Source organism: Heteronotia binoei, chromosome 11, assembly GCF_032191835.1.
Source record: "Heteronotia binoei isolate CCM8104 ecotype False Entrance Well chromosome 11, APGP_CSIRO_Hbin_v1, whole genome shotgun sequence".
Classification (NCBI taxonomy): domain Eukaryota; kingdom Metazoa; phylum Chordata; class Lepidosauria; order Squamata; family Gekkonidae; genus Heteronotia; species Heteronotia binoei.
The window spans coordinates 7,959,860-8,077,018 of NC_083233.1; the positions used below are offsets into that span (position 1 = coordinate 7,959,860).

The 117,159-nt window shown below is 45.4% G+C and overlaps 1 protein-coding gene across 2 annotated transcripts; it reads right to left on the reverse strand.

Annotated features, from left to right (window-relative positions):
- Nucleotides 1-10,912: 10,912 nt before the first annotated feature.
- LOC132579350 (ubiquitin carboxyl-terminal hydrolase 12-like) lies at nucleotides 10,913-92,922 on the reverse strand. Of its 2 annotated transcripts, XM_060249653.1 has the most exons (9): nucleotides 92,713-92,922; nucleotides 57,178-57,258; nucleotides 45,599-45,812; nucleotides 43,267-43,493; nucleotides 36,729-36,805; nucleotides 34,741-34,824; nucleotides 29,329-29,526; nucleotides 18,573-18,651; nucleotides 10,913-12,843 (listed from the first exon to the last, which is right to left on the reverse strand). In XM_060249653.1, exons 1-9 carry the CDS (start codon nucleotides 92,758-92,760, stop codon nucleotides 12,742-12,744), a joined length of 1,110 nt encoding a protein of 369 aa, XP_060105636.1. In that variant the 5' UTR covers nucleotides 92,761-92,922; the 3' UTR covers nucleotides 10,913-12,741. The 2 variants fall into 2 exon arrangements, with proteins under 2 accessions (XP_060105636.1, XP_060105637.1); XM_060249654.1 differs by lacking the exon at nucleotides 18,573-18,651 and having other exon boundaries at nucleotides 12,684-12,843.
- Between the last annotated feature and the right edge of the window lie 24,237 nt (nucleotides 92,923-117,159).

The following is a 117,159-nucleotide window of genomic DNA, read 5'->3' on the forward strand; positions in this document are numbered from 1 at the left end:
AAACAATCTCCAAATTAGAAGAAGGCCATAAATATAGTTTGAAAAGCCGGGCCTTTCCCCTCATGAAAAGCCTGGATAAAAAGAGATGTTTTGACTTGGTGCTGAAAAGAGAGGAACCAGGAGAACCTCAAGGAAGACAATAATTTATAATGCACATGGAATGCTGAAATATTGATGCTTATATGACATTGGGAAATGTGTAGATTTTACCAGAAAGAAATGGTGCAAAAAAACAGAGAGTGGCATACAAAAGAACCATGGGTTCTGTTAATGCAATGGAGCAGAGATTTGAGGGGAGGTGTCAAAGGAGCAGAGATGAATTCACCCAGTGTTTTTTGACCAGCAGCAATTCTCTGCAGAGACCCACAGAGATAATTTCATGTCCACCTGACCTTTAAGCAGGAGATACTGAAGGCAGAATGAGGGCCTTGCCCATACAAAGTTTGTGTTCTACCACTGAGCTATTTCAGGAGCCTCATGAGATGGCACCTCCCACAAAAAAAAAAAATCAGAAGCTTCTGGGATTTTTGTTTGTTTCAGTTTTTGAAATCCCAGCTCTTAAAAGAGTTGCTGGGCATCTTTCCAGCAAGCGTTGCAGGCTCTTTGAGTTATCCCCGCCCCACCGCTTCAAAGATATAATTAGCTAGAGTGCTTTAGCAAATGTCACTCAGTATTTTTGCTATATTTTCTCCTCTTATTGTAATGACTAACTCAAAAGTAATTATATGAGTTCATTGTATTTTTAACAAGGAAAAGGGAAGCTGAAAGGAGCCTCAGGAATATTTCACTGGGTATTTATATATATATATGTATGTGTATATATATATATATATATATATATATATATATATATATATATATATATATATATATATATATATATATATATATATATATATATGTATGTATATTAGACAGACTGTTGGATTAGCATTTGTGACTTGTGTCATTTTTGGAGGGGTCATGGTTGACTCTCAGGCACTGGCCAGATGCAGACTCCAGGCAAAGAATAGTGAGGGACACGTACAAAGACCATGCTTGTCCCAAATAAGGCCAATCCTAGCTTATATCCCAAAAGTTTTGTAGTAGACCTGCTTGTAATTTTATAGCCATACATGGCTTGGAACCAGGGTATCAGAAAGACCATCTTCTCCCCATATGGTCCTGCCCGAGGAACCAGGGCCAGCGCGTCCATTAGGCAGCATAAGGCAGCTGCCTGGAGTGCAGCCCTGGGGGGAGGGCGCCAGTTTTCACCCTCCTGCCTTCCCTTGCCTCCGAGGCAAGGGAAATAGAGAGCTCGGCGGCAATTGCACAGGACTTCCGGGCTCAGCGCAGGCACATGTCACTCACTCACTGTTGCTCTGTCCTTTGCATCTGTGCTTTCAAGCACAGACCCGAGAGATGGAGTGGCAGTGTGCATACAGGCTGAACTCGGAAGTCCCTTGGCAACCACGACAGAGCTCGCCCTCGCCGAGAAGGCAAAGGGCAATGAGGGCACCTGGCCTGGGACACCAGACTTATGCTGGCTCCCCAGCACTGGTGCTGTGGGGAACAAAAATCCCAGGAAGAGGCCCTCTTGACTGTCCCATCAAATAAGTTCATTTGGTGACTACTCAACAGAAGATCCTTTTCAGTGGCAGCCCAACAATTCTGGAACAATCTCCCCAGGGAGGTGCGACTTGCCCCCACATTTTTTACCTTTAGGCGGCAGTTGAAGATGGTTTTATCTAGGACCACACTTGATTAAGTTACTAGCAGTCCTAAATTGTGGTTTTAAATGTATTTTGTTTATCCTATCTATACTGTAAACCACCTTGAGCTCCATAAAGAAGGCAGCTAATAAACATTTTAAATAAATCAATAAAAATGCACAGCAGCCAAGAAGGTCAGAGCGCCTGCTCCGGCTACAACGCCACTGAGGATGTTCTCCGCAGCTGAGAACGAAACGTCTGGAAGGAAAACTTTCTCCAGTAGAACACGGCACTTGAGCCCGAAAGATTCTACAAACCCTAACAATAAAAATAAGCTTGGATGCAAAATGATAGCCCACTGGGGGGACACACACATACACACTCACGGTTTCCCCTTTGGGTAAACACAGGCTGTTCCACCACAAATGGGCTTGCTATCCAGTGCTGACGCTGATTCCCAGCCCTACATTTGTCTCTTTATTGGACTAGCTTCCCAAAGTGACTGGCAACTGAAGCAATGGCAACAAGGGGTTCTGGGGAGGCCTCTTGAAGGATTAACTGGCTGGTGGAGCAGTGGAACATGGCTTTGAAAGAGAGATTAGGTGCCAAATGGTGGCCTCAGTAGCAAGGAAGCATTGGGAGGACAAGCAAGCCTGGAGATGCTTCCCTCTTGCTGTGTCAGCAGTTGCAGCTCCTCGTTCCATCTGTATCCACCACTATCTTGCGTGCTCTACATAGATAAAATCCCCTGGTCTAGCCTCTGGTGCCCGCACCCCAGCAGCCGTACTGGGATCCTTCCAGCAACCCCCAAGAGCTGCACCCTCAATGTTCAGGTGTGGTGCAGCTCTTGAGGGTTGCTGGAAGGATCCCAGTTCACAATTATTAGTCCTAACTTGTTATCAAAGATTTCAGGTTTTCACAGCTGGTAACATCATTAGGGTTTGTAGAATCTTTCGGGATCAAGTGCCGTGTTCTACTGGAGAAAGTTTTTCTTCCAGACGTTTCGTTCTCAGCTGCGGAGAACATCCTCAGTGGCGTTGCAGCCAGAGCAGGCGCTCAGACCTTCTTGGCTGCTGTGCACTGAGTCCTAACTTGGATAGCCCAAGCTAGCCCAATCTTGTCAGATCTCGGAAGCTCAGGACCACTGAGGAGGTCCACAGAACTAGGCAATGGCAACCACTTTCTGCTCCTTCAACAGAGAACCTTCCCTATTATATTCTATCTTGCCCACTCTACAACACACCCAGAGTTAAATTTCTGGCCAGAATATCAACCACCTTAAAAGCCTGTTCGGAAACAGAAAAGATGATATTTCGGTTATCTGATAATGATGCTCATGTATCCTATAGAGTCCCTTTGCTTGCCCTTGAAGCTAAGAAGATAAGAGCAAGAGCGATATCAAATGTTGTAATTTCTTGAGGTCAGCCCTTTTGGGGAACTTTTTTTTTTAAATAATCTTTAACATGCACCAAACCAATATGGCAACTTTTAAGATGTTATCTGGGAATTTTTGTGTTTGGGGTTTTTTTGCAATGGCCAGTGGCTACACACAACGACGTTCTTGACTGACTGACTGACCACCTTCTGTTCGTCCCTTGCCATAAGTTACCATAAGACGGTTGTGACTTAATGGCACTTTCCACCAACGTTGGTTTTTGCTAGCTTCCCACGCCCTGAGGCCAGCCAGGCAAAAGAACTCATGGCTCTGACTTTGCCCCGTGATTCAGTCAGCGCCAGGACATTCTCCACCTGGGCTGCAAGCCTCCAGTGTGCCAATTAAGGGGATGTAGCTGCTTTGCATGGGTGGCGGCCCCGTTCAGACGAGTGCAAAATCCATCCGGCAAGCTCTTCTGTTGCAGCCACTGTCACATTAAAAGGAATCCAAGGCCAGCCGTCTGCTCTCCGGAAGATTGCCAGCCTTGGAAGAGACCACTCAACAGCTGTCTCTCCCTTCTTTTTCATGCTCCCTACTAACGCTGCTCCAAACGAATCATGAGAAACAGGCTGGCTTTTTGCCTGGGTTGTATCTCTGCCCCTCCCCCATGATGTTGCTTTGAAAAAACTTACGACTGAAAAGCAGCAATTTAAAAAATATTTTTGATAGCAATGGAGATAAACTTTGCTCTCCTTCAATTTTAGTCACTTCCAGGGGCTGAATATTAATGTTGGCTGTCTTTTGCTCCCTCTATGGAAAGTCTGTTAAAGCTACATAATCCCAACACAGAAATTGAGCAAGCGCAAAAATAAATAAATAAATAAATCAAAACGGTCTAGAGCAGGGGCGTCATACATGTGGCCCGGGGACCAGATCAGGCCACTAGAGGGGTCCTATCAGGCCAACAAGCAAATCAAAAGTAAGTTTGCAATTTACAGATACACACCTGAACAGCATACTCAAGATTGCTACAGCACAGATATTGTCACCAGCTTAATGATTCAGAACATAAGAGAAGCCATGTTGGATCAGGCCAATGGCCCATCCAGTCCAACACTCTTGAAATTGGCTATGCTTGTAGCCGCCATCACCTCCTGTGGCAGTGAATTCCACATGTTAATCACCCTTTGGGTGAAGAAGTACTTCCTTTTATCCGTTTTAACCTGACTGCTCAGCAATTTCATCGAATGCCCACGAGTTCTTGTATTGTGAGAAAGGGAGAAAAGGACTTCTTTCTCTACCCTCTCCATCCCATGCATAATCTTGTAAACCTCTATCATGTCACCCTGCAGTCGACGTTTCTCCAAGCTAATAAAGAGCCCCAAGCGTTTTAACCTTTCTTCATAGGGAAAGTGTTCCAGCCCTTTAATCATTCTAGTTGCCCTTTTTTGGACTTTCTCCAATGCTATAATATCCTTTTTTAGGTGCGGCGACCAGAACTGCACACAGTACTCCAAATGAGACTGCACCATCGATTTATACAGGGGCATTATGATACTGGCTGATTTGTTTTCAATTCCTTTCCTAATAATTCCCAGCATGGCGTTGGCCCTTTTTATTGCAGTTGAACACTGTCTTGACATTTTCAGTGAGTTATCTACCACGACCCCAAGATCTCTCTCTTGGTCAGTCTCTGCCAGTTCACACCCCATCAACTTGTATTTGTAGCTGGGATTCTTGGCCCCAACGCGCATTACTTTGCACTTGGCCACATTGAACCTCATCTGCCATGTTGACGCCCACTCACCCAGCCTCAACAGATCCCTTTGGAGTGCCTCACAATCCTCTCTGGTTCTCACCACCCTGAACAATTTAGTGTCATCTGCAAACCTGGCCACTTCACTGCTCACTGCCAACTCCAAATCATTTATGAACCTCCCTCCCATTTCACTAGGAACCTGCCCTGGGGCCTCCCAGGGATCTTTGGGGCTCCCCTGGAGAGCTGGCAACAAGCTGTTTTGCCACTTTTCTCCTCCCTAGGGATTTCCTGCCGCACTCCCAGCATTCCAAGCAGTTGGAGGAACTATGTGGTACAGAGGGACTTAATCTCTTAACGTTCAAAGATTTAAAACTTCTATTTACAAGCATATACTTAAGTGATACAATAATTAAATCAAAGTTCGCCAAAATGCTCCATCCCTCTCCCTGTTTAATCGCATAAGTAGATGGTATGCAGGACAGGCACCTTGCTTAGCTTACTTAGTAGGTGGTTGAACATCCTTTCCAAAATTACTCTGGGACTCTGGCCCTGGAGCAGAGCTCTACCCGCCTCCTTCTGTAACAAGCTCCAACTGAGGACTGCCTTGAAAAACAGTGATATAAACTGCAGTTCTCACTCAGGAACTGGCCCACCCTCCTGCAGCACTCTGATAGACATCCTGTCCTCTTTAGGGGGCTGCACTCAGATTACTGGTTACACACAGGAGGGGAGGGGGGAATGAGGAAGAGATTAGACCAAGGCCTTCCTCAAGTTTGGTCATTCCTCCCCATCCCACTCACAGTTAAACGTAAACAAAATGGTGTTTCTCTGCAGTTGCCATGGGAGGTGGACCTCAATGGAATACCTCTCCTCTTTATGCATCCTGGAAAGAAGGAAAGCCTGAAGAGAAATGCAACCATATACTGACCAATTAAAGAAATATCTGGGGACTTTGGGGGTGGAGATGGGAGCATGGGTGTGACAATCACAATTGAACTCCAAAGGGAGTTCTGGCCATCACATTTAAAGGGACCACATGCTTTTTAAATGCCTTCCCTTCATTTGGAAATAATGAAGGATGGGTAGGGTTGCCAAGTCCAATTCAAGAAATATCTGGGGAATTTGGGGGTGGAGCCAGGAGACTTTGGGGGTGGAGCCAGGAGACATTAGGGGTGGAGCCAATATCAAGGCTGTGACAAGCATAATTGAACTCCAAAGGGAGTTCTGGCCATCACATTTAAAGGGACCACACACCTTTTAAATTCCTTCCTTCCATAGGAAATAATGAAGGGTAGGGGCACCTTGTTTTGGGGCTCATAGAACTGGGCCCCCTGGTCCAATCTTTTTGAAACTTGGGGGGTATTTTTGGGAGTGGCACTAGATGCTATACTGAAAATGTGGTGCCTCTACCCCAAAAGACAGCCCCCCCAGAGCCCCAGATACCCGCAGATCAATTCTCCATGTTTTTCTATGGGAATAAATCTCCATAGGGAATAATAGAGCTCCCAGCAGACATTTCCCTCCTCTCCCCCCGCTTTCTGACGACCCTGAAGCGGGGGGAGGGCCTCCAAACCGGGGGATCCGCTGCCCCCACCTGGAGATTGGCAACCCTAAGGATGGGGCACTTTCTTTTGGGGCTCATAGAACTGGACCTCCTGGTCCAATCTTTTTGAAATTTTGGGGGTGAGGGTGGGGTTTGAGGAGAGGCACCAGATGCTATGCTGAAAATTTGGTGCCTTTACTTCAAAAAAGCAGGCCCCCAACAGGCCCAGATACCCACAGATTAGGGTTGCCAAGTCTAACTTTGGCTATCTGGCTGGCGTACCGTCTGCCTAACACACCAGCCAGTGGCTGGCTGTCCCTGATGGAGGCTGTAGCAGGCTGGGCATTGGGGTACCCCCAGCTTTTAGTCCTGGGCGATTTCAATGCCTATGCCGATGATGCAAACTCCAGTGGACGATGCTTTAATTTGACGGAGTCCTGTGGCCTTCCAATGGCCCCACCCACGTTCTAAAAAGCTTGGCCAAGAGAAGTATTGACAGGCACTACCAACGCCATGTATGCAGCGCAAGAATTTGAATTTTGTTTCCAGCTTTCTTTCTTATTGTTTCGAGGGCCCAATTGGTGCTAAGTCTGACCTAATATTCCTGCCCTTGAGAGCAAAAGCAGAGAAAGGCCAGCCAAGAGAAAGCCCCATCTTTGGCCCAGAGAGACCCACGAAAGAACCAGTGCGGCCAAGTGGTAAAGAGCTACAAGTCAGGAAGCTGCTCTCACATCTGTTGTAGACTCTCAAGGAAGCCCAAAGGTAAGTTTCTCCATCCCAGCTGCCCTGTGGAAATTATATTGACCTATTAGGGTTAGTAGAATCTTTCGGGCTCAAGTGCCGTGTTCTACTGGAGAAAGTTTTTCTTCCAGACGTTTCGTTCTCAGCTGCGGAGAACATCCTCAGTGGCGTTGCAGCCGGAGCAGGCGCTCTGACCTTCTTGGCTGCTGTGCATTGAGTGAGGCCAGGGCTGCTGGAGAGCTGCTATTTCTAGGCTGGAGGGGGTGTGGTGAAAGGGCAATTGGTTTGTGGATGTGCCCATTGTTTGGTGGGGCTTCCTGGAAGGGAAGTGATAAGGAAACTGGCTGTTAAATGTGACCATTGTTCTGTGTTAATTGCTGGGAGGGTTGGAAGGGGTGTGAAGATAAGGAAGATGGTTGTTGACTGTGCTGATTGTTCTGTGGAATGTGCTGGTTGTTCTGTGACCTTCTGCAATTTATAGCCTGAAAGATTCTACAAACCCTAATTATGTTGCCAGCCGTGAAAACCTGAAATCTTTGATATATTGACCTACCTTACAGGGTTGATGTAAAGATTCCAAAATACAAGATCAGGGATGCTTGGTCACTTTCAGGCTCAGTTTGCAATTTGTCCGCAAACTAAAATCAGTACAGACATTTGAAAAAACTGTTCATTTCTAACAGAACAAATTATACACTCTTCATTGTGCAAAAAAAATCTACAGCCCATGCGTGTCCTTCTCCTACTGCTCTCCTAGTTTCCCCTCCTTCCTGCCTCAGCCACATCCTGATCTGTCCATTGCACTCATTAAGCATATAAAACATTTACATTTCACGATTAGTGACTTACAGATGACCTAGGAAAGCCTAATTTGGCATTTGCTAACAGCCAAGGCAAGTGAACAGCTGGTTCTGACGTTGAGCAATTTACATATGTAAATCCTCATGCTCCCTTGTGGGAACTGTAGGGTTTTTTTAACTGCCTCTTTCCCTTTCTTTTTGCTGTCAAGCTGCAGCCAATTTATGATGACCTCATAGGGTTTTCAAAACATTTTGAGGTGGTTTGTCATTGCCTGCCTCTGCATAGCAACCCTGGTATTCTTGGGTGGGCTCCCCACTAAGGACTAATCCAGGACCAACCCTGCTTAGCTTCTCAGTTTGGGACATCCAGGGCAGGGACTCTTTCCCTGTATGTTACTTACACGCCACGTTACTCATGGCACCTGCAAAGAGGGAGAAGAAGAAGATATTGGATTTATATCCCGCCCTCCACTCCGAAGAGTCTCAGAGCGGCTCACAATCTCCTTTCCCTTCCTCCCCCACAACAGACACCCTGTGAGGTAGATGAAGATATTGGATTTATATCCCGCCCTCAACTCCAAAGAGTCTCAGAGCGGCTCACAATCTCCTTTCCCTTCCTCCCCCACAACAGACACCCTGTGAGGTAGATGAAGATATTGGATTTATATCCCGCCCTCCACTCCGAAGAGTCTCAGAGCGGCTCACAATCTCCTTTCCCTTCCTCCCCCACAACAGACACCCTGTGAGGTAGATGAAGATATTGGATTTATATCCCGCCCTCCACTCCGAAGAGTCTCAGAACGGCTCACAATCTCCTTTCTCTTCCTCCCCCACAACAGACACCCTGTGAGGTAGATGAAGATATTGGATTTATATCCCGCCCTCCACTCCGAAGAGTCTCAGAGCGGCTCACAATCTCCTTTCCCTTCCTCCCCCACAACAGACACCCTGTGAGGTAGATGAAGATATTGGATTTATATCCCGCCTCCACTCCGAAGAGTCTCAGAACGGCTCACAATCTCCTTTCCCTTCCTCCCCCACAACAGACACCCTGTGAGGTAGATGAAGATATTGGATTTATATCCCGCCCTCAACTCCAAAGAGTCTCAGAGCGGCTCACAATCTCCTTTCCCTTCCTCCCCCACAACAGACACCCTGTGAGGTAGATGAAGATATTGGATTTATATCCCGCCCTCCACTCCGAAGAGTCTCAGAACGGCTCACAATCTCCTTTCCCTTCCTCCCCCACAACAGACACCCTGTGAGGTAGATGAAGATATTGGATTTATATCCCGCCCTCAACTCCAAAGAGTCTCAGAGCGGCTCACAATCTCCTTTCCCTTCCTCCCCCACAACAGACACCCTGTGAGGTAGATGAAGATATTGGATTTATATCCCGCCCTCAACTCCAAAGAGTCTCAGAGCGGCTCACAATCTCCTTTCCCTTCCTCCCCCACAACAGACACCCTGTGAGGTAGATGAAGATATTGGATTTATATCCCGCCCTCCACTCCGAAGAGTCTCAGAACGGCTCACAATCTCCTTTCCCTTCCTCCCCCACAACAGACACCCTGTGAGGTAGATGAAGATATTGGATTTATATCCCGCCCTCCACTCCGAAGAGTCTCAGAACGGCTCACAATCTCCTTTACCTTCCTCCCCCACAACAGACACCCTGTGAGGTAGATGAAGATATTGGATTTATATCCCGCCTCCACTCCGAAGAGTCTCAGAGCAGCTCACAATCTCCTTTCCCTTCCTCCCCCACAACAGACACCCTGTGAGGTAGATGAAGATATTGGATTTATATCCTGCCCTCCACTCCGAAGAGTCTCAGAGCGGCTCACAATCTCCTCTACCTTCCTCCCCCACAACAGGCACCCTGTGAGGTGGGTGGGGCTGAGAGGGCTCTCACAGCAGCTGCACTTTCAAGGACAACCTCTGCCAGAGCTATGGCTGACCCAAGGCCATTCCAGCAGGTGCAAGTGGAGGAGTGTGGAATCAAACCCGGTTCTCCCACATAAGAGTCCGCACACTTAACCACTACACCAAACTGGCTCTCCAGTTGGCAAACAGTGGGTGACTGGGGCTTGAAAGGTAGGAAATTATAATAATCCAGCTGTGACTCTGTTGATACAGGCGATACAGAAAGTTCTGTCAAAGGCTGTGAAGGTGCAAAAAGCTGCAGCAAGTTGCAACCATTTACGAATACAGCTTTTTTACTAAGACGCGGCTTACCAGTAACCCCACAGTACACAAATCCACTTTTGCAGCAGTGGCCATCTAAACAGCTGCCAGGCTGAATGCTGCAAACTGTGCAGGGGGCAAAACTGTTCCATGCAGCAGCCAGTTTGAACACCATGCAAACTGTGAAAGCAAAGCAGCCAGTGGGACTTGGGCTCACACCTTAATGATGCTTTTTTTTACCAGGATACCTTTAAATGTTGACAACGTTAAAAAAAATTCCACAGCATTTCTTTTGCATGTTGAAAAGCATGATACCGGTGCTAAATTGCATGAAGATGGCCGCAGGGCTTCAAACGGGATGAGGAAGTTTGGCTAATACAATAATTTCCTGCCAGGGCAGCCCAAACTATATAACCCCCTCCCCCAAAAGTCAGATATCTCCATAAACCCTGAATCAACAATGTAAATTAAGCAATTCTCTGTTAATTGTAAAGGCTGCATTTTATTCAGGAACAGAAGCCACCTTTTAGTGCCAAATTCAAATCCTGGCTAAATAGAATCTGTGATTAACAGAGTAAGCTTTGTGCTTATGGAAGATGGTTCTCCTCTCTGACCCCCTGGGGGGTGGTGTCTAGTCCATGATGTCCCCCTGAAGCTGCAGGTCCCATTTTGCAGCATCTGCAGTTGCCACAAACACCCAACTCTCGGGACAAGCTTTTTGGGTGGTGGGGGACAAGAAACATCTGTTCTGTGATGCTCATCTGATGGTTCAGCAGCCTCCTGACATTCATAGTCAATAAACACACATTTAGAGCATTTCACCCTACATGATCTTTATTGGAGACAGCTGGGGGTCATTTATTATACAGAAGTAATATTGAACCATTATCTTCCAACTTGTGACCATTTCATTTCCTTATACATTTGTAGCAAAAGTGTACTTTTAATCTATAGTATATCTCTTTCAATATTCTTTCTAATCATGTATTTTATCTGTAAAAATGTTTATCGCCAAATATACAAAATACAAGTTTAGTGCTCTCCTAAATTACTCTGTTGTATTTGCTGTTTCAGCACAATCACACATGGTGATGTTTTTCCCCAGGGCCTCTAGTTGACAAACGCCTGTCAAGGACCCACTTGGGGTCCTTATGAGAGGATTTCTAAACAAGAGTAATATTGCATGTAGTGTATTATTGTTGAGTAGCTGTCAACAACTATTTCGTTGTGGATGATAAGCTCTGATGAAAAGATTTCTTTTGCATATTAAAACGTTTCGCGTTTGCCTATCTTGCCGGTTTTCTTTCTGAAATCATTAAGGTTTGAATGCCTGGACTTTAAGCCAACTCTGAAAACAGAAAATAGGGCTTTGTTTTGGAAACGAGAACATGTTGCTTACAGAATTGTCACTGAGTATCCTAAGGGGAGAGTATTTTCCCTAATAATCCTCGGGGTTATAATATACAGCACAGATAACTGGACACTAATTGAAATTCAGTCTTCACAAGACTATTTTCATCCCTCCGTCCACTAAAGCATCTGCAAATATGAAAATGGGCAACAACTACTGAGGTGGGGGAGGGGGGGAATGGAAGAAAATGTATCCCAAGTATATTTCAGCCCTAATGGTTATTTCTTAGCTCCACCCCTATTGTTTAAAAAGACAATTTTAACTACCTTAGTCAACTCCCAGTTAGTGTTATTTAATGTGCATTTTGAATGCACAGTCATAAAATTGCTCCTTTAAAAAATGTACTGTTCAGTGAAATGAACACCAAACAGATCCTGTTTCAGTAGAGGGCACTTCTGGCTTAGGTAATAGCTCCAAGAAATACAGTAACTTTAACTGTTAACTAGATATGACCTCAAGGACCTCCACATACTTCTTTGCTCTCCTGGCTTCTGCAGTATTGTGACTTTAAGTCAAACTTCTATTTAACAGGAAACAAACAAAAATAACAGATTACATATAAAAATTATATCTTTCACTTCAGACTTTTTTTATTATTATTATTATATCTTTCAAGGAAATTTGGGAAAAGGCAGCCAATTTTTTTTAAAAAAAATTGTGGATGAGAACAACAGCATTATCTGAAATAAAGCAGATTCTTCCTGGAAATGCACAACACTGGAGAAGTAACCTTTTTTGTCTTTTTCCCATACGTAAGATTAAAGATGTGATGTTTCCAATATGACTTAACATAGCAGTCCTGATGCTCTGAGCACAACACCATTCAGCAGCTTTCTGAGGCTCATATCTGAAAAAGCACCGTTGGCCAATAAGGAATATTGAGACCATAACCCATTCTGCTAAAATACAGAAAAACAACAATAATGGAAACCAAGTCTGAGGCAGTCACTGAACTGTGAGCAAATCTGACAGTGAAACCCTTGGACAACTGAGCATTCAGATTTCAAGTAGAGGTAACACATTTTGGAAGATAGCACATGTTAAACAGTCCAGAAAGGAAATTAGAGCTGAATCCCTTCTTCTTCATCCTCAAGAAAATGGCCCAACTAGCTGCCTGTTGGTCTCCTGTGGTCCTGTGGCAATGACAAGGAATTGATTATAACTACAATGTCCCGCGTGGGCACAACCCTTGATCCCTTTTGTGTACACTTGTAAGATGCTTCAACACGTCATCTTAGTCCCTTGACTGGTAGAAGAGGATATATCCAGATTCCGAGTTTTTGGAAATGTCTGATGTTAACCCATAGAACTCTTCAATCGCCTGAGCATCAATTTTCTGTAATTTAAGAGAACCAGCAGGTTAGAAACACAGACACACACACACACAAAATCCAGTAGCCATATAAGGTTTTTTGAAGATCAACCAAAGTAACACAAAACAATGCATGAGGGTTCAAGTACTCTCCATAAAGCTGGATGTTAAAAAGCAAGACGGGAGGGGGGAAGAGATACCTATATCTCAAGTCAAGAAACTTCGGTCTCTGCATATTATGTGGATGCTTTATTGACTTGGATGGGGTGCAGCCAGCCATTAACGAGGTCAGTGGTGGCGAACCTATGGCATGGGTGCCAGAGGCGGCACTCAGAGCCCTCTCTGCGGGCACGTGCGCTTCCTCCCCCCTCCCCCCGGCGCATGAGGCAGGTGTTCCTGCAGTTTTAGGGAGGGGGTTAGATGGGACCCACTAGGGCAGGGGTGGCCAAATTTGCATAACATAAGAACCACACAGAATAAATGTCAGATGTGTGAGAGCCACCAGACAGGAACGTCAGATGTCTGAGAGAAGGAAGGAAAATAGATGGTGGAAGGGAGCAGGGAGGGAGAGGTGGAAAGAAAACAACTTGAACTTTAAATGCATTCTCCAAGCCACTGGCTGGCTTGGCTTGAAGAAGTGGTTTAAAGAGACAAATGCCTTCTCTGGTGAGGGCTTCAAGAGCCACACAATGTGTGTGAAAGAGGCACATCTGAATCCCGAGCCACAGTTTGGCCACCACTGCACTAGAGAGATGAGTATAAGGCAGCTTCATGTTTTCATGTGGCGAAGACCTGATTGCGTTTCATATTTCAAAACTGTTGAGGCATGGTCCAAGCCGAAGGGAAGAAGAGAGCATGGGTGTGTGGGGATGGGGGGTGGGATCAGGACCCGGAATCAAGCACCTTTTTTTGAAGGGATGTGAGTTTATTACAGGAAATGTTGGATCCCACTAATTGGGCAGAAACAGCAGCCAGGATCGCCTCTGGTTTAGAAGTGGAAAGGGAGGAACTGCAGGCTTTCAAATATGATGCTTCTGATAGCAGTATCTGAGCAGAGCTCTTTCAAGGTACAGGGACCATAAGGCAAATTGTTGATAAGCTGTTTTTGAACTGTTGCACTGCTGTTCTGGTTTTCCAGAGCACCCCTGACAAGTGTTTGTCCAGCCGCTGCTTAAAGACTGCCAGTGAGGGGGTCGATTGCACTGTTGAACTTAACTCTTACTGTTAAAAGGTTTTTCCTATGCCAGTCCTCTCCTCTGCTGCCAGCAAGAACAGCTCCCTGCCCTTCTAATACTTCAAAAGAGCAATCATGTCTCCCCCCTCAGTCTCCTCTTCTCCAGACTGAATATCCCCAAGTTCCTTAGCCTTTCCTCATTGGGCTTGCTCTCCATGGTTACTCAGAAGTAATCTACAGTGAGCACTGTGGCACTTACTCTCTACACATGCACAGGATTGCAGTTTTAGTTTAAAGAAAGAAGAAGATATTGGATTTATATCCCGCCCTTCACTCTGAATCTCAGGGTCTCAGAGCAGCTCACAATCTCCTTTATCTTCCTTCTCCACAAAAGACACCCTGTGAGGTAGGTGGGGCTGAGAAAAGCTGTCCCAGAAGCTGCCCTTTCAAGGACAGCTCTGTGAAAGCTATGGCTGTCCCAAGGCCATTCCAACAGCAGAAGGTGGGGAATCAAACCCAGTTCTCCCAGATAAGAGTCCATGCACTTAACCTCTACACCAAACTGGCCCTCCTTTCTCACATCGAACTTTCTAGTTAATACAATTCAGACTATCCCTGAAGTTTCCAAGGGTAGCCGTGCTGGTCCATAGTAGAACAACTAGATTCGAGCCCAGGAGCACCTTAGAGACCGACAAGATTTGAGGGACGGGGCATAAGCTTTCCAGCATTAGAGCTTCCTTGATTAGATAAAAGGAGTTTTTACTCTCAAAAATCTTGTTCTCTAAGGTGCTGCTGGACTCAGATTTAGCCATATAAACCAGTGGACTCCTTTCATCAACTTAATTTATTAACTAACATCATGTATCCCCTGCCTTTCTCCCCCAAGAGGACACTGAAGTGGTTTGACACACTCTCCCCTTCTCTTTTATCCTCTCAGCGAACCTATGAGGTGGGTTAACTCAGAGTATATTACTGGTCCAAGATTTCCCAACAAACTGCCAGGGCAGAGTGGGCATATGAATCAGGACCTCCCAGATCTGATTTGGACACCCTAACCACCAGCTCCTACTAAACACACTATATTTTAATATATTCTTTTTTCCTAATGGCAAACTCGAATGATGTTTATAATGTATGTTACATGTTCAAAAGTAAATGAGGTGGGCAGGAACACCTCTGGGAAAGGCACGTTCTCAGTTTAACCCAGACCTGCAAGCAACAGAGCGATGCACAGCCTCCGTTTACTGCCTTATGACACTCTCGCCATCATTCTCCCATTCTGACATGTTACTATTTTGTTGATTTCCTAAGCAAATGCTATCCAGACCAAATGTTCTTTCAGTTTGTTAATTTCACTATGAGTTGTTTTTTCTAAACTAAAACCTCAGTATTCAGGTTAAATTGCCGTGTTGACACTTTGCGATTAATAAGCGGGTTTTGGGTTGCAGTTTGGGCACTCGGCCTCTAAAAGGTTCGCCATCGCTGAACTAGTTGCCCCCTCAATGTGCCGGGGAGGGGAATGAAAACGGATGCTATCCAGTTGAAAATATATAAAACTAGAAATTTTGCAAAACTGTTTGTTCCTTCCTACCTAGCACAGTTGCTTCTCTACTAAGGCAAGCAGCAATTAGTTCCTTATTGCAGGGAAGACAACATTAAATTACTGAGCAAATTTCATCAATAATTTGGACCATTTAGCATGTATCATTCCATTCCTTCAGTTAGGATATAGCAGTGGTGCCAAGGGAGAAAGAAGACTCATCTATCAAAGATGGCATCTAAACCTCCCTCCTGGACCTTACATCATAGTGGCTTGGAATTTAAAAAAACCTATGCAACTACCTCAATGCCCTTGAGTGATCTGGGACCATGCTTTCTAGCAAAGGGCTCTTGAAATCAAGACTTCCAAAAGTAGGATGCAGAGTTATTCAAAGTTATCCAAGGCATGTTAGAACAGGTCCTTGGATCCAAGTTAAGGCAGCTCCATCCTTCCCCATATTGCTCCTTATGAGCATATGGATACATTTTACTGGGCACAAGTCCCACTCAGCTAAACAGGAGTTTAAAAAGAGTTAACTTTCGTTAGACAGAGACACTACCTGTTGTACATTCTTTTTTTGGCCAGTTGTTCTCAGGGTCTTAAATCATAACTGAAAATACATTCTACAATACAAACACAATGAAGAAGAAAAAGAAGATATTGGATTTCTATCCCGCCCTCCACTCCAAAGAGTCTCAGAGCAGCTCACAATCTCCTTTCCCTTCCTCCCCCACAACAGACACCCTGTGAGGTGGGTGGGGCTGGAGAGGGCTCTCACAGCAGCTGCCCTTTCAAGGACAACCTCTGCCAGAGCTATGGCTGACCCAAGGCCATTCTAGCAGGTGCAAGTGGAGGAGTGGAGAATCAAACCCGGTTCTCCCAGGTAAGAGTCCGCACACTTAACCATTACACCAAACTGGCTCTCAATGCTGCCAGGTTGCTTCCATTTTGGCTTTTGTTTCACACCCACAAATCTCAATGCTGAGGCCAGCTCCTCCCAGTCGCAGGAGGCCAGGAAAGCAGGGGTTTGGGCCATTTCCAAGACAAAAGCCAGAGGATGGTGATGCTGGAATGAATTTGGTTGCCTCCATTGACCACTGATCAAGGCCTCTAAGCAAATGAGTGACATGCCGTTAATCAAACGAGTGACATGCCTTTATTGTAGAAAAGGCCCAGCAGGAACTCATTTGCATATTAGGCCACACCCATGGTGTCACCATTGTTCCACACAGGGCTTTTTTGTAGAAAAGCCCCAGCAGGAACTTATTTGCATATCAGGCCACACCCCCTGACAACAAGCCAGCCGGAACAGCATTCCTGTGTGTTCCTGCTAAAAAAAAGGCCCCACCTTTAATAATCTAAGTACCGTATTTTTCGCACCATAAGGCGCTCCGGACGATAGGACACACCTTCCTCCTGGGGGTCGATCTGTTGCCTCTGCCTCTGATCCGGCGCTTCCCCCGCGCCTCCCTGCCTGGCTCCATCTTCTTCCAGCAAGCGCTGGGATCGCTCCTTCCGCCCTCCGATTCCAGCGCTTGCTTTAAGCATCACAGCTGAAGCCAGGCATACAGGCAAGGAGGAAGCACGCTGCCTTCTCCACAAACCCAGCGCTTCGCGAGCGCCGGCTGTGGAGAGGGCAGCGTGCTTCCTCCTTGCCTGTGTGCCTGGCTTCAGCTGTGATGCTTAAAGCAAGCGCTGGGATCAGAGGGCGGAGGGAGCGATCCCAGCGCTTGCTTTAAGCATCAGAGGTGGAGCCAGGCACACAGGCAAGGAGAAAGCACGCTGCCCCCTCCGCAGCCGGCGCTCGCGAAGTGCTGGGTTTGCGGTGGGGCCACATAGAGCGATCCCAGCGCTTGCTGGAAGAAGATGGAGCCAGGCAGGGAGGCGCGGGGGAAGCGCCGGATCTGAGGCAGAGGCAGCGGACCCCCCCCCCGAAGGTACGTACCTTCGCTCCATAAGACGCACACACTTTCCCCCCCACTTTTTTGGGAAGGGAAAGTGTGTCTTATGGTCCGAAAAATACGGTACCATCTTGTGGAAGCTGCCTTGGGAAACTTTCAAAATGCTTAAACCACCTTTACTATTGAGGAACCTGAAAACCAGTGAGAAAATGCAGGGAAGAGAACATACTATTCTACCCTTTTAAGTTCTCTAAAAGAAGGGGAATAACTGCTCCAGCTAACAGCATCAGCCGCAGACTACTGGCCTACCCAGTGCGGGTTTCCTCAACTCCAGCATTTACCACACGTAACGTGTGAGCCCCCGTGCCGAAGAAATGTTACACGTTGTCTTTAGTAATACAGATGATTACAAAACCTTCAGGTACAAACTCTGTGATGTGGTGAGCTGACATTGTATCTGCTTGCTAGCTCCTTGAAAACCCCGGGAGGTTGCAATGCAACTAGGCTCATTTGCCCTGGGCGACTTCCCCTTCCAGGTGTTGGCCACTCAGGCTCAATAACCACGGGCACCTTCCTTACAAATCAGCTCTCCAAACCACTGTCTGAAATGGGGTCACCAACCACATTAACGAAGAAAACTGGACAAGACTTTTAAAAAACAAAAACCCCAATGCTGCTGGGGAAACGCCAGCGCTTGCCAACATCATCCACATCCAAGGCAGAGGAAAGATGTGCCTGTCGCCACTTAAGTCAGGGGCTGCCCAAAAGCGCCAAGATGCAGATGTCCCCACTGAAGCCAATCTTACAAAATGCAACCACCCCCCCGATTCATTTTGCCTCTCTCCTGCTCTTCCCTTCTTCGTGCACCTGAGCCAGGCCTCATGCCAGCAGCTCCAGTCCAAGAGTCCAGCAGGGACCCTCCTTGCACTATGCAGGTTTTCTCTTTTCTTCTTCTACTGTGATTGGCAAAGTGAAGAAGCACAGGGGAAATGAGAAGCGCAGGGAGGCAGCTGAATGTCACGCAAGCCACCTGAGGACAGGCCACGGCCTCCCAGCTCAGAACAGTGACTGAGAGAAGGAAGGACGCATAGAAGAAAGTGGTTTGGACAGGGAGAAGCATAAATTGGAACAGACCTACCTCTACAATGTCATCGTCAAACAACAACCAAAACCCGTGGCTTTTGACGATGGTGATATAATGTCCACGATTTGGGCCACTGCAACAAAGAAAGAAAGAGGTTATACTCGCTGAAGATAATATCTCTAAGGAATTAACTACAAGATTAGCTGAAGAGATGGAACGCCAGCTACGGAACTCTAGGCAATTACAAAGTCTATCCCTCCTGCGTTTTTTTCTGGTATGGGGGCTCAGTGTCACTGGAAACATTTACTGGAGCAGAACCCACAAAGTCAGAATCTGGGGTCCTGCCACTTCTGGAGTGTACCTTCAGCAAGTAAAAATAGAAATAAGCCCCTTCAAAATGCACCCCACATCTGTAGAAAACATAGTTTTGTCGGTGTGGAGGGGTTGTTCCAGAAGAGTGCAATTATGATCTCCTGCAATATAACTCCACCCCCCACCCCCCAAAAACCAGCCCCTTGTGCACTAACACATAAAATACTTAAAAATGCCTTTTGGCAGAGATGATCCATGTTGAAGTAGTTTCGTATCACAGATCACTGCAAAGGTGCTCATCTGCAATACAAAATCCCCCTTTTTTGGTGTCAAAATGCTATAAATAGCTTTCTGCACTCAAGAGGTTTGTTTACAAGGAGATTCTTTGCTTTTATGTTGCACATGCTAGCCTTTATTTGAAAGGGGAAAAACTTTATTTCATGCTTTAAAACATATTTATAACTCTTGAAGGAATAAACCAATTTCCCTTGCATGAAATCTGTCAGCTTCCGAAAATTTTCTGTCTTTGCCAGGTGACAAACAGAGCCAACAGCAAATCATAATGGAGTCACACAAGAACCATAGATCTGAAAGAGGAAATCATCCATATCAGCAACAGCAAGAAGAGTCAGGCTTATTTTCTCTGTCTCTAACAGATAGGCTTGCCAATCCCCAGGTCCCAGCAGGGGTTCTTCCGCTTTCCCAGACTCCTTCCCGCCCCCAGGCAGCTGGCCAGCGGGGGGAAGCCCCGCCCCCAGAGGACCATGTGCCTTTCAACCTCCGGAGGCTTCAGTCTCCAATTGAAAGGCTTCCTCTTGGGATGGGGTGTCTGCGTTACTTTGAAGAAGTTGGCAGCAACTCGTGAGTAGAGAGGCCAATCCCTCGCTTCAAAGTCGCCAGAAAAGGGGGGGGGGAGGGAAATGTCTGCTGAGCACTTCATTATTCCCTATGTGGAGATCGATTCTCATAGGGTAAAATGGGGAATTGATCTGGAGGTTTCGGGGGCTCTGGGGGAGCTGTTTTTTGAGGCGGAGGCACCAAATTTTCAGTATAGCATCTAGTGCCTCTCTCCAAAGTACCCCCCAAGTTTCAAAATGATTGAACCAGGGGGTCCAATTCTATGAGCCCCAAAAGAAGGTGCCCCTATCCTTCATTATTTCCTATGGAAGGAAGACATTTAAAAAGGTGTGCTGTCCCTTTAAATGTGATGGCCAGAACTCCCTTGGAGTTCAATTATGCTTGTCACACCCTTGTTCCTAGCTCTGTCTCCTGGCTCCACACCCAAAGTCTCCTGGCTCCACCCCCAAAGTCCCCAGATATTTCTTGAATTGGACTTGGCAACCCTACTAACAGAAGCTCAATGCAGTAGACAAGAGCAAGAGTCCAGGAGCACCTTAAGGACTAACAAAATTTGCAGCTGCAGGGGACGAGCTTCTGTGTACTCCCTCTAAGCTGTGGAGTCTTGTGAGCAAAAATTCTTCGTTGTGAACTACTGGCATTAAAGTCGTGAGCTGCTGCATAAATTAGCTTGCTCTGGAGCCAGTTTTTCTTGCGCTAAGGCAATAAAGTGTGAGCCAGAGGCTAAAAAACAGTGAGCTAGCTCACACTAACTCAGCTAGGAACTTCTTCTGACATTTGAAAGATCAGAAGAATCTGAAGAAACAAGTGACTCACGTGGAAGCTCCTCCCCTGCAGCCACAAATTTTGTTAGTCCTTAGGGTGCTCCTGGACTCTTGCTCTTTGCTGCTGCTACAGACAGACTAACACAGCTCCCCATCTTGGAAAAGCTCAATGGTCTTTGACATACCATTTCCTTGATTACTGCAAGTGTCGAAGACAAGCCTTCGTGGATTTATCAAGTGCTGCAAACTCACAAAACAAACATTGGCCCGGGAAATTTTGGTACAGAAAATCTAAATATCACCCGCAGTTAAAATGGGGCACAACCCACTGGGATGCTTCTTCTACTCAGGTCTGACTTCAAGGAGGGAAAAGTGTGCCACCACAATACCATACTGGGAAAGCAATGTGCAGGTCCCCAGGGGGACTCTGCCACACTTAAAAGCTCACAGCAGTGCTCAGGGTCAGACACTCTCTCTACAAAACTAGCATGCGTTTGTGTCTCCAGGGAAATGTGACTTGAGAGCCAAGCACTGTCTTCTGCACACCACCTTCCTGGGGATGGTGGCGGAGGCGGTTTCTCTCCAAGCATAAGCGCTTCAGTCAGATCAAGATGGGAAGCCGTGCTAGTCTGTTTGCGGTGGGAGGCAAGAGCCAGAGTCCAGCAGCACCTGAAAGACTAACAGCATTTGTGGCAGGGTAGAGCTTTCCTAAGTTACCACTCAGAAGTGAGCAGTGACTCTCGAAAGCGCACCCTCTTCAGCCAGTTCTCACCCTGATCAACTGGAATGTCTTGGCCGTGCCACTCCGGATGGTGCCATGGGGCTCAAACTGTGGAACCTTTAGGGTTTGTAGAATCTTTCGGGCTCAAGTGCTGTGTTCTACTGGAGAAAGTTTTTCTTCCAGACGTTTCGTTCTCAGCTGCGGAGAACAAACTGCCGAATTGTAGAACACGGCACTTGAGCCCGAAAGATTCTACAAACCCTAATGATGATGCCAGCCGTGAAAACCTGAAATCTTTGTGGAACCTTTCTCTGCACAAAAAAAGTTCTGTGCACACCAAGATATGCCCGAAAGGCAAGAGGAGAATTCATCTTGATGTGAGAGATCTGGGTCAACACACCCCCATGCCAGCAGGCCGAAGCAGTGGCATCCAGACACAGCCCCGCCATCTCACTGAGAAACACACTTCAGACAGATAAGAACTAAACTGGATTTGATCCTGAGCCTTGTTTCCACTTGTGCAGCACCCTTGTCCTTTGCTGCCGAATTGCCTTAGACAATGTCTTCCAACGTGTGGAGAAGTGCCCAGCGCTCTGCAGCGGAGGAAGTGAAAGCAGAAGGGCCCCTTAGGATACAAACCAATCACTGCTAAGTATGTCTGGCAATCCCATCATGGTATGACCCATATTGTGCTTAAGCTGGTATGCTGAAGGGCTCATGAAGGAAAATATTTCATTCTATACAACACATTTTTGGTCCACAATTCTAAATGCAATTCTAAATGCAATTCAGGTTGGGCAACATAATTCATTTATGCTCTAAATCTCTTGACTGTAGTGATTTATATGATGTAATCTGCTTTGAATCCCAGAGGTGAGAAAGGTGGCCTATACAGAATGTATATACTGTATATATCTTTATTCAAGTGTCCTCTGCGCTCTGCATTTTATATTTTTGCAATTTACTTACATCTTGCACTTTATACTGCATTTACACCCTGCACATTGGCATTTTTGCACTGAAATACCCACAACTGCACTGACTGCATTCTCCTTGCTAGTTTTCTTTTAAACTTTTATTAACTGCTGCTAACCAAGTCAATTAATTCTGTCGCTAAATTAATTTATTGGAGATTGATTCTCAATTAATTGGATTAATTGGGGTGGGTTTTTGTTGGCTTAGGTAGGAGAATTGGATTTAATGACTGGAGCCTAAAATTGTATTGTAACTACTAATTGGAACCTTGTAAATAGTTACTAGTTTTATATTTAACTGAAAAGCAGAACCGCCAACATAGTAATGGTACAGCACGGTGAAATAGTTTTTAAATTTTAATTGTATTAATGTTTTATAGATTTTATTGACATTGTTTTAAATTGTGTAAACGACTGTTGTAAGCCGCCCTGAGTCCGCTTGCGGAGAGGGCGGGATAAAAGTCTAATGTAAATAAATAAATAACAGGATGGGTAGAATAGACCGGGGTGTGTATGATTATCCAAATTGATTTTAGTTTTAATTAGTAGTAGGGACCAAATTAGGTTTTATTAGATTAGGCTAGAGACAGGATAGGTTAGGAGCAGATATAGGAACGAGTATTAGAATGGGAAGCGCAGGCAGCACAGGTGAGAGAGGACATTACTATATTGGGATTGGTCTGAGGCCGTGGCAAAGATCAACTTCTGGTGATATCTGGCCAGGGAATCCCAGTGCTCCTGAAGCAGGGGAAGTATAGCAGTGGGAATAAGCAGAAGCTAAAGGGAAGGAGACTGAGATATGGGAATGCTTGCTAGTGGTTAAGTGCACGGACTCTTATCTGGGAGAACCGGGTTTGGTTTCCCTCTCCTCCACTTGCACTTGCTGGAATGGCCTTGGGTCAGCCAGAGCTCTGGCAGAGGTTGTCCTTGAAAGGGCAGCTGCTGTGAGAGTCCTCTCAGCCCCACCCACCTCACAGGGTGTCTGTTGTGAGGGAAGAAGATAAAGGAGATTGTGAGCTGCTCTGAGATTCGGAGTATAGGGCAGGATATAAATCCAATATCATCTTCTTCTTCCTTCCAGCCTATGTCCCATCCCAACGGTAGCAGGTAATGGGGCCAAGGGAAATTACTTGTCTCCATCCCTGGTGTTGTGCAGTAAGACCACAACTTCCTGCGCAAGCCGGCAGGAGACCTGGCTTGCGTGACCCAAGACCTGGGTGAGGGATGGAGAGACAGTAGCTCTCTCTCCAATGGCTCCTCCCAGGTACTTGGTCCTTTACCAGTCACAGACTAGCGAGCAGGGGGGGAGGGTCAGAACTACTCATACAGGAGGTTTACTCCTTTTGGGTGCTTCCACCTCCAACGATCACCAGCACAGAGTGTGCCAGCCTGATGTGGGGGAGAGGTTGGCTTTCTGGCTGGTGTACCAACCGCCTAACACACCAGCCAGTGCCTTACCATCTTTGATGGAGGCCATAGCAGGCTGGGCATTCGAATACGTGTGGCTCTTAGTCCTGGGCAATTTCAACATTCATGCCAATGATGCGACTCCTCAAAGGTGACAGATCTGGTGTCACCCATGGCAACATTAGGACTCTCCCAATATGTATCAACTACCACCCACCAGGCTGGGCACACACCGGATTTAATCTTTGTGGTGGGAGCTACGGTGGTCTGGATTGCTGCAGAGGCAGTGCCACGGTCAGACCACTATGCCATGAAGGCCCATGTGGTTGTTTCACCACAACCCTGTTTAGGCAGTGAGCATATTTCAGCTCACCCGTGGAGCCAGATAGACCCTCCGCGGCTTCAGACGGCACTGCAGGATCCTTGGCTTCCTGGCAACTCATCAGATGAACTGGCACCAACAACTCTCCCAGCCATCAATGAGATCGCTTCCCAGCACCCTCTTCACAGCTTGCACCATGGTATACCCCAGAGTTGCAGCTGATGAAACGGCAGCTCAGACAGCTAGAGAAGCTTTGGTGATATGCTCGCGATGAGGAGACAAGAGCATCCTATAGGTCAAAGGTGGCCAAATTGCAGCTTGGGAGCCACATGTGGCTCTTTCATACATACGGTGGGTATGAGAATCCCACTGCCCAAATCTGATATGGTTTGGAGGGCAGCTTACCAACACAATCCATCTTTTAAAAGGTGTAAAGCAAGGTTGTCTCTAGCGCCTACGCTTTTCAGTCTTTACATAAATTACATGATCCCATACATTAGGAAAGCCGCATATTATGCACCATTATTGGCCGGCCTTGAAATTCTCGTCTTGCATTATGTAGGTGATACGGTGCTCCTGTTGAGATCAGAAGTGCGACTCCGTAAAACTCTAAAAGCATTAATTGAGTACTGTAGTCAAGAGAGGCTATCAATAAATTATAATAAATAAAAAATAATGGTCTTTCCAAACAACATATGAACATATGAAGCTGCCTTATACTGAATCAGACTCTTGGTCCATCAAAGTCAGTATTGTCTTCTCAGACTGGCAGCAGCTCTCCAGGGTCTCAAGCTGAGGTTTTTCACACCTATTTGCCTGGACCCTTTTTTGGAGATGCCAGGGATTGAACCTGGGACCTTCTGCTTCCCAAGCAGATGCTCTACAACTGAGCCACCGTCCCTCCCCTATAACATATGAAGCTGCCTTATACTGAATCAGACCCTTGGTCCATCCGTCAGTATTGTCTACTCAGACTGGCAGCGGCTCTCCAGGGTCTCCAGCGAAGGTTTTTCACGCCTATTTGCCTGGACCCTTTTTAGTTGGAGATGCCGGGGATTGAACCTGGGACCTTCTGCTTACCAAGCAGATGCTCTACCACTGAGCCAACGTCCCTCCCTAGGACAAGCCCTGCCTCAGGCAGAAAGCTTGGGTTATTGAGGGTGAGAAAATAGAACAGGTGGCCCAATTGAAGTATCTGGGAGTTATATTTAGTTATAATCCATCTTGGAGACCCCATATTGTTTTGGCATCTGACACTGCTAGTACAAACTCGAATGCAATCCTGAGATTTTTCTATTCAAGGGGTGGCCAGTATGTACCGATGGCCATCACAGCTTTCAATGCCAAAATAATCTCCCAGATTCTATTTGGGGTTGCTATTTGGATGAATGCAATTTCTGAATCTCTGGACTGTATACTTCTCCACTTATGTCGGATTGCAGGAGTCCCTAGTTGTGGGGCAGGAACTGCATTCAGAATGGAACTTGCACAGCACTCTTTAGAATCTAGAGCCTGGGTCGCGGCCTTTAATTTGAGATTGAAAGTCCTATATTCAGTCCCAAGGAGGCCTCTTACACTTGTTAAAGGACAACTATAGAAGTGGTTGGGAAAGATATATAGATGCTAGACTTGAACTTTTGGGTTTCTCTTCTATAGTGTGGAACAGTGTAACTTACCAACAAACATTGAAGCAGGTGAGGTTGGGGGTGATTAATTTAGCTTGGGCCAGTACTTTAGCCTGAGCAAGGCGTGTCTGCTCTACTCTTGCTTTAGGAATTCCTCCTCCTGTAACTCTTCCTTCGTACCTGAGATCCCTTCTAACACCTAGCCATAGACACACTTTCACACTTGCTAGACTGAAGACTTTTCCAACTGCTGAACTAACAGGATGCTTTCTTAAAGTACCATATTCGGACCGCCTTTGTGACTGTGTATCCCATGCAGTTGAGACACTTGGCCGTCTTTTATTATTCTGCCAGCATTGGGTGGTTCCAAGGTCTCTATGGATAATCCCAGTTCTTTCTCAACAACAACTACCAATTGAACTTTGAGTGGTTTCTCTATTATTGGCAGATACTAATCCAGAAAGCACTTACTCTGTTACAAAATGCCTAACGACAGTGCTTTCTGTAAAATGTACAAAGAAGTGGGCTGTTCTAATGATAACTATAATAGGATTTGCTATATATATTTAACTTACTGAAGGGTTTTACTTGTATTCCAATTGCAATTACAGTGATTACTTTGACTTTATGTTGTTAGAGATTTTCTAGCTTTTTTACCATCTTTTATATGGTTATAGATATTGGATTTATATCCTGCCCTATACTCTGAATCTCAGAGCAGTCACAATCTCCTCTAACCGCCCCTCCACAACAGACACCCTGTGAGGTAGGTGGGGATGAGAGAGCTTTTTACAGCAGCTGCCCTTTCAAGGACAACTCCTTGAAAGCTCTGGCTGACCCAAGGCCATTCCAGCAGGTGCAAATGGATGAGTGGGGAATCAAACCTGGTTCTCCCAGATAAGAGTCTACGCACTTAACCACTACACCAAACTGGCTTTTAAATATTTTATTTTGGAATGCTGTTTCTGATTTTGGTATTTTACAATCCTATGACTAGTATTGTATATTTGCTAAATATTTATGCTAATTGTTGGACTTTTGGGTTAAGACCTTTGGTCAAATGAGCTAATAAAAGGATTGGACATATTGTGTGGCTCACGAAGCCCCCCATACCCCCCCCCCCCCGTCATCAGTCAGCTTGGAGAAGGCATTTGTCTCTTTAAACTACTTCACCAAGCCAAGCCACCTCTCCCATCCTCCTTCATCTATTTGCTTTCCTTCCTTCCTGTCTTGTGGCTCTCAAACTTCTGCTGTGTATTCTATGTGGCTCTTACGTTAAGCAAGTTTGGCCGCCTCTGCTATAGGTTGTTTATGAAGACCTATAAGGTGGCAAAAAGAATGCTTCCTTTGCGACCCAGATTGCGTCTGCAAATTCCCACCCGGCCCAATTATTTAGCACCATTCAGAATCTTACAAACTTGCCACAGAGCAAACCAAATGATACAGAATTGGAATTTTTTTTGCAGATAAGGTCTTGTCACTCTGGATGGAATTACGGACCCCATGGCAGGAGATTGATGGAAGGGACAATAAAATAAATAAAGGCTTTAAGGGGAGGGATGGTGGCTCAGTGGTAGAGCATCTGCTTGGGAAGCAGAAGGTCCCAGGTTCACTCCCTGGCATCTCCAAAAAAGGGTCCAGGCAAATAGGTGTGAGAAACCTCAGCTTGAGACCCTGGAGAGCCGCTGCCAGTCTGAGTAGACAATACTGATTTTGATGGACCGAGGGTCTGATTCAGTATAAGGCAGCTTCATATGTTCATATGTTTTGGGGAGGGACGGTGGCTCAGTGGCAGAGCATCTGCTTGGGAAGCAGAAGGTCCCAGGTTCAATCCCCGGCATCTCCAAAAAAGGGTCCAGGCAAATAGGTGTGAAAAACCTCAGCTTGAGACCCTGGAGAGCCGCTGTCAGTCTGAGAAGACAATACTGACTTTGATGGACCGAGGGTCTGATTCAGTAGAAGGCAGCTTCATATGTTCAAGCCATGCACAGCTTAGCCACATGATAGCAGGAGCATTATCAAAACCTACTAAACTATTTCAAATAGATGTGTCGTTCCAGCAGGTGCTTTAATTTCATTCTACGGTGCTGGAAAGTGATTGGCTCCCATTTGGCCTCCCAACAGCTCAGCATTTTCAGAAGAGAATATCCCTGTGTGCATTAAGAGAATGCATTGATACTCTTGGAGGCAACACAGAAGAGCAAGAGCCCAGGAGCACCTTAAAGACTAACAAAATGTGTGGCTGCAGGGCAGGAGCTTTTGAGAGTCACTGGGCTCACTTCTTAACGTCTTCAAGAATCGGAAGAAGTGAGCAGTGACTCACAAAAGCTCCTGTCCTGCAGCCACACGTTTTGTTAGACTCCTGCCACAGATAGGCTAACAGGGCTACCCATCTTGATCTGTCTCTTGGAGGCAGAAATTCTAACTATTTCAAAAACAAAATGGAATACATTGCTCACCCAGCCATTTTGCACAACAGAGAGAGCACCAAACATCCATTTGCCACGACAACATGCAAGAACTATATTGGGCCTCTGCCCAGGTCACTGGCCCCAAGGGAAGCCTTGCATGGCATTTCTTTGTTGCTTTCACTTCCCTTAGCAAAGCCCTCTGGGCAATGCAGTAGAGAGGTAGAAACTAGGAAATGAAGAGTAGTGGGAGACCAAATGGGCAGAGAAAAAGGGGGGGGGGAAGGGCTCCAAGAGGGCTGAGTAGAGGCCTGCCGATGAGGGGATGGTGATGTTTGTGTTCATCAGTCTCATGCGTCAATCGTCAGTGGAATTTTTTGGTCTTCAGTGTGGTGATGGGCAGTGGCTTACACAGTTTTAAAAACAACCCCTCTAGACAGTTTCACAAAGATGGAACAGTGTCCATTAGCCATGGCAGCTAAACGGGATCTCTTAGGCAGCCTTCCTTGGCAGAGGCAAAGGGGCCGGCGAGAGGCATACTGTCTTCAGTCACTGAATGGCAGAGGCAAGGGGGCAGGCGAGAGGGATACTGTCTTCAGTCACTGAATGGCAGAGGCAAGGGGGCAGGCGAGAGGGATACTGTCTTCGGTCACTGAATGGCAGAGGCAAGGGGGCAGGCGAGAGGGATACTGTCTTCAGTCACTGAATGGCAGAGGCAAGGGGGCAGGCGAGAGGGATACTGTCTTCAGTCACTGAATGGCAGAGGCAAGGGGGCCGGCGAGAGGGATACTGTCTTCGGTCACTGAATGGCAGAGGCAAGGGGGCCGGCGAGAGGGATACTGTCTTCAGTCACTGAATGGCAGAGGCAAGGGGGCAGGCGAGAGGGATACTGTCTTCAGTCACTGAATGGCAGAGGCAAGGAGGCAGGCGAGAGGGATACTGTCTTCAGTCACTGAATGGCAGAGGCAAGGGGGCAGGCGAGAGGGATACTGTCTTCGGTCACTGAATGGCAGAGGCAAGGGGGCAGGCGAGAGGGATACTGTCTTCGGTCACTGAATGGCAGAGGCAAGGGGGCAGACGAGAGGGATACTGTCTTCAGTCACTGAATGGCAGAGGCAAGGGGGCAGGCGAGAGGGATACTGTCTTCGGTCACTGAATGGCAGAGGCAAGGGGGCAGGCGAGAGCGATACTGTCTTCAGTCACTGAATGGCAGAGGCAAGGGGGCAGGCGAGAGGGATACTGTCTTCGGTCACTGAATGGCAGAGGCAAGGGGGCAGGCGAGAGGGATACTGTCTTCAGTCACTGAACGGCAGAGAGTGCTGGAGAAAGGAGCCCTCTGCTCCAACCCAGCGGGGCTCTCCTGGTGCTGTCCTGCTTGCAAACGGGACACCCCCCTTCCCATCCCCACAGCACACTTACCTGCCGCAATGGACAACTACGGCCACAAGGTCATACATTCTGTCAGGATTTGTGGCATCTCCTGAAGTATTAAAAAGTCGAAGCTCCAGAGGAAAAACCACGCGATAGGAGAGTTTGGTGTATCGATGCAGCTGGTCCATGTATTTGAACCTTTTTAAGTGCAGAGCTAAAATCATGGGCAACTTCTTCACTCGCATCCTGGACCCACAAAGCAGATGAAAATGAGAAATTCACATTGCAAAGCACCAAAGGCAGATTTGTTTAGACAGTAAACAAGGAGACGGGAAAGAAAAACCTTTCCGTGTTAAACGAAGGTGGAACTTGTCTCAGAAGAACTCCAGAAAAAAGCAGAACAGCTTTCCATTCCTAAGCAACATCTGAATGCAAAACAGTGACCACTGCTCCTCTTTCTTCATGGAATCAATGCACTTTGCCCTGATAATTATTAAACTGAGCAATGCAAAATCTGGATTTTCTTCTCCATTTGTGGAAGCAAGAGAAAAGACTACATTTAAAGCCCTATATGGCCGTGGACCGGCCTACCTGAGGGACCGTCTTTCCCCATATGAGCCCCAGAGAGCACTGAGGTCAGCAGGGAAAAACAAACTGACCATCCCTGGGCCAAAAGAGGCTAAACTTCAGAACACCTGGGCATGGGCCTTTTCCTTCGCTGCCCCATGCCTATGGAATCAGCTCCCAGAGGAGGTGCGGGCCCTGCGGAGCCTTGACCACTTCTGCAGGGCCTGCAAGACCACCCTCTTTAAGCTAGCGTTCACGGTCTGCTGATTCATGATTGCTTAATAAAGGGATCCGCCAATATGGTTCTGTTTAAGGACCCTTGTTACCATGTAAACTGACAGAAATAGCGCCAGGAACACCATTGCTACTGTCGGATTAAGTTAATTGTATACTGACTGGTTTTTAAATACTGTTAATTTTAATGCTTGTATACTTACTGTATTGTAATAATAATAATAATAATAATTTTTTATTTCTATCCCGCCCTCCCCGCCGGAGCGGGCTCAGGGCGGCTCACAACATAATGATATTTTATGAATGTTGTTAGCTGCCCTGAGCCTGCTCCGGCGGCGGGGAGGGCGGGATATAAATAAAATTTTATTTATTTATTATTATTATTATTACATTTACGACATTGGAATCAAGCAGCCTTGATTTCACCAGCAAGAGAAAAAAGCAGTCGTGCTGACCCTCCTTTCTGGAAACAGATGAGACCGGGCTGCAGAGAATTTGCCTTTGCTTTGACAACAAAAGATGCTTCTAATTTAGACCACCTGCCAGATGCTGTTTCGTTAGCAACAAGCTGAATTCTGCAGTCGACGCAACGGTGTTCTGTACCAAGTCTCCCCTGCTTCTCTCCTTCTGCACTTATTCTGGTTACTGTTTAGCACAATGTGTTATAGAGAGAGCTTCCTTCGAAGGAATCAGACCCCCTCTTGGTCCATCAATGTCAGCGTTGTCTACTCAGGGTGGCAGCAGCTCTCCAGGGTCTCAGGCAATTGGAAATGGAGATGCTGGAGACTGCCTAGGGCACTGGCTGTCAAGGGGCGCCAATTGGGTGCCCCCCCCATGACTAATGATCACTGTGCAAGAGGAGCGAGTTGTTGTGTGTGTGTGTGAGAGAGGGGCGCAGTACAGTGCAAGGAGGTGGAGGGGTCATGTGTGCGAGAGGAGTGTTATCGCCCACTGCTGTGTTCTCCAAGATCTTGGCAGAGGCAGTGTGGCGGCTGGCCAGGTCAGCTTTTCCAAGCATAGGCTGGGGGGGGGGGGGGGGGAGAGCAGAGGAGGGTCAGAGCACGCGTGGCCACTAAAGTGCACGAGGTTGCATGCAGGGCACACCGGTGCTTGTCGTTTCCTGGTTGCACACCACCACGCGCTGCAAAGAGGAGGTGCGCCTGGGATACGAGTTGAGAGCTGGCATGGAGTTCCGTGTGCCTTGGTCAGCCGGATTCCCTGCTCTGGAACAGAGGGTCTGTGGGAGCTTCTCCCACCCTTTCTGTCTTAGAGTTAATTGGAAAAGCGCCCCCCCCCCCCCCCCAACACACCAAACCCTCATTTCTGGGATGGCTAAACAGCCTGGGATTCCCCGGTGGGAGTGCAGCCCTGGGCAGAGTTACTCGTTACTCTGACGGTTAAAGTCCAGCCCAGCGGTGGGGGGCTGCTCTCCCATGAAAATGGCAGGAAGCCTCTGTTGGTCCTCTGCAGGCTGCAGTTCTGAAAGGGCAAAACCAGTCTGGCCCCAGCTGCTTGGCTAGAGAGGCCCAGCGGGGGGGGGGGGCCCTTCTAATGGGGAGAGTGAACAGGGAGGGCCACAGTAGAGAAAAGCCTGCAGCTGGATCCTGGGAAGGTTTACTCTCGAGTAGGTCATTTCAGAGAGACATCCTGCTATGTGTGGTTTGGGGAGGTTAAATGATTTCAAAACATTGTTTTCCTAGGGGGTGCTAAACCTGCTGCTGCTGTCGCTGCTGGAAAACGCTCTTCGGTTCTCTCCTTTGCTTATCTGCAGGCTTCAGGGATTCTGTTGCCTCTGCAATGGCACTTAAATGGTAGCCTGCTCTCTCCTCCCTCCTCTGCCTTCTCTTAATTGCAGGAGCTCCATCGACAACTTCAGGGGCTTTTCCTTGGCACTCGCTGCCCAACTTCCAGGAGGATCTGCTCTCTTGTCCCAGCCTGCTCTACTAAATGGTGCCCCTTTCTCTGCCCTTTAATTGTAATCTTTGGTTGTTGACATTTACTATACTTAAATGGATTTTTAGTGTTGCTGTTCTGTTATGCAATATAATAAAGTTAGAGCCCAGTAGCACCTTGAAGCGGGCAGGACCACAGCCTGGGCAGTGAGAGGTGCGCTGGGGGGGTGAGAAAGTGTGGCAAAGTTTGAAGTGAACGGCGAGGCTGATAGTGCTCATCTGGCTGCCCCCCTTTGGAGTTTAGGCAGAGTCTCCTTCTGCAGAGGGGGCCTTTAGGCTGCCAACCCCCGAGAGGGTGCCCCAAGAAAGGGTAGAAAGCAGAAAAAGCATTGGGAGAGCCGTTCTCTTCTAAATATCCTGCATCTTGATGAAGGATGGAGAGAGCTTGGTCTTTCCCAATAAGGCAGTGGCCCCCAACCTTTTTGGCCCCAGGGAACAGTCTCAGGGCTGGCAGGGTTGGGGCACCCAATTCGGCCTTGCCCCACACCCCATGGCACCTTCTGCTCCCCCCGTTTTCCTCCTCTGCCCCCCCATGCACCCTCACTGCCCTGTGCAGCCTCACTGCCCTCATTTCCACCATTTAAAGGCCAAGGAAGGGGCCCTGAAGCACTTCCCAGGCCGACCCCCCCCCCCGCTGATCACCTGATCAGCAGGAAAAACCACGGCGGCAGCAGCGAGCGACCCGCTGAAGGAGCAGCACTGCCCTTGCCGCTTACCGCCAGTTTTCCCCGCTGATCAGGTGATTTAAAATGGTAAAATGGGGGGAGGCGCCATGGGGCGGCAGTGGCAAGGATGCACAGGCACAGGGGCAGGGGTGGCAAGGCACGACCCGGTTGGAAACAGGCCGTGGACCAGTACCGGTCTGCGGCCCCAAGGCTGGGGATCCCTGCTATAAGGGACTGAGATTCTTTGTGAAAGGGCCTCTTTCCATCTCCAGCCTATTAAAAGGTTCAAAAAGCTTATGACTGGACTCTTTGGAAATTACAAAGCCAAGGGGTGAATTTCTCAGTCCCTGCACTGGTTGCTCTTTGCACAGCATATAGGATGTTTTGGAGAGAGATTGGGGTACAACGTTTATGCCTTTATGTAGCTCTAAATAGGAGCTCCGTTTATCATCTCTCAAGTGCCTACAACTCTCTGCTTCTGATTGTAGCTAATTTCTGTTAGCAGGAGTTCTGTTTAACACTTTAAAGAGTAATGTCAGTTAGATGGACCATTTGGCAAGGGGAACATTTCTACAGCAGGCAGAAGCATTTCGACAGCAATGACACAGAAGTACAAGCCTTGAAGAATAAGCCTGGATACCTCTCTTATTCTCTCTTCTGTCCTTCAAAAGCAGATGGTCAGCTCAGACTTAGAGAAGAGTGCCCAACTGAGATGCTGAATAGAGCCTGCCCTCCCAACTTTGTTATTTCAAGGTGGACTCCCATCCAAATACTTGCCAGAGTTGCTCCTGCTGAGCTTCCAAGATCTGACAAGATCAGGCTTGCCTAGGCTATCTAGGCAAGGGAGCAATTTCAAGTTGTGTGTTTTTCATTCACCCCACAATTCATCTGTTTTTGAAAATTGGTTATCAGTGGGGGTGGGGGGGCAGAAAGCCTTGCTTAGGGGCACCAAATAGTCTAGGGCCAGCCCTGCCTGCAGCTATGGGCCTGTCCCCCAACCTGAAGAAATCTTCTATTGACCAGTCTGTGGAGGGGGCAGGAGGCCCTGCTCAGAGGCTTCTTGGTTCTTCCCCCTCTCTCCTGAGAACTCCCGGAAACAGGCTTTGCTGCAAAACTTTGGGAACGATCACAGCTAAGCCAGCAGGCACCTATGTGGATGCGAAAGCCCAGATCTTCCCAATCTTGCCCAAATCTGTTTTTGAGTTGATAAATCAACAACAAAAAATACCATTATAGTCTTATAAACATGGTCTGTCAGGTTCTCTGAGTTCCAAGTTTTCATTTTTAAAAAGTCTCTAGACCCTTGACCCCCCACCCCCACCCCCGTCACTGCAATGAAAAGGGAGGGAGGGAGAAAGGGAGAAATGAAAAGGAAGGAAGGAAGGAAGGAAGGAAGGAAGAAAGAAGAAAGAAAGAAAGAAAGAAAGAAAGAAAGAAAGAAAGAAAGAAAGAAAGAAAGAAAGAAAGAAAGAAAGAAAGAAAGAAAGAAAGAAAGAAAGAAAGAAAGAAAGAAAGAAAGAAAGAAAGAAAGAAAGAAAGAAAGAAAGAAAGAAAGAAAGAAAATGATAGACAGACAGACAGATTCAGAGGACTTGACAGACAGGTTGTTATAACAATATGCCGACTGGTGTTTTGTTTTTCAGACCCTCTGCCAGTGGGGGAATTGTCCACTGTGGGAAACTGAAACAGAGAAATCATCATGAAACCAATATGCCAAGTTATAACAATATGCCGACTGGTGTTTTGTTTTTCAAACCCTCTGCCAGTGAGGGAACTGTCCACTGTGGGAAACTGAAACAGAGAAATCATCATGAAACCTGTCATGGGGAAGGTATCAGCAGCAACGAAACCACACAAGGCCATCCCTGGGTGGGACGCACCAAGCGCAGCTGGAAGCATGCTGAATTAAAAGAAGAAAAGTCAAAGAGAAGAATCTGCCACCAATATTCTCCCCAGTGCCTTTCTGCACTCCCCAGATTGCCATGTGCAAAAGGAGCCATGAAAACAATCTGCCACCCCCATTGAGCCAAGCTCTGCCTCACCTCTTCTGTGCTTCCTGTTTGCTGCGGCACTGCTCACAGTAGTATTTATACTCGCTGCACAGAGTCTCCGTATTGCTGAACCCCCTGTGGAAAACGAGGAGTTAGAGCCTAGTCAGCGCAGGTGGGCTTTCTACCACTGACCAAACTCTTTTCACTGTGCAGCTCACACTGTAACACAACCCCACTTCATGCAAGGAAGTGCGGATGCCATCCTGTCCACTGACTAGACATCTAGCTGAAGAAAAGGAAATTTCTTCCCACATGTCTTTTGCAGGCTCAGTTCTCACATTCCTTAATGATGGGCAGCAGTCACTGCAAGGTGATTTTGCTGTACCTTTTTCTGTAAGCCGCCCTGAGCCTGCCTCGGTGGGGAGGGCGGGGTATAAATAAAAACGTATTATTATTATTTGAACACATACATAATTTGCAAGAACAGATTTAATCCAAAGAATTGCCACACGGTTAACCTAGAAAGCTTGTGAATCATGTGAAACACTGAAAGCTGCTAGGGGTGTGTGCTCTTTCAGTTTGGTGTAGAGCCAGTTTGGTGTAATGGTTAAGTGTGTGGACTCCTATCTGGGAGAACCAGGTTTGATTCCCCGCTCCTCCACTTGCAGCTGCTGGAATGGCCTTGGGTCAGCCATAGCTCTCATAGGAGTTGTCCTTGAAAGCGCAGCTGCTGTAAGAGCTCTCTCAGCCCCACTTAGCTCACAGGGTGTCTGTTGTGTGTGTAGGGGAGAGCTAAAGAAGATTGTGACTGCTCTGAGTTGCTGAGATTCAGAGTATAGGGCGGGATATAAATCCAATATCATAATCTTCTCAGTATATACCAAGCTGAATAAATACCTTATCGGTATTTTGGGGATATTTATTCAGCCAGATCAGGTTTGCTAACCTGATTTGGCTATCAATCTAGCTGAGCCTGAATAAAAGCTGATATTCTTTGGTTTTTATTCAGCTCAGCAAAAATGGCGTGAGTTCACCCACCTTCCAGGGGAATTCGTGCCACTTCTGGGTTCCTTTAAAGGGAATGGCTTTTGCAAAGCCAAGCAGAGCACGGGCTTTACCTTTCCTGACTGAGTCATGCTGCAGTGGGGGGCATGCATCAGCAAGTGAAGGGAAGGCATTAAAACTGAGGTGTGTTGACACCACACTGTGGGTGATGGGAAGGTGTTTAAAGATTAAATGCCTTCCCTTTTCTTGTTGAAGTGTTCCACCACTGCAGTGTGCCTTGGGGAAGGAAGGGAAGGTATTTATTTATTCATTATATTTGGTTTACAGGCTGCCCTCCCCTGCAAGCAGAGCTCAGAGCAGCTAAAAACATAGCAAAAACACAGTATCTTAAATTAAAAACAAAACAGTAAATTCCTTATATCACAGATGGCAAACATAAAACTCTTCGGTGTCTTCAGGGGGAGGCTTACAGAGAATCAGGGGGTGGGGGTATGAGAGTGCCAGACGATTCGGTGTACCATTGCTGCCTCAACCTAATGCCCAGGGGAACATGTCTGCCTTATGTGCCCTGTGGAAAGGAAGTAAATCCTGCAGAGCAGGTCTGTTCTAGGCCTACTGCTCATTAATTTCACAGAGCCACCCCTTGCTACTAATGTTCCCCCTAAGCTGTAGAGTCTTGTGAGCGAAAATTCTACTTCCAGAGCTACTAGCGTTAAAGTGGTGAGCTACTGCACAAATTAGCTTGCTCCAGGACCATTTTTCCTGAGCTGAGACAAAAATGCGTGAGCCAGAGGCTAAAAAATTGTCAGCCAGCCCACACTAACTCAGCCTAGAGGGAACACTGCTTGCTACCCATCCTGCTTTCTTTTGTCTGTGTCAAACTTTAGGCAAGATGCTCCTCAGGGCAGCAACACCTCTTCTTGCTGGGCTCATCATCAGGGGCATTGCAGCATCCACATATTCCCAGTCAGCACCATCAGGCCACTCAACCCTGCCTGCTAACCTGGCCCCTCTCCCCCCACCCCAGAATTTACCTCAAACAGTGTGTTATTGAAGTGTTTTGTTCCACATCCACCGACAGATCGAGGAAGTCCTCATCTTTGCTACTAACCTGGGGAGGGGGGAAAGAGAGAAAGAAAGGTGGGGGAGGACATCGCAAAGACTTAGTCAAACAAGTTCAGAAATGCTTACATTTAAAAAATAACTGCACAGCCGTTCTTCCAGTAAAGTGGGCATTTGAAGACTTAAAAGTTATGCTTCCCAAGACAGCCATGCAAACATGATGCTGGCAGGGCTCCAGCATGTATCTGGAGACTTTAATATGGGCTGTCACCTGTGCAAAGCAGCTGTGCATGCCTGAGGAAGCCCTCCCAACAGAACTCAACCCATCCTCCCCACAACGAAGTGCTCACTAAGAGCCAAAGCTATCCTGTGTGCCCCCCACTCAGTTTCTCCTTTCCGTTCATCTGTCAATTCAACCACAACTTGAGCGGCAGCATCATCCCTGTGGGACAGGCTTCCAGAAGGGAGGAGAGCCTGCATCCTGGCTGTTTGCAGGAAGCCCCACACAGCAAGACCTGTTCAGGAGGACTTTGGAGGGAGTCTAATCTTGACAGGCTGGAAAACTGGGCTAAAACAAATAAAATGAATTTTAACAGGGATAAATGTAAAGTTCTGTATTTAGGTAGGAACAATGCATCATTAAAGGATGCGGGAGACTTATCTTGGCAGTAGTATGTGCAAAAAGGATCTAGGGGTCTTAGTGGACCATACACTGAACAAGAGGCAGCAGTGTGATGCTGTGGCTAAAAAGGCCAATGCAATTTTGGGCTGTATGAACAGTGTCCAGATCACATGAAGTGCTAATATTTCTTTACTCTGCTCTGGCCTCTGGCTAGTATTGTGTTCAGCTTTAGGCACCACAATTTAAGGATACAGGCAAGCCGGAACATGTCCAAAGGAGAGCAATGAAGACGGTGAAGGGTCTGGAGACCAAGTGCAATGAAGAAATTTGAACGAACTGGGTACATTTAGCCTGGAGAGGAGATGACTGAGAGGTGATATTATCACCATCAAGTACTTGAAGTGCTGTCATACAGAGAATGCTGCAGAGTTGTTTTCTGTTGCCCCAGAAGATCGGACCAAAACAGGTTGACTTTAAATCAGAAGAGTTTTTGACTAAACATCAGGAAGAACTTCCTGACAGATCGGTTCCTCAGTGGAACAGGCTTCCTCAGGAGGTGGTGGGCTCTGCTCCTTTGGAGGTTTTTAAACAGAAGCTAAACGGCCATCTGGCAGCAATGCTGATTCTGTGAACTTAGGCAGATCTTGAGAAGGAGGGCAGGAAAGTTCTCATGGACCTTTCTTACATGCCCAAGCTAATGCTCATCACCACTTTGGGGTCAGTCGGCAATTTTTCTCCAGGCCAGTTTGGTCAGGGATCCTGGCGGTTTCTTGCCATCTCCTGGGCATGGAGCTGGGGTCGCTGGAGGTGTGTGTGTGGGGAGGTATTTCCAAGTTTCCTGCATTGTGCAGGTTGTTGATGGCCCTGGAGGTCCTTTCCAACTCTGAACCCATGAAATGGGGTTACAAATAAAGGGCCGTGGCCTATTGTTTTATTGGCTCAGGTTTTCCACCAATGAGCTGGCTGTTGTTTTGGAAAGCAGCCTCTTTAAAGGCAGGATCATCGATGTTTTGAAATAAAAGAAGGATAGCAGCCCAAGTGAAGTGAAATGCACTCATTAGTGCAGAGACCCCCATGTGTGAATACTTTTGCCCCCTCCAGCATCAGGTTCAAGGCGGTCCTTAGCAACAGACTGCAAAAAGGACACACAGCTGAATGGGAGCAGACACTACATCCATGCCCGTTTAAGAATCCAGCCATACTGCAGTGTTTTGAGCCTGGAGAAACCGTATCACTTCTGTGCAGAGCCTGTCTCCTTTTCCAATCCGAAGAGCCATTTGAGGCTTGCCCCCAAGGGCCTCGGGATTGCTCAGAAAAAGGCTGTACCTTTAAAGCTCTTTTTCCTGTGAACAACAAACCCCAAAGCTGCATCCCAAAGCCTCTCAAAAGCGCTTTGCTGTGTGGTGCAGGAGACAACTGCTTGAGAAAGTGCAATCCAGAACTCCTGTTGGGGTACAAGAACCAGCCACGAAGGACTCAGATTCCACCACCACGTCAGCTTTGCTCCAGAAAATGTGAGTTTGCAGCTGAGAGCAGATTGACCTGAGCGAACAGGACGACTTCAGGTCTTCTGACCGCTGCCACGAATTTAGCCTAGCAGGCAGGCAGATACACCACTGTATGTGTCAGCATATATTCCTGTTTCACACAGGCTAAGCCAGGGTGCCCAAGGTAGTGCCCACTGACCCCTTTCCTGGTGCCTGCCAAGTGCTTTTAAAAAGTGGGTGGGGCCAGGTGGGGCTTTCCCCCAGCAAGGCTTCTGATTGGTCACTGGAGATTTGATGAGCTGTGTAGATTGTTAAAAATGTTGCTTTGGCAGCAGCTGCCACCACTGCACAAGGGTCTGTGCTGTGACTGAAAGTAAGCTGTGGAAGCCATTCTGCAGACGGCTCCTCCCACCTGCAGCTGGCAGCCATTCTATGGCAGTCGTTTTGTGGCTGCGCCCGTTGGCTCAAAAAGCTTAGGGACCTCTGGATGAAACTGATGGAAATGTTTTCGCTGGCAGACACGGCTGACACATGCCCAACTGAATGAAGGCAGCTTCATGCAGAACTGGAATGCATGTGACCAGCTGCAGTGGCCAGGGAATACAGAAGAACGAAAACAAATCGCAGCATTGAGGCCGCCATGTTAGCCTGCTACTGCAGAAATAAGAAGGATCCCTGGGGCACTGGCAAGATACCCCTTTGTGTTTCCCATGAGCCTGAAAAGAATCTTGTATCTGCCAGGGTCAGGACTGGTGATGTCTTATGTGTACATTACCTTATGTCTACACCTAAAACTGTAATTTAGGATTTTACTGTGATTTCATTGTAATTATTTAATTCTCTGTTATTTTAACTGCTGTTAACCACCCTGAGCCCGTCAGGGAAGGGCGGGATATAAGTGTAATAAAATAAATAAAATAATGGCCGAACAGGCCCCAAAGTTACCGTTGACTGCTATGCCAGTGGACAGGAGTGGAGACTGCATTTTTACAAAAGGGCCACACCAACGTGTCATTTCAAAAGAAAAGCAAATGAGTACCTGGTCTCAAGATCCTCTTTGGACTGAAACCCATTATGAGTTTCCAGGTCAAAAGCAAACTGGTTCTAGTTGTTAGAGCACTGCATCTCTTTGCCCTTGTAAATTGCTTTGCTCTATCATTGGTCATTTTATTGTTGGAAGCTGCCTCAGGAATAGAAGAAGAAGATATTGGATTTATATCCCGCCCTCCACTCCGAAGAGTCTCAGAGCAGCTCACAATCTCCTTTTCCTTCCTCCCCCACAACAGACACCCTGTGAGGTAGATGAAGATATTGGATTTATATCTCGCCCTCCACTCCGAAGAGTCTCAGAGCGGCTCACAATCTCCTTTACCTCCCCCTCCCCCCACAACAGACACCCTGTGAGGTAGATGAAGATATTGGATTTATATCCCGCCCTCCACTCCGAAGAGTCTCAGAGCGGCTCACAAACTCCTTTACCTTCCTCCCCCACAACAGACACCCTGTGAGGTGGGTGGGGCTGGAGAGGGCTCTCCCAGCAGCTGCCCTTTCAAGGACAACCTCTGCCAGAGCTATGGCTGACCCAAGGCCATGCTAGCAGGTGCAAGTGGAGGAGTGGGGAATCAAACCCGGTTCTCCCAGATAAGAGTCCGCACACTTAACCACTACACCAAACTGGCTCTCTTGTACAAAGTATGTAAAAGTATGTCTATTTTAACAGAGGCTGGCTGGATACTGCAGGGAAGTTTACAAGTGCATAGATGGTCCAGAGCATGTGACAGTCAGAGACAGGCTGCCAATGAACACAAGAGATTCCATCACAGCTAACAGCTCTATTAGAGAGTAACCAACACTGGACAACAGAGAGAGGTACTATCTTAGACTTCTCTTGCAGAAGAAAAGGGATCCTCTGTTATACTGACGATCCATTGATAATATTAGAATCCAACAAGTGAAGGGATTTACGTTTCTGGGAATATCTGCATATAATTTGAGTTGGTCCACCCATCAAAAAGTCATGCTGAAGAAAGCAGGACCTTGTACTGAAGGCGTCCTAAACTTTTTTAGGTACTGCAGAGGATTATATATACCTGGGGCAATTCAAATTTTGGACATATGGACATATGAAGCTGCCTTATACTGAATCAGACCCTCGGTCCATCAAAGTCAGTATTGTCTACTCAGACTGGCAGCGGCTCTCCAGGGTCTCAAGCTGAGGTTTTTCATACCTATTTGCCTGGACCTGTTTTTGGAGATGCCGGGGATTGAACCTGGGACCTTCTGCTTCCCTAGCAGATGCTCTACCACTGAGCCACCATCCCTCCCCAATTTTCAATATGAAAACTGTCCCTATTCTGCTTTTTGGGGCAGCCATCTGGACCCAATCAGTCAAACAATCCGTATCCCTCCTCTGACTTTGCTTCCTTCGTAACACACCAGAATGCGAAGCTGGAGTGTCCCTACAAGCAGAACTCGGTCCACTATCTTTGGTGGCTGAAGCCTGACATCTGGCCTTCAATTTGTACCTTAAAATGCTCCCTTTATTAAAAGCAGATTCTCATAAATCCTCTTGGTCCAGGATTCTTGACACAAAATTCTATCTTATTGGACTAAATCCTGACATTATTCCTGGCCTGGAACCTGCAGCTTGTTAAGTCTTATATCAAGAAGAATATCCAAGAAAGGGATTACTTAAGCCCATGGTCCCATGTCTGCAGAGTTTGCTCTTCTGTATTTTTTTGGCATTCCTCCAGCAAAACTGCTTTTTATCTGACTATCCCAAATTACTTTGGAACTTTTTTTGTTAACTCGATTGAATGAGCAGCCCACTCCTGTTATGAAGGGAAGACCACCTTTGTGATTGTTCTCAGGGGGAAATTGGTACTTTAATACATTATATTTGTTGGAGTGTCCTCTACTAGCCTTGGAAATAGGTTTTTGACACAGTACCTAGATAATGTTTCATTTTTGTCTCATCACAAGCTAGTTTTACTCCTTTTATCTGACAGATTTCAAAACCTTACTCTTGCTGTTGCCAGATTTTTCCTTTGGTTTACTGTTGTGTCCAGATGATGCTACTTAATCGATGGTTTCTGAATGCTCAAGACTTTTAGTCAAGGAGCTTTAATCAGAGTAAAAGAAAAGAAAGGGAAAAAACACCCAGCTGGCTAAAAAGATGGGTTACTACCTCCTGCCTACCTTGTACACTCTTGCAATAGCCCATATGCTAGAGCAGGGGTGTCAAACATGCAGCGGCGGGGGCCGAATCAGGCCCCCAGAGGGCTCCTATCAGCCCCCCAAGCAACTGGCTGCCATCTGCTTCCTTCTCCCTATCTCTTGCTTCCTTCTGCATAATAGCTTGCTTTGCAAGGCTTGCTCAATTGCACAGGAACTACAGAGCAAAACCTCTGTTTTCTCCACTGGGGAGGAAGGTGGAGGAAGGAGAGCTTGCTTTGCCAGGTTTTCCCAATTGCACAGCAGAGCTACTGAGCCAAGCTTCTCTTCCTTCTACTGGTCCCCTGGGGAAGGAAGGGAAGAGCCAGAGCTTCCTTTGCCCAGTTCCCTGGATCCTATGGGAGAGATACAAAGAAAGCATCTTTAAAACCAATGAGTGCTAATGTTTTAAGTTTTTAAAAATATATATATATTTGTGTTTGTCTGTGTTCTTTATAAAATTTATATCTCTGCTAGCTAATTTTAAATAGGCCCAACCCGACATGGTCTGGCCCAACCAGGTCTCTTTTATGTCACATCCAGCCCTCACAACAAATGAGTTTGACACCCCTGTGCTAGAGGATTCCAGATGCAGCTCCAGTCAACAATATCTACGTTCATGCAATAAGAGCATTCAGATTAAGTTCCCCCTGTAATCCATCTGCTCGCTAAACTGTTTTGCTAGATAACTGCAGACTCAGATCTGGCATCCCAAAATGCATATTAAATTATCACAGGGGAAATTACAGCAATGAGAAACCCCTCCCAACACTGTGTCAGTGGGGTGTGAAGGGCCAGAAAGGGAAAGAGATGCATGCTGATTTGTTTGGACACCAGCAGACTGGATGATTCTCCCTAACAGAGGACACAGTTGTGTCTTGTGGCCACAGCAGATCCCAGAATCCACCTCTGCCATCTTGAACTAATGCAGTTGTCTCCTTGAGAGGGACCCCGCAGATCCGCCTCAAGTCACAGTGGAGGCTTGATGAGGGCTGGGTTCCCATCCCTTTGCAGAACCACCTTGCATTAGCCTGCGGATGCAGAAAACAAGTAGCTCTGCTCACCCCACAGTCCACCCACTGCCGATCAGCAGACACCGAAACCTATTCTAGTTTATTATTTTGAAGACAAAAATAGAGATTCCTTGGATGAATGAGCATTGGAGCGGGTGGGTGAGTGGCAACCTACAGCTTCACAGTTAAGACATCTGGTTTCATTGGTGAGAGTGCCCTGGAAGATTTCATGGACCCACGTGAGGTCTGCCTTCTCTCCTTCATCGCTGTCAATGCGCCCATTCTGGAGTTTGCCGTTCTGCTTCTCTTGCTTCTTTTCTTCTTGTAGCAAGTCGGCAATTGTGTTCAGCAGGTAGTTCAGGAACTCATGTGCATCTTGCTGCATGTAATTGTCAAACAGCTCTGGAAACAGAAGAGAGAATAGAATCAAGAGACATGTCAGAAGGTGCCTCAGGATGCTGCCTGGGCACTTGCGCTGCAAACCTTTGGTGCTCTCAAGGCGCCAGCAGCACAGGCTCTGCTTTTTCTCCCAGGGAGGACACACAGGTCACTGTGGAGGAACAGCTCAGAGTAAGCCCTTCCCTCGCTTCCCTTAATTGGGGTGGACCCCCTTGCAACAGCAGAAGTTTCCTGGTGCTACAGGATCCAACTCATTAATGGAGCCTATGAATGGACTGTACCTCTTGAGACAACTCTGCCCCTCTCCTGTTGACCAATGCTTCCACCTAAGGTGCTGTCACCGTGGCAGAACTGCATCCATTCTCTTAGTTGCTGCAACTGGCAACATTCTATTCTGGGAATCATTTGCATGGGATTTCCTGGCAATCCATGTTCAGGAAATAGCCCTCAAAGCGCCTATCACTGGCTTCTAGCAACTTTAACGAACTTTACTCAATAGATGGCAAAATCTATGCCTTAAAGTCAAAAGAAAACATTTTTAAGAGGGTGTGTGAGAGAGTGCATGTGTGCAGCAGGCTCATATGCAGTCCCAAGCTTTAAGGTAAACAGGGGCTGATCAATTGGGGAAGGGGGGGAGTAATCTGTGACAAAAATATGTTTTTGGTCCTCAGCCTGTTTGCTGGACCACAAAAAATTGGGCCATTCCAACTTGGGCAAGCTCTCTGGACCACTCATTGGCCAGATTCTGAAGATTACCCACAGATGACATGTGCCCCATTAAGTGGCGCTCAAAGCACCAAGCTGTACCCAATCCTTCTTTGAACCAGCTGACATTAGTCAACTGTGTAAGACAACTGAAGAATAAAGTTGCCAGAGACCTGTGACATCTGTGGCTGCCTTCTGGCATTATCTTCAGACTTCGATTCACTGCTGGGTGACTCCTTGTACCCTACAGTGGCCTCAGATGCCCACCAGCCTCAGACACCCACTGCTATTCCTTCCCATGACAGCCTCAGATGCCCACCACTGTTCCTTCCCATGACAGCCTCAGATGCCCACCACTGTTCCTTCCCATGACCGCCTCAGATGTCCACCAGCCTCAGACACCCACTGCTATTCCTTCCCATGACAGCCTCAGATGCCCACCACTGTTCCTTCCCATGACAGCCTCAGATGCCCACCACTGTTCCTTCCCATGACAGCCTCAGATGTCCACCAGCCTCAGACACCCACTGCTATTCCTTCCCATGACAGCCTCAGATGCCCACCACTGTTCCTTCCCATGACAGCCTCAGATGCCCACCACTGTTCCTTCCCATGACAGCCTCAGATGCCCACCACTGTTCCTTCCCATGACAGCCTCAGATGTCCACCAGCCTCAGACACCCACTGCTATTCCTTCCCATGACAGCCTCAGATGCCCACCACTGTTCCTTCCCATGACAGCCTCAGATGCCCACCACTGTTCCTTCCCATGACAGCCTCAGATGTCCACCAGCCTCAGACACCCACTGCTATTCCTTCCCATGACAGCCTCAGATGCCCACCACTGTTCCTTCCCATGACCGCCTCAGATGCCCACCAGCCTCAGACACCCACTGCTATTCCTTCCCATGACAGCCTCAGATGCCCACCACTGTTCCTTCCCATGACAGCCTCAGATGCCCACCACTGTTCCTTCCCATGACAGCCTCAGATGCCCACCACTGTTCCTTCCCATGACAGCCTCAAATGTTCACCACTGTTCCTTCCCATGACAGCCTCAGATGCCCATCACTGTTCCTTCCCATGATAGCCTCAGATGCCCACCACTGTTCCTTCCCATGACAGCCTCAGATGTCCATCACTGTTCCTTCCCATGACAGCCTCAGATGCCCACCACTGTTCCTTCCCATGACAGCCTCAGATGTTCACCACTGTTCCTTCCCATTGCTCCATGCCTCAAGGAAGGGTGACAGTTCTGTGAGAAGGAAGACTATCATAAATGGGTTCTACTGATGCTGCTGGAACTGTGAAGAAGGAGCACATGTGCATAAAGGTCATGTTAGAAAGAGCCCTGGGTATTTGGACACTGGAGTGGGTGAGGAGTTAGTACAATGCTTATTTACCATTTTCTTTCCTCAGTCGGGAAATAAATTTCTTGGGTGGGATGACCCCCACTTTCTTCTTCTGTGTGGCGATGCTGTTGAAGAGGTCAGAGAGGCACGTCAGGAGACTTTCCTTCTTCCGGGGCTGAACCTTGTACGCCAAAACCTTTTCCCGAAAAGGACGACAGAAATAAAGTGCCTGTAGAACGGAGTTGCAGTAGCAGGTATTGCCAAACTGAGGGGGGGAAATAATAAAAAACAAAAACTTGATCATACAAAGTCTACTGGAAAGTGTGGTCAGAGTGTCAGATTGGGATTTGGGAGACCGAGGCATGAATCCCCTCCCCCTCACCATGGGAGCCCCGCCTCCCCGGGTGACTTTGGGTCAGTCACACACTCTGAGCCTCACCAACCTCACAGGATGGTCATGAGGAAAAATACTTTAAATACATATATTTTATTTATCGCCTTTCCACAATACTCAAGACAGCTCAACTGAAAGCAATGGGCTCAAATTACAAGCAGAAAGGTACCGGCTGGATATTAGGAAAAAAGTTTTTAGTCAGAGTAGTTCAGAGAGGGATGGAATCAGCTGCCTAGGAAGGTGGTGAGCTCCCCTTCACTGGCAGTCTTCAAAATGCAGATAGATGATTATTTGTTGGAGATGCTTCAGGCTGACCCTGCACGGAGCAGGGGGGTGGACTAGATGGTCTGTATGGCCCCTTCCAACTCTGATTCTATGATGATATGATATGATTCAGCAAAATGCCAATGTGCGTGTGGGTGAAATGCCATAAAGGCACAGCTGACTTCAGGTGACCCCGCAAGGTTTTCAAGGCAAGAGACGTTCAGAGGTGGTTGCCCACGGCCTGCCTCTGTGTGGCGGCCCTGGACTCCTTCGGTGATCTCCCTTACCAAGGACTAGTCAGAGCTGACCTCGCTTAGCTTTCAAGATCTGAGCAGATCAGGCTAGCCTGGGCCATCCAGTTCAGGGTAGCGCAAATATACACAACTGTAAAACACATCTAAACACATAAATTAAAGCACATTAACTTGAAACATTGTCACTACCAGAGAAAGGCACACCAAAATAATTCCACCTTGTGTTATCTGTTGCAGAGGGGAGAGAAAGCAAAAGCTCTCCATATTATGTCCGGCGGGCTATTCCAAAGTGTTGGCGCTGCCCCTGGAGAACGGTGCGCACAGGCTGCACCTGAATGAACCTCCCAGACAGAGGGGGCAGGCAGCAGCAAGGCACCTGATGTGTTTAGTTGGAGCATGGGCTCATGGGAAAGGAGAACAAGATAAACTGCTTTGGGAGCCCAGTGGGGAGAAAGACGAATGAACCAAAGCAATGAACCAAATAAATACATACATAAACTGATGTGAAAAGACTTGCAGACAGTCACAGAGACTGAGATGTTGTCACCAATCTGAAAGCAGCAATATCTGATCTGAGAAGTGCATATTGTCACTGATCCAGTAACAGGAATATTCAAATCCTGAAAATTCTAAATATTTTCCCTACCACCCAAAAATAAAAGAGACTAACCTGATTAGACAAGACCTAATGGGATGAGCCACTGCTTAGTGAGAATACATGTTTTGTGTGAGCAGATGAGAGCAGATCTGGACTGTGCATAAAATAGGTTTAGGTTTGCCCTCCGAGAACATGCAAGACTCAGCAGTCGTATAGTATTGTGTTGTGACACTATGGAAGTTAAAGCTAGATTTCTGGCAGTTCTTGTGGCCCCTTCTTACATGCCCAGGAAAATGCTGATGGCCACTTTGAGGTCAGGAAGCAATTTTCCTCCAGGCCAGTTTGGCCCAGGGATCCTGGAGTTTTGTTTTTTCTTTTTGTTTCGTTTGTTGCCATTGTGGTGAACTGAAAGCCGTCTGTGTGAGTGACAGCTGAGACACTCACCGTGATTGGCTAACCGCCTCCATGGTAACCAATGTAACAAGTTAAAGGTGCAGGGAGAGAGAACTCTCCTCAGTTGAGAGCAGACTGAGCTGACGTACAGTTGAGTTTTATTTTATCTCCGGTGGAGATCAGACTGAGAAGTCTGGGTGAGACTGCAGACAGGGAAGTCCGGGACAGAGCTGGTGATTCACTAGAGCTCTTGTCTGTGAGAGTTTATTTATTAGAAGGAGCTAATAGTGGCTCTTTCTGAGAAGACCCTCAGAACTGTGGCACAGAGTGTCACAAGACATAGTGTGAGTTTAAGGCTCTGCTGAGATCTGTCAAAGACAAAAGGGCAGATTCCTGGTTACAACAAAGATCACAAAACAAAAGGTTCTTGTGTCTGTGTGAAGATCCCAGAAGTCAGACAAAGATCCTAGCAGTTAAAGGGAACGTGGCACAAGTGTATGAGGTGTTAGTGTGAAGGGCCCTCAAGGGTGTCATTGTCCAAGTGTATAGCTCTGCAGTTAAGACGATACTTAGTTTGCTAGGGGAAAGGGTCTGTGGCGGAAAGTTCTGTCACACGTTCAGTCAGTCCTCTCAGGGAGTGGGATAGTGTGTGTAGAGATATTTGAGAAGCCAAATCCACCTAAAAGTCTTACTACTTATCAGCGTTATCCAGTGTGAGGGAAACACTGCTTGTTTTTATATTGTAATACCTGCCTGCCAATATAAGGAGTCTTCTTTTGTATTTCTAATTTGATTTCCTGCCTGCCAACTGATTTTAATATACCAGCTTCTGATATCATTTCCTCCTTTCCCAACCTTTCTGTGCATAATAAAACTTAGTTTTTGTTTTGAACTTTAAAATGCTATCTGTACCATCTTTTAGTTCTGACAAGGCTATTTTGAGTTCTCCTGAGGTACTGGGTGTGACAGGACTCAAGGTGGTCTCCTTTTCCAGCTGACCCTGGGTTTCTCACAGCCATCTTCTGGCCATGGGATCCCTCTGGGTGTGGTAGGTATTTGTGAATTTCCTACATTGTGCAAGGGACTAGATTACCCTGGGAGACCCTTCCAACTCTATGATTCTATTTAAAAAACCCCCTCCATTCTATTAAGCAGGCAGTGTTTTCCATGCCAAATTTCAAGTTTTTAGTTCTCAGCATTGCTCAGAGCGGACACAGAACAACAAGAACTACTGATCCTTATAAGAGCTGGAACCATGGACCCAGAACTCAGCAATGAGACTGAGCGGGCAGACTTTCTTGTGGTTGCATAAACCAGCCTTATGAATTAATTGTGCACAGCAAACAGCACCCCACTGGATGTAACTCCAACATTGCTGGCTCCACATTAAGGGTGGTACCTGCACGCCACTCGAGAGGGCAGGACGGCAGTTTCCAACACAGCAAGCTCTTGCATCCAAGAGCCCCTCAGGAGAACACTGCAGCCCCGCTCTCCTCTACAGAAACCACCATGCTTGTGTTTTTCCTCTCAGTCATCCGGAATTGGGAAAGGATGTGATAGGTGGGTTGAGAATCATTTGGAACTGCCTGCATGAGAGAAGAGAAAAATGAGTTTCAGGGCACATGAGACATTTCAGCTCATATTTCCTGTTTACAAGGATATACTGGCAACGTGCCCAATGATGAGATAGCTGGAAGCAGCTGTTTTGCATCTGTCGTATCAAAAGGCTGCGTCATCTGAGAGAGAAAGAGAACAGCGCAGAAGGGATGCCGAGTTCCAAGAGGATGGCTGACAGCAACGACTGAAACTTTAAACAACTCTAGTTTCTACAGTTTAATGAGACAAAATGATTAATTCTATACCAGACTGATTTATGAACTGAACACATACTTTAGAATTGTGAAACTGAGTTCTGCAAACTTAGGTAGAAGAACATAGAAGGTTAACGTAGCTCACAGAAATAAGATAAGATGGAATACTGAAGTATGTATTTATGTATGGTATTACTTCTCCATACATTTCTCACTTCCCCTTCCCATCTCCCTTTGAACTTAATAAAATTGTATTTCAAAAAACAAAACAAAACTCTAGTTTCAGAAGGCAGCCATATTGGTCTGCAGCAGAAGAGTCAGATTCAAGGCCAGGAGCACCTTAAGAACATAAGAGAAGCCATGTTGGATCAGGCCAATGGCCCATCCAGTCCAACACTCTGAGTCACAAAAGAACATAAGAGAAGCCATGTTGGATCAGGCCAATGGCCCATCCAGTCCAACACTCTGTGTCACACAGTGGCCAAATACACACACACACACACACACACTGTGGCTAATAGCCACTGATGGACCTCTGCTCCATATTTTTATCCAATCCCCTCTTGAAGATGGCTATGCTTGTGGCCGCCACCACCTCCTGTGGCAGTGAATTCCACATGTTAATCACCCTTTGGGTGAAGAAGTACTTCCTTTTATCCGTTTTAACCTGACTGCTCAGCAATTTCATCGAATGCCCACGAGTTCTTGTATTGTGAGAAAGGGAGAAACACCTTAGAGACCCACAAGATATTTTGGGGAGTGAGCTTCCGACAAAGGGATCTTTGACTCATGAAAGCTCCTACCCCCCAAAAAAAATTCTGTTGGTCTCTAAGGTGGATTCACATGTGACTGTGAAATGCCTTCCTTCAGCTAGAGAGAGAGGGAGAGAGCACATGAATACAACAGCAGTCTGCTTTGCTTCCAGCTCTTCATATTAATGTGAGCAATTCAATTTTTGCCACTGTGTAAGAGCCAGTCTGGTTTGTTTAGACTGCATAATCTAGTTTCAGCCCCCAGAAACACTGCCCCCCCTCAAAAAAAATACCTCAGCCCAGTTTTTGGATGAGAATCTCCATCTCCAGAGTATGCTAAGCGACACATTACAACAGAAGTAACATAATACTAATTACACCTGTAGAAGACCATGACTCATACTGCGCACTAAGACTGGGACTTCAGCTACCAGAGAACACCAAAATTTCCACACAAAATGGCTGAAACAGAAGGCTTTCAACAGAGACAATTTCCTGACTGAAAGACTGAAGTCACATTTCATCCACATGAGTTCCAAATTTGAAGAAGAATCATAGAATCATAGAGTTGGAAGGATCCTCCAGGATCATCTAGTCCACCCTTCTGCACAATGCAGGAAACTCACAAATACCTTTCCCTAAATTCACAGGATCCTCATTGGAGGATGGGTATCTAGCCTCTGTTTAAAAACCTCCAAAGAAGGAGAACCCACCACCTCCTGAGGAAGTCTGTTCCACTGAGGAACTGCTCTAATGGTCAGGAAGTTCTTCTTAATGTTGAGCCGGAAACTCTTTTGATTTAATTTCAACCCATTGGTACTGCTCCTACCTTCTGGGGCCACAGAAAACAATTCCACACCATCCTCTAGATGTCAGCCCTTCAAGAACTTGAAGATGGTGATTATATCACCTCTCAGCCGCCTCTTCTCCAGGGTAAACATGCCCAGCTCCTTCAAGCTTTCGTCATAGGACTTGTTCTCCAGACCCCTCACCATCTTCGTCGCCCTCCTCTGGACATGTCCCTGCTTGTCAATATCCTTCTTAAAATGTGGTGCCCAAAACTGAACACAATACTCCTTCTTAGGTCTTACCAGAGGTCTTACCAGGGCAAAGTAAAGCAATACCATCACTTCACGTGATCAGGACACTATACTTCTGTTGATACAGCACAAAATTGCATTTGCCTTTTTAGCCACTGTATCATACTGTTGACTCATGTTTAGCGCATGGTCTACTAAGACTCCTAGATCCTTTTCACACATATTACTGCTAAGACAAGTCTCCCTCATCCTATAACCATGCATTGGATTTTTCCTACCTAAATGCAGAACTTTACATTTGTTCCTGTTAAAATTCATTTTATTGGTTTTAGCCCAGTTTCCCAGCCTGTCAAGGTCATTCTGTATCCTGTTTCTGTCTTCTACTGTATTTGCAACCCCTCCCAATTTAGTATCACCGGCAAATTTAATAAGCATTCCCTCTATTCCTTCATCCAAATCATTTATAAAGATGTTGAACAAAACAAGCCCCAGGACAGATCCTTGAGGCACTCCACTTGTCACTCCTTCACAAGCACTCTTTGGGTGCGATCTGTCAGCCATTTACAGATCCACCTAACGGTAACAGGACCCAAACCACATTTTACCAACTTGTCAACAAGGATAGTATTTGGAACCTTATCAAAAGCCTTACTGAAATCAAGATAAACGATGTCTACAGCATTCCCCTGATCCACTTTCTCAAAAAAAGTGATCAGATTAGTCTGACATAACTTATTCTTGGGAAACCCATGCTGGCTCTTAGTAATCACAGTCATCCTTTTTAAATGTTCCAAGACTGGCTGACTATTTGTTCTAAAACTTTTCCAGGTATAGATGTCAAGCTGACGAGTAGGACTCAATAGTTACCCGGATCCTCCTTTTCCCCCTTCTTGAAGATGGGGACAACGTTCACCCACCTCCAATCTTCTGGCACCTCTCTTGTTCTCCAAGAATAATCCTCCTGAGTTATTCTTGGAGAACAGAAGTCTGTATGAAAAAATTCGCTACTACTTTGACCCCTCACCTTGCTGAAACCTTTAACCACATCTTAGACCTTGGTAAACTCCCAGATCTAAGACATGGTTAAAGGCTTCAGCAAGTTGAGGGATCAAAATAGTAGCAAATTTTTTATAAAATTCCGAGGGCAGACCGTCCCTCCCAGGGGTTATGTTCAATTTAGCCCACTTAATGGCTTCAAAGACTTCTTGGGGGAAAATAGGGGAGTCTAACAGCTGTCTATGGATGAGGTCAATTTTTTTCAGAAGATTGTTTTCCTGGAGGTAATTGCGAATTTTAGAAGGGCCTGGATGAGAGGAAGAGTAGAGCTGTTTGTAGAATTGTAAGAAGGTATCAATGATTTTAGGTGTCATGGAATGTGTTGAGCCCTTCTGATCTCGAATATGGTTAATCTGTCATTCAGCTACCTCTTTTCTTAACTTCCAGGTAAGTAATTTTAAGGATTTTGGGTTGTTGTACTAGTATTTTCGTTTTCTGAAGAGAAGGTTTTTAAGATTTTAGAGGCTTCCAGTAAGTCCAATTTCTTTCTTTCTAGAAGAAACTTTTTATAAATTTTGTTGGAGCGTGTTTGCTTGTGTTTATTTTCAAGGTTGCGGATAATGTCCAGAATATCTAATCTCATTGGTTGGTTTTTCTTTTTGTAGGCAGAGGTGAGAGAAATACATTTCCCTCGGATCACTGCTTTCATAGCATCCCATATAATTTCTGGCGAAACCCCACAAGACGAATTCTCTTTGAAGAAGAAGAAGATATTGGATTTATATCCCATCCTCCACTCCGAATCTCAGAGCGGCTCACAATCTCTTTTATCTTCCTCCACCACAACAGACACCCTGTGAGGTGGGTGCAGCTGAGAGGTCTCTCACAAGCAGCTGCCCTTTCATGGGCAACCTCTGCCAGAGCTATGGCTTACCCAAGGCCATCCCAACAGCTGCAAGTGGAGGAGTGGGGAATCAAACCCGGTTCTCCCATGTAAGAGTCCGCGCGCTTAACCACTACACCAAGTTTTGGATCTCCACATCGATTTCCTGGCAAGCTTTCTGATTAAATAAAATAGATTTATGCAGAGACCACTGTCTAGCGTTTGGTGTTTTTGCCGCTGCATGTAAGTGACACCCCACCCAAGCATGGTCGGAAAGCGTACGGAGCCCTATGTCTGTGTGTGCAACATTCGGGATAAGAGAATTTGAGATAAGGAGGTAGTCTATTCTTGTAAAGATGTTGTGTCTGAGTAAGTAATATGTGTAGTCTTTGACAACTACATTGCAGAATCTCCAAATGTCGCATAGATTGGAGTGATTTAGGAGCTCTTGTATGTTAGTTCGTTTAATAATTTTTTTCTTACATGAAGTGTGGGGAAAGGATCTGTCCCACTGGGGGTCAAGTATTAAGTTAGTCACCTCCAATAATTACGTGTCCCTCCTGAAACATTGTAAGTTTTACCCACGTGTTCTCAATAAATTGAATTTGCATGTCGTTAGGGGCATAAAGAGATACAAAGGTGTATGTTTCACCAAACACTGTGCCCTTTAAAAATAGGTACCATCCTTGAGGGTCAGTTTCTAGGGAGGTGCAGTTAAATGGGGTATTTTTGGAAAACAAAATGGCAACCCCTCTTGATTTGGAGGAGCCTGGAGCAGAGTATTGTTTTGTAAACCATTTTGATTTGAGGACTGGGGGGGGGGGGGTGTCTCAGTTTTTCAAATGTGTTTCCTGTATGGAAAGCACATCAGGATGCAATTTATGTAATGCAGATGTAAGTCTCTTGGGCTTAATTTTGTTATTTAGGCCTCTACAGTTTAGAGAGAAAATTTTTTATGTTATCAGCCATTAATTAATAGGAAAATGGGGGGTTGTTTTCACGGCGGGGGGGTTGTTTTCACGGTTGTTTTTACAGGGTGGTTTGCCATTGCCTTCCTCAGTCTTTTACACTTTCCCCCCACCAAGCTGGGTACTCATTTTCCCAACCATGGAAGGATGGAAGGCTGAGTCAACCTTGGGCCGGCTACCTGAATCCAGCTTCTGCCAAAATCGAACTCAGGTCGTGAGCAGAGAGTTCAGACCACAGTACTGTAGTACTGCTGCTTTACCACTCTGTGCCACGGGGCCACATGAATGTGACACAGGAGGAGGGTTCCTTAAAAAAGGTAACCTGAAGGAGAAAGAAAAGCAGGAGATGTTCTGAGCCTCTGCTGCTCAGCAATAGGTTCCAGGATCTCCCCACAGTAACTGATTCTGAACCATTGGAACTAGGGCTACTTCCCCAGCCTCCACGAAGCTTGAACAAAGTTTCTCAGGATCCTGTGGATAAGAAGCCTGGGGCTTCTGCTCCCCAATATAGGGAGAGGAAGGTGGTGGTGATTGGAGACTCCTTTCAAAGAGCGGTGGAGTCCAAAGTGTGCCGACCGGACTTGTCATCCTGAGAGGTCTGCCGGGTGCACGCATCCAGCATGTGACAGAAAGGATTGGAAGACTTATCAAACCCACTTTCTTGCTGATCCATGTGGGAATGAACGATACCACCCATCATAGCCCTGAACGTATTAGAAAAGACTATGTGGCTCTAGGACAGAAAGTAAAGGAGCTGGGTGTACAGGTTGTGTTCTCATCAGTTCTTCCTTTTGAAGGCCGTGGCTTAGGACGAGAAAGAAGAATACTTCAAACAAACAAATGATTTGGAGTTGAGAGTAAGCAGTGAAGTGGCTAAGTTTGCAGATGAATAAATTGTTTAGGGTGGTAAGAACCAGAGAGGATTGTAAGGCACTCCAAAGAGATCTGTTGAGGCTGGGTGAGTGGGCGTCAACGTGGCAGATGAGGCTCAATGTGGACAAGTGCAAAGTAATGCATATTGGGGCCAAGAATCCATTCTTTGGATCAGGAACCAGCACATGTCTTCTCGAAGGGCAGAGTCCCCTGAACGTGAGGGTGTATGGCACGTGGTGGTCCATATTGCTTTTTGGGGTGTAGAGGGCAATCAATCAAAATAATTCCTTATTCAAATCTCCAATTAAATATAGGCTTCTAGGTGGCACTCCAAATAGAAGCTTGTGGTGCCAGAACCAGAGTTTGGACCGGGCAGTACTGCATTTCTTCTTGCAGGAGGCAGTGTCCCAAGCGTGGGCATGTGTCACCTGGGGTGGTCCAAACATTGTTTTGGGGTACAGCCTGGTGCCAGTGTCTGCCTGTCTGAGTGTCCTGCGGGCACCTTGCTTTGGAGCAGCTGGCATGAGAACCATTCTTTGGATCAGGAACCAGCACATGTCTTCTCGAAGGGCGGAATCCCCTGAACAAGGGGGTGTATGATATATGGGGGTCCAGACCTTATTTTGGGGTTCAGAGCTTTCAAACTCTCTTCAGTGTTTTTGGTTGAATTCACGGATAAGGAATGAATAAAGATCTGTGAATAAGGAACCAACTTCAGCCTCCTCAGGGAAATGCTGATTGACACTTTGTGGTCAGGCAGGAATTCTTCTCCAGGGCAGTTTGGCAAGGCGTTCTGCAGGGGTGGGGGGGTTGCCATCTTCTGTGTGTGGAGAAGGCGTCACTGGGTGGGGGAAGGGCAGGTATTTGTGAGTTTCCTGCATTTTGCAGTGTTGGACAAGATGACCCTGGAGGTCTCTTCCAGCTCTTATCATTCTGGAAGAGAGCAAATGTAATGCTAGTTTTTAAAAAGGGATCCAGAGATCTACTGTAGAGCATAGTTCTTGCAAGGAGAACACAGAGGACTTTCACAGGGACTGGGACTGACACTACATACTTTGTTCATAAATGGTCTGGAATTGGAATGATCAGTGCACTTGCCAGATCTCTTTTATATATATTTGGAATATTTATTAATCTTTAAGGTTTTCTGTTTTATCTGTTTTAAATGTTTAATCCTTTACATGTTTAAATATTGTTTAATTTTTATGTCGGATCTATTATTGGAAGCCGCCCTGAGCCACTCGTGGGAAGGGCGGGATATAAATTCTAAATAAATAAATAAATAAATAAACAGCCCATTTTGTGAATGACACTAAATTATTCAGGAGATTAAGAACCAAAGCAGATTGTGAGCAGCTGCAGAAAGATCACTCCAAGCTACCCAGTTGCAATGTGGCAAATGATGTTCACTATGAGTAAACAGGAAGTACTGCATATTTGGACAAAAATTTCATAACTTTAAATATACGCTGATGGGATCAACTGGTGGCAACAGACCAGGAAAGAAGCTGTCTTTGATAGTTCAATGAAAACACTGACTCATTGTGTGAGAGCAAATTCTGGGCTGGGGATTGTTAGGAAAGGGACTGAAAAAAGGGATGCCCGGTATTGTAATCATTTTTTAATCGACCTGTGGTGTAGCCTCACTTGGAACATAGTGTAGAGTTCTGGTCAAAGTAACAAATAAAGGATATTATAGTGCTGGGAAAGGAGAAGATCAAAATAATCAGGGGGTAAGAGTACCTTCACTGTGAGGAAATAGCAGGGGGCTTTTTAGTTCAAATGCAGTGTGACTAAGGTGTGACATGCCAAAGGTGGAAAGGAAAGGAAAGGAAAGGAAAGGAAAGGAAAGGAAAGGAAAGGAAAGGAAAGGAAAGGAAAGGAAAGGTCCCCTGTGCAAGCACCAGTCGCTTCCGACTCTGGCGTGACATTGCTTTCACAATGTTTTCACAGCAGACTTTTTACAGGGTGGTTTGCCATTGCCTTCCACAGTCATCTACACTTCCCCCCCAGCAAGGTGGGTACTCATTTTACGACCTCGGAAGGATGGAAGGCTGAGTCAACCTCAAGCCGGCTACCTGAAAACCCAGCTTCCACTGGGGATCGAACTCAGGTCATGAGCAGAGCTTAGGTCTGCAGTACTGCAGCTTTAACACCCTGCGCCACGGGGCTCTTGCTATGTCACTAAACACTTGCCCAAATAGGAAATCCAAACTTGGCTTCAAACAACTGTCAACTTTATTTAACATAATAAAACATAAGTGTTTATAGTCCTAATCTGAGCCTCTTTCCCTTTTGCTCCAGCAGCACCACCCACAGACATGTGGCTCAGAACCTAGAGGTGAAGGCAGGGAGGTGTCACTGAATTCAAACCCGCACCCAGCAGCACGCCAAACCCACTCACGTTGACCAAACCGAAGTAATGCTCGTTCACTGGAAACTGCTCCGGACCAATCTCTTTCTCCAAAGCGGATGCATTGGCGCCCTGGGGGGAAAGAACACAGAGGCCATATTGACATGGGGGAGGGACAAAAGAGAAATAGTTCAAGAGCGATTTCAACAGAGTGCCTGGCAAAGAAACAGACAAGCACTGGCAGCTGACGGCTCAACTTATCACTTACCTGACTGCAGTCAAATATTTTCCTTTGTTTTAAAACAGTTTTTATTTAGTAACATATGGTAACAATACCTATTTCTTGCATCGTTAATAACTTATTTTTATCTATCCCATATATTACTTTCTAACCACCCCTCCCCCCGTTACTTGACCCCCCGCCGGTGTTATTTACTTAAAATACTAATATTTAAAGGTACCCTTAACTAATAAAAACAAAAATTAATGTTCTTCTTCCTTCTAAGACTTAATCATTATCAAAAATTGTCCAATGTCCTTTTATTTTCCACTCTTTTTCTACATATCTTCTAAACTTTTTTCACTCCATCTTAAAAACTTCTAAGTCATAGTCTCTTAAAATTCTTGTTAATTTGTCCATTTCACTCCATGTCATAACTTTTACAATCCAATCCCATTTTTCTGGTATTTTTTCTTGCTTCCACAACTGCGCATACAATGTCCTAGCAGTTGAAAGCAAGTACCAGATTATAGTACTTAAATAATTTGGTACTTAAATTACCAAATTTGATTATAGTACTTAAATAAATAACACCCTTAAATAATTTGGCATAGTACTTAAAGAATTCTCTTTTTATTCCTTCCTGATCTACCAACTCTCTTCCATTAACCACAATTTTATTAATAATTTTACTTTCTCTCTTTTTTTTTCAGTTGCCAGACCAAATACTTTCCAGGATTATTTGCTTCCTCAAAAGATTTCTGCTGTAATCTCTTCAGATTCCATTCCAGTTCTTTATTTAACAAATGCCTCATTTGTGTTTGTAATATTGTAATCTCCCTCATAATTTTCTTTTTCCCTGGTCTTTTTCTCAGTTCCTTCTTTTTTCTTTATTTCATTTTGAATGTCCAACATCTGTTTTTCTTTTGCCCTCTTGTCTTTATTATTCAGTGTGATCAATGTTCCTCTCATTACTGCTTTATAAGCATCCCACACCATCTGAAAATCTGTATCTTCTTTGTCGTTTATTTGGAAGAAAACTTTAGTTTCATTTTCTAGAGATGTCACTATTTCTTTATTCTGTAGTAAACCATTTAATCTCCATCTTCTCGACTTTCTAGACAATTTTGTAATCCACATTATTGGGTTATGATCAGCCCCTATTTTAGGTAAAATCTCTATTTTCTTTGTTATAAGGCCTAAATCCTTAGTGCCCCACAATATGTCAATTCTGGAAAACGTATTATGTCTTGCTGAAAAAAAGCTATAGTCCTGTACTTCAGGGTTAAATTTTCTCCATATATCTTCCAGGTTTTATTGTTTGACCAATTAAAAAAAAGACTTCCTTATTATTTTTCCCCCCAGACCTATCCAGTGTATTCTGGATTGTTCCATTAAAATCCCCCATTATAAAATCTTGGTCATATGTCACTTCATCAAATTGTTGTATAATGTCTTTTTAAAAAGCATCCTTTGCACCATTTGGTGCATACAGTCCCAATAACGACTTTTTTTGCATTTAATATTATTATTTCTACTGCTACAAATCTTCCATTTTTATCTTTTATCTTTAAACACTAATTTCGGCTCCAAATTCTTGTTAAATATAAAAAAACACTCCCCTTTTCTTCTGTTCAGCCAATTAATGAAATTCTAGTCCCAACTGCTTATTCCATAAAAATTTATAATCCTTTTGTTTGATAGGTACTTCTTGTAAACAAATTATGTTAACAATTTTGCATTTTAATCCAATGAAACGTTGCTTTTCTTTTTTGTGGTGAATTTAGTCCATTTACATTCCAAGTTAATAATTTGTAATCCATCATGGTGCAAATTCTTCATCCTCAGGTACTCCTCTCAGCCGTATCTGGGTCTCCATCAATTTGCAGTCATGAATTGCCACTTTTTCTTGTATTTTTAACAAGGTGGAATCATGTACTTTCACTCTCCCTTCCACCTCTTGCACTTTCTTAGATGTTGCCACAGTCTCATTTCTGAGATCTTCTATATCTTTTTTTAGCTCTTCAATATCTTTTCTAATTTCTTTTTTGGAAGCAGTAAGCACCTCCTTCATCCCTTTCATTATCCTGGCTTCCACTGCATCTAATTGGTCCTGCATTTTCTCCAATGAAGCAGTCCTTGCTTCGGTTTGCTTGTGGTCTGACATGTAAAAACACCGAAAATTTTGACCTCACCAAATTAAATTTCAACTATCAGGTTTAAAAGAGTGAAGCTTGCTTTTTTCAATAAGCCTAATTTCGCCATCCTCAGAGCCTCCTGGGCTCAGATATGAATTTTTAAAGTTTTTATTTTCTCCAAAATGACAGTTGCGACTTTCTGCCTCACTTTAAAAATATATATATATATTTTCTCTAGAGGCTTCTAAAATAGTTATTAACAATAATGTCCAATAGCATTTACCTTATAAACGTCACCTCTGTCGGCTCCCCAATTTTTAATGTCCCGAACACTTTCAAAATTTTATTTAAACATTAGCCTCCTTGCAATGGCCGCCGATGTTTTTCTATGATATTACAGTCCTAGAGCAGGCTGGCTGCTTCGATGATTTTCCTTTTCCATCCAATGCTTCCAGCTTTTCTTGCCAACAAATCCCATTTTCACTGGTAGAGAGATCTCACGATACTTGACGTATTTCCTGTGTTGACTGTGGGAGCTGCAATTCTATGACGATGAGGCTTTTTCTCAAAAACCGCAAGTAGACCAAACAATAAATTCCTTTCCACTTTTTAGCACTGTTCTTGAAATTTACGAAGTCCAAATTTCGCCCCTTCTCCCCTTCTTCTTCCAGGCTTTCTAGATTTCAATTTCCCACCTTCTGATTTTATTTTGTTTAACTTTAATTAGTCCCGGAATGAAAGATAGCGATCTGTACCTTTTCTGAAGTTATCCAGATCAACACCGGTCTTGTGTAGCTTTAGATGTTTAGCAGTATCAAAGATTAGGATCCTGTCGAGCTTATGTCAAATAAATGACTCTAGAAACTTCTGCAGATGATGAAAATGCAACTCGTCTCCGGAGACCCCTCAAAGCCTCAAAGGAGCCCCCTGCTGGGACTCCCTTTTAGCCAAGGTAAATCTCCTCAAAGTTTCCTGTGCATATCTTGGACTGATCTCTGACTGAGAAAAGTAGGTAGTAGGCATTAATTTGCCTTCCACTACCCCGAACAGAAGTTGCAGCCTGCTCCCGTTCTGAGAAGCAGATCAGTTCGGCATTTTCCAACCCCGGAAGTGCAGTCAAATATTTTCCTAAGCCAGGAATGCCCCAGTACAGGTGGCAGCCAGCCCTTTTTATCTCATTCAGGTGTGACTTGTTACAGCAGGGCCAGTGCTTGCCCCCCCCCCTGTACTAAGCATTGATGCCAGTCCCTTCCTGCCCCAGCAGGCACCTCCAAATGGGGGGAAATGGCCTCTCTCACCAGCAGAACTGCCTTCAAAATCAGAACTCTCTCTTGAAAAAGAAAAACAGCTGTTGTTATTTTGCTTTATCTCTGTTTTTATTTGTCTCCTCCAATTTTACAATTTCACACTGATCTTGGTGTTACAGGGGAAAAATCCAAAAGAACCATTCAGCAAACTGTTCACATTTACAGAAATCTTATCTAACATTACGAAGAGGTATAACCCTGTTTCAATTAAAAACTGTTTTACAATAAGAGTTAATTTCCTTTCTTAGTGTTAAGTATCAACCCTGTTGATGATTAAAATATCTTTTGGGTTGTTCTACTAAAGTCAATGCTTTTTTAAAAAAAAATGAGCAGTAGAAAAGAGCGAGTCCAGGAGCACCTAAAAGACTAACAAAATTTGTGCCAGGGGAGGAACTTTTGTGAATGAGCTGATTCATGGAACCTCTTGCCTTGCCACATCTTCTGTGAGTCTTTAAGGTGCTCCTGCACTCTTCCACTTTCCTGCTGCTATGGGCAGACTAACAGGGGTACCCGTCTTGATCAATGCTTGAGCAGTCAGTTGGCCACATCATTTTTGATCAATCAAAAGCCAGCCTTAGTTCTTCATGATCCACACTTCTTACTATTAAAATGCTATTAGAGCAGATCCATCCTACAGTAGACGATACGAAGCAGCCTACACTCTGACACCGATCACTGATCTGAGGGCGTATTTCCCTTTTGACTGCTAAGGCGGCATAATGCTTTAAACCAGGAGCCTCTTTATTCAAAATATCGGTGGTGTTACATTTGTTACACACCACTAACTTAATAGAATTTCTGCAAACCAAATATTTAATGTGGTGGTTGACATTGCTCTCCTCTCCTCCATTTTATCCTCACAACCACCCTGGGAGGTAGGTTAGGCTGAGAGGGTGTGACTGGCCCAGGGGTCACCCAGCAAGCTTCCAAGGCACAAATGGAGATTCAAACCTGGATCTCTCAGATTCCGGTCTGATTCTCTAACCACTGTACAGTGCTGGCTCTCAGCATTATGACGGCCAATTCACACTCCGCCAATTCACACTCCGCCCCCCCCATCTCCATGTAAGGAAAAACCATAATGTCTTCCCATTATCACAGGTTGTGAAGGCAACAGCGACTGCCTCTGAACACAGAAGGTTCATTTATCCATTAGAGTTAATGCAGGGCTCAATAAATCCCAGGTGCCAAAATGCCTAGAACTTTCATTGTGGTGCCAAGTTATTTTCAGCAGTCATTTATTGTAAGTGCTTCTTCGCGATTCTCAGCAGAAGTACAAAAATGAGGGACAGAGGTTAGCTTTTTGTTCTGATAACAACTAGTGTCACTCCAGCCGTGTTTATATGCAACAAAAACTTTCACTGTTGCTTTTTTAAAAAAATCAAGAAACTGAAGAGTTTATGATTAGGGTTTTTTTGGTAGCAATAATCAGAAATGTGGTTATTAAAATATAAAACCCAGAAGGCTGAAAAATAACTCTTGCTCCTAAAGTTTGGGTGGCCTAAGGAAATTTGATTCAGTATAAGGCAGCTTCCTGTATGCTCAATGGCCTCTGATGAACCTCTCCTCCATAAAAATGTCTTCAATCCCGTTAACGCCAAGAAAGATTTAAGTCATCACTATGACTTGTGGCAGCAAAACCCAAAATAGTTAGTAAAGAATACCTTCTCTTTGGCTAGGTTCTGATGCATAACCAAGTAATTATGGTTTTGTTGCAAAGACATAAATATATATCAGGGCAAGTAGGATAGGAAGCAAGAAGATGGGAGCCCAGGGACCTACCACACTGGTTCACCCAGGGACAGGCTGCCATTCGCCACTGCATAGGATTCATGCCTGCCCATCTCTAATCTGCTGCCCATTAACACACTTTGGTGTCTCAAGTTCTGGTATTAATAGTGAGAGAAATTTTTCCCAATGTCCTTCCCAGCATAACTCCAAGACCCACGCACAAGTGTAAATTGTCCACACTGCTGCACGAAGCATCAGTACATATGCAGCAACAGTCTTTGCAGCTGAATGCACATTGCCACATGCAATGTGCAAAACCACCCGGAGGAACAATAAAGGCAACACAGCTATGTAAAGAAACCTGCTCCTGCCATGAAGGAGTGGGCCCACCTACAAAAAAGGGAACGTGTCCCTTGGGGTATCGCTTGAAGTCAAACAAATCAAAAAATGTGATTGGCCAGAATACACTATCTGTGAGAAACATATGTAACCACTGCTGTGTTATCTAGAGCTGAGAATCTTGGTTGCTGAGTGTTCCTTTCAGAACACTGTTAATGTCCCATTTATAGCTCAAAGACAAATCACCCAGTGCTTTCCCCCTCCCTCTTTGAGAACTGTAAAAAGACTTCCACACCTAAAGCACCTGGGTGGTCATTAGATCAGTATTCAAGTCAGGGAAATGTTTTCATACACAAGTTTTCTTTAGATTCCATCCTAATTTTGCAAGAAATTAAAAAATGTTAAGACAAATGGAAATTAATTAATTATTGGAAGGTGTTGTCTGTGGTATAGATAGAAGATCTGAAGATTGTCTGGCAGACTTAAGTTCTAACTCTTTTTTTTTTTTTAGTGAGCTAAGCTGGTTCAGGTAGCCGGCTCGAGGTTGACTCAGTCTTCCATCCTTCCAAGGTTGGTAAAAAGAGTACCCAGCACGCTGAGGGGAAAGCGTAGATGACTGGGGAAGGCAATGGCAAACCACCCTGTAAAAAGTCTGCCGTGAAAACACTGTGAAAGCAACGTCACCGCAGACTCGAAAACGACTGGTGCTTGCACAGGGGACTACTTTTACCTTTAGACGTATTCTGGGGGGCTGAGAGAGCTCTGAGAGAACCATGACTGACCCAAGGTCACCCAGCTGGCTTCATGGGGAGGAGTGCACAACTAAACCTGGTTCTTCAGATTAGAGTCTGCTGCTCTTAACCACTACACCACACTGGCTCTCACAAGACAACTAGAAAATGATGTTGAAGCAACAGTTAATTAGGAACCACAAAAAACATACATACATACATGAGCAGGAACGCAGTTCTGGCTGGCTTGGCATCAGGAGTGTGACCTAATATACAAATGAGTTCCCACTGGGCTTTTTCTACAAAAAAAAAAAAAACCCAGAGAGAGGGAGATCTTATCAGATCTCAGAAGCTAAGGAGGGTCAGCCCGGGTGATGGGTTACTTGGATGGGAGACAAACAAGGAAGTCCAGGATGGACAACGGCAAACCACTGTCAGGCACTGGAGAGTTCAGATATTATGTGAGAGTGCAACTTACTGAAATGCAATGTTTAGCTTGAGCTGACTAACTCCATTTTGAACAGTTGTTACTATGAAACAGAGACCTTGCATATCAAAGCAGTTTTAGAGATGTTACTAATCCCTGCTGTGAATTCCTTTGCATAGTACTAACGAAGCAACAGTTCTTTGAAGATAGCATGCCTCAAGGAGAGCCAGCAGGGCTCCTCCGTGAGAAGAAGAACCACAAGCGATAAGGAGCAGGGAAGGTGTTACTTTTAGTTCAGAAGTGTGAAAATGTAGTATTGTTTAGAAACCCTTTGATGCAAACGTTTTAAAGCTGAGCCTTTCCCGCCTAATGTTATCAGTTCCAATGCTACCGTGTTCAGAGCCTTGAGATATCAAATAAACGCCTTAACATTGAAACAAATGGAAGTCCGTTTACTTTGAACCTCCATCGCCTGACAACCACCTATCTTCATCTCTTGTCTTGAAAGCCCCAAAGGGGCTGCAAGACCGCTCCAACTTAACGGCACTTCCTACCGTTGTTTTGCCACAACCCAAAGAAGTTGATATATGTTGGGTCTGTGTGAAATCAGAGCCTTCCTACAGCATAAAGAGGCCAGGGGCGTGGAACATCAAGGGGAGGGGCTGTGGCTCAATGGAAGAGCCTCTGCTTTGCATGCAGAAAGTCCCAGGTTCAATCCTCACCATCTCCAAGCGGGAGGTGATGTGTTATCTGCTCCAAGAGGATCTCCCAATTGGGCAAGTGGGTGAGAATAATGTCTTCCCTGCAACAAAAGGCTAAACACATGTGGTTTTTCAGTACATAGTGGGGGAGATGATTCAGCAGTTTATAAAATTAGAAGCTTTTAAGTAATATGTAGGGCAGAGAAAGCAGAGACCCTCCTCCTCCTCCATAATCCTCAAAGTTGCAAGCACCCAGTGCAGTTGCCAGTCAAAAGAGTCTGGGACAGAGAAAAAGAAAATTTCCCTTCAGACAACAAATTATTAGCTTATGGGATTTGCTGCCACAGGATGTGGCCACGGCCACAAGATTAGATGTGTTTAAAGGGGCATTAGACAAATTCATGGAGGCTAGGTCCATCCATGGCTATTAGTCAAGATGCTTTGGGGAGGGACGGTGGCTCAGTGGTAGAGCATCTGCTTGGGAAGCAGAAGGTCCCAGGTTCAATCCCTGGCATCTCCAAAAAAGGGCCCAGGCAAATAGGTGTGAAAAACCTCAGCTGGAGATCCTGGAGAGCAGGGGAGGGATGGTGGCTCAGTGGTAGAGCATCTGCTTGGGAAGCAGAAGGTCCCAGGTTCAATCCCTGGCGTCTCCAAAAAAGGATCCAGGCAAATAGGTGTGAAAAACCTCAGCTGGAGACCCTGGAGAGCAGGGGAGGGATGGTGGCTCAGTGGTAGAGCATCTGCTTGGTAAGCAGAAGGTCCCAGGTTCAATCCCTGGCATCTCCAAAAAAGGGCCCAGGCAAATAGGTGTGAAAAACCTCAGCTTGAGACCCTGGAGAGCCGTTGCCAGTCTGAGAAGGCAATACTGACTTTGATGGACCAAAGGTCTGATTCAGTATAAGGCAGCTTCATATGTTCATATGCTTCATATGCTTGAACAGGACACCTGTGTTTGTCTCTGACTGCCAGTTGTTGGAGTATCAATACAGGAAGAACTTGGCCTCTGTGCCACTGATGTGCACCTCCCAGAATCACTGTGGGAAATGGGAGGTTGCAATAGAAGGACCATTAGTCTGATCCAGCAGACCTCCTATATTTCTATGAAGAAAGCATCTCAGTCTAGTCACCGAGACTGACCAACCCAAAAACCATGGTTGAAGGTTCAGTCTCTGGCAGATTGAGACAGAAGAACCTCAGACTTTCCCCCTGCAGGTGCTTTGCCCTAATTTTTTCTCTCCACTACCCACAGCATCACAGAGCATTCACACATTGCCACAGCAGGGCGGTGTTGCCCCCTTCCTTCCCATTCCTCCTCCCCACACCTGCCTGGCTCTCACAGCAGCAGGTAGTTGCTCCTCCCTTTTTCAAAATGGTGTCTGAGATCTCACTCAAGTATGTAAAAAATATTTTTACCTAGCACCATTTTCTGCAGGGGGGGCGGGTTAAGCTGTATGGGTGTCCAGGTTCAGAATTAGAGATATAACAACTATCTGTGAAACAAGTTCTCAGAATCATGCATGTTCCTATTAAAAGGGACCTCCAGGGTCATCTAGTCCAACCCCTGCACAATGCAGGAAACTCACAAAGACCTCCTCCCCTCACACACACATCCAGTGACCTCTGTTCCATGCCTAGAAGATGGCAAAAAAACAAATCTCTTCAGGTTCCCTGGACAAACTGGCCTGGAGAAAAAATGTGATCATCAACATTCCCTGGGCGTGTAAGAAAGACCCATGATGCAGCCCATCATGCCCTCCTTCCCACGATCTCTGCAAGGTCACAGAATCAGTATTGCTGATGGCCACTGTCAGCAAAGGGTTCATTGAAGTTTCAAAATGATCAGACTTGTCTTTGTTGAAAAAAACTAAGTTGCCTTTATTGATAACTACAATGTTGCTCTAAGCATGGATGCATTGGAACTGATAGCAAGCGGTTCAAGTCATTGGCATTTATGAATACACTTCAAAGGATTTGTGCTTTAAACTATTTCCCATAATAAAACTACAGACTGTCCCTGCAAGTAACACTTTCACATGCCCGCTTATCTTTCACAGTTGGTGGTTACATCCCCCTCCTGGTGATGCCCTTGCTCTGCTCAGGAGGCGCCTGGGAAGTTAGCTGAGCACTCTGCACTTCAAAGACCATGTGGGCCTTTGGTACCTAGAAGACATCTATCATCGTTCCCCCCTTTTGTTACTGTACATGGTATCAGGGTTAGTAGCATAGGACTTTATTAAACATTCTGGTTAGTAAGCAGCAGGTAATATATTCAGGAAGCAAATGTATAACTTCAATGAAACAAGGTCTGACAGCCACAGGGACGGCCCTGCTACTAGGCAAACTAGGTGACTGCCTAGGGCACCAGCCTTCTGGGGGGGGGGGTAAAATTGGGCACCCCCCATATGACTTGGTGACATTAACAGTGCAGGGGTGTGTGTGTGCACCAGAAGTTAGACTTGCCTAGGGTGCCAGACAGTCTAGGGCCATTTAGCCTCCGTTTAAAAACCACCAAAGAAGGAGAGCCCACCACCTCCCAAGGAAGTCTGTTCCACTGAGGAACTGCTCCAACTGTCAGGAAGTTCTTCCTAACGTTGAGCTGAAAACTCTTCTGATTTAATTTCAACCCACTGGTTCTGGTCCAACCTTCTGGGGCAACAGAAAACAATTCTGCATCATCCTCTATATGACTGCCCCTAAAGTACTTGAATATGGTGATCATATCACGTCTCCTCTCCAGGCTAAACACAGCCAGCTCCTTCAGCCTTGCCTCGTAGGACTTCGTCTCCAGATCCCTTACAATCTTTGTTGCCCTCCTCTGGGTATATTCCAGCTTGTCTATATCCTTCTTAAATTGTGATGCCCAAAACTGAACGCAATACTCAAGGTGAGGTCTCACCAGAGCACAGCAAAATGATACCATCACTTTGCGTGATCTGGACACTATACTTCTGTTGACACAATCCAAAGTCATAGTTCCCTTTTTAGTTACTGCATCCCACTGCAGGCTCACGTTCAGTGTATGGCCCTCTAAGACCCCTAGATCCTTTTCATACATACTACTGGCAAGACATGTCTCCCCCATGCTATTATTATGCATAATTTATTTTTTTACCAAAAAAAAGGTCTCTAGCCCCGTTCATTACAGATATTTAAGGGGGGACTTTTTTGCTGCAATGGGCAACCAGAGACTTACAGAAGCTGGTAATTCAGCAAACCAAATAAACAGATTGTTATAACCTTATACTGATATTTAACTGCTGGTTTTATTTTTTTAAAATGGAAAAGTCCTGGTGGCATTGGGGGGTGGAGGTGGCGACTGAAGCAAGAAAAATGTGAGGAAACCTGACATGCTGACTTGAAACCTCTTTGCTTCTGTCCTGTATTGGCAGCCCCAGCAGTAATGGGGAAACCATATATACCTGCCCTTGTGTGGAGATCTGAGATCTTGAATAGCATCTTGCAGATTGGAAAATAATGATGTAAATGGACCAGAACTTTAACCCAATATAAGTTCATCTGTGTTCAAGCAGGGCTTTTGAGCAGGAACACACAGGAACGCAGTTCAGTCTGGCTTGGCATCGGGGTGTGTGGCATGATATGCAAATTAGTTCCTGTGTGAAACAATGGGAGAATCAAGGGGTGTGCCTACTATGCAAATGAGTTCCTGTTGGGCTTTTCTTACCAAAAAAGTCCTGTGTTCAAGTATTTGGAAGACCCTGTGCCATCCTTTGGACAGCACACACCAAAGCCCGCATCTAAATCCAGCACCTCTCAGTTAGAATGGTTTTGTCCTTTTTTGAGCTTAATCAAAATCAGCTGCCTCCACACTCACACAGTATAAGGTAGGCTTCATGGCACAGGACTGTACCACATGGCTGAAAAAATGGTCCCAGATAGTCTTTTTGCTTCCAGAAACCCAGGAACTGTTGCTATTTTTAACACTGCCATCATTTCTCCAGCAGCTGCCACTAACGTACCACTGCCTCTGAACCCTGAGACAATCTACAAAGCCAGTTCCTTCCACACAACAGGCATAGGTTTCAACTTCGGCTTCTAAGCGAATTACCTTTAAAAAGAGAGAAAAGCAGGGACTTCCTGTTCCGACATTGGCTCAGCAAGGCAGGGGTTTTGCAGCTCTTGCAAACTCCCCGAATTAAGCAGATCGAGGAGTGTCTGGACATTCAGATACCCAAACGGACCCCTGGAGGGGAAGCCCTGACAGCATGGGATGCGAGATTCCCCGGATTTCATCAGCGGGCGAAGTCCGGTTCTTCATCTTTCCTGAAGCCTCACTGAGACAATCGCCATTTTGCATGGCACTAGCTGTGTCCACCAGTAACAAAATACTTTTTTCTAATCGTCTTTCTACCTCAACTAATGAACTATACTTTGCAAGTAAGTTCACTTTGGAATGCAACCTATCAGCTAAAGTCCTATTATAAAAACAAATTTGACTGTTCCAAAAAAGGGAGAGGAGGTTAAAAGACCCCCCCCCACACACACAAGAAAGGCTTCTAAAATTAAAAGAACAAGCGTATAACAACTGTCTATTTCATGTAAAAGGAATTGGACTGAGTATATAGCTACGGACAGATATGGTTGAAAATTAAATAAGCGATAATTGGACTATCAAAATACTATATAAAGTCTAATCAAAGGTGGAAGGTGACTTTATATGAGAAGAATTGGATTTCTGAATTTTTAGCCTGGCACTCTGAACCTATGTTCTGATTTCTACTATTTTACTGATTATAACTGTAGGGAAGATGATTCACCAAACAGAGATGGATAATTCAAGAAACTTTATGGCTACAATTCTTTCCACAAGGCAAGGAATTGGTTTTTTAGTAGAATTGGTTAAGGAGCAGATGGGAAAACTCCTGGAAAAATGTGAAAATATGAAGAACCAGAGTTACCAAGGAGCACAAAATCTGCCTGAGAAGCTGGGAAAAGTGGAAAGACAACGGCTTGAGATGGTGTTGCCTGATCTTAAAATGGATGCAGAAAATGTACTTATGCAAGAGAAACGGAACCTACAGTTTATTGAGACAAAGAAAGGGGGGAGTAACTCCAACCCGGCTCCAAAGCTTTTTGTAAAAATGCTTAGCAATGAAGGAGGAAAATCGGTTGATGCAATCTACAGTCTCACGACAAGCCCAACAACGATTAGATCTACAATCTGCAGGCTCATGACAAGTCCAACAATGACTGGATCTTGGAAAAGTTTTAAGAAGAAGAAATTATAAACTTTTACTATACAGTGGGCTAATATGGGCATAATACTATGGATCTGACATAATATCTTGGAATGGATATTCTGATTTTTGAATCAAGGGATTTACATTTTTATCCGAATTATAAGAAGAGACTATAAGACTATTCTTTAACGGGCATAATATTTTGGGATTCAATTTTGAAACTCTCTTGTTTTTTTGAGGGATACTTCAAAATATAAAGCAGGATTATTTAATATTTTATTTTTTAAATTGAATGGGTAGCTTGTTTTGACTTGCTGTGATTTTTTGCAAATCTCAAAACCATAATGAAGTTTAAAAATTTATTGTTAAAGATGAGGGTTTTTTATGACACCAACAACTTGTAAACCTCTAAAAATTTAAATACATGCTAAGATAAGCCTAAAAAGTTAAGCTGTTTAATTAGAATTTGAACTATTATAGTTAGAATTACTTATATACATACATATACAGGTATGCACACACATATAAGAAGGCATATGAAAGGGAACATAAAGAAACTGCCTTATGGAAAGAAACATAAAGAAACTGTGCTCTTTTTAGAATGGTAGATGAGAAAGGCACCTATTGTTTTTCCTTATGCATTGAGATGTCTGCTAATGAATTAATCCACTGAGAGCTTTTTTGTTTTCTTTTGTATTCCAGAAAAGTTACGAGTGCAACTTGATGGAAGTGAGATGAATTTTCCCTATAGATCAAGGATTCTCTCCTCTTGGTTCAGTTCAGTTTGCTTTATTACGGTCCATGACCAAATACACAGCACAATGTATTCTCTCCTCTGTTTAGTGTGAAGTTGTCAGAACAATTAGGAATGGCGAGTTCTTGCCCTGTTCTTTGTTGTTGGAGATGAGTGCTGTAAAAACAGCATTCTATGGGGGGGTTTTTCCCTCTCTCCCTCTTTCTCTCTTTTTTTTCCCTTTCCTCTCTCCTCCCTTGCTTATTTTTGTTCTTTCCTCTTAGAAAATCCATCCTTTTTGCTTGTTAAAGAGAGCTAGCATTTCAAGTAGGCGCCTAAAGTTATCAGCATTTGCTAATAAGACATGCGCATCATAACTGTACTCATTTAATTCAAGGGCCTTTCATGGTTAATGAGAAGCTGGTTTTATTTTTGTTAACCTTGAGACTCCTTTGTAACTTAGATAGAGAAATGTTGCCAATATACAGCTGCTGTTGTCATATACAGAAACTTCTTGCCTAACAAGACAGTACTGAAGATCAGAATTTGAACTTTTCTCTTTTTTCTTTTTCTTCTTCCTTTGTTGTTTGGTGTAGATTAAAGATATATAGATGTGGTTTTGTACGATCACAGATATGACAGATAAAAATCCGGAATTTCCCACTAAATAGTAGGATTTCATAGTATATCAAAACGTGTGTGGACTTTAAAGGTGATATGTACTACTTTTGGGTACTTTCAGGTATAAAGAATTATACTTTTTTTCCCTTGATGTAGTAATAAATGTAATCTATTCTTTTACTTTCTGTACCTTATCCCTGATCTTTCCCCCAATTCCCTAACCTTCCCTGTTAAAACTTAATAAAACTTGTTTATAATAAAGAGAGAGAAAAGCAGACATGTTGCAGGCCACAGGCGTTCAATAAAATCAAAACCTAGCAGGAGGCGAGGAGAAAGGAGTGTCGGCAGCTTCCTTACCAATGGGATGGCTTCTCAAGGAAATGAGGGTAGGTGACCAGATAAGGTGGTACCTGGCAAAGATAATGCATGGGATGGAGAAAGTAGAGAAAGAAGTACTTTTCTCCCTTTCTCACAATACAAGAACTTGTGGGCATTCGATGAAATTGCTGAGCAGACAGGTTAAAACGGATAAAAGGAAGTACTTCTTCACCCAAAGGGTGATTAACATGTGGAATTCACTACCACAGGAGGTGGTGGCGGCCACAAGTATAGCCACCTTCAAGAAGGGTTTAGATAAAAATATGGAGCACAGGTCCATCAGTGGCTATTAGCCACAGTGTATGTGTGTATATAAAATTTTTTGCCACTGTGTGACACAGAGTGTTGGACTTGATGGGCCGTTGGCCTGATCCAACATGGCTTCTCTTATGTTCTTATGTTCTAAACCAAACTGCTCATACCTTGTAACACCCCGTGATATGTCTTGTTTGGTAGAGCCTTCATCATGTCAACTGGCTGGTAGCCAGCTAGCACAATGAAAACCCATTCTGCCTGCATCAAGGGCCAGCGTCTGCCAGGCCTGGCTCTCTCTGGGATGATATGATCAGCTTCCCTCAGGCTGTATCATGACTGACTCATCTGGCTGCATACTCCTCCATACCAGAACATGTCTTGCATATACAAAACTAGATGCCAGGGAGACGAATTCTAGTTGAGCCTTTCCCTGCAGTACTAGTCTTTCATGTGCATGGAATCTCCTTTGAGGGAAAGCACTGATGTCCACAGTCTAAAGTGGTATAGCCCAGAGGCAGGCCTGCAGTGAGAACCTAAGCCAGAGGTCCCCAACCCTTTTCAGCCTGTGGACACCTTTGGAATTCTGACACAGGGTACAAAGCACAGGCAGGAGGTGGAGCTACACACATACAGTAAGCCCAACTGCAGGGAAGAAGAGGGGTAAATATATATACTTCCAAGTACATATATACTCGGAAAGAGGAATGCGAAAGGATATGTGGCAGCTGAAACAAAATAATTTTAAACTGTACAGCCAATCAGAAGTCCTGCTGGGCCCCACCCACTTTCTAAGAATACTTGGCAGGCACACACCTGGAAAGGTATCAGTAGGCAGTACCACAGTGCCCTTGAACACCATGTTTTGTTGTTGTTCAGTCGCACAGTCGAGTCCGACTCTTTGCAACTCCATGGGACTAAGCCACACCAGGCCCTCTCGTGTTAGTTACACCAGTAACACTGTCCAGCCATCTCATCTTTTGCCAGGAAAAAGCCAGGAGAAAAGTCCACCTTAAAGTACCCTTCTGGCAAATCATAACTATTATGCTTCTATTGAATATATACAACAGGCAATGCGATGCTCCATATATAGACTCTTGTATTACAAGTTGATTTCTACACTCATGAACTTAGCAAAAAACCAAAACAAAATCCCTTTAGACACTGATGACTCAAAATTGGCAAGGTATTTGTTAAGGAAATAGTAATCGGCCAAAGATCACATATAGCCATGCTGATCCATTAGGGCGAAAAACTGAAATCTAAGACTCACTTAATAGCACTGAAAGAACACGCTTATGAAATATTTGCTCCTTTAAATGAGTAAAGTACTTCTTAAGACAAGGCTTTCAAATTCATGGTATGTAGCATGAAAAATCTTGAGAGTCCCCTGGACAGCAAGAAGATCACATCAGTCAGTCCTAAGGGAAATCAACCCTGACTGTTCCCTGGAAGGTCAGATGATGAAGCTGAAGCTCAAATGCTTTGGCCACCTAATGAGAAGGGAGTACTCCCTGGAGAAGATCCGGATGCTGGGAAAGACAGAAGGCAAAAGAAGAAGGGGACGGCAAAAGATGAGATGGCTGGACAGCGTTACTGATGTAACAAACACGAATTTGAGCAGGCTTCAGGGGATGGTGAAAGACAGGAGGGCCTGGCGTGACTTTGTCCATGGGGTCGCAAAGAGTCACTCTTGTCAGACTCTTTGTCCATGGGGTCGCGATTGAACAACAACAAAAAGCATGAAGAAGGTTGAGGACTTTCTCATTTTTCCCCATGAGGAAAAATGGGGAATTTGAGAGAGCAATTTAGACTGTAGATCTACAACATTTTCAAGAATGTTCTTTGTTGAAATGTAAACACATTGGACAACAATTAATATGCTATAATGTTTAATGATAATACATTATTAAAGAATTTCGACTTTTCAATGTTATAAAGGTTAACTGAATATCTAAACATGTTAGTAAGACCTACCTATTGTGACAAGGTCAGTTTCATTTAATGTTATTTCTTTTGTTTTCTATCTTCAACTAATTTTTTCCTGCCACTCAGATGGTAAAAATTTGAGTCACATGCTAGGCTGTAGGGTATGTGAAACCAGATAGCTCATGGTTATGAGTAAGGTACACTCAGAACACTCCGTGAGAGCTTTAACTAATACATATATTGAAAACAAAGCTTTAAACCACAGTATTTTTCACATATTAGTTTAGAATTATTTTACAGTCTATTTTACAATATGCAATGTTTTTTCTTCGTTTGTAGGAGGATGAATTTAAATGTGGAGTACTGTTTGCAGCCAACAGGTCCATTACTCAGAAAGAGTTGTTATGTTTGGAAAATAGATCCAAGTGAGCAGCCGTGCTGGTCTGAAGCAGTAGAACAAAGTAGGAGTCAAGAGCACCTTTAAGACCAACAAAGTTTTATTCAGAATCTAAGTTTTTGTGTGCTCCAAGCACACTTCATCAGACGAACTAGCTGTATTGTAGCTTTTAGCTGTATTGTCATACTCAAATAGGAATACTGGCTGTTTATCTCATTACGTATACTAAACCCCATCTTCCACTATATCTTAATGTATTTTTCTTCTAATGGCGAACTATATCTATGCTACATGTTAAAAGGTAAATTAGTTGGATGAAAAAACTTCTGAGAAAGTAATGCCCTCTTTTTGACCCAGAGGCTTACACAATAAAGTGATTAACAGACATTCTCACATTTTGACATATTACAGTTTTATTGCTTTCTCATGCTCATGCCACCCACATCAAAGGTTTGCTCAATTTGTTAATTTTACTATACTGTCATTGGATCTTAAATTTGTACCATTTTGCATTCTAAACAACAGCCTACCAGCTATATGTAGCTCTGCCCACTGTACCTGATTCTTTGTCTGATGAAATGTGTTTGGAGCAAATGAAAGCTTACGTTCTGAATAAAACTTTGTTGGTCTTAAAGATGCACTTGACTCCTACTTTGTTCTCTGTTTGGAAAAGAAACGGATTTTTAATTTAAATACTTTACATTCCCATGGCTTAAATACAGAATTTGACTTAAGCTGTTTTCTTGGGTGGATTTGTAAATATATGTTTTATTATTTATTTATTTATTATTTATTACGTTCAACTTATATCCCGCCCTCTCCGCAAGCGGACTCAGGGCGGCTCACAACATTATATGCCTCTGGTCTGTCATTCTGATGTATTCAAAAGTGTTAAGTTTGTTCTGAAACTTCCTCTTAAAGTGGTTCTTATTGCTGAAAGTTCAAAGTTGTTTCAGGATTTTTGTAAAATAGAAGTATTATTCTAGTATTCTCCCATTGGAATTGGAAACACCTGGTAAGCTTCTTATATTTTGGCTCCTGTGGATTTCTTGTCCGGCCCTTTCAAGAGAAGCCAAGGACAAATAGAAGTGTGGAGCCGTGCTTGATCCTTTGGAGATAGACAGAGCAGTGGCAAATTGAAATTGTAGTGAGTGTATATGGAAGTATACCTTGAATAAGACTGTAGAAAAAATGCAATTTAATATATTGTTAAATGGAAACAATTTATTTTGTGACATGCCAGTCCCTTGGTGAGCTGCCTGAGGAAGGATTCACTCTGAAAGTGGATGGAAACAGCAGTCCAGTTGCAGCCACCCCAGTTTGGGAATTGCAGTCACACCTGCACTGGACTTCAGGAAGTCCTACAAATGAAGAAAAAACATTGTATATTGTAAAATGGACTGTAAAATAATTCTAAATTAATATGTGAAAAATGCTGTGGTTTAAAACTTCGTTTTAAAGCTCTCATGGAGTGTTCTAAGTCATATACCAGGTTCTAGGGTATAGCAGTATGCAACTCTTACCCAAGAACTGGGTATACTAGCAACGTTTTCTAAGAAAAACAAAGATACTTGAAATTCAATAAATATACCAAACACTATATATTTATATGCAAACTCAGTTGCCAAAGATGCATTTTATGTTGTTAAATCAAGTAGCTTCAGTTTAATAGTAATGTATAGCATATATTTCAAGTTCCCCCCCAAGTTTCAGCCCCCTCCCTCAAAACCACTTCTTTCCTGTGGCTTCAGCATTTCTAGAAATTTTACATCTCTGTTCAGACTTGTTATATTTAATTATTTATTTCATTTGTACCCCACCTCTCTTGCTGAGACTCAAATATTTTTTTAAAAAATCAATTAGATTCGTATAATACATCTCATAATCAATACAGTAGGATGATTTGGGGGGAGGGGGATACCATAATGCAAAAAGCAGATTACAAGTAGGATGCGATGTTTTAAAAACAAGGTGATACATACAACGAGCGCTGTGATGCACTAAAATCCTGGTACCTTATAAAAGCAACCTCAGGGAAACTGATTGCTTTCTTAAAATGGAGGCCAAGAAATATGGCCAGACAGGGAAGAATGTGCCATACTAGTTTATTTAAAAATAAATAAATAAAAAACAAACAATGCTACAACTCTTTAATCAAATTATACAGATATATAATATAATATGAAAACTCCACAATGTGCAGGCAAAGTCCTTGCAATAGAACAATCTACTAGTAATCCCTCCTCTGGGGGGGACATTAACCGCACTTTGAATTATATGAAGCTGTATGCCTAAGAAACGTCATTAATCGGGATCCCGAGAGAAAATTTATATTGAAATTTATGAGTAATAGCATCATATGAGATGTGTAAGAATTGATTGAAAGAATTGCCTTGGGTGAAATAAGACTTACCCGAGGAAGGGCTACGCTCTGAAACGCGCTTTACATCCAGAATTCGTGTAGTGATGTCATGTTTGGATTTGGAGGCAACAGTCAAACACACCTGCTTCATTAGGATGTCCACTCATTTGGAAAGAAAGACTTCTTTGATTGGACTACTGGTAGATTGTTCTATTGCAAGGACTTTGCCTGCACACTGTGGAGTTTTCATATTATAATATATATTTGCATAATTTGATTACAGAGTTGTAGCGTTATGTGTACACCGTTTCTGATTTTTTTTTTTATTTTGGGCTACCCAATACTGTATTTCCCTTCTATTGCTTTTGAGTAATATTAGTTTATTTGACAGACACATTAGTGTCACATGACTGGAAATACAAAATACATATGGTAAAAAGCCTCTATAAAATGCCTATATACAGACCAATTTTATAGACACAAGTGGAATCTTCTGGGCAAAGAGACTCACTGCTATAAGTTCAGACCTCAACGGCCAGAACCAGATTCTTAAACACACATAACATGTCCCTTTATTACTACGGAATCTAATACATACAATAAGCACTGTGATGCACTAAAATCCCACTACCAGTTTGGTGTAGTGGTTAAATGTGTGGACTCTTATCTGGGAGAACCGGGTTTGATTCCCCACTCCTCCACTTGCACCTGCTGGAATGGCCTTGGGTCAGCCATAGCTCTCTTATCTGGAAGAACCGGGTTTGATTCCCCACTCCTCCACTTGCACCTGCTGGAATGGCCCTGGGTCAGCCAGAGCTCTCGCAGAGGTTGTTCTTGAAAGGGCAGCTGCTGTGAGAGCCCTCTCCAGCCCCACCCACCTCACAGGGTGTCTGTTGTGGGGGGGGAAGGTAAAGGAGATTGTGAACAGCTCTGAGACTCTCCGGAGTGGAGGGCGGGATATAAATCCAATATCTTCTTCTTCTTCTACCTTATAAAAACATCTTGCTATTTAAAGCCCGCTTCCCTACTTGATTTGCCAAGGAACTTCTAGTACTTTCCCATCCTAGTTTACAACATAACTGCCTGTTGCAACAATGCATTTTACAGAGCAATGAAATCTATTCATGGGAATACTAAGAACAGATTTATTATCCGTGACATGTATGAATCCTTCCCACAAACATTCAGAAGGAACATCCTTTATTGAGCTCCAGTTACAGATTACAAGGGTCCTGCCTTTTTAAAAAAGACATTGCTCCCAGAAATGCATATAATGACCTTTTTGTTTTGTTGTTTGGTTGCACACTTGAGTCCGACTCTTTGCGACCCCATGGACAAAGTCACACCAGACACCCCCGTCTTCCGCCATCCTCTGAAGTCCGCTTAAATTCATGTAAGTTACATTAGTAACGTTGTTCAGCTATCTCATCTTTTACCGTCCCCTTCTTCTTTTGCCTTCTGCCTTTCCTAGCATCAAGGTCTTCTCCAGTGAGTGCTCCCTTCTCATTGGGTGGCCAAAGTATATGAGCTTCAGTATCTGACTTTCCAGGGAACAGTCAGGGTTCATTTCCCTTAGGACTGACTGATTTGATCTTCTTGCAGTCCAAGGGACTTTCAAGATTCTTCTCCAGCACCACAGCTCAAAAGCATCTATTCTTCTGCGCTCGACCTTCCTTAAGGTACAACTATCACAACCATACATCAACACTGGGAATACCATCGCTTTGACTATACGGACTTTTGTTGGCAGGGTGATGTCTCTACTTTTTATTATAATGCCCAGGTTCGCCATAGCTGTCCTCCCAAGGAGCAAACATCTTTTAATTTCATGGCTACAGTCACCATCTGCAGTGATCTTGGATCCCAGGAATGTGCAGTCTGACACTACTTCCATGTCTTCCCCTTCTATTTGGCAAGGAGTGATGAGGCCGGATGCCATGATCTTAGTTTTTTTGATGTTGAGTTTCAAGCCTACTTTTGTGCTCTCCTCTTTCACCCTCAACAACAGGTTCTTTAGGTCCTCTTCACTTTCTGTCATTAGATTGGTGCCGTCTGCATATCTGAGGTTGTTGATGTTATTCCCAGCACTCTTAATTCCAGCTTGTGCTTCATCCAGGCCGGCATCCGCATGATGTACTCTGTATATAAATTAAATAAGCAGGGTGACAATATACATCCTTGACGAACTCCTTTTCCTATTCTAAACCAATCCGTTGTTCCATATCCCGTTCTGACAGTTGCTTCTTGACCCTTCTACAGGTTTCTCAGGAGACATGTGAGGTGGTCTGGTACTCCCATCTCTTTAAGGACTTGCCATAGTTTGTTGTGATCCACACAATCAAATGCTTTAGCGTAGTCAATGAAGCAGAAATAGATGTTTTTCTGGTACTCCCTTGCTTTCGCCACAAACCAGCGAATGTTGGTAATTTGATCTCTAGTACCTCTTCCTCTCTGAAACCCAGCTTGTACTTCGGTAGTTCCTGATCCACGTACTGCTGAAGCCTAGTTTGTAGGATCTTTAACATGACCTTGCTGGTGTGTGAAATGAGTGCAATGGTGCAATAGTTTGACCATTCTTTGGCATTACCCTTCTTTGGGATTGGAATATAAACTGACCTTTTCCTACTTGTGGTAAAAACTTTGGGCTTTGTCAAAGTAGGAATTCAACCCAAAAGAGGCTTATGCAAAAAAGAGGTCTCCAGAAATTACTCTGTTCTTTAAAAAAAGCAGTTAAGCAGTATGCCGGGATTTACTATCTTTCAGCACAAATGTAAGTCTAGAGGGAAATTAACATTTTCAAGGCATCGTCAGCCTAAATATTTGACTAATTTGGTTAGTACACTGATAAGCTTATTTAACAAATTCTTTCTTAATGCAAATTCTGAAGACAAAGGTTATTGCACTGCCTGTTATTATTTAGCTTGATTAGAAATATGAATGAACGTTCCCCATTACATTTCTAATGCTACCAAATTAGCCTCCTCAGTAGCAGATGACATTTAGTTCTAACAAGCTGGAAGCCTATAAGGAACTGGGGGTGATTTAAAAAACTGGAAATTTCTATCACCTCCTTTCCAGAAACCTATACGATGATCCAGTTTTGAGCTGACCCATTTTCCCATTTCAATTTGTATTTCTTTACAAAATCTGTATCCCACTTTTCTACCCTTACAATGGCCATCAAGATGGTTAACAATTAAAATATAAATGATAAAATCACATTTTAAAACTATTAAATTAGGGAAATCATCCCTGACTGTTCCCTGGAAGGTCAGCTGCTGAAGCTGAAGCTCAAATACTTTGGCCACCAAATGAGAAGGGAGCCCTCACTGGAGAAGATCCTGATGCTGGGAAAGATAGAAGGCAAAAGAAGAAGGGGACGGCAAAAGATAAGATGGCTGGACAGCGTTACTGATGTAACTAACATGAATTTGAGCAGACTTCAGAGGATGGTAGAAGACAGGAGGGCCTGGCGTGACTTTGTCCATGGGGTCGCTGCCAGACCCCAGAGACAAGAAACACGCAGGTGAATAGTTCTGACATTTATTCCAAGCCACGTAAGGCAGTACAGAAGTTTGCTGAAACTAACATCACAGCCCAGAAGCACTTCCTATGTACCCTCGGGTAACCATTATCAATTCAAGCAAGCGCAGAATAAAAACAGCGGGCAATTCTGGCGAGACCCCCTCCCTATACTACGAAGGTCCAGGTGCCCTATCTATTTTCCCTTCCACTCTCCTCCTGCTCCTGACCTTGGTTACACAAGACACTACCGGGCTAACAAGCTCCTAAGATAAACGATTGGGGGATGCGCACAGGGAAAGCGAAAGCAAAGCAAGAATGCAGGCAGTCTCAAAACAGTTCCATGGCCATTTCGTGACAAGAGGATACACTGAGATTTAGACTCTTGACAGTCGCATAAAGTCGGACTCGACTGTGTGACTGAACAACAACAATTCCACCCTTTCCCGTAACGGGCTCGGGGTGCATCGCAACATGAACCGAACAACAATAAAAAACCTACCATTTAAATTTAAAAACAATACAATAAAGTTAACAAATCAAACAACAGAACAACACCACAAATGCCTTCTCCGAGCTAGCCGACAAAGCGGTCGGGGCGTCAAGGGCCATAGAATATGTATATGAAAGAGCCGCATGTAGCTCCTAGTTTGGCCACCCCATTATAGAGTTTTCCAAAAGACCAATGTGTCATGGCCAGAACTCAGTGAACCCAAAACCAATGGCAGTGTCTCTGTTGTCATTTCACCGACACTGGATTTCCAATTCAGATTTTTACCTCTCGGCCTTCAACTGCTGCACTGCCTCACTGGCTTTCATGTCAGAATTTCACCATGATTTTATTTCATCGCATTGCTCATTTGATTTAATTAATTTTATCGCATTATTGGGTGTTTTAAATCTATTCTAAGACACTTTCGCACTGGAAAATGGGAAAAGCAAGGCATTAATATTTTAACAATAAATTATATTTAAAGTCATACTAGGTTTTTTTTCCATAAGGAACAGCTTTGTTGAGTAGGATGGGGGCTGCCTTTACAGAAAACATCAAGATTCTCTCAATGGAAAAATCCAGCTAGGACCAAAAAGGGGGTTAAGAACCACTCAGAGGTAAAAAAAAAAAGAGTGCAATGATCTGAGTAACTTTCCAGATGGTTTCTATCTACAACTGTTGCACCTCAAGTGAAGACTGAGATGCAGTCACCTCTCCAAGTATAAGAACTAAAACAGCTCAGTCCTCTGGAAATGCACTTTACATTATTTATCAAGGCAATGGCTTGCTAGATTTTTCACCCTGTGGAGAAACGCCATTTTAGGCCTGTATTTCACTGGAGGCAGGCTTTGGGGCCTAGTCTCTTCCTCCTCCCCCCTCCCCCCCTGTCTGGAAGCAGCAATTCTGAGTAGACCTCCTAGAGAGACAGGAAGTCTTTCAAGCTGGTCTCCCAGAAGGTTGCAGGAGGGTAGACCAGTTCCTGGGCGGGGAACTGGGTTTTATAGTGGAGATTTTAGGCGGGAAGCCTTCAGTTTGAGTTGGAGCTATTAGTTGAGAAGGTATGGTCAGGCTTGCAAGAGTCCAAGTACGGTGCCTGCCCTGTAGGTCATCTAGTGAGGGCAAGTAGTATAATAGGAAGAGGAGCGTTTTTTCTTCCTACAATGATTTGTTGCTTCTGTTCACTTTTTAAAAATGCCTGTAAATAGTGTATGTTGTAAACAAAACTAAATGTTTGTTTAAAGTGGAGTGGAGTAGACCACACTACTGTAAGAGGGGAGTCCTGGGAAGGGGGGAAGGCATGCAGTTGGCAAGGATGCCAATCCTCCAGGGGTCTCCCAAAGAAGGATTTTGGTCTCTGTGATAACCAGGTGCTGCGTTGGCAGAGGACCTTGAGGCCAGACCTCAGAACTGGCAAGGGAGATTGGGAGTCCTGTATCCTCTCAGTCAGGAACCCCTAAAATGAGCAGGTGATGGCAGCGCACCCAAGTGGCAGGAAGATTAGCTCCCTCCAGGAGTTGGCAACCCCAAAAAGGAGTTGACGGGACTGGGTCTGAAGGCCGAATCGGATCGGTTCCATCACATACCCCAACACCTTTTTTCTCCCTACCTTTCCCCCCCAAAACTATTTACTACAAGGATAACACAAGAGCACCACCCAAATAAAATAACAAGTCCAGAATTAGAAAGTGCAGAGCACATCTGCCAAACTGATACATTGATCCACACACTGCAAAAATGCAAGAGGTGTGGAAATCCCTGTTCTTAGACAAACAACTTTCTATTCTAACATCACCTGGTGCCAGAAGTAATAATTATGCCCCTGCTAGAGCAACTGCAAGAATGATTTATTTATACATTGTCATCATCAGTGTCCAAGATGCCTCACTGATTCTCATAGGCAAGCCCATGCCCTTCTCAGTCGAAAACTGGATGGGGAGAGGAAGGAGCAGTGAAAAGAGGAGAGGAAAAGCCAAAGGAAGCAAGGGATGAATGAGGAAATGGGGAGCTAGTTGGGAAATGAGGAGTCAGGGGTTAAACCAGGGTCTGAAGGGGCATCTTGTGCACATTCAAGGAGGGTGTAGGGCAGGGGTGTCAAACTCATTTGTTATGAGGGCCAGATCTGACATCAATGAGACCTTGTTGGGCCGGGCCATGTGCGTCATAAAATGTAATGCCAGGGAGCAGAGATAACTTTATAAAGAATACAAAAACAATTAAAGATTTTTTTAAACTTAAAATAGAATATGCTTAAAACATTAGCATTCATGGAGTATTTTATTTAACTGTCTCTGATAACTGACACCTCTTGCTCTGAATTACTGCATCAAAACCTGGAGACAGTGTCTGTGCTGTAGCAATCTTGGGTATGCAGTTCAAGTGTTGTTCAGATGTGAACCCGTAAGTTTCAATCCTATTAATTGATTGGCATTCATTATAGAAATCTCATTGTCAATGCTCTGAGACTAAGACCCAGGGGAAAACATGAAATGGCTGGGTACCGTGAGCTTTTGTACGTAAGTTGCTTTGTGTGCTGGTCAACAACATGTGAAGGCACTGTGGCCCAAACTGAGGGCTATGTGTTTATCTACAAAACTACAATCTTCACCAGAGAAATAACTACAACTCCTATGAGGCTGGCAAAGGCAAACCGTGCATTTGGCCGACTGCATAAAAGAGTGTGGAGCAACAAGCATCTGAAAAAATGCACAAAGATCAATGTTTACAAAGCGGTTGTGATGACAACCCTCATCTACGGCTCCGAATCGTGGGTTTTATACTGTCATCACCTGCGACTCCTTGAGCGCTTTCATCAGCGCTGCCTTCGCACCATCCTCAACATCCACTGGAGTGACTTTGTGACCAACACTGAAGTCCACAAGCGGGCGGAGGTTACAAGCATCGAGGCACTGCTGTTGAAGACGCAGCTGCGCTGGGCAGGGCATATCTCCAGGATGGAAAACCACCGCCTTCCCAAGATTGCCCTGTATGGCGAACTTTCCACCGGCCATCGAAATAGAGGGGCACCAAAGAAGAGGTACAAGGACTCCTTGAAGAAATCCCTTGGTACCTGTTGCATTAACCATCACCAGTGGTCTGACCTACCCTCAGATCGCAAAGCATGGAGGCACACCATCCACCAGGCTGTCTCTTCCTTTGAGAACGCACGCATAGCTGGTCTTGAGGACAAAAGGAGATTGAGAAAGAATCGTACTGCTACAGCACCAACCCCAAATCAGACTTTTCCCTGCAGCCACTGTGGCCGGACCTGCCTGTCCCACATTGGTCTTGTCAGCCACCAGCGAGCCTGCAACAGACGTGGACTACTGCACCTTTCTTAAATCTTCGTTCGTGAAGTCAAGCCGAGAGAGAGAGAGAGAGAGAATCTTCACCAGAGAAATAACTACAACTCCTATGAGGCAGTGCAACAATAGAGAGACAGTCATGTATAGCAGTCAGACTCAGCCTACAATCTGGGAAGTCAAAGTTCAAAATCCTCAATAAATCAAAGGAAAATGTGAAATGTTAATGAAAAATCAAAAGAAATGTACTGGGTGAATTTGGTCTGAATGCACACTCTCAGTCTAATCCATCTCACTAGTTTGTTGTTATTCCTCATCTAAATAGTTCACATGCTTTCCTACACGTTACAAATGATGCCAGAGCAGAGGCAGCCAAACTTGCTTAATGTAAAAGCCACACAGAATAAACATCAGATGTATGAGAGCCACAAGACATAAACAACTATTACACACATCTTTATTAAAACAATACTTTCCTTGCACAGAAAGATAAAATACTTATGTATGCACCTTACAACATGACCATGCTATAAGTTGATTTTTTAAAAAACAAAAGCTGGGAATAACAGTCTCAATAAGACCAGCATAAGGAAAGTGGGAGAAGGAGACACACATGTACCATAAACACAATGAGTAGAAGAAGGAAACACACATGTACCATATAAACCACTAACCACAGTCATGCTCAGCACCAAGGTTAGTAAATACAGCTCCTACAAGAGCCATTAAACTAAGAGAGAATCGTGTGCCCCCTTCTTTATTTTCATCCCTCCTTCCAGTGGTTCCCTCAGCTCTTGCACTCTCTTTCCCTACTCTAGGTCTCTGGGTGACATCGGTGGTGAAGGAGAAGAGCTTGCACACCTGATTATTTCCCCCTCCTTCCATGCTTCACACATGCCTAACTATTGGTCAGCGCTCAGAGGCTGACTGAGGTCCCAATGCTAAGCACGCTAACTTGAAAGTAAGCCTGCATTAAGTTCCTCCTTGACCTCTGGGAGCCATACAATATGTGTGAAAGAGCCGCATGTGGCTCCTGAGCCACAGTTTGGCCACTCCTGCTGGAGACCATACTTTGATAAATGTGCAGTTTTAATTACATGTTGAGTTCTGCATTTAGGCAGGAAAAATCCAATGCAAAATAGTTATAGGATGGGAGAGACTTGTCTTGGCAGTAGTATGTAAGAAAAGGATCTAGGGGTCTTAGTGGACCATATACTGAACATGAGTCAACAGTACAATGTGGTAGCTAAAAGATCAATGAAATTTGGGGCAGTATCAACAGAACTATAGTGTCCAGATCATGTGAAGTGATGGTATCGCTTTACACTGCTCTGGTAAGACCTCACCTTCAGTTTTGGGCACCACATTTTAAGAAGGATATAGATAAGCTGGAACAGGTCCAAAGAAAAGCAACGAAGATGTTGAGGGGTCTGGAGACCAAGTCCTATGAGGAAAGGTTGACGGAGCTGGGCATGTTTAGCCTGGAGAGGAGGCAGCTGAGAGGTGATATGATCACCATTGTCAAGTACCTGAAGGGCTGTCATATAGAGTGTTCTAGTGAAGCACTCAAGATTTTTAAAAAATATACACACACAACAGGAGTGGAAATTAAAATGTCACAATAATAAAGTATGAACTGTGTGTGTGGAGTCATTTTTAAGACCCGCTTGGGATCATTATTCTGTGTACTAAAACAATAAGAATGTCTAACTGAGAAGACATAAACTATGAGCCTAATGTAACAGATAGCTGCTTACACACAGTGCTGCCCACGTAACCTAAGAGATAAATGAAGGGCCATATTGGCTGAACAATGCTGAAGTGTTATTTTGAAATTGGATGCACTGAGAAAGGAAGTAATGGGGAGGAACAAACTGCTGCCCTGGAAGAGTGCCACACATGTTATTCAAGGACTAATTAAATATTAGTTGAAATACTAATATGCAATTGCAGATATAGCTATTTGACTGTTAGCTACATGGACTGAGAAGAGAACAACACAGGTTGAAGCAGACTCGCATAAATCATGAAAGTGAGAGTGATGAGGAGGAAGATGATGGGGAATGAGTTTTCACTGGATAACTTCAAATTCAAACCCCTTCTCGGTCATGCAGTTCTCTGGGTAGCCTCGGAAAGCCCAGGCTATCCCACCACACCGTGCAGCTTGTTTTTTTACAACGGAAACTCCCTTGGGTACCTTTTTAACTGTAAAGAGGCAACCTAGAAATACTGTCTCTCAACAATAAACTATCAGGCTCACGCACCATCCTTAGCTCTTTGGAAGAAGCATAGCATACAAATATATATATGTACTAGGGAAAAGGCTTGTTGTGAAATTTAATGGCAAAGGTCAAGACACCCCCACTGCCATCTTCTAAAAACATTCTTCCCAAAGGCACTCTGCAAGAGAAAAAGATGGATGGGCTGACATTAGACATTGCAATGCAGGCCCATGTAGTGGGCGAATGAGGCCTGAGTGTGAACTGGAAGGAAAATGCCATTTGAGACGCAGGTCTCTCTTTCAGGGTAAACCTTTGGGGGTGGGGAGCTCTCTGTTAAGGTCAAAATAGTACGAGTCAGATAAAAATCCTATTGGAAAACCAATCCCCGCCTTCCTTTTTGAAAGAGTTATTTAGAGAATCAAATTTCTGCATCTGGAGAAAGGTACCTTCAAACTAGTTCAGGAAAATTGGATACAGAAATTGCTGAGACTTTCGCCAAAAGAAAGGGGTAGATAGGAAAGAGGAAGTTCTGCATATATATTCGGATATTTTAAGATAAATATTTAAAGATATTTATCTACCTCCTGGGAGATAGTATATATATATATATATATATGCGCCATCTATTAGCTGTGACCGATTGCTGTTATTTTAGTGTATTATAGAATCACTCACCTATACAAAAGAGGCATAATAAAAAAAAGTATTAGATCGTGCAAGGTGGATATATGACCTGCATTTTCTCAATGATAAACTAAATCATCTAAACCACACACTTCAAGCAAATGGCTACTCCGAGAATGAAATCAGAAGAGCGATTAAACCAAGGATTAAACAAACTGAACATAAGAACATAAGAGAAGCCATGTTGGATCAGGCCAATGGCCCATCCAGTCCAACACTCTGTGTCACACAGTGGCCAAAATATATATATAAAGAGGCAACCTAGAAATACTGTCTCTCAACAATAAACTATCAGGCTCACGCACCATTCTTAGCTCTTTGGAAGAAGCATAGCATACAAATATTATAAAATATATATGTACTAGGAAAAAGGCTTGTTGTGAAATTTAATGGCAAAGGTATATATATTTAATATATTATATTATATATTTAATATTATATATTTAATGGCAAAGGTATATACACACACACACTGTGGCTAATAGCCACTAATGGACCTCTGCTCCATATTTTTATCTAAACCCCTCTTGAAGCTGGCTATGCTTGTAGCCACCACCACCTCCTGTGGCAGTGAATTCCACATGTTAATCACCCTTTGGGTGAAGAAGTACTTCATATTATCCGTTTTAACCGACTGCTCATCGAATGCCCACGAGTTCTTGTATTGTGAGAAAGGGAGAAAAGGACTTCTTTCTCTACTTTCTCCATCCCATGCATAATTTTGTAAACCTCTATCATGTCACCCCGCAGTCGACGTTTCTCCAAGCTAAAGAGCCCCAAGCGTTTTAACCTTTCTTCATAGGGAAAGTCTTCCAACCCTTTAATTAATCTAGTTGCCCTTTCTAGACTTTTTCCAATGCTTTAATATCCTTTTTGAGGTGCGGTGACCAGAATTGTACACAGTATTCCAAATGAGACCGCACCATCGATTTATACAGGGGCATTATGATACTGGCTGATTTGTTTTCAATTCCCTTCCTAATAATTCCCAGCATGGCGTTGGCCTTTTTTATTGCAAACGCACACTGTCTTGACATTTTCAGTGAGTTATCTACCACAACCCCAAGATCTCTCTCTTGGTCAGTCTCTGCCAGTTCACAACCCATCAACTTGTATTTGTAGCTGGGATTTTTAGCCCCAATGTGCATTACTTTGCACTTGGCCACATTGAACCTCATCTGCCACGTTGACACCCACTCACCCAGCCTCAACAGATCCCTTTGGAGTTCCTCACAATCCTCTCTGGTTCTCACCATCCTGAACAATTTAGTGTCATCTGCAAACTTGGCAACTTCACTGCTCACTCCAAACTCCAAATAATTTATGAACAAGTTAAAGAGCATGGGACCCAGTACTGAGCCCTGCGGCACTCCACTGCTTACCATCCTCCACTGCAAAGACTGCCCATTTATACTCACTCTTTGCTTCCTATTAATTAGCCAGTTTTTGATCCACAAGAGGACCTGTCCTTTTATTCTATGACTCTCGAGCTTACTAAGGAGCCTTTGATGAGGAACTTTATCAAAAGCTCTCTGGAAGTCAAGGTAAACAACATCTATTGGGTCTCCTTTGTCCACATGCTTGTTCACCCCCTCAAAGACATGTAACAGGTTCCCTTACAGAACCCATGCTGAGTCTTCCTCAATAACTCATGTTCAGCAATGTGCCTACTCATTCTGTCCTTGATAATGGTTTCTACCAACTTTCCCGGTATTGAAGTCAGACTGACTGGCCTGTAATTTCCCGGATCTCCTCTGGAACCCTTTTTAAAGATGGGGGTGACATTTGCTACCTTCCAGTCCTCAGGAATGGAGGCAGATTTCAATGAAAGATTACATATTTTTGTCAGAAGATCCACAAGTTCAACTCTGAGTTCTTTCAGAACTCTTGGATGTATGTGACACTCAGTGCAAAACACTGGAAAGCCCCCACCCCCCTGCTGGCATTCTACCTTCATGATAGCTTTTTAAAAAGATACAGCCCCCTTTTAAATCCTGTTTGTTTATGTGGCTCTCCTTCTAGAGAGTCAACTAACCTTATTGGGAGCACAAGGAATCTGGGTTCCTGGTCCTTACAGAGCCCCCAAGCTAAGAGCCACAGGCCAAGAGCCCTTTAGCTCTCGCTCTGGCAAGGTGCAGCTTAATATTTATTTTTTATTTATTTATTTATTCATGATTTGTATCCTGCCCTTCCCACAAGTGGCTCAGGGCGGCTTCCAGAAATTGGTCAAACATAAAAATTAAACAACTTTAAATATATAGACAATTAAACATTTAAAACAGTTAAAACCTTAAAAACCAGTAAACATTCCAATTACATATAGAACAGACGTCAAGCAAGCTACATAAAGTTCTCATCTTAGCTAGGTGTAGGCTAGCCGGAAGAGGGTCGTCTTACAGGCCCTGCGGAACTGAACAAGGTCCCGCAGGGCCCTCACCTCCTCCAGCAGCTGATTCCACCATGTAGGGGCCATAACGGAGAAAGCCCTTTCTCTGGTGGATTTCAAGCGGGCTTCTTTTGGCCCAGGGATAGTGAGGAGATTTTGTGTTCCCGACCTCAGTACTCTCTGGGGAACATGTGGATGCAAATAAGGTGGGGAACACAGCCACTCCTAATCAATCAGCAACAATCACCTTCAGCCCACTCAAACCAAACAGACAGCAGTTCCCCAGCAACCACAAACTCAGAATTTTCAGCAATCCCACAGTCACACAAACTCAGAAATTCTCAGCAACTTCCCCAGCTGCTTAGCCAAACCTCACCCTGAAGAAAAACAGTCTTCCACAAAAAGGGGTTTTTGCCATATTTCTAAGGAATCACTGATCAGATGGGAAAACTTATTAAGAAACACAACCTACAAACAATATACAGACCCATCAGAAAAATACAACAGATATAATCACGCCCAGCGAGTGGGAGTAGGCCAATAGGCAGCCACCTCAGGTGTCACCTGGCCTAAGGGGTGCCGCCAGCTCTCCCCCACGCACCATGTGTGCGCTCTTTGAAGCCTGCCTTCCCCAATGGAACGCAGGCTCCATGGAGCGCACATGCCACCTGACTGCTTTTGCATTCCCTGGGTCTGTAGCACAAAGGAAGCAGCCCCCCCATCCCTGCCCAGCCCCAGGAGGGCTGAGTGGGGTCAGTGGGGTACCTCAGGAGCGGGTGCACTCAGAGCCTGGCTCCGAGCGTGCTCGCTGCTGCCCTGACCTTGCTCAGCTTTCCCAAGACCTGGGAAGGCTGAGCAGGATCAGGGTGGCAGTGAACATGCTTGGAGTCTGGCTCCGAATGCGCCCACTGCAGCCATGACCGAGCTCAACCCTCCCAGATCCTGAAGAGGCTGAGCGAGGTACGGGGGGGACAGTGGCAGTGAGCATGCTCAGAGACAAGCTCCAAGCAGCCCGCTGCAGCACCTCCACCCCACCTCACTGAAAGTCCGGGCCGGGGGTGGTGCTCTGCCTGGGGTTGCAAAACCCCCAGTGCCAGCACTGGCTATGATCAGCAAAAGACATAAGCGACCCCCTGAGTATACCACATACCCTGCAGCTGTGGACAGGTTTACATTGGGACCACACAAAGTAGCATCCAGACAAGAACAAAAGAACATGAAAGACACTGCAGACTTGGCCAACCTGAAAAATCAGCAGTGGCTGAACATAGCCTAACTCAAACAGGACACAGTATTTTATTCCAAGACACTGTAATGCTGGACAACACATCCAGTTATCATGTTAGATTACGCAGGGAAGCCATTGAAATCCATAAACATAATTTCAACAGGAAGGAAGAGAGTTTAAAAATGAATAGGGCATGGCTTCCAGTCTTGAAAAACACAAAATGCTCTACATCTTACAACAGCACTACAGATAAGATTAGAATTTCAATAGCCAATCCATATACAAAAGAACCTCCTCAGGAAAGCTCCTCCATTAGCATGTCACAGCTTGAAAAGCTCCTACAAGATTATGACCCAGCCTTACCTCACCTTCCTGAGTAGATATAAATTACCTGCCTACCATCTTCTTCCCCCTTTAACCAAGAGAGAACTCCAGTTTTCAGGGTTCATACCTCTGATGATGCCAGTCACAATTGCTGGCAAAACATCAGGTCTCACAATGCCAAGACCACAGCCATGCATCCCGGAAAATCTGCAACAACTAATATTATAGAATCGTTAAAACTTTAACTGTATGGAATTGTTTTATAAATGTTGTTACCCATCCTGAGCCCTGTCATGCAGGGGAGGGAGGGCTATAAATCGAACTGATTAAAAAATAAGTAAAAATAAACAAATCCTGAAGAGCCAATCATTCAGTTAGGAGGAGCACTGATGCAAGCTCCAAGTGAGATGCTCAGCCTTGAGTACACAGCAGCAGAAGAAGAAGATATTGGATTTATATTCCTCCCTCCACTCCGAAGAGTCTCAGAGCGGCTCACAATCTCCTTTACCTTCCTCCCCCACAACAGACACCCTGTGAGGTGGATGGGGCTGGAGAGGGCTCTCACAGCAGCTGCCCTTTCAAGGACAACCTCTGCCAGAGCTATGGCTGACCCAAGGCCATGCTAGCAGGTGCAAGTGGAGGAGTGGGGAATCAAACCCGGTTCTCCCAGATAAGCGTCCGCACACTTAACCACTACACCAAACTGGCTCTCACAGCAGAGAAAGGAACTCCAGTTCCCAGGTAACTCGATGGCCGGATGTGCTGACTCACCCCAACTGGCCTCTGAACAAGAAATGAGGAAAAACAGAGTATTCTTTTCCAGGGCTTCAACATTGCCAGAAATTTTATCCCTCTACTATGCACGCTGCTTCACTTACTATTTCTTTTCTATCCAGAAAGCAAGTCCATGCCCTGCATACAATTCACCCAGCATCCAAAATTGGGACGCTACTATGCATTGCAGCACATGCATCCCCTCTGCCAGTTACATGCAGGCAAGCTTGATCCTCACCCACAACACTACACATCACCCACAATTGCTTACTCAGCGGTACTGTAATCCTGACAAGGGCAAAATATTAGTCGATCACGATGCAACCCAGGGGTTACAAAGGCTGCTCTAAGGGCAAATTCCTTCCAACTATGACATACAGACACAGCTGAGAACAATTCAGGAGCTCTGAGAAGGCACTATTACTCTGGGTAACTGGCCAGAGCTTCGTCCTTCTCTGTTGTCAGAACAGCAAGATTAAAAAAAAAACACCAGGGAAAACAAGAGTGTATCCCTCATACCCCCCCCCCATCTTTTGTGAGATGAATTTTTAAATTCGACTGATATTAAACTCCACTGATATTTATTAAAAATTAGGGGCTTGTGAAAAATTAGAGGAGGGGAAAACTTTGCAGTCAACCTCTCCCCCCCCCCCCCCATCCCTTTCAGGCTTCTACACACTTTCAGGAACCTGAGCAAGCTAATCACCCCCCTCCCCATTCTGTTCCCTTTGGAGAACAGTCAGTGCTCAACAGGCCGCTTTCAAAGGTATTTCCCGCCCCCCCCCCCCTTAAATCAGTATAATTTACAAACTCAAGCTTCTGCACACCTGGGACAGCTCCTTCCTTCCCCCCCTCCTCCAAGACCCACCAGCCTTCCCGACCCACAGATACAGCGATGATGGGTGGCTTTCTTCCCAGGGCAAGAGGCAGCACCCCTGCCCAGCAGCGGGTTCTAATCCTTCTCCCATTCTTTCCAGGGGTCTTCAAAGTCCCACATGAGCTTTTGCGCTCTGAGAAGCGCCGCCCTCTGCACGAGCTCAGAGGCACTCCCCAGGCTCCAGACCACCGGGCTTTCCCCATTTCATCCTAGCCCTAGAACGCCATTCCGCTTCCCAGAGGCGGGGCAGCAGCAGCCTTCGTCCGGGGCTGCGTGGGGCGAGGCGGGCCCCGCTGCTCTCCCCAGGGCTTACCATGGTACAAATGGAGGCGAGTCTCCGGACCGTCATCAGTATTTCCATCCGCCCGACGACGCGGAGCCCCCCGCCGCCGCCACCGCCATGTTGGGTCCCCGCCGCCCAACTGACAGCCGGAGCCGGAGCGGCAGCCGCAGGTGGCGCAGCAGCCAAAGAGGCCCGGGCGGCCCCGCGTGCGCCGGCCAAGGAGGCCCGGCCTGCTCCCGCGGCCCGGGAGGCAAAGATCCGGCCCCCCACCGAGGGCTCCTCCCTGACTGCGCAGGCGCCGTTCTCGCCCCCCCCTCCTCCACCGTGGGCGGGGTTCCTTCCCACGTGCTCCTTCGGCGGGCTTTGCTTTCGGGTAAGGGGGCGGGATGTGCAATGCATCTTCTTCTGAGAGCCAGTTTGGTGTAGTGGTTAAGCGTGTGGACTTTTATCTGGGAGAACCGGGTTTGATTCCCCACTCCTCCACTTGCACCTGCTGGAATGGCCTTGGGTCAGCCATGGCTCTCTTATCTGGGAGAACCGGGTTTGATTCCCCACTCCTCCACTTACGGCTGCTTGAATGGCCTTGGGTCAGCCATCGCTCTTGCAGTTGTTGTCCTTGAAAGGGCAGCTGCTGTGAGAGCCCTCTCCAGCCCCACCCACCTCACAGGGTGTCTGTTGTGGGGGAGGAAGGGAAAGGAGATTGTGAGCCGCTCTGAGACTCTGTCCTTGAAAGGGCAGCTGCTGTGAGAGCCTTCTCAGCCCCACTCACCTCACAGGGTGTCTGTTGTGGAGGAGGAAGGTAAAGGAGATTGTAGGCCGTTCTGAGACTCTGTCCTTGACAGGGCAGCTGCTGTGAGAGCCCTCTCCAGCCCCACTCACCTCACAGGGTGTCTGTTATGGGGGAGGAAGGGAAAGGAGATTGTGAGCCGCTCTGAGACTCTTCGGAGTGGAGGGCGGGATATAAATCCAATATCTTCTTCTTCTTAGGCTCGCGGTCATGCTGCCGTCGCTGACCAGGCCTGTAGCCACAGGGGGGCCTTTGAGGGCACTGCCCCCTCACTTCCAGTCAGGGCCCCCCAACTCCCAGGGGACCCTCCAGGGTGCAGCCTGCTTTTTATTTTTGCTATGGCTGAGCCAGCAAAGCGCCATCAGTGGCAGCCGGTACCAGGAGAGCTGAGCAGGGCACAGTGCACTGCAGCAGCAAAAGCAGCAGGTGGAGAGGAGGAAGGCGGAGGAGCAGGAGGCGGAGGAAGTCACATGGAATGGGCCAGGGCGGGAGGGGGACAGATGGAGCTGCTGGGGTAGGGGATAGGGAGGTGGAAGGAAAACCCCCCGCTTGCATGCAAGATGCACTCCCTTCTTGAGCCCAAATTTGTAGGGTTTTCTGCCTCGACGTGGCCACTTTCAGATCCTCCAGCTTTTGCCCCTACACTAGAAAGCTTCTGAGAAGTGGCAAGCCCTACAGTGGATGGGAAAGGGTGCCCCCTGACTTTTTAAAAAGCCCCCCAACCTTTAAAATCCTGGCTACGGCCCTATCGCTGACCCCACACGTCTTCTTCGATGAATTCGTCTTTGGGGCTTCCTTTCGTGGAAGCAGCTCACAGTCGCACGCACGGTACCATTGGGTGCACGCCTACGCCAAAGTAAGCCCGTCTCTTCGGGCAATGAGACTGACTCGTCAGAGGGTAGAAGCTGGGCAGTTGGCCAACAGGGCTACCTCCCGCTTGCCTTTGTTCTCTTCTGTTCTACATCAGGTTTATCTAAAAATAAAAATGCGTCCGAGTTATGTTGCCAACCTCCTGGTGGGGCCTAGAGGCCTCTCTGATATCTAGACGACAGAGGTCAGTTTACTGGAGAAAATGGCTGCTTCAGAGGGTGGAGTCTGTGGCATTATACCCTGCTGAGATCCTTCCCCAGTCAGGCTCCCCCTTCCCCAAATCTCCAAGATTTTTCCAACCTGGAGTTGGTATCCCTAGAGTCTGAGGTGATGTTGGCCAAGGCCTGATGGGTGCCTTTGCAGATAGGCTACTTTGTAAAGACTGTGCCCCTGAAGAAGTGGCCTGTAGCTGAGACTGGGCTACTGTTTCAGAGGCAAGCTGTGTTGTTCTGCAGGAAAAGAGCAAGATTGGAGAGGAGTCCAGTGGCACCTTAGAGGCCAGCCAGATTTTCGGGGTATGAGCTGTCAGGAGTCAAAGCTCCCTCCATGAGATTACTGGGTAGTTTTTGTCAATACTGTCCAATTGGATAGCTGGGGAGCCCAGTATCAGCCCAGTATCAGACAGGTGCTTTTTACATAGCCAGCATTTTGTTTTATTTTAAAGTAAAAATAAATTTTATTTTGAATATGTTCCTGATACATAATAGCAATCAAGAGTAATTTAGAAACATCAACTAATATAATAAACTGGAACAAATTACAACATAGCACAGGTACAATGAATAACATTTTACGATGTCAGTAAATGTAGACAACAGTATCAATGATATTGCCAACCAACACCCCCCCCCCACCCCAAATAACAATTTACATTAGTAACCAAAGCTAGCCAGCATTTTAAAGTGATCTTGTTCCACATTTAGGAATAGACGGTGGCTGCCATCTTTTTCATACCCTGGGTAAAAACGCCATTCTGTTACAACATTGAAAGGCACTGGACTGCGGGCTGCATATGTTAATGGACACTGATCTACTTCATATTCATTTCACTGGGATTCTCTTGGATGAACTTAGCATTGATTTGCTGCTAATATTGGACTTATTCCTGGTGAACACATTCCTTCCTTGTTCTAGAGGACCAGTTGTGTGGTCTATTATGAATCAATATACGCATTTGTATTTATTTATTGTTTATTGAATTGTTTCTTTGTTGTACGGAGGCTGGTTTTCACGGAAAGCTCAGTGCTTTGGATTCCTCTGCCTATTTTGCCGTGATTCTCTGGGTTGCACAACCTCCAGGTGGGGCCTGGAGATCTCCTGGAATTACAACTGATATCTAGAGCACAGAAATCAGTTCCCCTGGAGAAAATGGCTGCTTTCGAGGGTGATAATCTATGGTATTATACTCCACTGAGGTCCCTCTCCTCCCCAAACCCTAGATTCCAGCCCAAAATCTCCAGGAATTTCCCATCTTGGAGTTGGCAACCCTCTGCGAGCTCTACTAGTTACTTTTGTCTTCCAGTGTCCTTGAAGAAACTCACAACCACCACCCTGCTTTAGTCTCACAGCAACCACCCTGCAAGGTGGATTTTGGCTGTGAGAAGAGGGATTTGCTCAAGGCCACCTTCAAACGTCCTAGAGGAACCTCCAGCTCCAAAAGGGCCATTGCAAGAGAATAATGCTAGGTATTCTATAGAGCACACAATTTCCACAGTGTGTGGCATAACCACAACTTAACCACAGCCTGAGGTGGAAAATCCATATGTCACCTATCTAAGAGCTATCTGGAGAGCCAGTTTGGTGGAGTGGTTAAGTGTGCGGACTCTTATCTGGGAGAACCGGGTTTGATTCCCCACTCCTCCACTTGCACCTGCTGAAATGGCCTTGGGTCAGCCATAGCTCTGGCAGAGGTTGTTCTTGAAAGGGCAGCTGCTGTGAGAGCCCTCTCCAGCCCCACCCACCTCACAGGGTGTCTGTTGTGGGGGAGGAAGGTAAAGGAGATTGTGAGCCGCTCTGAGACTCTTCGGAGTGGAGGGCGGGATATAAATCCAATATCTTCTTCTTCTAAGAATGCACAGTGAAATTCTCCTGCAGACGTGGCATTGAAAATAATGTGGAAGAGCAGGAATGCAGGAATACTTTCCAGCAGATTAGACCCAATCTGCCTGTTTCCCACTGTCCTATCTTATGCAGCGAGGGCAGGCCACTGACCTCAGTGGAACCACAAAATGGATGCTGAGACCCAGTGCCCTCCCCAACAGCCACCACATGATCCTTGTAAAGCACAGTGGGGAGGAAGCTTACTTGGAATGGCCCCTTTCTCTTGAGCAGTGTTCACAAAGATCTGCCAGCCATGACACACTTTTGTTTCTTTCCGTGAACCATCCTTAATCTTTAGGCCTTCTAAATTTGCCCTCTGTGAGCAAAGAACTTCAGAAGATTTAGTCTGGAAGAAACTCCCTGAAAGATCAATTGATGATGTTGTGATTAAAAGTTGGCTAATCTCTTTCTCACAACAGTGAAAGGACACACTAGTTTTACAAAGATTCAGGTGGGCAGCTGTGTTGGTCTGAAGCAGCAGAATAAAGTTTGAGTCCAGTGGCACCTTTAAGACCAACAATGTTTAATACAAGGTATAAGCCTTCAGATACAATGAAATTGAAATTAGCAGTCCATACATATAGGCAGAGAGTGAGCAGTAAATTAGCATACAGCATAATTAAGGTGTTTAACAGATTACTCCATGCTTGAAAGGAGACGGATGGAGCAGGATCTCAGTTAATTACTTTCAGCATTCCACATCTGCCCATCAACCTCTAATATTGACATATTTATTTCCTTCATTATGTTTTCCCCTGGAATTAAACCCAAACAAATGGTAACCATATAAACTAAATTTGTTATTCCTGTTTGCTCTTTGAAACAGTTAAACATCTTCAAATGGGGTACGCTCACCCTCTACTTATATGTATTAAATTCTGATAATGAGTTCTCTTTATGTGGTCATACCATACCAAACCTTTAATGGCATAACAATTGCAAATAAAAATACACAATATAAACATTTAAACATTGAAGATAAAATCAAAACGAAACAGAGCTTACAGATGCATTCATACATGGTCAGATTTAAATTTAAGGATGTCAGCCAAAAATTTTGCCACGGCCTCGCTAACCCGCCCCCCCTTAGTATCGTTCAATAAATAATAACAGGGTGGCAGAATAGACAAGTCTGAGGAGAAAGAAAGCTTGCAAAATAAATCTTTACAGAGATTATGATAAAAGGAACAATCAAGCAATATATGCTGAATTGAGTCGGGAATATTCGCTCCACAGGAACAGAGTCTGTCGCCTAAAGGGACTCGATATCTCCCTTGTAGAACTTTGGAGGGAAACTCATTTAGTCTAGCCAACATAAATGCTCTGCGATGACTTGGAATGGTTAAGTCTGATAGATAATGGGGCATTTTGCCGCAGAAAGCATAAAGACCTAAGGAAGCTGGGGAGCAAATATAAGGGTCTGTTGAGACGTAGTTTCATTTCCTCCAGCTCCAACAGTCTCAATTTAATACATCTGAAGATATATAACTCATCAGTAGTAAAAAAATCATCAACCTCTATCCCCAGCTGGTTAAGTTTGGACATAAGAACTGCTGAACAGGATGAAATATACGGGTCTCTTTTCATACAATCAAGAAGGCTGTTAGGATCTGTTCTAAAGTGAATTTTGAGCCAGAATTTAAACACTGCAATCCAGGCTTTTGTCTCCACCAAAGACTGACCCACTTCAGAGCAGAGAGCAAAGTAGGACACACATTTTGGCATACAAATAATTTGTCTAAAGAATGAGGCTTGAATGCCCTCCACTTTCCTGGTAAATGATGAGATCCACATATGAACATATGAAGCTGCCTTATACTGAATCAGACACTTGGTCCATCAAAGTCAGTATTGTCTTCTCAGACTGGCAGCGGCTCTCCAGGGTCTCAAGCTGAGGTTTTTCACACCTATTTGCCTGGACTCTTTTTTGGAGATGCCAGGGATTGAACCTGGGACCTTCTGCTTCCCAAGCAGATGCTCTACCACTGAGCCACCGTCCCTCCTATAGAGGGGTACCATAGAGAATTTGGGCTAGTGTTTTGGCTTCGAACACCCTAATTGCTGCTGGAACTAATTGGTTGCCCCTTGCAAAGAAAAACTGTTTAATTTGAGCAACCGAACATTTAGCCAAGCTGACGGTATTGTTACAATGTGAAACCCAGCTTAACTTGTGATTAAATGTGATCCCCAAGTATTTAAATTTTTTTTGTTTGCTCAGTTGTTGAGTTGCCAATAAACCATCTCTGTGGGCATCAGCAATTTGAAAAGACAACTACTTTAGATTTGGCATAATTGATAGAGAGTGAATTACAATTACAGTAGTCATAGAAGGCATTCAAATACCTTTGCAGGCCCACACTTGTGCAAGAGAGGATGGTAGTATCATCGGCATAAAGTAATAAGGGGACCGCTCGGCCTGCTAGTTTAGGCAGATGGCCATTAATAGGGTTCAAAAATTGTACCAGGTCAGTTAAAAATAAATTAAAAGATGCGGGACCAGCACGCAACCTTGTTTAACCCCCTTTAACACTGGGATTTTGCTAGTCAAGTCACCCCAGGAGAAAATTTCACTTGGCAAAAAGTATTAGAATGAAGTTTCCTCAAGAGAAACAGCAGACGGGGGTCCATTCCCAGGTAACCTAGCTTAATCCATAGCTGGGCTCTATCTATTGAATCAAATGCACCCTTCAAGTCCAGGATCTCTTTATGTGGTCGTTTGTACATCACTGTCGGAAGCCATGCTACTGATAAGAAGCATTTGCCAAGCGAAACCGCTCCTGTTTCATCACAGCTGCATTCATCATGCAAGCCTGTCTGCTGACATGTAGGTTTCCTTAGAAAATGGCCTTTGCCTAGGTTTTTGAGAAGATGGGCATCTGTGCAAAACACTTTCCAAGCTGTTTTCTTGTGGTGCCAGCAAATTGGGAGACTATATTGCATCCTGGGACAAGGTCAGACAGACCTTCTGTTGAGCTGAACAACTCGTCACAAACAGCAAACACACTGCTTATGCTCACTGCTGTGCCTGAATTCATCCAAAGTCATTCTGCTGAAATGAACCGTGACAACATGAAAGATCATCGGTGCCCCGTGCTGAAAAAGTTATTGTGGATCCTGTGAAGTGCAATTCTTCTATCAGGCTTCTCATGATTGGCTACCAATGCACTTGCATTCACAGTGGGATTAGAGGACTTCGCCTGACGTCTTCTTTGAACAGCGATGCTCTTGTTCTAAGATGTGTGGAGCATAGATGTTCAGCAAGGGAGCAAGAAAGATGAGCCTCATGGGAGGAGAGCCAGTTGACTGGAAGTCGAACAGTTCTGTCTTCAGCATATCTCTGCTTCGGCTTGCATCCTTTTGATTGTACCCTGTCTGTTCTTTGAGAGATTCTGCCTTGTAGCTGTCAAATGCAATGTCAATCTTGTAGAAATGGCATCCACTCAGAAGACAATCTACAAAATTGTCACTCAGGACATCAAAAGTGCTGGCAAATAAGAGTTTTCCTAGTGCTGCAACATACAGTTGGTTGTCCGTCATTGGCCTCCTGAGGAGGACAAAGAATATTGCTTGTCAAGAAACCTGTAAGGATTGTTTCTCCTTCTGGGGTTTCCACTTGGTTCTGCAAACACTACAGGCACTGGAATCAGTTCCTGTTGCAAATTGCAACAGTTTTGGAAAATCCACTATCATCCTAGCTCCATAGGCCATGATTAATCAATTCAAGATGCTACAGCCAGGTCCCCTCCCCCCTGCACATTCTTGCCTCTTATGCCTTTCTGCTCCAAGTAAAGAGATGGAAGTGTTGAGGTTCTGTCACACAGTATGAGAGCAGAAAGAGGCACCCTGTGGCTCCATAAGGGTATGGAGAAGCATAGAGGAGGAAGGATGGCCAGAAAACACCTCCAGGAGGGCAAAGTTCCCCTTGGGAGAAAAGACCTATGCAGGATAAGGAACAGGGCAGCAGGGTCCAAGAGAAGGAGGCTAAAAAGTCCCTAGTTGAAGGGGGAGCAGTACCAGGCTGGGACCAGCCAGAGACAAGGAAGGAGAGCAGCCATATGGCCCTGAGCTCTCTGAAGTCAGTAGGGAGACAAGACTCCCCTGGACCAAGAAGGTGGTATGCCTGGCTGAGGGGTAACAACTCTCTAGCCCCAGGCCTGGGTGGCCTAGCAATTTCAGGTATTATCCCTGCCAGAAGGGGTGATGGAGTTATTGGGACCTGGTGAAGGACTTCAGCAAGGAAAACAGAGCTAGAACTTGAGCAAGAGCAGGTGGAGATAATAAGGCATACAAAACAACCAGGCTGCAGGGTGACTGCTAAACTGGGGAACTGGTGACTGTCAAGTCTGCAGATTCAATAACGAGTCGATGTAGATACAAAGAAGCTAGTTTATTGATACTGGATGCTTGTGGCCTGAGCCAGGGTTTGAAGAAACTAAAACCATACAGTAAATACATTGCATATAAAGAGCACTTCAAAAGCATTCCTACGGGCAGGGAAATTGTGCAGGGGACATTCACACATAGATGTTACTAGTACATTCTCATGTTGATTAGGCGTAGTGGCCTTGATGTTTTACTAGGCTCCTACGACTCCCACAGGCCTGGGCTGAGAAGGTTCAGATAAGACTTTTCACACATCACCATTTCAAAGCAGGGAGAGCTTCTAAGAAAAGGGAGGGGGAACAGTAGAGAGGCACTAGCAGCATTTGGTTCTACTTCGGTTTTACCCAGCATGCTCTCTGGTTGAGCCAGAGTCATATTCAGACTTGACAGTGACTGGAACTGAGCTAAGCAATAAAAGGGCAACCTCTGCATCTCTTGAACCTTGACTTGTCTTTGACAATGAATATACACAATGGTGCATTGTCCCAGGCCCTGAATTCATAGAGTTGCCATCTTCAGGTTAGGAAGCCTAGAGAGTACAGGGTTGGCAGAGGGGCCTGAGTGGGGTACAAGGCCACAGAGTCCACCCTCCAAAGAATCCATTTTCTCCAGGGGAACTGATCTCTGTCGTCTGGAGAGCAGCTATAATTCTGGGAGATCTCCAGCCCCCTCCCATCCCACCCTGACAAGCAGCCTTTCCCGCTATTAATAATTAATGAACAGCAAGTGGTCTTGTTTCGGACTGAAGATGGCTGGCCACGCAATCTTTGGTCAGCTCCCTGTGTAATGTTAATGTCGGATCATCTCAAAGATACATTTACAGCAGTTTGAGGATTGTTCTTTAATAAAATGATAGAATACATATTGTTATATGGTAATTAATATGAATATTGTGAGTAAAATTTTCATAGTTGTTTGGTTTATTAGTCGTCACAGTTATATTCTGTGTGTCAGAATTCCAGACATGCCTGCAGGCTCAAACAGTTGGGGGATCCCTGACCTAGAGATAAAAGGGTTTCCAAGCAAGCCTTTTCATCTGTATGCGATTTTGCAGCAGTTAACAAATAATACATGTGAGATCACATTCACTTATCTTAGTTTGGGTGGTGAGTTATGGCAAAAGCCATTCCTTTCCAAAGCTCTCAGAGTGGTCTTGTGGGCATGAGTTCCTTGGGGATAGTCATTTTCTGCCTATCTCCTCTTGGCACAATCCAGGGAGGAGGAGAAGGAGAAGAAGACTACTTACAGCCGCTGCCCTTTCAAGGACAACTCCTGTGAAAGCTGTGGCTGACCCAAGGCCATTCCAGCAGCTGCGAGTGTAGGAGTGGGGAATCAAACCCTGTTCTCCCAGATAAGAGTCTGCACACTTAACCACTACGCCAAACTGGCTCTCACCATACGGTGGTGGCCTCCTTTTAAGAAGCTACCGGAAGCAGGCAGGCCGCCCAAGCATAGGTTCAGGTAAGGATATCCCTATCTCTCTCGGCTTGGCTTCGCGAACGAAGATTTAAGAAGGGTGCAATAGTCCACGTCTGCTGCAGGCTCGCTGGTGGCTGACAAGACCAATGCGGGACAGGCAGGTCTGGCCACAGTGGCTGCAGGGAAAAGTCTGATTTAGGGTTGGTGCTGTAGCAGTGCGATTCTTCCTCAATCTCCTTTTGTCCTCAAGACCAGCTATGCGTGCGTTCTCAAAAGAAGAGACAGCCTGGTGGATGGTGTGCCTCCATGCTTTGTGATCTGAGGCTAGGTCAGACCACTGGTGATGGATATCCCTATATGCTACAACTTTCCACCCTTCCCTTTCTCATTCTTTCCCTACTTGCTGGTAAAGTAAATATGACATTGTGAGCTCCTTGGAGCACTGGCAGGATCCTGTGACAGTCAGTGCCATATGCAAAACCCTTGCCTCAATACATGTGGCAAAGTTTGAGTCCAGTGGTACCTTTAAGACCAATGAAGTTTAATTCTGACAATGCACACAAAAGCTTATACTCAGAACGAAACTTTGTTGGTTTTAAAAGGTATCACTGGGCTCAAATTTTGTTCTGTTGCTTCAGAGCAGCATGGGCACCCACCTGAATCTATCTCCATAAAAGTGTTGGTCTTGAAGGTGCCACAGGAATCTGTTGGTTTTACTGAAGCCAAGTTAATATAACTGATGCCCCGCTGAAAATTCTCACCATAACAAGGTCCAAGATGAACAGAGCCTGGTCTACAACTAGAGGGCAGATTTTAGCTTTTATTTTGAGACTGGTGTCTTTTCCTGGCAGTCTTTGCCCCACCAGGTCTTTAGATTTACAGCCTCCAAGGAGGGCTTGGAGATCTCCCAGAATTACAAATGATCTCCAGTCCAGATGGGACTGCCAGGTCTGTGAGGGTGGATCTGGGAGAGCGTGGGGTGAGGGGAGGGGAGGGGGCTCAGCATGGTACAATGCCATAGAGTCCACCCTTAAAAGCAGCCATTTCTTCAGGGGAGCTGATTTCTGCCAGCTGGAAATCAGTTGTAAAAGCAGGAGATCTCCAGGCCCCACTTGGAGGCTGGCAACCTTAAGTCCAGATTATAGAGATCAGTTCCCCTAGAGAAACTGGTTACTTTGGAAAGGGGACTCTATGATATTATACCCAGCTGAGGTCCCTCCCCAAGCTCTGCCGTTTCAAGGCTCCACCCTCAAACCTCCAAGAATGTCTCCACCCAGAGTTGGCAGCCATAGATCATTGCCATCTCTCCTGTCTTGCAATAATAAATGTTGCCATTTGGAGTTAAAATATCTCAATCAGAAAGTGGTTCTTCCCCACACATACACACACCTGCAACCTAGTAAGATTTTAATGGGATGGATTTCTACCTAGGATGGCAGTCTTTCTTTACATGTGTGCCTTCAAATGGCAGGAGGAATAACTTTTATTTGCAGCAGCTTTTTGTCGCCATTAAAGGCTGTGTTGCATTTGGCTCCGCCTGGCTTTAAAAATGTATTCTTCGGTTCTGTTTTGCTTGGCAAATCAGGCACAACAGAGCTCCATAAATAACATTTTGCAGCACCACGGACTTCAGGCTTCAAATGTATCTGGAGACATGTAACTTCATTGCAACAGAGCGATGGGCTTGTCTTAGTGTGACAAAAATGCGGGCAGAAGAACAGAGAGCTTAAGAGGATCTCGGCAAATTGGGACAGAAGCATCCGAAGGAGTATTTTCATCTCCCATTACCTGCTTTGTAAAGTCTATTTTCCTCAAGCATTAAAAACCCAACCATGTCATATTTATTACACCAATCAGTACTACTATAGTATTTGCTTTGATTGAGGCTTCCAAAGATGTCAGCCCAACCCTATGACACCCATATGTGGCAAAGATCCATCAGAAGCTCTTAGCCACAAGATATTGAGGGAACACTTTGTCAGGGGCAGGGATGCTCTGTCTTCTTGGTGCTTCAGGGGCCACACAGGGAAGGCTTCTGGGGTTCTGGCCCTGCTGGTGGACATCCAGATGGCACCTGGGTTTTGGCCACTGTGACACAGAGTGATGGACTGAAGGAGCCATTGGCCTGTATGGCAGAACATACTGCTCTGGCCTGCAGGCCTTATTCTGCCCTCCTAGGTTTTTCTGAAGACCTGGAGAGGCTTTTCTTCCACTCTCCGGTAGCTTGCCGCCACAACCTGACCTTTGTACAGAATCGCCCACTGGGTAAGGTCAGGACTCCCAGCTTCCCTTCTGAGGCATTGCTCTTGTGTCTCTTGCTGCCCTGCGTCTGGTCACTGCCTTGCATGCCCCTGGAGGAATAGCCACTTGCCAATCACCATCTTCAAGTACTTGAAGGGCTGTCATATAGAGGATGGTGTGGAATAGTTTCCTGTGGCCCTGGAAGGTAGGACCAGAACCAACGGGTTGAAATGAAATCAAAAGAGTTTCCGGCTCAACATTAGGAAGAACTTCCTGACTGTTAGAGCGGTTCCTCAGTGGAACAGGCTTCCTCGGGAGGTGGTGGGCTCCCCTTCCTTGGAGGTTTTTAAACAGAGGCTAGATGGCCATCTGACAGCAATGAAGATCCTGTGAATTTAGGGAGAGGTGTTTGCGAGTTTCCTGCATTGTGCAGGGGATTGGACTAGATGACCCTGGAGGTCCCTTCCAACTCTAGGGTTCTATGAACTTCCTGACTGTTAGAGCGATTCCTCAGTGGAACAGGCTTCCTCAGGAGGTGGTGGGCTCTCCTTCCTTGGAGGTTTTGAAACAGAGGCTAGATGGCCATCTGACAGCAATGAAGATCCTGTGAATTTAGGGAGAGATGTTTGCGAGTTTCCTGCATTGTGCAGGGGATTGGACTAGATGACCCTGGAGGTCCCTTCCAACTCTATGATTCTATGAGTTGCCTGCCTTCCCCTGGCTTTCCTTGTAAAATATCATGTCCAAGATGATGGAAGTCTATGTGGTACAGAGAATAACTCTCTGCATCAAAAGTTAAGTATTTATTTAAAAGAAAATGTTTTCAAGCATATGTTTATTAAAAAGGTAATGTTTACAAGTCTTCTCTTGTGAGGAAAAAGGTATTCAACCTGGCAAAAAGTGAACACATGTTGAGGGAAAGGAGTTGCAGCTTAGGATCGGCAGAGGGAGAGTACATTAACACCGAGTTTCATTCAATGAAACTAAGCCCTTGAGGCCATATGAACTGCATCCGAGGGTACTAAAAGAACTTGCAGACATAGTTTCTGAGTCTCTGGCCATTATCTTGAAGAATCCTTGGAGAACAGGTGAGCTGCTGGAAGACTGAAGGCAGACAAATGTCCTCATCTTCAAGAAGAGGCAAAAGGAGAATCCAGGTAACTACCAACCTGTTAACTTGTTGTCTATGCCTGGAAAGGTTTTAGAATGAATCATTGTCAGTCATCTATGCTGCTTCTGTGAATTATGTTCCGAAGCAACAATGGCAAACAGACAAGGAACACATAGTGAGAAATGGCAGAAAACAAAACAGCTGTGGAACAAAACTCTATATATACTCTGTTCACAATACAAAATGAGTACAATTCATGTTATAATGCACAATTCATATACAAAGTTTTCTTATGACTTAGTACAAAAGGCACAAAGAAATTAGTTTCAGGACACTGTATCTTCTCTCACTTCCCAGAGATTCCACAATTTTCTAAAAAAACCCTCTGTCTTGTTCAAGACTCCAGCCAGCTTATGGATAGTATTTCATAAGATAAGCTTCCTCAAGAGTCAATCCTCAGCTCATGATGAGCGCGTGCCAGAAAGAGATGTGAAACCTACATTGGATGAAATTTTCTGTGTGAGTGAATGGAAAGTGCTGTAGAATGCTGGGATTGACTCTTGAGGAAGCCTATCACCCTCATAGGAATTCAGGATAGCCATGGTGGCAGGCCCGGCGGTGGCCTTTCCAGCGCCCCAGGCCAAAATCAGCCCCTGCCCCCCTTTTTTTTCACATGCGCACACACTGCATGCGGTCCAATGACATCACCGGAAGTGATGTCATCAGGTCGCACGCAGCGCGCGGCCACCCCTATTCTCAGCAGTCTCCCGCTTTAAAGCAAGAGACGGCCAGGAACTCTCGCCCTCCCACTTTGTGAGGCTTGCAAAGCCTCGGCAAGGGTGGGGAGACAGTGGGGGAGCTCAGAGCCGCTGGCTCTGAGCGCATTTGCTGCCACGCTGGGGGGGGGGGGCGTGGCAGCAGCAAAGTCAGGATGGGGAGCTTCAGCGAGGTGGGGGGCGAGGAACAGAAGGGCCAAGGCACAGCCAATTGCGCCAGGAGAGGGGGAGGCAGAAGCGGAAGGGCCAAGGAGATCGAGCTGGGAGGGAGGGAGGCGGAAGCAGAAGGGCTGAGGCGATTGCACCGGGTGGAGGGGAGACAGGATCGGAGGGGCCAAGGGGCGCAGCCAATTGTGCCGGGAGGGAGGCACCCTTGTGAGAGCTGGCACTCTAGGCAGTCACCTAGTTCGCCGACTCGCACGTGCTGGCCCTGCATGGTGGCTGTACTACATCAGGAGCTGGAGCTCAGGTCTTCCTTTAGGACTTCTGTGCCCTCGCTGGCTGACATTAAGCTGTGGCTGGACAAACACTTCTCAGGGATGCTCTAGGTTTATCCTGCACTGAGCAGGGGGTTGGACTAGATGGACTGTGTGGCCCTTTCCAGCTCTGTGATTCTATGACTAGCAGAAACTGCTTGGTTTAGTGCCAGTTTGGTGTAGTGGTTAAGTGTGCAGACTCTTATCTGGGAGAACCGGGTTTGATTCCCCACTCCTCCACTTGCACCTGCTGGAATGGCCTTGGGTCAGCCATAGCTCTGGCAGAGGTTGTCCTTGAAAGGGCAGCTGCTGTGAGAGCCCTCTCAGCCCCACCCACCTCACAGGGTGTCTGTTGTGGGGGAGGAAGGGAAAGGAGATTGTGAGCCGCTCTGAGACTCTTCGGAGTGGAGGGCGGGATATAAATCCAATATCTTCTTCATCTTCTTCTTCTTCTTATGCAGATTTGCATACAGAGCATCAAATTCCCTTTTTCGGTAGGCAGAAGGGAGTTCCCTTGATGCAGATTTATTTTTAATTTTCCATTTGTTTACACAGCCATGTAGCAATACTGAAAGTGGATGTAGCTCCTTTTGAAACTGGAAAGAAGAGAGAACAAAGTCAAGCCGGCTACCGCAGCAGCATGAAGCAGTCTAGGATGAAACCACAGGGGGAAGTTCTCCTTGAAACCACAAGGACCTGCTCAGAAACATTTATAAAAACATGTTTGCTTCACAAAACAGACCCAGTCTTAAAGGCACCAATGATTCCTGGAAGAAGGTCCCCAACAATGCCAGATGGTGGAGAGTCATGGATGTCTTTTCACACTGAGGCGAGAGAAAAGCAACAATTCCTGTAAGCATTTCAGGGCTCCTTCTTGGTTCCATCTGCAAGAAGAAGGGCCATGAACAGCCTGAGGGAATGTGGAGTCAGGTCAAAATCACACAGGCATTTAAAGACCTTTAATTATCCTTCGGGAATCAGTTTGCCAGTTTCAGTTAATGCAAATTACCACCGTTCACCAGTTATGCTTTTGCCAGTTTAAATATTACCAACCACCCAATTTCTCCAGTTAGTCCAGAAGATACTGCCCCATTTGCCTGTCCAACTGCCAGTCCACTTTAGATTCAGATGCAATCCGTCTTCACAGGGCCATCCTAACTAGAGTGACCCGTTGACTTTAATAGTCTTAGGAAGGGGTAATTCTGCTTTAAATGAACATCAGAAGAGCCCTGCTGGATGAGACCAGAGAAGGTCCATCTAGTCCAGCATCCTGTCTCACATGGTGGCCCACCAGTTCCTCTGGAGGGCCAACAAGAGAGCATAGAGGCCAAGGCCTTCCTCTGACGTTGCCTTCTGGCCTTGAGGTCCAGAGGTTTGCTGCCTCTGAACCTGGAGGTTCCCTTTAGTCATCATGGCTAGCAGCCGCTGATGGATCTTTCCTCCATGAATGCACCTAGTCCTCTCCCTTCTAAAGCTGTCTATGCCTGTGGCTGTCACTACATCCTCTGGCAGCAAACTCCATGTTTTAATCACTCTGAGTAAAGACGTATTTCCTTTTGTCTGCCCCAATTGCTTTCATTGGGTGTCCTCAAGTTCTAGTATATAGGGAGAGGAGAAAAAAGTCTCTGTGTCTGCTCTCTCTACTCCATGAATAATTTCATAAAGCTCTTGTCATGTCCCCCTTAGTCCCCTCCTTATTAAAATGAGAAGCGAAGGACTCTTCAGCCTTTCCTTACAGAAGATTTGCTCCAGCCCCTTGACCACCTTGGTTGTCCTCTTCTCTACTTTTCCCAGTTCTGTGATGTCCTTGGAGATCCAGTGACCAGAACTGCACACAGGATGGCACAGGCATGCAGGGCGGTCACATTCCTAAGGGCGGTAACGAAGGCGGTGATCATTTCCCCTGGAGCCTCATCCCGCTTGTAGAATGCGTGGCAACAGGCGATCCTGGAAGGCTGCGGTGAGAAGTGGTCTCAGAGTGGTCTTGATCATGGTGAAGGACACTGCATCAGTTTCTTCTGGTGCCATGAGAGCTTAAGTGATCTTGACGGTGTTCGCCCACAGACACTGAGGAATGTGGCTTTGGTGCACTCAGCATTGGTGATCTCTATTGCTATGAGATGGAACTGGAATCGGGAGATGCACGAGTCCCAGTCCTTGGCAGCAGCATCGAACTGTTCAAAATGGCCCTTGGTAGCCATGTTGACTACCCCACTGGAGCAACAATTCCCTGCCGGCAAGTGATTCCGCTCAGTGGTTCAGCTCTGTCCTTGGGACTGCATACCCAAGCAACAGCTCAGTGATTCAGCTCTTGGGGCTGCATACTCAAGCAACATCCCACCTTCGTCACCAGTGAAAAGTTGTGGTCAAATGCTATAGTGATTCCAACATAGCTCTTTTATTAGAGAAAACCCAACTGAAAACACATGCAGCTAGCTGCAACTATATACACAGAAACTCCACCTAAAACACACCTCCAGCAATAAGCACCCCAAAAGTAAAACAGGCACTCTGAACCCTCGTTTACATGGGCTTCATTCAAATGGATATTACCTAATTGGCTAGCTCAGCAAGGGTGGCCACTCTGAATGTGGCTGCAAGGAGCCTCCCAAACAGTGGACTTCATTCAAATGGATATTACCTGATTGGCTGGCTCAGCAAGGGTGGCCACTCTGAGTGTGGCTGCAAGGAGCTTCTCAAACAGTGGACTTCATTCAAATGGATATTACCTGATTGGCTGGCTCAGCAAGGGTGACCACTCTGAGTGTGGCTGCAAGGAGCCTCTCAAACAGTGGACTTCATTCAAATGGATATTACCTGATTGGCTGGCTCAGCAAATGTGGCCAATCTGAATGCAGCTGCAAGGAGCCTCTCCAACAAAAGGTCTTTGTTTGACGCTCCCAGTACGTTATAGTCAGCGTGCAACCCAATGAGCCTGCCAGGTAAAACAAGCACCTTGCATCCAAGACAAGAACTCTTGTCCATTTTGCTTTGGGAGTGCCCTGTTTTTGTCAACTTAAGGTGTAGCCCTGCACTCCAGGTGTGTTTGCACAGCCGGTTAAACAGCAACAAACTCTTAGAAGTGCTTAAGAAGGCAGAAAGGAGGAGGTCAGGGAGGAAATAAGCAGGTTTCCAGCTTGCAGGATGTGGGAAAAGGTAAGGTGCACAAGTGGAGATCCTCAGTACTCACGAAGGGGGGGGGGTGGATACCTCTTCCATGACTGCAGAATTTCTCCTCAGGGCTCAGTGGAAGAGCCGGGAGGCTTGCAGGGGAAGGGAAGCCCATACCCCCAGGGTTGGCTTGCCTACTAGGCAAACTAGGCGGTAGCCTAGGGCATCAGGAGGGGGCACCAAATTGGCCTCCCCGCTCCCAGTGCCCAAGACAACTGCCTAGTTTGCCTCTCCCCCCCACCGCTGCTGCCACTGTTGCCACCGCTGCCAGCCCCCTTCCTTCCACTGTGCTTCCCCTCCTCCCCCCCCCCCCCAGTTCACTGTGACAAGGCTGGACCCGACCAGCTTCAAGGCAGCCACGCGTTTTTTGAAGCCAGTGCTGGAGGAGGCTTCACTCCCCCTTCCTTACAGTCCCAGAAAGGAGGGGGGAGAAGCCTCCTCCCGTGCTGGCTTCAAAAAATATGCGGCTGCCTCAAAGCTAATAGGGCCCAGCCTCGCCGTGGCATACTTCGGGGGGGGGGGGTGCACTCAACGAGAATGGCACAGCGGAGGCTGAGCGGGAGGAGGAGGTGGAGGCAGGGGCCGGGCATGCGCCCTAGGGCCAGCACCACATACCATTGCTGAGGATGTCGAAGCTCCAGGCCCCACCACCATCCACTCACCTTGTAGTGGCTACCAGTGTCTTTTGCTGCTGTGCCCAGCCCAGAAAACTGTCCTTCTCCACAGCAGCTGCTAGCAACAGCGGCCAGCAACCGCTGCAGCCCCAGGCGTAGCAGGGAAGGCTGGAGCTGCTGCTGCAGCTGCCTCTCCTCCACGCTGAGTCCCAAAGCAGTTTCTGGTGAGGCAGAGCTAGAAGGGCTCTCTAACTGTGTTGTTCTATACATGTGCAGAGACAGCAATTTGATTTTGGGGGGCTTTAAAACCCCCTTAATATTTTTTTTTATTTCTGATCTTTCTGCAAACATGGGGAAGAAAGATCTGTTTAGCATCCCTGTGGGCCCTGTCTTCAGATTTCGCTATCTGTAGGTTGGGTGGGAGGGTGGCCCAGGTTGCTAATAATATACAGATATACCGAACTTATCTGATCACAAGTAACACCAGCATTCCAGGATGTGACTGTAAATCCACCTTCCTCTGTGGCCATCAGTTGATTAAAAATCTGATACGCAGGCCTTTAAAAAAACTATCAAAGATTTCAGGTTTTCACGGCTGGTAACATCATTAGGGTTTGTAGAATCTTTCGGGCTCAAGTGCCATGTTCTACTGGAGAAAGTTTTTCTTCCAGACGTTTCTTCCAGACGTTTCACTCAATGCACAGCAGCGAAGAAGGTCAGAACGCCTGCTACAACTGCAACGCCACTGAGGATGTTCTCCGCAGCCGAGAACGAAATGTCTGGAAGAAAAACTTTCTCCAGTAGAACACGGCACTTGATCCCGAAAGATTCTACAAACCCTTTAAAAAACTGTTTCCTTTATGCAGGAACACTAATATCAAATTGACAAGGGCTTCTGGCTTCAGATATGCCCATTGCCATTTAAGTCAATCAGATGGTTATCGACCAACTCAGTATAGTGTTCACTTTTAAATAATTCATTGGCTGAATTATTGAAAACCAGGACATGGATGGAGGGCACAACGACTTTTCCTTGTGAGGCCCAGATGGAGACTCAGGGGCATCCATAGAAGAAGAAAAAGGCCAGACCCAAACCCAAAAAACCAAACAAAATTCTCGCCAGTATTGCATTTGTCCAAGCATTGGGCATAATCCCTGTCCTGTCAATTTCAGTACTCAACCTTTTTCTAAATGACTTGACTTCATTTTTGAGGGAAATGGATGGCCATAGCCCTAAACTTGGGCCCACCCATGGTCCACTGCTTTTTATATGCTGGTGATGCTGTGTTGCTTTCCCTTACACAAGTCGGAACGAAAAGATTACTCTCACGCTTCTGTGACTACTGTGAATTAAATCAATTGTTGCTGAATTGTGAGAAATCAAAAATCACGGTCTTCACAGAAGCGTGGAAACTCCTAAATTGGAGTATGAGGTAACCAGATTGAACAGGTCAGAAGCTTTCTTTACCTTGGAATTCATTTCAACTATAGAGCCAGTTGGAATTCATTTCAACTATAGAGCCAGCCGGAGAGTACCATAGAGAAAGGAAATAATTAAAGTCACTAAATGTAAAGTAGCAGCGCTCACCCACTTCTGCTTCACTAAAGGTAATAAATTTGTTCATGCAGCAATCAAAGTATTCAACCATAAAATCACTGCAGGATTGTTCTGTGGAGCTCCCATTTGGATTATGGCCCTCAATAAGGATGTGGAAAGAATTCAACCAAGTTTTCTACGGAAGCTATTGGGCATGCCATATGCAGTCATCTGCCTAGACACCAATCAAGACTCCTTGAAACGAGAGCATGGACTATGGCCAATAAATTTTGGTTATGCATTGCTTTTTAAAATGGATGATGGTAGTCTCATTGCTCACCTGTTAATGGAGTCTCAGTCCTCTGCTTGGCTGTGCCACATAGAGGACAAAATCAATTTAATCGGCATTAATATTGGAGATCTCAGGATGTATAAAACATGGATTCCAATGTCTCTACACTGATGCACAGAGTGTGGGAAACAAACAGGAGGAACTGGAATCCTAATATAGGAAGGAGACTATGACATAATAGGCATTACTGAAACTTGGTGGGATGACACTCACAGTTGGAATATTAGGATTCAGGGGTACAACTTATTTAAAAGGGACAGACAAATGAGAAAGGGCGGAGGCGTAGCAGTATATGTAAAGGAGGTATATACTTGTGAGGAAATATGTGAATCTGAGCATAGCAACTCAGTTGAGAGTCTCTGGGTAAAAATAAAAGGAGTAAGAAGTAAGAGTGATATTATGGTGGAGGTCTGCTATAGACCAGCAAGCCAGGCAGAGGACTTGGATGAGATATACCTACAACAGAGAAGGAAAAAAGAAGCCTAAAGAAGCCAAAGTGGCTCCATAAACAGCTCTCTAAAGACATGAGAAATAAAAAAGACTTTCTTAGGAACTGGAAGGAGGGGCTTATAACCAAGGATGAATATAAACAAATCACCAGTGCTTGTATAGAAAAAGTTCAGAAAGCTAAAGCTCAATATGAGCTTAGGCTGGCCAAAGATACTAAAAACAACAAAAAAGGGTTCTTTTCTTATGTTCAGAGCAAGAAAAAGAGCAAGGACATGGTAGGCCCATTGCGAGGGCAGGAAAGTGAAATTGAAATGAAAAGAGGGCGGAACTGCTCAATTCCTGCTTTTCCTCAGTTGTCTCTTCTGAGGGAAACAGTGCTCAACATGGCAAAAACAGAACATAAAATCAGGGTATGGAGATCCAACCTAAGATCAGCATAGGGGTAGTACATAAACACCTACATTCTTTAAATGAAACTAAGTCCTCAGGGCTAGATGAACTGCATCCAAGAGCTTATGGATGTAATTTCTGAGCCCCTGGCTATTATATTCGAGAATTCTTGGAGAACAGGAGAGGTGCCAGAAGACTGGAGGTGGGGGAATGTTGTCCCTATCTTCAAGAAGGGGAAAAAGGAGGATCCAGGTAACTACTGACCCGTCAGCTTGACATCTATACCTGGAAATGTTTTAGAACAAATCATCAAACAGTCAGTCCTGGAACATTTAGAAAGGATGGCTGTGATTACTAAGAGCCAGCATGGGTTTCTCAAGAACAAGTCATGTCAGACTAACCTGATCTCTTTTTTTGAGAAAGTGACTACCTTGCTGGATCAGGGGAATGCTGTAGACATCGTTTTGTCTTTTTGACAAAAGACAAGGCTTTTGATAAGGTTCCACATACTGTCCCTGTTGACAAGTTGGTAAAATGTGGTTTGGATCCTGTTACCGTTAGGTGGATCTATAACTGGTTGACAGATTGCACCCAAAGAGTGCTTGTGAATGGTTCATCATCCTCTTGGAGTGACAAGTGGAGTGCCTCAAGGATCTATCCTGGGACCTGTTTTGTTCAACATCTTCATCAATGATTTGGATGAAGGAATAGAGGGAATGCTTATTAAATTTGCTGATGGTACTAAATTGGGAGGGGTTGCAAACAGACAGAAACAGGATACAGGATGACCTTGACAGGCTGGAAAACTGGGCTAAAACCAATAAAATGAATTTTAACAGGGATAAATGTAAAGTTCTTCATTAGGAAAAATCCAATGCATGGTTATAGGATGGGGGAGACTTGTCTTAGCAGTAGTATGTGCAAAAAGGATCTACGGGTCTTAGTGGACCATACATGGAACATGAGTCAACAGTGTGATGTGGTGGCTAAAAAGGCAAATGTAATTTTGGGCTATATCAACAGAAGTATAGTGTCCAGATCACGTGAAGTGATGGTATTGCTTTTCTCTGATCTGGTAAGACCTCACCTGGAGTATTGTGTTCAGTTTTGGGCACCGCATTTTAAGAAGGATATAGACAAGCTGGAACGGGTCCAAAGGAGGGCAACGATGGTGAGGGGTCTGGAGACCAAGTCCTATGAAGAAAAGTTGAAGGAGCTGGGCATGTTTAGCCTGGAGAGGAGGCAGCTGAGAGGTGATATGATCACCATCTTCAAGTATTTGAAGGGCTGTCATATAGAGGATGGTATGGAATTGTTTTCTGTGACCCCAGAAGGTAGAACCAGAACCAATGGGTTGAAATTAAATTAAAAGAGTTTCCGGCTCAACATAAGGAAAAACTTCCTGACCGTTAGAGCGGTTCCTCAGTGGAACAGGCTTCCTCGGGAGGTGGTGGGCTCTCCTTCCTTGGAGGTTTTTAAACAGAGGCTAGAAGGCCATCTGACAGCAATGAAGATCCTGTGAATTTAGGGGGAGGTGTTTGTGACTTTCCTGCATTGTGCAAGGGGTTGGACTTGATGACCCTGGAGGTCCCTTCCAACTCTATGATTCTATGATCTATTTCTGCATATAGAAAAATCAGCTTTCTTATTGATCAGACAAAGATTGGTTGATATTGAATTGCAGGTTCTCAAAAACCTTGCTAAAGGCAGATTTTCACCCTTGAGTTTGGGGTTTTAACCCCCTGGATATAAGGGCTGAATATCTCACCTGCCTAATGGTCCCTTGGCAGCACAAAGCCTATTAGCAAGTTAGGTTCAATGTGCTGCCATGTGCGACACTTCTTGGAAGATTCCATAAAACTCCCAATGCTAACAGACTGTGCACTTGTGCATGTCCAGAAGATAGAAACTTTAGAACATCTGTTCCTAAATTGTATTTTTTTACTTTTTACTCCATTCTCAGACCCCTGCATGAGTGAGCAAAAACAGCGAAGCCTGACAAATATAAAATTGTCTTCCTGTTGTCAACTCGGAGCCAATTGGTAATTGAAACTGTTTTATATTTAGCATCTTGGAGGCGCTTAATGCATTTGTAAATTGCCATTCGATGGCTGGATCGGTTCCTTGTTATGTTCGATATCATGCCAATAAAGGTTATCGAATTGAATTGAAATCCTCACCAATGATTTTTTAAAAACATTCTGAGAGAAAGGAGACAGCTACCCTCGGATGTAATGAACTTATCATCTAAAAAGGTGGTGGTGACATTGGTGGTGGAGGAGGAGGAAAGTGGGATCAAGTCACAGCTGACTTATGGCAACCTTGTGGGGTTTTTAAGGCAAGAGACATCCGGAAGGGGTTTGCCATGCCCTGCCTCTGCATAGCAACTCTGAACTACCTTGGTGGTCTCAGCACTGGCGCTGGGGTGCCAGCGCAAGGCCAGCACACCAGGCAAGGCACCGCCCCTACCCCGCCACCTACATCTTCCCTCCCCAGCGAGCCCAGCAGCGTGGTGTGACTCCTGCGCCTTAGAGCGTGCATGTATGCTGCTGGGTCACCAACCCTCCACCTCCCGGCACTCTCCTCACCAGGCCGCACTCCAAGCACTGCCTAGGGTTGCCAAGTCCAATTTAAGAAATATCTGGGGACTTTGGGGGTGGAGCCAGGAGACTTTGGGGGTGGAGCCAGGAGACATTAGGGGTGGAGCCAAGATCAAGGCTGTGACAAGCATCATTGAACTCCAAAGGGAGTTCTGGCCATCACATTTAAAGGGACGGCACACCTTTTCAATGCCTTCCTTCCATAGGAAATAATGAAGGATAGGGGCACCTTCTTTTGGGGTTCACAGAATTGGACCCCCTGGTCCAATCTTTTTGAAACTTGGGGTATATTTTGGGGGAGAGGCACTAGATGCTGTACTGAAAAATTGGTGCCTCTACCTCAAAAAACAGCCCCCTCAGCGCCCCAGATACCCACAGATCAATTCTCCATGATTTGCTATGGGAATAAATCTCCCTAGGGAATAATAGAGTTCCCAGCAGACATTTCCCTCCCCTCCTCCTGCTTTCTGACGACCCTGAAGCGGGGGGAGGGCCTCCAAACCGGGGGATCCCCTGCCCCCACCTGGGGATTGGCAACCCTAGCACTGCCTAAGGCCCTGGGTGGTCTCCAAGTACAGACCAGGGCTGACCCTGCTTGGTTTCGGACAGGGCTTTTTTTCTGGAAAAAGAGGTACCAGAAGTCTCAAGAAGGAAATGAAGGAGAAACGCATGGGTGCCCCTCATGGACTTTAAAACATTGTTCGAGAATTCTGTTTCCAGGAAGAGGTCCTGGATCTCCATTCCGCTGCATTCCCCCAGGAGAAAAGCCCTGGCTTCTGAGATCCGATGAGCTCAAGCCAGCCTGGGCCATCCAGATCAGGACACCTAAAAATATACCACTCCATAAAAAAGGAGAAAGGCTTCCCATGGGATTCTATCTGGGGCGCTTGCTTTGAACCAGTGTTGCAGCTTGTAACCTCAGTAGAAAAGAAAATGCTTTTTTTTAACCCAAATGTCGAAGCAACCCTCCAGACATTCCCAAGGCCTTTCACACTTTTGTCAGTCGTACCCACAAATGGAGAGCCAACCTGAAAAATTAAATAGGGGGGGTGGGTATCAATATTTAAATCAGGAAGGCATTTCAATAAAGAAACTGTCCCTGATTAAGGCTTGCAAGTTTTGCTGTAGGTCCATTTGCAGTTTGAAGGGGAGAGGGTGCAAGAGCCAGCTCTCCACCACCCCATGCCATTCCTGATCTCG

What these genes read in the sequence shown, in the direction of transcription:
- LOC132579350 (XM_060249653.1), bottom strand. Translation starts at nt 92,760, where the DNA reads ATGGAAATACTGATGACGGTCCGGAGACTCGCCTCCATTTGTACCATG. An exon ending in AAACAGGAAGCACAGAAGAG is followed by an intron (nt 29,527 to 34,740) that starts GTGAGGCAGAGC and finishes TTGTGGGTCCAG; the next exon opens with GATGCGAGTGAAGAAGTTGC. An exon ending in TTGACGATGACATTGTAGAG is followed by an intron (nt 12,844 to 18,572) that starts GTAGGTCTGTTC and finishes CTTAAATTACAG; the next exon opens with AAAATTGATGCTCAGGCGAT.